The sequence below is a fragment of the Melospiza melodia genome, unplaced genomic scaffold (assembly GCF_035770615.1).
Source record: "Melospiza melodia melodia isolate bMelMel2 unplaced genomic scaffold, bMelMel2.pri scaffold_37, whole genome shotgun sequence".
Classification (NCBI taxonomy): domain Eukaryota; kingdom Metazoa; phylum Chordata; class Aves; order Passeriformes; family Passerellidae; genus Melospiza; species Melospiza melodia.
Window position 1 is genome coordinate 7,007,748 of NW_026948690.1, and position 143,755 is coordinate 7,151,502.

At 50.3% G+C, this 143,755-nt stretch overlaps 1 protein-coding gene and 1 long non-coding RNA gene across 2 annotated transcripts; both read right to left on the minus strand.

The window, feature by feature from the left end:
* Positions 1-46,810: 46,810 nt before the first annotated feature.
* Positions 46,811-52,727, minus strand: LOC134434479 (nucleotide exchange factor SIL1-like). The gene is made up of 3 exons (XM_063183132.1): positions 52,719-52,727; positions 51,453-51,644; positions 46,811-46,936 (listed from the first exon to the last, which is right to left on the minus strand). The coding sequence occupies exons 1-3, from the start codon at positions 52,725-52,727 to the stop codon at positions 46,811-46,813; spliced, it is 327 nt and encodes a 108-aa protein (XP_063039202.1).
* A 1,176-nt stretch (positions 52,728-53,903) lies between these two features.
* Positions 53,904-114,711, minus strand: LOC134434441 (uncharacterized). The gene is made up of 4 exons (XR_010031863.1): positions 114,639-114,711; positions 112,316-112,451; positions 85,751-85,871; positions 53,904-53,960 (listed from the first exon to the last, which is right to left on the minus strand). It is a non-coding gene; the product is annotated as an uncharacterized LOC134434441 (long non-coding RNA).
* Between the last annotated feature and the right edge of the window lie 29,044 nt (positions 114,712-143,755).

The following is a 143,755-nucleotide window of genomic DNA, read 5'->3' on the forward strand; positions in this document are numbered from 1 at the left end:
AGCTGGGCACCAGTAGGATAGGTACATGTGTGTGGCGTGTGGGGAATGGGGGTCTACCTTTGGTTGTCCTGGAAACAGGACAACAGGTCGGTTGTGCAGAGGTCGGTCTACCTTTGGTTGTCCTGGAAACAGGACAACAGGTCGGTGATGCAGAGCACAAAGGATGGGGCGTTTGGTGTGGTGATTTCTTTGAGCACTTTGTCACTACTAAGGTGTTGCATGACCCACCTGAATGGCTGATGGGGGTAGTGATCTGGGCTGGCTTGCCCTCTGGCAACAAGCCCCAACAGCAAAATCACACAGAAACACTGTTGATGCTTGGGTCCCACCCGTGCGGGTCTCTCGGGCGCTGCCTGGCGGCTTGGTGGTCTGTCGTTTTCCTCTGGAATGGGGATGTACGTGTCACGAGGACGTCCCACGAGGATGTCCTGTAAACAGAAACTTGCAACTCTCATCAATCTCATTCTGCTCATTGTGAAGGTCAGGCTTGATTGACTTAAGTGGACACCACCTGATTTTGCCGTCCTTTTTGACAGCTGCGTACCCCCTCCCTGTGAGCATCAGCCTCCAGCCCCATTCCCATTCGCCTAGCTCATTTCTAATTACAACCTGCGGGCTCTCTTCTAGTGCTCGGGTGGCCCAGTGTTTTTGAACGGGACTGTTTGTTTCATCTCCCCTAGGGAATTGATTCAATGCCAGCAGAGCAGTTGCCAGTATACGTGCCTGATCTCCTGGGGGAATGGCATTGGCAAAGCCCTCTGCTTTCACCAACACTTCTATCTTGGTTTTCAGGGTCTGATTTGCTCTCTCGACTATGGCCTGCCCGGTACTGTTATATGGGATACCTTGCACTAATGTGATGCCTCATTTTGAAGCGAACTCTTGCACTGGTTTAGAAGTGAAATTGGAACCGTTGTCAATTTTGATCTGTTTGGGGATACCAAGCCAGGCCATGGCTGTCAGCCAGTGCTGAATTGTGGCCTTGGAGTTTGTTCTGGGGTGCTGTGTGGCTATGATCGTTCCGCTATAAGTGTCTCTTGTCACTGCAAGCCATGCTCGGGGCTTCAGCAGTTGACACCAAGTGAAGTCCGACTGCCAGATTTCTGAGGGCTTGAGACCTCTTGGGTTGACCCCACAGGTCCATAGGGGTGACTTCTGGCAATGAGGGCAGGTGGCTACCACGTTTCGCGTCCGCTGTCAGGATTCCACATCTCTTTGCCAGTGCTTTGGCTCCGATGTGGAGCGACTCGTGCAGTTGATGGGCTTCCTCTGACGTCCATACTGCGTCCATACTTCCTCTGACATCCATACATGCTGCGGCGTCCGCTTTGTCGTTGCCGATCTGGAAGTAACCTTTGACTGGGTTGTGGCTGTTGATGTGAATGACCGACACGGTGCCCCGTCGCGAGGAGAGTGCTTCTTCTAGCATTAGGGCTGCTGCTGATGTTGACACTCCTGGTCCTGCCATGGCTAGGCAAAGCCTTGCCACAAATATAGAGTCCGTTACTATGTTGAGGTGTTCTTCTTGGAAGAGTCCGCATGCCAAGACAACTGCTGTTGCCTCCAGCTGTTGCACTGACAGTGTGGGGTCACATGCTTTGACGCAATACCATTGCTCTCCTGCCTGCCACACTGCTGCTGCGGTTGAAGTCGTGGAGGAAGCGTCTGTGAAGACTGTTGGTTCTGGCTGCGGTCCATCCATGACCTTTGGCAGTGTGTCCATGTCGACTACGGTCAGCAACTGAGTCCAGGGTGGTCTGGAGGAGTAGGAGATTTCTCCTCCGAAGCCGGTGAGAGCAAGGGCCAGGTATTCTGATATTGTGGCTGACTCCGAGGTCAGTTGCTTGCGGAAAGGGAGGTGGATGCTTTTCGGCTCTGTTCCTAGGTGTCTCAAGGCGAGTTTCCTGCCTTTCATGATGAGGTTAGCAATGCATTCGATTCCCGGGGAAAACGCACGAGCAGGTCTTCCGAGCACCACCCATTGAATCGGTCGGGCCTTTTCAGAAGGTCCTTGGGCCAGTGCTCCCACTCCCCCCTTCAGTGTAAAGTGGACATATAGGTCCAGTGGCATGGCTGGGTTCCACCTGGCAAGTATGCCAGGGGACATCTGGCTTTCGATGAAGTCGAGGGAGCTCGTTGCCTGTGGTGTCAGCTCCTTGGGTTCCCAGGGGTGCTTTCCTTTCAGGAGGTCATATAAAGGGTCCATGACCTCGGGAGGAACTAGGATGATGTTGTGAAGCCACTGTAGTGATCCCACCAGGCGTTGCACGTTGTGGAGTGTTTTGATGTCTCGACAGACCTTCGCCTTGGGGGGTGTCACGTAGGACCTTGTGATCTCTACTCCCAGGAAGGTCACGCAGGGTCCTCTCTTGATCTTTGTGCTCGCGATCTCGAAGCCGTTGGCCTTGAGGGTGTCCGTGATTGTGGACACCAGGTGATCTACTTGGCTTGCCGACGGTGCAGCGACTAAGATGTCGTCCATGTATTGAATGATGGTCGCGGGGGGATAGGAGTGTTGGACTGGCATCAGTGCTTTGTCCATGGTGATTTGGCATATGACAGGGCTGTCAACAAGACCTTGTGGAAGTACCCTCCATTGGAAGTGGAGGTTGGGCCGCTCACCGTTTTGAAACGCCATGGAAAAGGCAAACCGTTCTCTGTCCTCAGGGTGCAGGGGTATCGAAAAGAAACAGTCCTTGATGTCCAGCACTGTGCACGGCTGCCCTTTGGGGATGGCTGAGTTTGCGGGAAGCAGTGTCTGGACTGGAGCCATGGGTCGGATCGTCTTGTTCACTTCTCTCAGGTAGTGGATGAGGTGATAGCCTTCTCCAGACCTTTTGGGGATCACAAATACAGGGGTGTTCCACAGGCTGATGGAAGGTTCTATGTGACCCTTTTGCAGTTCACTGTCAACCAGTTCCAGCAAGGCTGCCATTTGAGGCTCTGTCAGGGGCCACTGCTCGACCCATACGGGGTCTGGTGATTTCCAAGTCAATTTGATTGGCAGTGGCAGGTGTACGGCAGTGGCCCTCAGGATAAATTTGTAATCCAGAATCCTAGCAAAGAAAGAACATCCCTTCCCAACAAGGGTGGAGAATTTTGCAAAATGTAGGGGTAGATTGCTACTGTCTGTTCTGGTCCCTTTTTTGTGTGAAGTGTTAAAGCCACCAACTGGGTGCTTTTCCACGCCCGGGACTGCCCTCCCACTCCGTTCACTGGAGGGACTTCTTTGAATTGCCAATGCCCGGGCCAATGCGCTTGGGGAATAATCGTGCAGTCTGATCCCGTGTCCGCCCAGAACTGGAGCCCTATGACGTGGGAATCCTGACTGCCGTAAAGGCGGCATGTCCCCCACACCATCAGGGGCTCCTTCCCTATTCTCATGGCCAGGGCCACCCACGGATCCCGCACTGGGGCGTCCCCTGCTGGTCCTGTGACACCAGCGTGGCTTGTGGTGGTGGGGGGTGCGAAAGCATTACTGGTGGTGTTGTGCAATTCTGCCATTGCGTTGTAGGTGGGGATGTAAAATTGACTGCTCCCTGTGGGGGCATGGGGTATGAGGGTCCCCTGCCCCACTGGGGGTTGCTGTAGCTGGGCCACTGCACATGCCAGGTGGGAGGGGGCTGAACACGGCCCGGCTGCCCCCTCCCTTTTCCGTTTCCCTGAAGCCTGGATCTGCATTCCTTAGCTAAATGTCCCTTCTTCCCACATGCCCAGCACGGTCCCCTAAATCCCCCTTGGCATGGTGGAGCAGCTGCTGATAGGCGCCTTGGCTGGGGGCAGTTTACTGCCAAGTGGCCTGCCTGGCCACACTTAAGGCACACCATCACACTGGTTATTGCAGTGTGGACTGCTGCTTGGATGGGAGCAAGCTGTTCCTCCTTTGCAACATGTCTGATCATGTCAGCTATGCTAGCCCCAGGTGGCAGTGATCTTAGAATGTCCTTGGTGGCTGAGTTGCATTGCTGGCATAGGCAGTCTGCCAGCACGGGATCCTTCGCCTCTGAGGGTAATGAGGAGGAATCTAATGCTGCCGGAAGCCTGTCCACAAACTGAGTGAAGCTCTCACTTTCACTCTGTCTTATGGTGGACCACGGGGCAGGTTTAGCCACTACTTTGGAAGCTGAACGAATGGCTTCTCGGGCAGCCCGGGTGGTTGTCATAACTTCATGGGCCCTTAATCCCTCAGCGTGGGCCTGGGGGGTGATCATAGTGCGGTCTTTACCCATCAATCTCTGTATACTGGAGCCGTGCAGTGGATGGTCAGGTCTCATTATCTGGGCTAGCTCCTTTGTGCATTGATCCTCCCACTCTTGTTTAAAAACAATCCTTCCTGCCCCATCAAAAATCATTCTGCACGTCTGCTTGATATCAAAGGGAAGCATGTCATCCCCCCCAAAAACGCCGTCAGTAAGTGTGGTAACCATTAATTCCCTTGTCTGCAATTGCTTTAATAATTGCCTGTACCTCTTTTGGATTCACTGGAGAATAGGTCCTTCTTTGGTTTTCGCCTGCCCCCCCCCCACGGACTGGGAACACTAGATTGGCTGAAGGGGTGTACTCGGCGCAGGCTATCTTTATTTTTCGCCAGTCTGTAAGTGGGGTTCGGTCTTTCTCTGATGACCCCTTCACCCACGTGGGAGTGCTGTGATTAATAACCTTACGTGCCGTTGCTCTCTCCCTGTTAAAGCTAGAATCCGAATCGGAGCTCCCCGATTCCCTGTCGGACTCAGAGGTTGAATCCGAGTCCGAGCTGGAAGTCGACTGGTCGAGCATTTCCGGGTTGCTCTGCCTTTTTCTCGGGCTCTGACCCCGCCCCCTCCTGCGGGGGGCGGACCGTTCCCTCCCCCTGGGGTCTCCCCGCCCCCTGCTGGGGGAGGTCCTTGCCTTACAGGGGCTTAATTTGAATAGAGCGCTCTGATTGGTCTTACACTCCACCGCGGGGACCGCCCCCCCCCCCCCCCCCGCTCGCCCGCGCATGCGATGTTAAGCAGGCTGACTGTATTTCCGCTCTTTTCCCCCTCTTCTCTTCCGCTCTGACTACGCGGTTCGTCGCCATTTTCGAACCCATAGGGTGGCGGAGAGATTTTATCGATCCGGGCGGTTTCTGACCATCCCGCCGCTTCCCGCGCCTCCTCCGCCAGCCCCCCCCAAAAACACTGCGCCCGTTGCTCTGCCTCCTGCGTCGGGTCGGCAGTCGGCGCGGGGGGGAAGGGTAGAGGAGCCGCAGTTTTGTCAAGAGGCTCCGAAGGGGAGCTGAGATCTGGCGGGCTCCGCAGGGGGTTGGGGGGTCTCCCGGGGGTTCTGGGGGTTTTGGGCTCGGGCTCGGGAGGAGGTGGGACGTGCCTAACCCCCGCATATTCCCGTCTTCAATCTGATCACTTTCTGGGGTGGTCTGTGTCGCTGCTCCCACCCCCAACTGCGGAATGGCTATTAAACAACTTCTCGCAGCTTTCCAGGTTTCTTGCTCTTGTTGACCTTTTTGCAGAGCCCAGATGACTCTGCCCCATGATTTTAGGGCTTTCCCCGAGCCTGAGGACATGGTATCCTCGGCTAGAGTTTTCGTACAATTATCCCACACCCCCGGATGTAGGATATCTACAGGGCTTTCTATAGCCCCAAGCTTAATCAATCTCAGCAATGCAAGGGTTAAATCTCTAACTTTCCATTGTATACCCCAGTGTATATTCATTTCTGTTACAACCTTCACAAGCAATTCCATGATCCAAGCTGGTCCGGAGGCGTCCCTCCTGCTGTGGTCAGACCTGCAGCCACAGCCGCCGACCTCTCTCCAGGCGAATACCCGTTCCCCGGGTGCTGATCGGCTCCCGGAGTTTCAGCACCAGTTGTTGCCTTCTGATGCAAGGCAAGGCGACCTGGTTCTGAGGAAACGGCACGGCGACCCAAACTCTCCAGGGTCGCTCGGGCCAAGAACACACGCAGACACCAACGTGGTGGATGGTCCAAAGGCCTTTATTGCCCCGTCTCGCGGGGTTTTATAATCTGGGAGGTTTTTCTCTATGTCAGGGGGTCTTACCTTACTGTAATTGGTTAATAAGGAGTGGAAAGTTACTAGTGTTAGGGGGGTCTACATTCTTGGGTGATCCCTTATCACTATGCGTTAGGGGGAGAGGAATCCTGCTGCTTTCCGTGACATCGCAAGATTTTCCGAACGCCTCTCCCTATCTACCACATCCACCCAGGGGGAGGATCCAAGCATTCCTACCTGGATATAACCTGATTCTTGCAACACCAGGAGCAGCTTGCCTACTGGATTCCCAGAGGACAAGAGCTCCATAACCACCACTGGACCTTCAGAGGAAGACCAGACCCTTCTACAGCATCACTGCTCTCACAGATTCACGCTTATCTCTCCAACAGGACTGCAACCACCATTTAAAAGGACTGCAGCCAGCACCCTGACCAACATAGTGTCAGGTTATATACTGACTCAGTCAGTTTAAGGCAGTCTTTCTGTATCATTGCCATTATCTTCATTTTCCTCCTAAATTGTTATTCTGGCTTAGACTCTCCGCCACGTTTGCCTTCAAACCAGTACAAAAAAAAATGTGCTCATCTGTTGTTTTCCACCAAAAACAGGATTTCCCATTCCCAAAACTTTGCCAGATGGAAGTGGAGGCTGCAAGGAAAAGGAACATTTGCCGGGACACCCAGGCAGGTAAGGAGGAAGTCAGTGCCCCTTTCCCCCTCTCTCCTGCTCCATCTCCCAGCCCAGCACTGCCCCGGGTTTCAGGACAAACCCAGTGCCAACTCTGTCCTGCTGGGGATGCACTGGGGGGATCTCCTTCCCCTTCCCTATGGCATGGAGGCAAATCCCATCCTCTCCTTGTCCTTCCTCCTGCAGACAAGGAGCTGGAGATGGAGACCAGGGAGGAAAAATCCCCATGGCGGAACCTCATAGAAGAGGCTGTTTTGAGCAGCTCCATGGCACAGGAATCTAACAGGAAGGAAAAGCCCACAGGAGGAGAGGCTGCAAACCCAGCCCAGGGTGCTCTGAGGAGAAAAGACCACCCTGAGTGAGGAAGGTGGACAGAGCTTGAGCCAGAGCTTCGAGCTGGTGGCCCATGAGCAGCTTCATGATGGGGAAAAGCCCCACAAATGCTTGGAGTGTGGGAAGATCTTCAGGCAGGGCAATACCCTGATCAGCCACAAGATGATCCACACTGGGAAAATGGGCTTGTGAGTGTGGAGAGTGTGAGAAGGGCTTCAGCTGCAGCTCTGCCTTTGTCAACCACCAGCGGATTCACACCAAAGAGTAGCCCTTCTGCTGACCTGACTGTGGGAAGGGCTTCAAGTGCAACTCCAAGCTCATTATTCACCAGCCATCCACACTTGGGAGAGACCCTACCAGTGTCCCATGTGTCAGAAGAGGTTTCACACCAGCTCCAATCTCCTCCTGCATGAGCGGATTCACACAGATGAGAGACCCTTCCGCTGCCCTGATTGTGGGAAGGACTTCAACCACAAATCCACCCTTGTCATCCACCGGCGCATCCACACTGGGGAGAGGCCCTACGAGTGTCCCTGGTGTGGGAAGAGCTTCTCAGACCGCTCATTCTTTAACCGACACCAATGGAGGCACTGGTAAGGGAAGCCTTACGAGAGCCCTGACTGCAGGTGGAGCTTCATGAACTGCTCCATCTCCATCCCCATTGGAGGACGCACAATGGTCAGTGCCCTGGTGACCCACATTCCTTGTGATACACAGTGGGAAGTGATTTGTTTTCCTTTTTCTTTGCCTCTTATTTTCTTTTGATTTATCTCCCTCCCTTCAAAACACAAATAATGAGGATAAAAATTGACCCAATTTATCAAAAGCATCTAAAGCCTCACATTTTACTTGTGTTTTGAGGGAAACTTGGATTATTGGAGATATCTGCGAGGATATGGGGGGTTTTGGGGGTATTTGGTTTTGTTTTCTTTATTCTTGGCACTCTGAAAGATGAGAGGGATTGTTCTGTCAGCTCAAAACCACTCAATGCTACTGAAAACTACTCAATCCCACCACGAAATTCCTCGATTCAACAGCCCCTTGGGGTGAAATGGGGTTGGAAGGGGATTGGGTGAAGTGTAATGCAAATCAGGAGGGGTGAGATGGGCATTGGGTGGGGCACGATGGGTGGGATGGGGTTTGGGAGGGGTGATATGGGGAAATACAGCTTGGGAAGCAGTCTTGATGTCCAGGAGTGGTGGGATGTGTTGGGGTTTGGACTGGGGAGGTGGGTTGGGGTCTGCAATGAGGCAGCAAAAGTTTCGGGAAAATGAAGGGAAGGGAAGGGAAGCCCGTTACTGAGTGAGTTTTTGGATATTCCATGTTTATGAAGAGTTGCTGGGGTATCTCATATTTCTGAGGTAGTGTTGGGGCACTCCCCAGCTCTTGGGGGTTTCCTGAGATCAGCTCAATGGAGCCCCATTTCCAGGGGTGGTTGCCATGGGCACGAGCTCAGGGATGTAGCCAGAGTCCGTAGCCTCGGTGCTGAAGAGCAGAGAAATGATGAATGGCCCCAGACATCTCCAGTGTGTGTTTGCAGACCTGTGAGCTTACTGAGGAGAGGTCAACAGCAATCCCCTGGAGAGATGCACCTTAGTCTCCGGGTGTTCCTCAGAGCTCAGGGTGAGGAAAGAAGCTTCACCCATGGTGCCTTGCAGCACTATATTAATTTGTCTCAATTCTTTCCTCCCTATTGAAGCGTTGGCCTTTCCCACCCCTTTTACCCTTATATGTTCATGTTCTGATGAGTTCTCCCTTCCCTGTAATTCCATTGGTTTATGTCTCTGGCTATCCACCCTGGCATTTCCTATTGGTCCCTTCACTGTGTACCACCCATGAGCCCTCAGACCATTGGATCCCTGATGCTCTTCTGCACTCTCTTTTTTCCTCATTTATAACCTAGACCCTCCTTTGGCTTTGTCTTTGGTCCTGGACTTCTTCAGTGTTGCCTGAAATAAAGCACATTGGAACTCCATTCCTGGAACCTCCCGTGTCTTCACTGCCGACCTGCTCCATGTGTGTGTCTGTGCGTGTGTGCGTGCGTGCGTGTGTGTGTGTGCGTACTGGGGCTCTCGTGTCTTCTGCCTGTTGGTGCAAGATGCTCTCAGGGAAGTTGCATATACCACCACCGTAGACCCCAACAGTGGCACCTGAACAGGGACCTTCGTCTGGTACCCCTGGAGAGCATCTCCAGCATGGCTACAATCTAAGTCGCCTTTGGGTCAGCCACTAGCCTAAGACAACCTCTGAATTTTATCTGGGCATGCTGAGGGGAGAGACCTGGAACCCTCCCAAAGTCGTGGGCTGGAGGATTGCTTTCCTTGACACACCCCCACGAGATCCTTTGTTGACGCACTGCTGGGTGAGTATGTTTCAGTCAGAGTCAGCCTTTTTTTTTTGTTTTCTCATTTTAACTTGTGGGTGGAAAGACTGCAGAATAGGCACAAAACTCGTTCCACAACGGGAGATTTATATCCAAGTTACATTAGCCCTAGTTGCTCAGGAAATTAATTTTTCAAATGAGAATTTGAAAGCTTTTGTTCATTTTCTTTTTAAATATTTTATGTTACAAGGGAATCAGTTTAATCACTTGAGATTTGGGGTACGGTTGGGATCAAGTTATTTGTTTTATAACTGGAGGGAAATTTTAAAGTAGAGAAGTTTTATTGTCTTTTTAATTCCGTTTAAGGCAAAAAGTTTTATCTTCTTTTTTGTTCTATTTATGATTCAGTTTACAAATCAGGGGAAAATTTGGGAAAAGTTTTGGGTCCCCACTTCAAAACCCCTTCCCTTCTTCCTCTCCCCAACCCCCTAAACCCTCTTCCCTGCCTGAGAAGCAATCAGCAGGTGGATGTCGCTATTCAGCACAGGCTTGCTGCTGTCTCCCTGAAACCTCCCAATCTCCTCTCTCCCCTTACCATGACAGCACTGGCCATGCTGCTCTGGACCTTCCCCTCAACCTTCTTCCTATGCCCACATACCCTCTTTCATCTCCCCCAGTGGCCATTACCCCACAAAATGGCACTGGCAATGTGGCAGCCCTGCCATTTTGTCCCCTCCTGATCCAAGTTTTCCCACCCTCACACCCCAAAATGGCCACTTTCCTGCCTCTCCTCTGCCCTTTCCTGCTCCTCCATAATTGTGCTCCTCTCCTGTGACACATTCCCCTCCACCCATCACATCAATTGTCGCTCCTGCATCAGGAGCCCCCCTTTCCATCAGTAACACCCTTCCCAACGCGAGCTCTGCCTTTCCCTTCGTGGTCTCCACCTCCTCCACCCCAGGCTCCACCCCTGGCAGCCATGACACTTCTGGCTCCCACATGACCGGATGTGGAAGTGGACATGATAGTGACTGGAAGGCAGCCATCTTGGCTCCCAGCAGCCCACGACCCAGGGCCGCACTGGTTATCCAGGAGCACCACTCCTCTACCAGCAGGCCCTCTTCCTCAGTAGAAGACAGTGATCCCTCAAACTCTAGCACCGAGCCTGAGGATCACTGGGCAGGGGTGTGGGAACAAGCTGCTAGGGAAGGTGATTGGTAGGTGACAGGGAGATTGCAGACCCTTGAGGCCCCTGTCCAATCCAAAAGAGGAAGGAACCCAAAGCAGGAATCCATGCCTGATACAAAGTGTTGCAAGGCATGCAGGGACTGAGAGAGAGGGTCCCTGTCCTAAAAGAATAACGAGTCGTGCCAAAAGCTGTGATGACAAGCACAAATGGCGTGAAAAAAAAGAACAAAAGACACAGTGGATAGACACAAACCAATAACCTGAAAAAGAAAACAGCTCTACACTGCCTGAACAATACAACTTCCTATTGGTCTTGCATTCCACAAAAAAGACGTTGTTTAATTATTCCTACCCATTCAATTATTTCGTTGTATCCTAATCTTATGTACTATTTCCTTTTTGAGTTATTACTCTAGTACTATTATGACTTATAGCTATTGCTATGTTAGTTATGTTCCCTTATTTTGTAAGGTGTTTGCAGAAATCCATAGGGAAAGCCTTTTAACTTAGAAAAAAATGGAGGGTTGTGGAAGCCTGTGAGCCTAATGGGGAGAGGGCAACACCAATGCCCTGGAGAGATGCACCTTAGGCTCTGGGCATTCCCCACAGCTCAGAGTGAGAAAAGAAACTTCCCCCATGGTGCTCTGCAGCACTGTGGTAATTTGTTCCAGTTCTGTCCTCCCCATTGGCCCGTTGGCCTTTCCTGCCTCTATTACCCTCATATGTTCATGTTCTACAGAGTTCTCCCTTCCCTGTCTTCCCTTTAGTTTATGTCCCTGCCCATCCACCCTGGCATTTCCCTCTAAGTCCCTTTCCCTGTATAGCACCCCTAAACCCTTAGATTCCTGATGGTCTCCTCCACCCCCTCTTTTCCTGTATTTATACCCTAAAACCTCTTTTGTCTTTGTCTTTAACCCCAAGACCCCTGAAGTGTTAGACCTTAAAAAACCCTCCTTAGAACTCCATGCCTGCACCTTCCCATGTCTTCACTGGTGAGTTGCTGCGTGTGTGTGTGTCGGGGTGTGTGTGTGTGTGTGTGTGTGTGGGTGTGTATGTGTATGTGTGTGCGGGTGCTCTTGCACCTCTGACCCATTAGCACAAAACACTCTCAGGGAAAGTTACTTCCATCATCACAGACCACAGCTGTGCCCCTTGGGACCGAGAGGCCATTGTGACGCTGTGGAACCAAGGAGAGCATTGCTGCACTGCCAGACCTCATGGAACCAAGGATCCATTGTGACACTGCAGGGCCAAAGGATCCAAGGGACATTGTGAAACCAAGGGGGTCCCATGGAACCAAAGGGACAATGTGAAACTGGGAAGCCTCATGGTTTCACGGAGACCATTGGGACACTCTGGGGCCTCATGGACCTGTGGTGACACCAACATGGCTGGGAGTGTTGATCTGCTGGAGCATAGGAGGGCTCTGCACAGGGCCCTGGACAGGCTGGATCCAGGACCCAAATCCAACAAGGAGAGGTTTAAAAAGTCCAAGAGGGCTCTGCACAGGGCACTGGACAGGCTAGATCCAGGGCCCAAATCCAACAAGGTGAGGTTTAACAAGTCCAAATCTTTGGCCACAACAACCCCTGGAGCCCTACAGGCTGGGGACAGAGTGGCTGGACAGCAGCCAGGCAGAAAGGGACCTGGGGCACTGATGGACAGCAGGCTGGACATGAGGCAGCAGTGTGCCCAGGTGGGCAAGAAGGCAAATGGCTCCAGGCCTGGATCAGGAATGGTGTGGCCAGCAGGAGCAGGGCAGGCATTCTTCCCCTGTGCTCAGCACTGGTTGGGCAGCACCCCAGGTGTTGTGTCCAGTCCTGGGCCCCTAATTTAGGAAAGACGTGGAGGGGCTGGAGCGTGTCCAGAGAAGGGCAACAAGGCCAATGAAGGGGTCTGGAACACAAGTCCTGCAAGGAGTGGCTGCGGTTGTTTATCCTGGAGAAGAGGGGGCTCAGAGGAGACAAGGTGGTATCAGGGCACACCTTGGAATTGATGATCTCCAAGGTCTTTTCCAACCTTGCTGATTCTTGGATTCTTTGGAACCCTTGGAGCAATTGCAGGATGAGCCCTGGGCCTCCTCTTCAGAAGCTCCAGCAGCCCAGGTCCCTCAGCTTCTCCTGCCAGCCCCAAAGCCCATCCTGTCAGTCCTGCAGAGCCTCTGCAGCTCCTCCTCACTGCCCAGAACAGGGAGCCCCAGAGCCAGACACAGCAGCCCTGATGTGCCCCCCTGGCCTGGGGTGCCTCTGGCAAGGGAGCAGCACCAGGCACTGCAGGAGCCTGCAGACAATTCCTGCAGCACTTGCAGGATGATCCTGCTGCCCAAGGGATGTTCCCGTTGTGCCAAGTCAGGAACTGCAATGGGGAGTGGGGCCAGAGAGGAAAGGCCAAACAGGGATGGGCTGTTTGCAGGGGAGGGAACAGGGCTGGGCAGTAGGAAGAAATTTGTAGCAGGAAGAGTAAAGAAAGCAAAGTTGAAGGAAAGGAAATGCTCAGGGCAGTCTGGGGGTGGCTGCCAGGCAGCCCAGGCCCTGAGCAACAGCGTCTGCAATGGGACAGGAATCTCCCAGCTGATGGGAACAAACTTTCTGGCTGACTGAAGAGGCCAGGACAAAGCTGAGTGGTTTCCCTGGTGTTCCCCAGCCCTTGCTGGCCCCAGGGGCTGATGGCATTTGTGCTCCCTCAGGTTCATGTCCCCACAGCAACAGCATGGGGGTGCTCCCCCTGCTCTGTGCAATGCAAACAGGGGCTGCTGAGCCAGTGCTGCCGTGTCTGTGCCTGCAAGGATGGGGCACCTCTGTGAGCTGGGGGAGAGGCCAGGGCTGCAGAAGGGGGATGTTGTTGGCATCTCCATGAGGATGCTCTGGGACGCTGTCCTGGGCTGTCCAGAGCACTGGGGATGGATCAGCCCCTGCTCTGCTGCTCCTTCCCATCTGCCCCAGGGCCCTTGCAGAGCCCCAGCCATGCTGTTTGCCCCCAGCCTGCCCACAGCCAGCCTGGGGCTGCTCACGGGGGTTTTCTGTGCTGAGCATTGGCCTGGGTGTGTTCTTGAGAGAGCCTGGGCAAGGAGCCTGGAGCCCCCAGGCCCTGGGCTGAGCCGTCAGCGCTGCCCAGCAGTGCCCATGGCCTGTCCCTGCTGCAGCCCTGGCACTGCCACCCCCAGGGCTGTGCCTGGCCCCGAGAGCACTCAGGCCCTGCAGCAACACCAGGGCCACCAGGGCAGCGGGGCAAGGCCACGGCAGCAGCACTGGCAACACCAAGTGCTGCTGCTGGTGGGCACAGCTGCTGGGCCAGCACTGATCTGCCCCCAGCTTTGCACATAGACATTGCTGCTGCAGCTCCAGAGAAGAAAAGAAAAGGGGGCTCTCTGCAGAAAACTTTACTGGGACATCCTTTAGTTCCTTTAAAGCCATCAAGATTGCAGCCACTCTTTGACACAATCTGTGGCCAAACAGAAGATGGAGATAAACAAAATAAGAAATGGCACAAACAATGACATTTCTGTGTGGACAACATGAAATAACTAAAGCAAAGAAAAAGAACTTCCAAAATGAAACCAAAGAGAAATGTCAAAGATTACTTTTATTACAAATGATTGATTTTAACTGGCAAACTGTTTAATGTTTCTGATACCATCCAATCATCAGTCTCCTCACTGCAGCCTTGAGCTCCTGGTTCCCCAGGTTGTAGATGAGGGTATTCAGGGCTGGAGGCACCACCGAGTACAGAACTGACAGGGCCAGATCCAGGGATGGGGACAAGATGGAGGGGGGTTTCAGGTAGGCAAGTGAAGTGGTGCTTACAAAGAGGGAGACGACAGCCAGGTGAGGGAGGCAGGTGGAAAAGGCTTTGTGCCGTCCCTGCTCAGAGGGGATCCTCAGCACAGCCCTGAAGATCTGAACATAGGAGAAACCAATGAACACAGAACAACCAAACACCACAAAGCAGTAACACCAAGAAGCCCCAGTTCCCTGAGGTGGGATGTGGAGCAGGAGAGCTTGAAGATCTGTGGGATTTCACAGAAGAACTGGCCCAGGGCATTGCCATGGCACATAGGCAGGGAAAATGTATTGGCTGTTTACAGCACTGAATAGAGAAGATCACTGGCCCAGGCAGCTGCTGCCATGTGGGCACAAGCTCTGCTGCCCAGGAGGGTCCCGTAGTGCAGGGGTTTGCAGATGGACACGTAGCGGACATAGCACATGATGGTCAGGAGGGAAAGTTCTGCTCCCATGAAGAAGATAAGCAGAAATACTTGGGCAGCACATCCTGTGTAGGAGATGGTCCTGGTGTCCAGAGGGAATTGTGCATGGCTTTGGGGACAGTGGTGCAGATGAATCCCAGGTAAAAGAGGGCCAGGTTGAGCAGGAAGAAGAACATGGGCATGTGCAGGTGGTGGCCGCAGGCTACGGCGCTGATGATGAGGCCGTTGCCCAGGAGGGCAGCCAGGGAGATGCCCAGCAAGAGGCAGAAGTGCAGGAGCTGCAGCTGCCGCGTGTCTGCCAATGCCAGCAGGAGGAAGTGCCTGATGGAGCTGTTGTTGGACATTTGTGCTGCCTTGGCATGGGAATCTGTAAAAAAATCAATCATGGAATAGTTGGGTTTGGAGAGGACTTTAAATATCCCAGCACAGCCTGGGGGCACTTTCCCCTCACTGCCTGTCCAGGGCTCTGCTGCCTGGAGCTGTCCCTGCCAGCAGCTCCTTCCCTGTGCCCAGGGCTGGGCCCTGCCAGTGCTGCCAGAGCCCAGCCCAGCCCTGGGGGCTCAGCTCTGCCCTGCAGAACCCTCCCAGCTCTGGCACTGCCCAGGGGCAGCTCTGGCTCTGCAGGCTCTGATGGCAAAGTGAGAGCAACCCGGAGGAGGCTGAAAAAGCGACACTGATGCTGCCTCTAAGGGACCTTGTTCTGATATCTGTCTTTGCTGGCTTTATTCATATCTGAGAGAATTTTTTTTTTTCCACCTGAACTGAGAGATTAATATCTGTGTGCAGTTTCCAATTCAGGCAAGCCAGAGCTGTAGGTGAAAAAAGTAGAAATTTCCCTTGTCTCCAGCCCCTGACTCGCTGTGCTCCCTGTATAATCTACTTGGAAATGTTCTGCAGTTAAATGCCATGCTGGGAGCAGTCCTGAACAATGCAGCATTCTCCCCACACCATGAGAACACTTCCAATCCTTACCAGCTGTCTCCTCCCACCCAAACCTTGTCCCCCAGTGCTGGGAGCAGCTGCCAGGGCTGGCTGAGAGCTGTCCCTGGCAGGCAGCAGAGTCCCTGCCCCAGCACAGCGCCCTGGGCTGCAGGACCCTGCTCTGCAGGGCAGCCCTGGGCACCCCTGGCTCTCGGTTTCCCGGCTGTTTAGGTGACCTGGAAAGGCCCGGGGTGGCCTTGGACAGCCCGCGCTTCAAAGGAGGAGAAGAGGCTTCAGATCTTTTCTCGGTCTCGGTGTTTATTAATTGTTTATCTAAAAGATTTTCTCTCGGCCTGATAGAGGTCTGCACAGCAGCCAGCCATGAGCACACTGAGAGCCCCCAGGGTGGTCACCTATCTTTATACTCGAAATTACGTATACAATATTTATCATTTTTCCCCAATACCTTTTACCCTTATTAACCAGTGCACTTTTAGTAATAACCAATCCCAAAGTGCCAACATCACCACAGAAGATGGAGGCCAAGAAGAAGAAGAAGAAGAAGGACAGGACACGCCCCAATTCCTCCATCTTACTTCTTAAGACCCCCCTGTACAGAAATCTTAAACCCTGTGTTTCACACTCTAATTAACTTATCCCTTCACCATTCACCCCAGTGAAATCCTCCCATCCTCATACAGGTGTCGTCTCCTGTGTAGGATCAAAGTCCTGCCACCAGACACTTCTGGCAACATTCCAGGACTCCTGAGCCCCCCAAGGGTGGTCTCGGTCACTCTGCACATCAGTCCTGAGGTGCTGAGATCCTACACCTGGCTGCTGTGTACAAGAGACAATCAGAGAATGTCCTCAGGGTCTGTAGGCATTGGGATTTTCCAGGTTTAGGAGATCGCTCCGGGAGCTGCAGCTGCATTGTCCTACAGCCAGAGGTTCCTGTACCAAGGGCTGGCAGTGATACTGCCCCAGGCACTTCTCAGCACCTTCCCAGCCCTGACTGATTGAAGCTCTCTGTGCCTCTGTGCTGTGCCCAGGGTGGCTGCAGGCAGTGCCCCAGCCCTGCTGGGCTGGAAGAAGAGCTGCTCATCAAGAGAAATGTGCTTTTGAAGCTCTGCTTGGTTACCAGGAGCTGCCTCTGTGCCAGGAGCCCAGCCCAGCCCAGAAGGACAGACACAGCACAAGGACTTTAATTGAGCCTCTGGGACTTTGTGCTCAGGCCCTGAACATCAGTCCCTGAGAGGGAGCTGAAGAAACCTCTCCAGAACTCCAAGTCAGAATCCAACTCCAAAGTTTCTTGGACTTTTAATGCGTCCCAGATAGGGACACAACTGAGAGAGTGTCCCCAGGCCCCAGGCAGAGCAGAGAACTGGAGGCACTGATGACAGCTGCGGACAAAGAGAAGTCAAGTCTTGGTGCCCTGGGTCACAGCAGGGTCTGTGCCACCAAGGGCTGTGAGGAGACACCTTGTCCTGAGGCCTGGGGCCTCCTGGCACAGCCCCAGCCAGGCCGGGCGCTGTCAGCCCCTTGTCCTGCCCTCAGCATCCCCCCTAGCCCACATCCCAGTGGCTTCAACGATCTGCTGGAAGGAGTCCCTGGGGAGCCTTGCTCAGGCATGGGGCTCCTTAATGCTCCCTGCAGGGACTGCAGGTTTTTCAAAGGACTTTGGGTTTGGCTTTTGCCTTGGAGTCTCTGAGAGGTTTTCTGCAATTATGGCATCCAATTATCTGCTGCAATTAGTCCCTGGAGAGACTTTGTCAGCAACAACCCTCAGTGGGGTCATTAATACTTCAGGGTACTTCAGTTATTTCAGGGTTATTTGTTGTTTCCCTTTTGATACAGACTCTCTGAGAGGTTTATGCAATCATGGTTCCAATTATCTGCTTTAACGAGTCCCTTGAGAGCTTTGTACTGACACTCAGTGGTGCCCATTAATGCCTTGAGATACTCAAGGTTTTTAAGGTACTTTATGGTTTTAAGAATACTTTTAAGGATTTTCCTTCCCATACTGAGTCTCTGAGAGGTTTTTTTGCTATACAGGCCTCCAATTCTCTCGTCCAAGGAGTCTGTGAGGATCCTGTGTTGGGTATGTTCCCCGTTTCTGTTTTAAAACAAAAATGGAACTGAAAGAATTTTGTAAGATTTTCTAGAAGGATCCAAACAAACACGGGACAAGTTACAATACAATAACAACTAAGATGATTAATAGCCCTTTTTTAGCTGGATATCATCCAACCCTTTAGTCCCTTGGATTGGAAGTCTTTGTTTTCCACTTGAAGATTCTTGAACCTTTCATTCACTACCTGAATACTCTTTTGGATTGTCTCGCTGTGGCTGGAGAGGTTCATGCAATACATGACCTCAGAATCTACACAGCCATGCCTATGTGGCCATAGTAAAATCTCTATCGCTGTTCTGCAAGGTGGTCTGTCTGGTGGTCTCTATGTCTGAGAGCAGGCCACTCAATGTGAGGAAAGTAGCATTGGTTTACTTACTTAAGAGACACCCAAGATGGTCTAATTGTCCTAAAGCTTTAGCTGCAGCTACCCAAGGTAGTCCAAATTGGGGGTGCTACCATCTGATACCTGGATTAAAGCTTTCAAAGCCATCTCTTTGATATCATCAAATACTTCTCAGGGATACCTGCTGCTTGATCATCTGGTAGGCTGTGTTGTCCTTCTCCAGCTAGATGGTTGATTGTCAATTTCGCCCTTACCTCATTATTAGCATAGTCTGCTATTAATTGATATTGTAAACACTTCCATCCCCCTTCGCACCTAAAGAGGGTGTATTCTTTAGGTGACAACAATATGGTCATAATATATTTTAAATCATAGGGAGTTAAGATGTACTGTAAACATGGCCCTCATTAGGCCATTAAAACAAGGTAAGTCCTTCCTGTGGTCTTTAGCTGCTCTACATAAATCCTTAATTTCCCTGTGAACCAATGGCTGATACCTGTGATTCTTCCCCCTTCTTTCATAACATACCAGGATAATGAGGGGTTTTGAAAGTATTTGCCAGTCTCCTTCCTTATGTGGAGGCATGGCCCAGAGTGGAGAGGATGATTGACAGTTGGGGCATGACCCACAGTTTTTGGGGTCGAGTCTGGAGGTTTGTTCAGTTCAGGAGAGAAGGTTGTGGTAGCAGGAAGTGGAGGAGCCAAGACCGAAGGAGGATGCTCAGGCTCCTAAGCCACGTTCAGGCCCCTTCTATCTTGACTCTCCAGAGCATGATGCTCTACGACAGCCTGGCCATCGCCATCTTGGACCATCGTGGAAGGTCTGAGAAAGGGAGGTTTGAAGGGGGGTCCCCAGTTAGAAGTGACCAACAGATAGAGTTTTCAACACACTGCTTGCTGGTGAAGGGTCTCAAGAATGGTATGGAAAATGGGAAGCATGCGGGGTGCAGTGGGGTCCCTTTTGATCAAATGGCTGTACAGTTTAACTCCCACTGAGTCTCAAAATTCAGTGGTATGGATTTCGTCAGCAGAGGCATCTGGAAAATTTTTAATGATACACCTCATGATTGATTTTAATTCATTCTTTGAAAATAATATGTCATGATCAGTGAGAATGAAAGCATCCATATACACTCCTTTCTACATTAGACATCTGGCTGCCCATTTTTCTCTGTCTCTGCCTTATGGGGAAGAGCCACTGGAACACCCCAAATTAATAATGGGACTTGGGTCCATAATGTAAAAACATAGTGGCAAAATGGGCAATAAATGTCTTGCATTTCCCCAAACCCACCTGCAATCCTATGCAGGTGAAACCGTCGTTGTTGGTGCAGATCCTGGGCAAGGTCCCTTGAAGCAACGATGAATCCACCGGGCCCGGCACAATCCAAAATCCTAGGGAGCGCTGGCCTATCCATCAGCTAACCCCAGCTGATGTGACTGACACAGGGAGCCCTGAATGTCAGGGTTACTTTTCGGGCGCCAAATGTCACAATGAGGGTGGGTGCCTCTCTGGTTCCCTGACTTCAGGGTGAGAGTGGTAAAAATGAAAAGGAGTGGTTTCGATAGAGTTGCCCAAAAAGAACTTTAATAACAGGGTGAAAAACAATAAACATGGAGAATTCGAGCACAGTACGAGGGGCAGGATCTTAATACCTGAGACAATGGGGAAGCAACAACATAGACATTGGGACTAGAAAACTAGAACAAAAACCATATAGAAGAAACAAGTAACCAATAAACAAATAGGGGAATAGAACTTGGACAACTTAGCATAACAACACTAAAGACTTATGGGGGAACACTCAAGCTCACCCTAAATTAAACTAATGATTCTTAGATAGAACCTCACTCCCAGTTCTTCTGGGGTAAAATATGACTCACTCTGCGTTACAGCCAGGCTAACTCCTACATTGCTGATTTGCACTGGCCCCTTGGGACCATGCGGCTCAGCAGAGACACAATGATGTCCTTGGTTCCATGAAGCTCTACAGTGTCACAATTGTCCCTTGGATCCATGGTGCTCTGCAGTGTCACAATGGCCCCTCCATTTCACAAGGCTCCCAGATGTCACATTGGTCTCCATAGGAAGGGAACCATGGAGCCGCCATGTTTCAGGAGCTGATGAATGGTGGCCACCTATAGGTGGCCATTGAATCTTAGTATGTATTGTATAGGTGGCTTTTGAGCCATAGTAAAATATATGTATTGCATAAGTGGCCTTGCCCCGATCCTAGTTGTTCTAAATGGGCTTCAGCTGTGATGTCCTTAATTGGGTGGCAGCTGTGGCTAATGAAGATAACTGGGATAAAAGGGGGTGGGTTGGACAGTCAGGGAGAGCTTTGGGGGAGCTCTGATGAAGAAGCTGGAACAACACTGCTGTGAAGAGCTTCTTGTGAGAAAACCACCCAGAAGGTGTGGGACTCTAGAAACATGATAATAATGCCACCAGAGGTCAAGGCAAGCCTGACCTGTCTGTCCTGGCAGGTTTGCCAGGAGTAACCCTTGGATATTCAAATTTATGAATGTGGAATCCTAATTTCAGACATAGTGCCTGGAGAAGTGTCGGTTTCTCAGCTGTTTTAATGACCTGGAAAGGCCCGGGGTGGCCTTGGGCAGCCCGCGCTCCAAAGGACGAGAAGAGGCTTCAGGTTTTTTCTCGGTCTTCAGTGTTTATTAGTTATTTATCTAAAAGATTTTCTCTCGGCCCGACAGAGGTCTGCACAGCAAGCCAGCCATGAGCACACTGAGCGCCCCCGGGACGGTCACTTATCTTTATACTCAAAACTACGTATACAATATTTACCTATTTCCCCCAATACCTTTTACCCTTATTGACCAGTACACCTTTAGTAATAACCAATCCCAAAGTGCCAACATCACCACAGAAGATGGAGGCCAAGAAGAAGAAGAAGAAGAAGGACAGGACACGCCCCAATTCCTCCATCTTACTTCTTTAGACCCCCCCTGTACAGAAATCTTAAACCCTGTGTTTCACACTCTAATTAATTTATCCCTTCACCATTTACCCCAGTGAAATCCTCCAGTCCTCATACAGGCGTCGTCTCCCGTGTAGGATCAAAGTCCAGCCACCAGACACTTCTGGCAACATTCCAGGACCTCCGAGCCCCCCAAGGGTGGTCTCAGTCACTCTGCACATCAGTCCTGAGGTGCTGAGATCCCACAGAGAAGGATTGTTTTTTTTCCATACAAAGAAAAGCACACAGCCCTTCCCAGTGTTTGGAAAACAAGTGAGTTCTGGCACTCAAGATTTAAAGACCAGCCAGACCTGTCTGTCCTGGCAGCTTTTGTATGGTAGCAATCCCTGGATACACAGAAATTTGGAGGTGGAATGCAAATTTTGGCCATGGATGCCTGGAAAAAATGGACAGTTATTTTCTATACAAAGGAAAGCCCAGAGTACCAGTGTTTCAGGGACAGATGCGAGTGGCCTTCCACATTCCAAAGTCAGCCAGACCTGTTAGGTGACCCCTGGGAGACCAAGGCAGCGACATCTATTTCATGCTCCCTTGGTTCCACAGGGCTCTGCAGTGTCACAATGGCTCCTTGCTTCCATGAAGCCTTTCAGTGCCACAATGATTCCCTTGCTTCCATGATGCCCTCAGGTGTCATAATGGCCCCATGTTAACACAAGTTCTTAAGGATCTTAATGGTCTCCAGGGTTCCACAAGGCCCCACAATGTCATAATGGTCTGTTGGTTCCATGAAGTCCCGCTGTGTCATCATGGTCCCTTGGTTCCATTGGGGCCAGTAGTGCAACAGTTCCCTTGGTTCGACAAGTTCCCATAGTGTCACAATGGCCCCTTCCTTCCACAAGGCCCTGCAGGGCCACAATGTTCCTTTGGTTCCATGGGGCCCCACAGTGTCACAGTGGTCTCCAGGATTCCATGAGTCCTTACAATGCCACAATGCTCTCCATGGATCCACGGTGCCCTGCAGGATCACAACAGCCCTTTGGCACCATGAGGCCCTGAAATGCAGCAATGGTCTCTTGGTTTCACGAAGTCCTGCTGCTTCACACTGACCTCTTGGGACAGTGCGGCTCAACTGGGCCACATGGTCTTGGTTCCAAGAGAACAGAAAGATGTCCTTGGATCCATGAGGCCCCGAAGTGTCACAGTGGCCCCTTGGATCCATGGTACCCTGCAGGGTCACAATGTTCCCCTTGGTCCACAAGTTCCTACAGTGTATCAGGTTCCACAAGGGCCTGCAGTGCTACCATGGTGATTGGTTCCACAATGCCCCGCAGTGTCACAATGGTCTCCATAGGAAGGAAACAAGTGAAACAAGTGAGCCGCAGTGGTGCAGGGGCAGATGAGAGGCAGTCACCAGAGGCGAAGTCTAGCCAGACTTGACTATATGGGCAGATTTTGTCTGGGAGTAACCCTTGGATATAGAGAATTTTAGATGCAGAATCCCAATTTTGGCCATGGGTGCCTAGCCAAGAAAGACAGTTCTTTCCCATAGGAAGGAAGGAAAGCCCGGAGCGCCAGTGCTTTACAACCAGATGGGAAGTGGCCCTTGACATGTCAGATTCAGTGGGACCTGACAGCCCCCAGGAGTCCAAACTAGGCAGACCTGTTCCATGTTCCATTGATTTCATGGGTCCCCACATTGACACAGTGTTCCCTGATTCCATGAGATCTTGCAATGTCACAATGGCTTCTTGGTTTCATGAGCCCCAACAGAGTCACAAGGGTCCTTTGTCTTCATGCGGCCCCTTGTGTCACAATGGCTCCTTTTTTATATGGGCCCCACTGTTTAATCATTGACCCTTGCTTCTATAGGGCCCCTGAGTTGCACAATGGTCTCCTTGATTCCATATGAGCTTCCATACTCACACCATAGTCTCCTTGGACCTCCATTGTCATGACTGACACTTGATTCCATCAGTTTCTGTAGTGTCACCGTGGTCCCTGTCAGAGGCTGGATGAGATCAATGTCCCGAGACACCTTGGGATGCTCGGAATGCCCTTGTGGGGCCAGGTCCAGGTCAGGCCTTGGTTTGTGGTGGAACAGAGCCCCTGGCCTGGCAGAGCTGCGAATCACACAGCAGGGGGTATCCTGTCCCACCTCTGATTGGCCCAGCTCTCAATCAATCACACACTAGCAGCTGGTGCCTACCCTGGCTCTCATTGGACAAGGAACTGGCAGTTCCACCCCAGGGGTGGGCCCATGAAAGCCCAGGGTGTTAAAAGCCGGAGCACGAGGCCAGCCCAGGGTCTGGGTCCTGCCTTCCCCTGGGGTTCCTTTGTTATTGAGGCTGGAACCTGTGCAGTTGTTACCTATGTGCGTGTCTTTCTATAGATCTTCTGGCTTTCTGTTGTTCTCTATTTCTTCTCCTTCTAATCCTATTTACCTGGAACATTTTTGGGTAACTTAACATCTTAAGGGTAAAGGTTTTTAGATTAATGGTCTAAGTTAATGAAGTTAATGCTTTGATAAGAGTTTTTTGTTGAAGTGGATGTTGTATTAAATGCTTTGCCCAAGTTCCCTGATTGTCTATCTTTTGCAAGTAAAATTTGGTGTAATTTTGACCTCTTAGCTCAGTTGGTCAGAGCATGGTGCTGGTATCACTCAGGCTGTGGGTTCAATCCCTGTGCGGGCCATTCACTTAAGAGCTGGACTTGATGATGCTTGTGGGTCCCTTGCTACCAAGAATATTCTTTAACATCTGTCTGTGTTGAGAATATCTGGTTGATGTTTCTCCAGTGCACCAAACTCAAGGAAAGGAAGCTTTGGTTACCCCCAGCATTTCAGTGTTCTGGGGTGTTCCAGTCCTGCAGGCTCACAATTGCCTCTTGTTTTCATGAGGCCCCACAGTGTCCCACTGGCCCCTTGGTTCCATGAGGATCTGCAGTGTCAAACAGGTTTATGGCATTTGTCCTTGCTGCTTCACATCCCACTGCCCCACAAACAGCCCTGAGCTACCTGTGAGGGACAGGCCCTGCTGGCTCAGGCTGGGCTCAGGGCTTGGCCTTTCTGCTTCCCCCAACCAGCCCAGGCCTTGCTCAGCATTGCAGTTCCCTGCTCTGAGCCTTTGCCTGCCTGCAATCCTGCTCTTAAGGATCTGCTCTCAGCAGTCCCTGGGGAGCCTTTGTCACTCCCTGCCCTCAGTGGGGCCCAGTGATGCTCCAAGGGACTTGGAGATTTGCTTCTGACTCCTTAAGCCACTTCTTCAGCCTTCTCTCAATGCCTGAGGGTGCTGGACTCAGCCCCAAATCCACTGTGGGAATCAATAAAATAGAGAAAGCCCTCGGGGGCTCTTTCCCTTCCTTCAGTGGTTTTCAAGTCTCCAGGGCTTGTGCAGCTGATTGGAGTCAGTTTGTTGTTCTGTTAAGGAGGAAGATTTCAAAATACACCTCATGACATTTTTTTTTTTAAACAAGTGAGTATTTTTTTTATTTTCCAGATCAAAGAAGAGCTCATAAAAGCATTTCCCAGGTGATCTTGATGCTGAATGTCTCCTTAGGAGGTCTGTGCACAGAGAAGAATGAGCCCCTTGAGGGCTAACCCTGTTTGGACAAGCTGCTCCTCACCCCAAACCTCACCATGTCTGACATGGTCCACCTGGCACTCACATCCCTGTGCTCTGCAGCAGAACCTTGTCCCCTGAGCTCTGCAGCTCCATGTCCCAGCCCCTTGTACCATGTCCCACCTGCTCTCCTCAGGGCTCTGCCTGCACACAGGCCCAGGAGAAGTTTTCCTGGAGGAAAGAAGGAAAGAATAGAAAAGCCTGTGCAGGTTTCTTGAATGAACCCAACTCAGAAACCACCTGCTCAGCCCAAGCTGCCCTGAATGGGAAAGCCTTTCTCCAAGGAATAGCAGAAATGATCTCTGGAATCTCTGTGAGCAGAAATGATCTCTGGAAGCAGAATTCTGAGTCTTGCAGCTGTATTCTCTGTCCTTGCCCTTTCCCTGGATCTCTTTTGCAGATGGAAACTGCTGGTGCCATCCTCACCTTTAACCTCTCTCTTGAATGCAAACAGATCTTCCCAGGTGTGTTCAGCAGGATTTACTCAATGTTTGTACAAAACTTTTGTGTTCCTCATGAACAAAGGGGCCATTTTGGCACTAAGGGGGTGATGTGGAAGCAAGGAGCCAATTGTGACCCTGGGGTGACATGGAACCAAGGGGCCATGGTGACACAGCAGGGCCACGTGGATCCAGTGACACTGTGGATCCAAGGAGTCCATGGAGACACCTCCAGAACCTTATGGAACCAAGGAGTCCATGTGACCCAGCAGGGCTGCATGGAGCCAATGGTCCATGGTGATACTGCCCATCCAAGGAGTCCATTGTGACATTGCAGAAGCTCATGGAGCAAGGGAGGCCATTGTGACACTGAAGAACTTCATGGCACCAAATATCCATGGTGACACAGCAAGGCATCATGGGAACCAAGGAACTGCTGTTGGCAGTACAGAAACTCATGGAACCAGGGGCCCTTGTGGCACTGCAGAAGCAACAGAGCTGCTGGGCCTTCTCCCCTGGCCCTGCACAGGTCCTTGGGAGGCACAGCAGGAGCAGCACACTGGAAGCCTCAGGAATGCCCTTCTGGGATCCATGGCACACACTCCCAGCGGCTGGGATTCCAGTTCCCAGACAGGAAAAGATGTTCCTGTCTCTGAAGGCAAAGCTCCTAAGAAGGAGCCAAAAGCCAAGTGGAGCAAGATCTTAGAGTGACATTTCACTGCCAGCCTTCATAACTTCACCCATGGTTGTTGTAGCTCCTGGATTGGGACTTAAATCAGGGCAAGGTCTTTGGTGGGAGCTGCCCTGGGTCAAGGGACACACTGAGAGAGAAGCAGATCAGGCAAAGAAAGGCAGGAGAGAAGAAAGGAGGACACAAACCCAATCAGCTTAGAAGGTGGCACTCTGAAAAACAGAACTGGAACTGATGGAAAATGAATGGGACAGAAACCAATAGTTCTGAAAGTTTTATTTACTATCAAAATACATCCCACACACACAGACCCCACAATCCCAATCCCACACCATCAAATTTGGATCCCACTTCTCCCAGTCTGTATCCAATCCCATCTCACCCTGGAGGCTGTGAAATTGAGTAATTTGAGCATGGAACTGAGTTTTTTTGAGGTCAGAGCAAGGCAATTTGTAATGGGATTGAGCCCCTTGGGGGTAAGATTGAGGTGTTTTCAGTGGGACTGAGTCATTTTGAGGTGACAGATCAATCCATCTGTAGTGATGTAGTGCAAAGATATGGAGAACACTTCCTGAAGTCCCCCAAGACCCCACAAATCTTCCAGAATATGTCTCAAAAACCATAAATTCCTGCTCAAGTAACTGTGAACTGATGGAACTTTCAACATCTTTGATATATCTCTTTGTTTTTAGTCCTTTTTTTAGGTGTTTTTAAGTGATAAGGAAAAATCAAGAGGAAACTGGGGCAAAACCTAAAGGATAACCAGCCTTGTGTCCTCCCAGCAGAGATCACTGAATGTAGGTCACCAGGGCTCTGCCCAACGTGGATCCTCCTATGGAGGATGGAGCTGGAGCAGGGCACAGAGCTCTTCCTGCAATTGGGGCCTTTGCAGGGCTTCCCTTACTGGTGATTCCATTGGTGTCTGGTCAAGTGAGAGCTCATGGACAAACTCTTTCCACACTGGGGACACTCGTAGGGCCTCTCCCAAGTGTGGATGTGCCGGTGGATGGTGAGGTGAGACTTGTGCTAGAAGCCCTTCCCACAGCTGGGGCATTGAAAGGGCCTCTCATCGGTGTGAATCTGCTGGTAGAGGAGGAGATTGGAACTGGTCTGAAACCTCTTCTGACACTTGGGGTGCTCATAGGGCCTCTCCCCAGTGTGGATGTGTTGGTGGGTCACAAGATTGGATCTGCAGCTGAAGCCCTTCCCACATTCCCCACACTTGTAGGGCCATTCACCAGTGTGGATCATCTGGTGGCTGATCAGGTATAAGCTCTTCCTGAAGCTCTTCCCACACTCCAAGCACTTGTAGGGCTTCTCTTCCACAAGGTTCTGCCATGGAGATTTGTCCTCCCTGGTTTCCAACCTCAGGTCCTTGTCTGGGGGAGGAAGGACAAGGAGAGGATGGGATTTCCCTCCATGCCAGAGGGAAGGGGAAGGAGATCCCCACAGTGCATCCCCAGAAGGACGGGGTTGGCAGCAGTGTTGTCCTACAGCCAGGGGCCATGCTGGGCTGGGAGATGGAGAGGAGAGAGGGGGAAAGGGGCACTGACTTCCTCCTCACCTACCTGAGTTTCCCAGGGCATTGTGTCAGTTTGAAAAGACAGGCGTCCACTAAGGAAGGCACGAGCCTCCCTTGAAATGGAAACTGGAAAAACCTTCTCCTCCAAATTATTATAATTTTGAAATTAAGGTGCTCTCAGGAAAAGATATGAGAATTGGAATAACAGTTCTTAACTACGAAAATTAAAAATAAAAAATTAAAAGTGCAATAGTACAAAAAAACCCGCTGGCAGGGTCAAAATATTACCTGACACCCTGTGGGTCAGGGTGTTGGTAGAAGTACCATAAAGTGTGGCTGCAGTACTCCTTGATTGACAGATGTGCTTTTGTTTGAGCAGTGATTTTCTGGAAGGGTGTAGTCTTCCTCTGAAGGTCCAGTGGTGGTGTAGATGGGCCTGATCTTCCTCTGGGAATCCAGCGGAGAAGAAAGCTGCTCCTCTGGGAATCCAGTAGGAAAAGAGTCACTGTGGTGTTCGAAATCTCAGATTATATCCAGGAGGAATGCTTGGCTCCTCACTGTGGGTGGAGCTTCTCGCAGTGGGATAATGTAATTTTATCAGTCATGCAATGAGACTCAATGGCCCATTAACAGAAGATATTGCCCTGGTGGGAGGATTAGTTGTTGAAGAGACAATGTAAACTGCCCAATTAACAGATGACAACTGCTCCACAGATAGGAATAGAATACACACACCCAATTCCAACCTAAGGCAGTGGCTCAAGGGTTGGTGTCATGGACAGAATTTTGCATTCTTTGATCACGGGGCAACTTTTATAGCGCCTGGCCTGCTGGAACCAGATGGGCTCCATCTCTCAGTTAAGGATGGAAGCTTTTTAGCTCATGAACTGGCAGAACTTGAGAGAACTTTAAACTAGGTTTGAAGGGGGAAGGGGATGCAGCTGGGCTGTCTGGAAGCAGGCCCAATAGTGGTAAGCCTGAGTTAGGAGTGAAATCAGCCCAGCTGGGGTGGATGTATACCAGTGTATGCAGCATGGGTAACAAATAAGAAGAGCTGGGAAGCCATGGTCCAACAGCAGAGCTGTGATGTAATTGCCATCAGGGAAATGTGGTGGGATGACTCACATGGCTGGAGCACTGCACTGGATGGCTACAAGCTCTTCAGGAGAGACAGGAAAGGGAGAAGAGGTGGAAGGGTGGCCCTTTATATCAGAGAGGCTTTGGACACCACAGGTATTGAAACTAACGATGATGAAGCTGAATACCTATGGGTGACAATTAGAGGGAAGGCCAACAAGGCTGACATCCTACTGGGAGTCTGTTATTGTCCACCCAATCAGGAAGAAGAGCTGGACAACTCATTCTATAAACAGCTAGAGAATGTTTCTGGATCATCAGCCCTTGTTCTTGTAGGCAATTTCAACCTGCTAGACATCTGCTGGGAGCTCAATACAGCTGAAAAAAGGCAGTCCAGGAAATTTTTAGAGGGTTTGGAGAACAAGGTTTTTGTCACAGCTGATGGGTAAGCCCAGCAGGGGAGGGACTGTGTTAGATCTGTTGTTTGCAAGCAGAGATGGTCTGGAGGGAGATGTGATGGTTGGAGGTCGCTTGGGGAACAGTGATAATGAAATTATAGAGTTCCCAAAATTTGTTAAAATCAGGATGAACATCAATAAGACTTTTACATTGGACTTCCATAGGGCAGACTTTGGTCTATTCAGGACACTTATTCAGAGAGTTCCTTGGGAAGCAGCCCTTAAAAACAAAGGAGTTCAGGAAGGGTGGGCATGCTTCAAAACAGAGAGCTTGAGGGCACAGGAACAGACTCTCCCTGTGTGCCAAAAGACGAGTCGATGAGGTAAATGCCCAGCCTGGATGGGTAAGAAGATTTTGGAGGAACTTAAGAATAAAAAGAGGAGGTATCCTCTTTGGAAGGAGGGTCAGGTCCCACAGGTAGTGTTTAAGGGGGCCACTAGAGCATGTAGAAAAAAAACAAAACTAAAGAGCTCAGTACTTGAAATTGCTACTTTTATAAATGTTTTAAGTTGAAAGATGTAGCTGGTGTAGCATTGTGTGTTTTATATGGGTTTATTGTAAAGTTGGTTATTTTTATAAGTTTAAATTTTGGTTTGACCCTTGGTTCCCCCCACGTTCTCCCTCCTCATAGTTTGTTCCTTCCACCAGTTACCTGTCAATCATTATACCAACCCCCTTTCCTTTCTAGAAATTTCTATGTCAATCTTCCTGTACCTAATGTATGATTTGTCCCCTGAGCCTTTTCCCTCCCTTGGGCCCTTCCTACTGGTTCTGTGTGTCCCTCGTTCCATCCCTGGGCTTTGTTCATTGGTCCCTCGTGTCCCCGTCTGTTACACCTTTGCCCTTTATAAGTACCTCCCTAATGGTTTTTACTTGACACCATCACTGGCCCCACCTGGGTCAAAGAAAGCACCTTGGCTTCCACACACATGTCCACTCCTTCCTTCCTTTGCCTCAGCACTTCGCAAGTCCTGCTCTCGCCTGCATCACCACACAGCAGATGGAGCCACTACTCAGGGATTCTCGCCGAGAACCTGGGAGTGGCAGAATTCGCAGTCTCCACCGGTTACTCCAGGAGTGGCTAGCCGGACCTGTCAGCTCCAGTGGCCGAGGAAGTGAGACTGCAGCTGGGGTTGTATTCTATTCCTATCTCTTAGAGGTGGGGCAGTTATGTTGTCTTAATTGGGCAGTTTTCTTTATCTCTTCTACAAACCAATCCTCCCTCTGGGGAGGTATCTTCTGTTAATGGGCCATGAGTGTCACTGCATGACTGATCAAAATTTACATCATCCCATTGTGAGATGCTCCACCCAGAGGGAGGAGCCAAGCATTCCTACCTGGATATAATCTGAGATTTTGGGACACCAGTACAATCTTTCCAATGGATTCCCAGAGAAGCTGCGTTTTCCGCAGTGGATTCCCAGAGAAGCAGTTTTCTTCTCCACTGGATTCCCAGAGAAAAATCAGGCCCATCTACACCAACACTGGACCTTCAGAGGAAAACTACACCCTTTTACAGGATCCCTGCTCCAACAGAACCACATCTGTCACTGCAGGAGCAGTGCAGCCACCATTCAATGGGACCGCTACCAACACCCTGACCAGCAGGAATTCTGACTCTGTCAGTAGGTTGGGGTTTTTTTGTTTGTTTGTACTATTACATTTGTATTTTTAGTTTTCCTAGTAAAGAACTGTTATTCCTATTACAATTTTTTTTGACTAAGAGCCTCTTAATTTAAAAATTATTGTAAATATGAGGTGGGCGGGTTTACATTTTCCATTTCAAGGGAGGCTCCTGACTTCCGTAGTGAACACCTGTCTTTTCAAACCAAGATATTAACCTTTAGGGTTATGGAAAAAACTGAAAATATATACCCCACACTCAGTTAGAAGTATCCTAAGCCAAAAGGCTGAAAATAGCTCACTGATTCCTGTATGTTAAATTATGAAGTGATCCTAACACATAATGATTTAGAGCTAATAGTGAGTAACAAACTCAACTCTGCCCAGTTTTTGTATGGAGAACCAAGTGAGGAACTAATACATAATTGCCTAGAGGTTATAAACTATCAAACTAGAGTAAGAGAGGACCTAACAGATCAACCACTCCAAGGAGGGAAATGACTGTGCATCAATGGATCTGCACGGGTAATAAAGGGGCACAGGGTATCAGGGTACACTATAGTGCATGAAGGGTTGGTAGCCATTTAAAAGAGAAAGTTACCTTCCATCTGGTGAGCCCAAGCGTGTGAGCTATATGCCCTAAAGGGAACTCTGGAAATATTAGCACAGAAAAGATACAGACTGAAAATACGCTTTTGGCATTGTGCATATCTTTGGAAAATTTTGGGAAGAGAGGGGGCTATTAAATTCAAAGGGAAAGGGACTGATTAAAGTGTTAGAAACCTGACAATTACCAGGGAAGTAGCAGTGGTATATGTTAAAGGACATAAAAAGAGGGCAACTCAGGACGCGTGAGGGAACAATTTAGCTGATTTAGAAGCTTAAAATGCAACTGAATCAGACATAGAAAAACTAATATTAGTATTAACCCCCATGAGAAAAATGCAAAAAATCCCTATATTCAGTGGGACAAAAAAGGAAGAACTCCTTAAAATAGGAGCCAAGAAAGATAACAAAGGGAAGTGGAGATGAGCAGATGGGAGGCAAAAGTTGAATAAACCCCCTTGCCAAGAAAATGCTAGAAGGCATACATGGAACAGCACACTGGGGTACACAAGTGCTAAGTGATCAATTTCTAAGGGATTGGAGTTGCATAGAAATTCTCAGAATAGCTAAGCAGGTAACTGAATGGTGTGTGATATGTACACAAGTGAATAAGAAAATCATGAGGAAAACACCCAGGGGAGGGTGAGAACTAGCCTTAAGGCCCTTCCAAAACATCCAAGTAGACTTTACTGAGCTTCCCCAGGTACAACGGTGGAAGTTTTTTCCAGTGATAGTAGATCACGTGACTCATTGGGTAAAGGTGGTACCCAGTGTGAAAGCCAATGCCAATGTTGTGAGTAAAACACTTCTAGAATCAATTATTGCCCAATATGGGTCGGTAAACAGGATTGATTCAGACCAGGGAACTCAATTCACATCAAAGATATGAAAATCAAGACCCTTAAGTTGTATTTTGATAAGGTCTTAAAAAAACATTTAAATTTTTGAAAGTGAAAATGATTTCTCACATGGGGTTAGGGAATGTGAGGAAAGGTTGTCCACACTGGGTCAGCTCCAGAGTACAACTTCTCTGACCTGGCCAGACCTCCTTAGGAGTGGCCCTACATCAATATCAAGCACAGAATGCTGCAATCACCTCTTATCTAAAGAGAACAGTAATGAAATACACTCTTTGAAATAGGATTATATATTTTTTAGAAGTTCATTGAAATATTTCTCCATAACTGTAAAAGGAAAACTTCCTGATGAAGAGGACAAGACCAGAGGGAAATCAAGGCAGAGCCGTGGTTTGTCAGGACTTGCTTGATCCTAATGAGCCCCATGGTGCATTTGGAGCTGAGCCCTGGAACCTCCAGGCCTGAGAGGAGATTGCACAAATCTTTCCAGGAGTCAAAGTCAGAAGAAAACCTCAAAGTGTCTCAAAGCATGAATGGGTCCCACTGAGGTCCATCCCAGCACAGAATCCTCATGGACTCTGAGGAAGGGAGAATTGGAGGCGAGGATAGCAGAAAAATACTTCTCAGAGATTCAGTGTAGAAAGGAAAATTCAAAGTACCTTAAAAACCTTGAGTATCTCAAAGCATTAATGAGCCCCACTGACTGTCAGTACAAAGCTCTCAAGAGGCTCGTTAAAGCAGATGATTAGGGCCATTATTGCACAAACCTCTCACAAAGTCTGAATCAAAAGAGAAACACCAAGTACCCAAAAATAACTGAAGTACCTTGAAGTATTAATGAGTCCCAATGAATGCTGCAACAGAAGGAGAATCTCCAGAGACTAATTAAAGTAGATAATTGGAAGCCATGATTGTAAAAACCCCTCAGAGGCTCTAAGGCAAAAGCCAAACCCAAAGTCCTTTGAAAAACCTGCAGTCCCTGGGACTATTCAGGAGCCCCAGGGCCATTGCTGAGCAAGGCTCCCCAGGGACTCCTTCCAGCAGATCCTTGAGGCCACTGGGATGTGGGCTAGGGGGGGATGCTGAGGGCAGGACAAGGGGCTGACAGTGCCCAGCCTGGCTGGGGCTGTGCCAGGAGGCCCCAGGGCCTCAGGACAAGGTGTCTCCTGACAGCCCTTGGTGGCACAGACCCTGCTGTGGCCCAGGGCACCAAGACTTGGCTTCTCTTTTGTCCCCACCTGTCATCACTGCCTTCAGTTCTCTGCTCTGCCTGGGGCCTGGGGACACTTTCTAAGTCATGTCCCTCAGTGGGATCCATTAAAAGTTCAAGAAACTTTGGAGTTGGATTCTGACTTGGAGTTCTGGAGAGGTTTTTTCATCTCCCTCTCAGGGACTGATGTTCAGGGCCTGAGCACAAAGCCCCAGAGGCTCAATTAAAGTCCTTGTGCTGTGTCTGTCCTTCTGGGCTGGGCTGGGCTCCTGGCACAGAGGCAGCTCCTGGTAACCAAGAAGAGCTTCAAAAGCACGTTTCTCTTGATGAGCAGCTCTTCTGCCAGCCCAGCAGGGCTGGGGCACTGCCTGCAGCCACCCTGGGCACAGCACAGAGGCACACAAAATGGTGAAACCCCTTGGTTACACAAGGTCCTGCAGTGTCAAATGTCCCCTTGGTTCCATGAGGCCCTGCAGTGTCACAATAGCCCCAGAGTGTCCCAATCATCAGAGAATGACAGAATCAAATAGGTTGGAAAAGACCTTTGGGATCATCAAGCCCAACCAATGCCCTAATACTGCCTTGTCACACAGACCATGCCACTAAGTGCCACTGGAGAGGGACAGTGACTCTGCCACCTCCCCCCTGGCCAGCCCATTCCAGTTCCCACTCACGCTTTCTGTGAAGAACTTCCTCCTATTGTCCAGCCTGAACCTCCCCTGGTGCAGCTTAAGGCTGTGTCTTCTTTACCTGCAGATCAGATCCACACTCACACCCAGCTTGGTGCCATCTGCAATTTGTGAATGCTGGACTTGATCCCCTCAGCCAGATCATCAGAGAAGATATTAAACAGGACTGGGCCCAGCACAGATCCCTGAGGGACAGCACCAGTGCCTGGACACCAGCTGGGTGCAGCACCATCCCCACCACTCTCTGGGCCCAGCCTCCAGCCAGCTCTTAAATCTCCCAGCGAGGAGGGAACCTGCCCAAGCTGTGGGTTGCAGCTTTTCTAGGGAATGCTGTCAGAGACAGAGTCAAAGGCTTTGCTGAATTCCAGGTACACAACGTCCACAGCATTTCCTGCATCCACAGGTAGGTCATCTGGTCATAAAAGGAGACCAGGTTGGTCAGGCAGGACCTGCCACTCCTAAATCCACGCTGGCTGGCTCTGACCCCTCGGCCATCCTGTGGGTGCCCTGTGATGGCACTCAGGGTGATCTGTTCCATAACCTTGCCGGGCACCCAGGTCAGGCTGACAGGCCTGGAGTTCCCCAGTGCCTCCCTCCAGCCCTTCTTGGGGATGGGCTCACACTGGCACCTCCAGTCCTCTGGGAGCTCCCTGCTGAGCCAGCACTGATGGTAAATGATGGAGAGCAGCCTGGGGAACATCCACAGCTCCCTCATCCCCCTAGGATGGATCCCATCTGATCCTATACAACTGTGAGTATCTGAGTGGCTCAGCAGGTCACCAACTGCTTCCCCCTGGATTACAGGGGCTGTTCTGCTCCCTGTGCCCATCTACCAGCTCAGGAGAACACTTGTCCTGAGGTAAACCTATCCTAATATTGAAAATTGAGACAAACAAGGTGTTAAGTAGCTCAGCCTTCTCCCTATCTTCAGTTACTATATTCTCCACTGCATCCAATAAAGAGTAGAGGTTCTTCTTCTCCATTCTTTTGCTATAATTTTTAAATAAAAACTCTTTTTTTTTTTCTTCACAGAAGCCACTAGATTGAATTCTAATGGAGCTTTAACCTCTAATTGAATTCTAATGGAGCTTTAACCTCTCTAATCTTCTTTCTGTATAACCTAACAACATCCTGAAACACTTCTGAGCTGCTGGTCCTTTTTCTCCCTGAGTTCCCACAAAGGCTCCATGCCCTGCCAGGCCAGTAATTTTCCTCACCTGCTCATCTTTTGCCATACTGGGACAGGCTGCTCCTTCCCTCTTAAGGTTACTTTCTTGAAATGTGTCCATCCTTCCTGGATCCCTTTGTTTTTAGGGATGTTTCCCTTAAAAAAATCAGTACCTGATTTAGTACTGCCCAAATCAGCATCCTAAACAGGCCAAAGTCTGCCCTTCCTAATTCCAGTGTAGAAGTTTTGTTGCTACCCCTCCTTCTTTCACAGAACATTGAAAATTAATTATTTCATGGTCACTGTGCCCCAGGCAGCCTCTGAGCCCCACACCTGCCACCAGTCCTTCTCTGTTTGTGAACAGCAGCAGACAGAGCTTTCCTTGGAAGTGGGAGTGTTACCAAAAATTCTGTAAACCAGAAAACTCCTTAACACCAATGCAGCATTTGGATGCAGCATTCTTTCTTCAGCTGGATGCACGGGGTACAGCTCCTTCCAAAGCCATGCATGCTGAGTGCAGGAAAGTTTCTGTTGATATTTTGTATTTTGTACACATATTCATTTATTGTCCTGGACTAAACATGTATATAATGATAATTTCCCCCAAATCATTAACATATTTCCCCTAACCTTTAACATGTGTTCTTCTGTCCTGGGGGTCTCTCTGGTGGTTCCTGGTGCTCGTGGATCCCAATGTTCCAGTGGGCCTGGCTGAACTGGCAGGACACTGAGGCTGCTGAACTTCCAGTTCCCTTCTCACACAATGGGCATTGTGTGGTTTCCACAGGCCTGGGATTGTGGAGAACAAGCTCCAGGTGTGAGCTCAGCTGGTGGAGACAATTTATCATCTGGTAACATGAGATCACAGAGTGGGCTGAGACATCACAGAGTGGGTTAGGTGAGGTCATTGAGAACTATGACATCATATACTTCCTCTGTGACATCACAGAGCCAGCTGTGACATTACAGGGCAGAGGTCTGACATCCCAGAGCAGGCTGTGACATCACAGAGGGCTGTGTGACATCCCAGCAGGGCTGTGTCAGGTCACTGGGTTGGTCACTCTGCCCCAGCTCCCCCTCACAGTTTCTCCCAACAAGTCCAATGCTGTTCATGCCCAGCAGGGTCCCTGTCCCCCTGGATCCCCCCGGCCCACCTGGAGCCACAGCCTCCACCAAAGGATGTTCCACAGGATCCAGCCCAGAGCCTGACAGGGGACAAGGGGCCAGGGCTGTGTGACCAGGGCATCAAGGACAGGGATTATCCAGGTCATTGTGGCCTGGTTTGGGTTCCCCAGGGCAGGAGAGATGTCTGGCAGCTGGAGCAGGGTCTGGGAAGGGCCTCCAAGGTGGGGCTGGAGCCCTTGGGCTGTGAGCAGAGGCTGAGGGAGCTGGGCTGGTCTAGCCTGGAGCAGGGAAGGCTGAGGGGCTCCTCATCCCAGCCTGGCAGTGCCACCAAGGAGGGGATGGAGAACACAGAGCCAGGCTCTTCACCGGGGGGCCTGGTGGGAGACAAAAGCCAATGGGTGGAAGGGGAAAGAGGGGAGATCAGCTGGTGCAGGAGGAGATGAAATGAGTCAGGCTGGTTTCAGCATTTCCTCAACACCAAGAGCAGCCCGACTGTGGAGAGATGTATTAATAATTGGTTAGCTGAGAAAGGCCATACTGACATAATGCCGCTGGTTGAGTTGAAGGAAGAAAGTCAGCAGTCAGCAAGCTGAAAGGAAAGGTCAGCAGTGACCTTGCTGCAACATGAGGATAGGGAGTAGAGATTAGTCCTGAGTATATCCTGAGAATATGTAGAAAGTATCAAAAGTAGAACCATAGGAATGCAGAAGTAGGCGTAGTTGCTGATATGTAACTAACCAATCCTGAGCTCAACTTTTGCAATATGTATGAAGCTCATTATTAACTGTATTTAACCCGCCGTACTGATCAATAAAATTGAGCCTGTGATGATCAAATTGATGTCCTGGTTCCCTTCCATCGACAAATGGTGGAGAATGCGGGCAAAGCCGAATCTCTGCCCTTTTTTCTCAGATTAAAAGAAAAAGGGGATTACGCCATGGTCGAGGAAGTTGGGTTTGGGTCCCTGCAGCCGGGACGTGCCGGAATTTGAAGCACCCTTAAGGTTCACAACGGTGACTTAAGCCAATACGTGTCCGCCGGAGCCTGAAGAGCTGCAACAGCGCGCGCTGATTAATAGGTATGGATAGGCAAGCGGCATATGATTTATTCGCCGCATATTAAAGCGGCGAGGGATAAAAGGCATAGATTTATAAAAGGAGTTACCAGGGTTATTAGCCTATGGCCATGCTAAGGGTATCTTTTCTAACCCTCATACAGTTCATGAGCTAGCAGAGTGGAAGAAGTTTGGGGAAATACTGTGGGATACAGTGTTAGACGATGATAAGTCAGCAAAGAAATTAGGAAAGTTATGGCAGGTGGTGTATAACACGTTACTTCAGCAGGTCTCTGAGAGAAAGGCAGCCGAAAGGGCGACAGAAGCTCATAAGAGGAATATAGGGTATGGTTGTGAGGATGATCCCCTGGCACCTTCTGTAAATAAGGTACTTATGCCTAAGAGTCCCCAGCAAAGTGTTGTGGAGGATTTTTCTATAGGCGCAGTGAAACTGTCTGCACCTTTCCTGTAAGAGGGGGAGGGCGAGTTGGATGGTGGGGGTAAGAACAAACCAGCTTTGCCTCCGCCATCAGCTTCAGGCGGGTTGGATGGTGGGGGTGGGAGCAAGCCAGCTTCGCCTCCGCCAGCCAACTTTGCCTCCGCTGCTTCCCCCGAGTGAGCCGGCTCCGGTTACAACTTCAGCGGGGGGGCCGCTTCCCCGTGCGAGCCGGCTCCAGCGGGGGGGCCAATTCCTCCGCGCGAGCCGGCTCCGCTCGAGCCGGCTCCGGTTTCACTGTCAGCTCCAGCGGGGGGGCCGCTTCCCCCGCGCGAGCCAACCTCTGCTTCACTGCCTTCCCCATGCAAAAACTCGGTGTCTGCACCGAAGCGCCAGCAGCATAGTACCCTTAAAGAGTCAGATCCCATCCCAGGGGCACACTGTGATCCATGGTGGGAGATGGCTAAACAGAGGAGGGAAGCTTGGGCTGCTTTGGCAAAAGAAGTAATGCAAATGGGGGATGGTGAAGCGGTGGAAATAGCTTCTAGTCTTGCATGTCCAGTCACATACACACCACAGTATGATGCACAGGGGAACCTTACGCATAATATAGCAGAATATACTCCCTTAGATTGGAAGCTGTTAACTCAGCTACATTCTGCGGTTAGTCAGTTTGGAGTAAATAGTGAACCTGTTAGGCAAATGCTAGATTATCTTTTTAATACTCACGTTTTATGTCCTAATGATTTAAGAGGAATAGTTCAGTTGATATTCACTCAGCATCAGCAGTTATTGTTTAACGCATATTCGCAAGCGTTGGTGAATGAGTTGGTTGCTGTACAACGAGCCCAGGGAGACCCATTACATGGAGTGACAGTAGAGGAGCTGATGGGCTTAGGGGCATATTTGCGTACAGAGGCACAGATGATATCGGGAGCAGATAAACGTAGAGAGTCTATGAGGTTGGTGCGTGCTGCAATAGACATGGTTAAAGAGCCAGGAGGGTTACCGGCTTATATGGGTATTAAGCAAGGAAGGGAAGAATCATTTGGAAATTTTATTGATAGAGCAGCTACTGCCATAGATCGGGCTGGTGTTGCAGACTACATGAAGGGGGCGCTATTGAAGCAGTGTGCCTTGCAAAATAGCAATCCAGCAACCCAGAGAGTGTTAGCGACTTTAGGGGCAAATTGGACTATTGAGGAAGAATTAGAGCAAATGGCATTAATGTCAACAGCTTCACAGGCATTTATGGCAGAAGCCTTAAAGGAATTAGGATTAGGGTTGCAAAAGCAAGCAGAGTCCACTCAGAATCAGGTGTTAGCTGCTCTTGCTCCTCTCCGAAGTGGCTCACTGGCATTCACGCAAGGAGGTTCGAAACCATTCATCAAGTGTTACCGATGCGGCAACGAAGGACACACACGCCGAACGTGCCGAGCGACTGGCATATGGTGTCAACGCTGCCAATCAAGCTCCCACAACACTACGGCTTGTAGGCACCGGTTGGGAAACCATCTACGGAGCGCGCATCTCGGGGGCCGAGCCCAGACACAAGTTGCCGCCATGAAATCGGAGACACCAGCAGGTGCCATGACATCGCTGCCACCTCCTGTCTGCAACCCGCAACAACTGGGAGCCTCGGTTTGGACTTAGCAGCAGCAGTAGACGTCACACTAATGATGAACCGACCTGAGAGGATACCCACTGGAGTAAAGGGTCCTCTTATATTAAATGGACAAACATGTGGAGCATTATTGCTGGGACGTTCCTTTATAACTATGTTGGGATTATTTGTTTTGCTTGGTGTTATCGATGCGGACTTTACAGGGGAAATACAAATTATGGTTTACACCCTTTATCCTCCGATTACAATTACAAAAGGACAACGCATTGCACAATTGGTACCACTGTCACAAATGACATCAGGAATACAATCATTTACTGGGCAAACACGGGATGAAAAAGGTTTTGGCTCTACTGGTGTTACACTTTTAACTGTGGATTTACAAAATAGACCAAAGCAAAAGGTTGAAATTACTTATGGGCATCAAAGCATAACCCTTTATGGATTATTGGATACAGGAGCAGATACCAGCATCATTTCTCCAGAAGCGTGGCCACAACATTGGCCCCTATTCCCATCATCAAACATGCTGACAGGAGTGGGAGGATTTACATTGGCAAGCAGGTCGCCGTCTTTGTCTGTGTGCATTGAGAATCAACAAATATCCTTTGTCTTTTCAATTGTTCAATTGCCTCCTACAGTTTCCTGCTTAATTGGAAGGGACATTTTAACACAATTGGGAGTGGTGTTAACTAATCAGCATCCTTTGGGGTAATTGCCATTGCTTGGACTTTCCCCATTCCACTCACCTGGAAAACGGATACACCGGTGATGGTTAAGCAATAGCCATTAAAAGGGGAGAGTCTTATGCATGCCCATGAATTGGTACAGGAACAATATACAAAGGGACACCTACGACTGTCCACAAGCCCTTGGAATACACCTATTTTTGTAATCAAAAAGAAATCAGGGAAATATCGTTTGATACATGATTTGAGGGCTGTAAATGACCAAATGGAACCAATGGGGGCCTTACAGCCTGGTCTTCCAAATCCAGCTATGATTCCAGAACACTGGCCACTTTTAATTATTGACCTAAAGGATTGTTTTTTCACTATTGGGCTGCATCCGGATGATATGAAGAGATTTGCTTTTACTTTACCAGCAATAAATCGTGGAGAACCAGATAAAAGATTTGAATGGACATCTCTTCCGCAGGGCATGCGCAATTCCCCCACTTTATGTCAGCTTTATGTTGATGCTGCATTACAGCCACTACGTCGCAAATGGCCAGCAACTATAATATATCATTACATGGACGATATTTTGTTTGCACAGCAACAGCCATTCTCCTCTTTACAGATTAACACCATTAAAAATACTCTTGCTGCATATTCACTTGTTATTGCTACAGAGAAAATCCAGACTACAAGGCCCTTGAAATATTTGGGATGGACTCTGATGGTATAGTAATACCACAAAAATTGGAATTACAATTGGACATTAAAACTCTACATGATGCACAGAAGTTGCTGGGAGACTTACAGTGGCTGAAGCCTATTGTGGGAATACCAAATCATTTATTAGAAGCCCTACGGCCTTTGTTAAAAGGCGTGGACCCTACTACTCCTGTACACCTGACAAAGGAGCATCATCTTGCTTTGCAGCAAATTAGTAACTGTGTACAGCAAGGGTATGTGTCGACGGAAGGGAACCAGGACATCAATTTGATCATCACAGGCTCCATTTTATTGATCAGTACGGCGGGTTAAATACAGTTAATAATGAGCTTCATACATATTGCAAAAGTTGAGCTCAGGATTGGTCAGCTTACATATCAGCAACTACGCCTACTTCTACATTCCTATGGTTCTACTTTTGATACTTTCTACATATTCTTAGGATATATTCAGGACTAATCTCTACTCCCTATCCTCATGTTGCAGCAAGGTCGCTGCTGACTCTTCCTTTCAGCTTGCTGACTGCTGACTTTTCTCCTTCAGCTTAAGCAGTGGCATTATATCAGTGTGGCCTTTCTCAGCTAACCAATTATTAATAATACTCTCCACAGGTATGTGTCTTGTCGAAAACTCGACCACCCCATTGACCTTACTATCTGGAATAGCCCTTGCCACTTGCTTGGTGCTCTCTCTCAGTTGCAAAAGAAAAAGGGGGAGATACGGGTGTTGGAATGGTTATCACCACCACTACAGCACAAGAAAACAATATCTTCAAAAATTGAACAATTGGCTGCATTAATCAAAAAGGGGCGTCTCAGAATTCTTGAAGTGGATGGTAGAGAACCTGCTAATATTAGATTGCCTATGGAAAAAGAAACCGTGGACTGGTACTTGATAAATTCGAAGAATTTACAAGAAGCATTATTGATGTCACCTGCTAAAGTAGAGACTAGTAAATTAGTGCCTAGAGTTTTGCAATGGATGACAGAATGGAACTGGATCACTCGACCTTTGAGAGAAGAACGCCCCATAGAAGGAGCTATTACAGCTTTTACAGATGCAGGAAAGAAATCAAGGCGTGCTGCTGTTACCTGAAGAAAAAGGACAATGGAAGCATCAACTCCTCACAGCAGACCCTGCAGATAGCTTACAAACTTTGGAATTGTTAGCAGTAGTATGGGCGGTGTCCAACTTACAGGAGCCTTTAAATGTGGTCACAGACTCTATGTATGTTGCAGGAGTAGTCAAACGAATAGAGGAAGCAGCAATTAAGGAAGTGAATAATAAACGATTGTATGAGTTACTGATACAGTTGAGGAAGGTTTTACGAGAAAGAAATGCAGCATATCCTGTGATTCATATTAGGAGTCATAAGTGGTCTGAAGGTTTAAGAGAAGGGAATGAACGTGCAGATAAATTGGTTACCCTGCCCATTGATAATTCTTGTCCTATTGACAAGCACACATTGGCCAGAGAAGCACATAGTAGATATCATCAAAATGCAAGAGGTCTAGCAAAACACTTTGAGCTGAGTTTGTCAGAAGCCAAGGCCATTGTCAGAGCATGTCCAACATGTAGTTATCATAATGGTGGGGTAGGTCTAGGCATTGGAGTTAATCCTCGAGGTTTAAAAATAAATGAGATATGGCAAATGGATGTTACACACATAGCCAGGTTTGGTAAAGTCAAGCATGTGCACGTCACCATAGATACATATAGTCATTACATATGGGCTACAGCTCAGGCAGGAGAGAAAGCTATACATGTTATCAGACACCTGTTAAGTTGTTTCGCTGTTATGGGAGTTCCAAAGAGTATCAAAACCGATAATGGTCCAGCTTATGTAAGTGCTAGGGTCCGGAAATTTTTGAATCAGTGGTCTGTTAAGCATGTGACAGGTATTCCACACTCTCCTACTGGACAAGCAATAGTGGAAAGAGCAAACGGTACCCTTAAGCAGTATGTTGAAAAACATCAAGATTTGGCAGATCCACAAGCATGTTTGGCTAAGGTTTTGTATGTGATTAACCATTTATGCATTTTTGGGGAAGATGATACCCCTCCTGCAATGAAACATCATCCAAGGTCAGGACAGGAAAATACTAAGGAAACAGAGGTCTGGGTTAAGTATAAGAACCCAAGTACAGGATTATGGGATAAACCTGCAAAAGTATTATATTGGGATCGGGGGTATCTTTGTGTTTCCTCACCTACAGGGCCTTTGTGGGTGCCTGCTAAGTGGACTAAACCTGTTTTTGATGCAGCCTCTGGTGGATCGCCTTACGGAAGAGGACAGGGAGCGACTGGGGAAGAAACTGCTTCTAGTCCTACAACCACTACTGTTACAATTGAAGGGGTACTCGGAAGTGGTGGACAGAGCACTGACACGTCACTACCGGACAGCCCAGGAGTTGATTCGTTTCATTGACTCATTATCAACTTTTCGCTTAACAAATCCAGCGAAACTACACTGCCTTGATGGTCACAATCCACATTGTGCTGCCTGGATAGCTCTACGTTGTGGGGGTTGTGAAAGAACTTTTTGGATAGAACAATCATTATTGTGGGATTTGTGGTGTCACACTTGTGAACACGAGCACACGTGGGGCAAAAGCTGGCAAGATGAATTAAGGAGACAAACAGGGCAAAATGCATATATAGCTTTAAATCCTTATGAGTCTCCTGAACAGAAAATTCTTGCTTATTATCGATGGGAAGTACAATGTATTGTGAATAGAATTAAGGTTCAAAGTAAATCACGTATAGTTTCTATAAGGTGTAGGAAATTAGTGCCTTTAACACAGCATTCAATTGTAGGACCCTTCCAAGGGGATCCTGATAGAGCATTAGATTGCTGCATTGACAAGTTGCAAAAATTGAGTTTGCAAGTGGCAGGACCAGTAAAATCAGGAGCAGCAAGATTGAAGACAGATAAGAAAAAGAAGGCAAAAAAGGGGACGGTCTCATTTGAATAAGGATATCAGTGATTGCTAATTAATTTTCTATGATTAGAACAATTTTACAGTTGTGGGACCCTCAGGAGGATATAGTTGTTGAAGAAGATAACGAACAAGAACTACGATTACGAAATAAGATACGCCTTGTGTTAAAGAAAGACCTTGAGCTGTTAGCCTCATATAGTAAAAAAGCTGAAGAGGCTTTGCGATCACCACCATTGAATTGGTTGCTTTGGATTGAAGAAACAGACTTTTATACTGGTCCTTACTTATATTCACTTCCTTGTTATGTTTGCAAAAGGGATAATGATAAGTGCTATGCATGGGTAGCTTTGCATTGTGCAGATTGTAATCAGGTTTATTGGTATTCACAGAGGTCAGTAGAATTATTTATGGTGTGCACCTTGTTCTGGAAGGTGGATTCGAAATTTTATCTGGGTTAGAGCTCTTGAACAAAGTACTGGCCTGCCAGGACGGACAGGATTACAGCTTTTTGAGAGTGCAGAACAAGTGGTTATAGCATATCTTAGGTGGAAGTTGCAGGAAAAACTTAAAATATTTGAAATTACTAAAGCCTCACGTATCATAGCAGCTCGCTGTAAAGCTGATTTGCCTTCAAACTTATCTCATGCTATACCTGTGAGCAAGGATGCTGATTTGGAATTAGATCAGTATATTCAAAAATTGACTCAGCCTTACAATAGATAATCTAGCAAACCAGGGAAAAGACAGCGAAGAAAGGAAAAACAAAGCAAGCAGAAGGAAGGAAAGGAGAAGCAAAGCAAGCAGAAAGAAAAATGAGGTTTGTTCTTGTTATACTGCTCAATGCTGTAGCAAGTGAAGCGGTTGGAATAACACACTTTAGTCAACCAAGAGAAAATTTATGGGTGACACTTGCTAATCAAACTAACCAATCATCACTTTGTCTTAGTCTTGGAGGAGTCACGAACCCATTTCGAACATGCCTGGTGGGACTTCCAGTGTGGTCTCCTGGAGAATTTTGCAGTTTGATAAACAATCAAACCTTATGTATGTCTAACATGTCAAACATCACATTGCCGGTGCAACAAGGGTATACTGCAGGTCAGAGTGATGGCTATCGTCAATGCTTACTAATCCAATCACTTAACACATCTTTGCATTCTCCTCCTGAAGAATTGGATCTTTTTGGAAGTACAAATGCCAGTATATCTAACACTACAGCTGGCGGATGGTTTAGCTTCAAACTTTCGGATGCTCAGAATTTAAACCAACCTAAAGAAACATGGGCCACCCTAGATTCATCCCTGAATGGGAGTGAATTCTCTCCGCAGCATTACAGTCAATGTAACGGCACAAATATCACAGCACCAATGAAATTACCCACAGGAATATTTTTGATTTGTGGAGACAGGGCATGGAATGGTATACCAGCTAAACCACAGGGTGGACCCTGTTTTTTGGGAAAATTGTCACTGTTTCATCCTAATGTGTCCTTACTAATGCAGCTGAGTCAAAATTCAAAGGAAAAGACGTAGCATACATGACTTAGACTGCAGCCAGATAGGAGATCCACAGTTTTGGGGCACATTCAAACAGGTAGTGGTTTCAACTATCTTGCCAGGAGGATCTGCCAATAAAGCCATGAATTTAGCAAAAACAATTAGGATGCTGGGCAAAGGATGAACTGAACAAGATATCACAAATTCTAGACATGTTACCTGCAGATGTGCAAAGTGTTAACCATGCTGTTTTGCAAAATAGAGCTGCTGTAGATTTTTTGCTCTTAGCACAAGGGCATGGATGTGAAGAGTTCGAGGGAATGTGTTGCATGAATCTGTCTGATCATTTGGTGTCCATTCACACTAAGATAAAAGAATTACAACAGGGACTTCACAAACTTAAGGAAGAAGAATGTTTAGGAATTGACGAATGGCTTAAAGGCTTAGGACTTGGACCGTGGCTGAGGAACCTTGTGATCTATGCTATAGGACTTCTGGGTGTGATTTTACTGTTTTTGCTTATTTTGCCTTGTATCTTTAACTGTATTCAAAACATGGTCAGCCGTACAATAGCAAAAACATGGCAAACTAATCTCCTTGCTCAAGAAGAAAACGGGGGAAATGTGGAGAGATTTATTAATAATTGGTTAGCTGAGAAAGGCCATACTGACATAATGCCGCTGGTTAAGCTGAAGGAGGAAAGTCAGCAGTCAGCAAGCTGAAAGGAAAGATCAGCAGTGACCTTGCTGCAACATGAGGATAGGGAGTAGAGATTATTCTTGAATATATCCTGAGAATATGTAGAAAGTATCAAAAGTAGAACCATAGGAATGCAGAAGTAGGCGTAGGTGCTGATATGTAACTGACCAATCCTGAGCTCAACTTCTGCAATATGTATGAAGCTCATTATTAACTGTATTTAACCTGCCGTACTGATCAATAAAATCGGGCCTGTGATGATCAAATTGATGTCCTGGTTCCCTTCCATCGACAATCCAATGCATTTCTAAAGCTTCTGCACCTCTGAATGAGCAACACATCCCCTGCAAAGCCCCAAAACCCATAAATCAAAAAAGGGGCACCAGGAAAACCCATGGAGCCCACAGGATACCTCCTGCAGCCAGCACTACACAGGATGCCCCAGCATAAGGAAGAGCAGGCTCCTTCCCCTGAACCTCAAACATTCTGCAGGTCAGTCTCCTCTGGATTCTGGCTGCTGACCCTTATTCCTGACCCCACATCTAATCAACACGCCTTTGATGTCAGAGGCACGTGTTCATGGGGCCCAAATCTCTCTCTAAAGACCACGGGAGCTGCTCAAATCAGCACCTTGCCATCCTGAGGCAGCCCAGGAGCAAGGATGAGGAAGGACAAAGGTGCTCACTGGGTTGCTTGTAACTGTACCCTCTGTTACATCTTCCCCCAGAGAGAGCTGTCAGTGGGACAGAAGGAGAATTATTCCTTCCTTGGACTTTGTAGAAACAGGGAGCCCAGGGAAACCAAGAAACAATCATGATTTGACACCACATTACTTCTGGATGTGTCCAATGAGCAAGATAAGGACACACCGAGGAGAAGGGGAAACAGATGTTGCAAGGGCGAGGAAGGGGACAAGACAGTTTTGTGGTGTGTCACAGCACAGCTTTTGGTCTCTGCTATCAGAAATAAACCAAGGGAAGTGGAGAGAGGCACAGAGCCCAGATGAGGGCAGGTCTCACCTGGACAGGGCAGCTCCCAGGACAAAGGCAGCGTGTTCCTTCAGCGAGGCCTCGCTGCTGTTCAGCCCCTCGATCACCAGCCGGAGCCCACCCATGGACAGGAAATCCTTGGCATTGTCCACCTGGGAGAGAGCAGCTTCCATCAGCACAAAGCCCCAGCCCCTGGAGAACACCTCCCTTCACACCCACAGCATCCCTTCCCTCCTGCTCTGACCAGCAGGGAGTTTTACAAGGAATTAAAAATTCCGAGGGAATGGCTGTGGCTGAGCTTAGCACAGCCCTGCCCACGAGCAGAGATGTCACAGCTGCCCAGGCACAGTGTCCTTGTGGGAGGACATTGTCACACTCAGAAGGCATCACTGGAAACTCAAATACTTTGATTATAGCTATCAAAACTGCTCTTGCCATGTATTTTGGCAATTCAGGTGGTGTCAAAAACTTGATATATCTGCTGATGTCATAAAACTCCAGCTCTTTGCTCTCCCCTGAGCAAGCCTTTACTAGGGGTCCAGGGAATTGCATGTTTTGCAAATGAAGTTAATTAATTGATGCTGTAATTGTAGCACCAGGAGTCAGGGATGTTTAGGAGCCTGTCAGCACCAACAGGGTGCAAAGGGGGCATGGGAGCGAGTAGCATGGGCAGTTCTGGGAGTTCTCCATGAGTTCCATCAACAACTTCCCATGGACAAGGAAGGAAAAAGCCAGTCCCAGCTTGGAGGGGTCATCCAGGAGCTTCCCCAGGGAGCAGCCCCACAATGACTTTTCTAAGCAAACAATAATGGATTAACTGCCAGTAGGGAAAAGTTTGCACATTAGTGGGAATTCATCAGCCTCTGGCTCTAAGTGGATCAGGGGCTAGCCAGGCACAGTCCCAGTGGGCATCTGCTCTTGGAGAGGAGATCAGAAAAGGCTCTGAGTGCTCACAGACAAAATTTAGAGAAACAGCACAAACTACTTCAAGTACAAAATTCAGTCCAAAGTCACATCAATGCATTTTGGTATTCAATGTTTTTTTTTTCAGTTTAAAAGAGGATCTGATAAATGCTCAGAACTGCCTGCACAGAAAAATCAGTTTCTGCCTGCACAGAAAAATCAGGTTTAGAAATTCGACATATCTCTCTGAAAGACAGGGATACAACAGCAATCGTTGGCTGATGGAAACAGAATATAAAAATGAGTTATCAGCAGGGCAAGCCAACCCCCTGATGAGGTGGAACAGGACCACAAGCCATGCAGGGCATGTGGGACCCTCTTCTAGTCAATGACTTCATGCTCAGTGTTATATTTATCTCAACCATGTACCTTCATCAAAATTGGCCCTAAGTCAGATATTTCAGGTACCCAGGAGAAGAAGAGGCTTTGTGTCCTACAGGTCTGTCGTTACCAATCAAAGCAGGACCTGGGGAGCTCCAGCTCATCTCTGCTCCCCAGTGGGACAATACCCACCTGTCCCTCTGCAAAGCTGCTCTCTGCAGGTATGCTGGGGCTGATTCAGGATTTGCAGCAGCTTTTGTATCCTTTCAGATGCTGTTCTTTTAACTGTCCCTATAAACCAGGCCTGCCAGAGCTCTCAGTCTTCTGCAGACCCATCTTTATCTACAAAGAAATCTATGCAGCAACCCAATTTCAGCTGCCAGTGGGTCCTTTTATTACTCAGCCTCTGTAAAAACTGGTTTAGTGCTGGAATCAGACATTGACTTCTGCATGAGAGGGAATATATGGACAGGCAGGAATTTGCATCCAGCAGCTGGAGTGGTAAAACCATCCCCTGCTGTAACCTCAGCAGCACCAGAGTCCTTTGTGCTGCCCCAGCGTCAGTGAGACACCACAACAGCAGAATGTAAATTGTGCTGTTGTGCTGTAAAGCTTATTCTGAAGATGTGTTCATCTTTTTTAACCAGAGTCTGTTGTGAGACCTCCAGTTCTAAAACTAACAAAATCCCCAAACTTAACAACTTGAAGGTATTAACCTCTTTAGGGAGCAGTGTATGCTGCAAGGCAGCAGCTCCTACCTCACTTCAGTCCACTGAAATCAGCACAGAAGAAAAACCAAAGATCAAAAGAGCTCTTGAGTAAAGTACACAGGCAAAGCAGGCGAGGGGAGGGATGGGAGAAGAGCAAATATGACAGCAGTTATTCAGGGAGCAGGTTTGAATTGGAGGAGAAAGAAAATAGGGAGGGAAGGTGAGAGAGAAAATGTTAGAAAACAAGAGCGAGGGAAAGCAGCATGTCAACTGCACACGATGGAGAGGAAATTAGCAGAGAGAGATGGTGTAGCATGTCAGAGCAGAGGAGAGGGGAAGATAAGCAGAGTAAATAATTGAGAGAAAGAGCCTGCAATGCCTGAGAATGGGTCTTGGCTCCATACACTGCTGTGCAAGCACCGTGAATGCTGTTTATGAGTTACACTCTGCCCTCTTCACATTTGCATTTGGGTTTTCTGCATTACAGATAACCCAGCAAGCCAAATCTTCCTACTCCTTCTCCAAGACGGACTCCCGAACATGCCAAGCTGAATCGTGGCTGAGGAGAAGCAAACCAGAGCTGGCAACCAAAAGCTGAGCAAAGGCAGAGCCCTTGGGCTGACTCTTCAAAGGCAGGAGAGAGCATCTCCCCGGGCTGGGCACCAGCCATGGCTCCCACGGCACGCTCCGAGGCACGAGCTGCCCCGCACCCACTGCTCCAGGGTGACCATGGCACAGAGCAGGGAGCAGCCTTTGCTTGCACGCCCTCCAGGGCATGGCATTTTCCACTCCACAGGCCATCCCGTGTCCCGGAGACAGCAGCAGGATGGCCGGGAGCTGAACAGTTCTGAAAAGCCACGGCACGGCATGGTACTGCTCTGATGGAGGCCGGGGAAGGTGGGACTTGCAAAGTGGCCCTACACAAGTCCTTGGCCACCCACACCTGCAAGGATCCCCTGCTCCCACAGCAGGGCTGTGACTTGCTGCAGGGGAGTCCTGGCAGTTCAGCCCTTCCAGGGTTATGCGGCACCAGCATCCTTTGGCTGCTGTTCAGTAATTACATTAAGCCACTGCTGCTCAAGTCAGTCCCAAGCAGAGATAATGCTCTGGACGCATTCAACTGACTGGAAGAAGAAAGAGGAGGAAAAGCCATGCTGGCTTAGAGACAAGTCATATTTCTTATCAGCTTCCTGCCTGATGAGAAGGGGCTGCCCAGCCATCTGCCCCGACAGCGCGGGCACAGAGCAGCGCTGTGATCGGCGCACAAAGGAGCCCCTGTGCTCCTGCCAGCCTCCTGCCATTCCCCCTCTCTGACCCCTTTGATGCTGCATGTGCTTCCCTTTGATGCTCCAGTCCCTGCTCCTCTGCCATTCTGAAATTGTTTGCCCCATCCTGTGCTGCAGGGATTTTCTGCTGGAATAGTCCAGATCGCTATGCTGGAATTCAAGGCATGCCAGGGCATTTGGGGGTTGCTTTTTAGCACAATGGCCTGATGCTCTGGCACCCTTAATCAGGCAAGATTAGCCCTGAGTACAAATATGAAGCTCTTTGGGTGCCCATTGTTCACAGTTATTCTCTGAGTCACACAGATGCCGTCAGTGACACAAAAGCAGGGAGAACAAACAGCAAGGAAGCCTCTGCATGCCCACAATGACAATTCAGAGTGGAAATTCAAGACAAAGAGCCCTGGAAATAACACTTGTATCAGCTGGCACATGGAGTCTCTCTCTCACAGCAGCAACACTTCAGCTACCTGCCTCCAAATACCACATTTGGTTCAACAAGTGCTGTTCCAGTGAAAGGGCTTGCACTGGCACCTCCCAAGAGTTGTCCTATTCACCCTCTGAAATGACAAAGTGCCATTGGAAACTCTCCCAGTGCACTCCAGACTCTCCCCAGTCACTGGGGAGGGAGAAGCCAAGTCCCTTCCCACATGGCAGAGCAGAGGCTGGATGCCCAGACACCCTCCCAGGGGTGGCACCAAGGCAGGCACCAAGCCCAGGGGAGCAGAGCTCTGTGCCTGCAGCTGCATCCAAGGGGAGGTAGGAATGTGTGAGCTGAAAGCAGAGCAAGAGAGATCAGAGAGAGGGGGGAAAAGTGTGAGCACAAACCCGAGGAAGCGAGAGGCCAGGAAATATGTTCACCCTCACACAGAGCTAATTAGCACAGCAAGGCTCTGCTTGCCACTGCTTACTCACACCAAGACAAAATAGGGGGTTTTGGGTGGCTGTCACCTTTCCTGGTACAAAGACGTTCTCTGTGAACTGATATAAAGGCACCTACCATCAACCACGGCAGCTTTCCATGGAAGCAGAGAGAAAATAATTATTTTCTGAGCAACCACCACTCTACTTACCCAAAAATGGCAGTTAAAACCCCATTTCGTAACATTAAGGAGATAAAAAAGGAAAAAGAGAGGATAAGAAAACCAGCCTGAGAACAGACAACAAATCAGGCAACCACCAGGATACTGCTGGCTCCTGGCACAAGCGATGATTAATTCCAACCTGGATATAAAATAAGCCTGCACTAGTCCTCTGCTGTCTGTTATTGTCCCAGGATTATGGTAATTAAGCAATTTGTATTACCTGATACTGATAAGAAAAATAAAGCCCCGTTTATGACACCGTATCCCCTGGATTTTACACGGTAGTTACTGAGGCATTCTTGTTACCTGGTGAACATAATATTCGAGATCATAAAGCGCCGCGACTTTCTCATCCAGCGTGGAGGCAGAGCTGTTGAATTTGCTGATTAATTTAACCATAATTTCATAATCTGTTTCTATCTTCATGTTCAGCTTTTCAAACTCCTCCTTCAGCTGCTCTATGGGCTGGAACTTCTTCCTCACGTCTTCCTCTCGGGCCTTGGAAACAAAAGGAGGAAAAACCAGATGTGAGATAACAAGATAGGAGATGAAGAGAGACAAGACAGACACAGAAAGGAATGCCAGCCCCAAAATTCACAAAGGGAACCTGGCTGTCTGTGCCAATGGATTTATTGCTCTACATCAGAGGTGCAGGGGCAGGGTCTTTCTGAGAAGCCCAGGAACCCAGTTAGCTGTGATATACCCACAATATGAGTGAACAGTAGAGCTCTGTGCACCACTTCTACATCTCTACAGCATTTGTGCACTATTTCTACATCCCATTTCCATCCAATTCAACACCAAGCCCACAGGCAGCAGTATTGCTGTTCTCTGCTTGCCTGCAAGTGGATCTTCTCAAAACCTGGCTGCAAAAACCCTGAGGCACCTCCCTGATCTTACAGCTGAACCTCTCTGGAACTGGACATGAGGCTGGAGAGCTCCAGAGGTCCCATCCAGCCCAAAGTGCCCAGTGACTCCAACGACTTCTCAGACACAGACAAAGATGCTTTTGCCTTTCCAAGCGTTGAGCAAATTCCTGGAAGGGTCTATCTCCTAGGGAGAGGTGTGAGGACAGAAGCTGTCAAAAAGGGAGACAGAAGGAGCAGTGATAAGCTGATGTGCTGTGTCATGGGGCTTGGCCAGCACACAGCCTGTCCTGAGCTCATCTCCGTCACAGTAACAGCACCCCAAGGGCTGCCCTGAGCAGAGAGCTGACACAAAATATGTGGTGAGGAGGAAAGGCTCTGTCAGAGATCTCAAAGAGCCCCAGAGGTGCAGGAACATCAGCACTGGTGGCACTGGGGACAGAGCCTGCTGCTGCAGGGGACAGAAGCAGCAGAGAGGCCATGCTGGAGCTGGGCTGCCCCAAGGACAGGAGAAAGGCAGAAAGCCCCTTTTGGAAGGCATTTGTCACAAATGCCAAGATGTGTTTGTATGCGGAGTGAGCCTCAACTGCAGGGTTTGCACTGTCCTGCTCCCCATGAGGGATCAGAGAGGGCTGGAGGAAAACCAAGTGAGCAATGGAGGTGAAAGCTGTGTCAATGGAATGATAAATTACCAGAGGTACCACACCCAACCCATCCCTCCCCGAGCTGCCTCTGCCGGAGCACAGAGAGGCTCGGTGTAACTCCATTTCCTCTGACACTGAGCCTTCAGGGATGGATTTGCTCTCTGCAGGAGTGACTGCAAATGGAATACTTTAGGTCCATTAGATGTAGCTGCTTTTAGCCCAGTTGCTGGGACAAAAGCTATTCTAACGGGGGGGGGGGGGGGGGGGGTTAAAAATATGGCTTATTTTCACCTAATAGAGTATCACTAATTTTTGCATTTCAATGATCCTCATTTCCAGCAGCCCTTTTCAGCCGCCCTGCAATCAATCAGCAATGCTGCTATGGAAATAATCTCCAGCAAATGAAATCATGCCATGCTGCCACATAAGGGAAGAAAAAGCCTTTCTGTGACACCAGAACTTTAGAGCCTTGACTCCTTTTTCAGTTTTTGTTTGAGTGAGCCAAGACCAAGGCAGCAGGAGGAGCGAGGGTTAAAGAAATACTGCTGAGGGGGAGAGGGGAAAGAGGCTCTGATGTACCTGATGAGTCACACATCTTCCCACCTATTTACTTCAGGCTGTGGGTTGTTTTGTAACTAAATGGACAACTTGGAGCTTGTGTAAGGAAATGTCAGCCCCTGCTTCACCATGGCCACTTGGGTTTTGCTATCCAGAGCACAAGGTTGGAAACCCAAAGCAAGGAGAGTAAAGGGAAATACCCTCTGTAAATACCATCAGCTGCAATCCAGTTCCTTTTGGGGTCTGCAGACATTTTTGTGAATTGAGCTGCAGTGAAACAGATAAATTACATTGTTCAGAGCAGCTGTGGCTGCCCCTGGATCCCTGGAAATGTCGAAGGCCAGCTTGAATGGGGTTTGGAGCAACCTGAGATAGTGGAAGGTGTCCCTGCCCATGGCAGGGGTGGGACTGGATCAGCTTTAAGGTCCTATCCAACCCAAACCACTCACAGAATCTTCGAGTCGCACAGAAAAGTCAGGGAACAATATCACTAACAGGTTAATAAAGGTATTTCAGGTCCATATTCACCACAAAATTAGTTTGCACAGTGTTTTCCAAGCAATCATTCTAACCATTGTGTTTCAGCAGAGTGTAACAGGGTGTTTTCAGATCCCTGCAATGTGCATTGCTTTAGAAATGGGAAACTCACCTTCCTTTCTGCCTTGTCACTTTCCTCAATTTTAGCCAAGGCCTTTTTAAGCTCCTCAGATGTGAATGAATTTGCATCAAGATCAACCTTGCCCAGCCTTGCAGAAGAAACAAAACAAACAAGAACATGTAATGAGTGAAAAACGGCCTCAATTCTATTTTCACTGTGACATTCTAGTAATGGCTAAGGGCAGGAGGAAAGGAATGAAAAAACCTACCATACTCAAGAAAAGATTAGTCTGAGTGCTGGATTCTGTGTCAGGCTCACAGATACCTCCCCCTGACAATATAGGGCTCTGCTGACCAAAATTCTCAGATCCCACCTCAGCTGATGAATTGATACCTCAGAATTTCATGTTGCAATTGAGGAAACACCCCAGCGCCAATATATAACTGCAGAGGGCCTACAAGCTTCAACTTGCAGATTTCAGCTTATGAACATTGTACAGAAAGTCACAGGAGACCTCAGCACCTTTCCAGTGAGGGAAGGGACTACAGAGAAGTGGGAGAGGACTGTTGGTCAGGAACTTTAGTGACGGGACAAGGAGGAATGGGATCAAACTGCAAGAGATGGAAGAGATTTGATGATGGGAAGAAGTTCTTTACTCTCAGGATGCTTGTCCCTGACACAGGGAACAGCACAGAGAGGCTGTGGATGGCCCATCCCCAGCAACGTCCAAGGCCAGGTGGGACAGGGGCCACAGCAACCTGCTCTGCTGGGAGCTTGCTCAGCTTGGAACCAGATCATCTTGAGGGTCCCTTCCAAGCCAAACCATTCAAGGATTTGATCATTCTGCCATCCCCATCTCTCACTGCACAGCGGCCCTGAAACTTCAGTGACATCAAAGCTCACAGAGGGTTCCAGGTGGAACGTCCAGGACCTGGAAACGAGCACAGCAGACACTTCACCGGCTGCCAAGGGTCAGTTGCCACTCGCTCTGCGCTCTGACCCTCAGCGCTGAGCTGTGCTGCTGTTGCCTGGGCTTTTCCTGCCGCCTGATCTGGAGCACCGATCCCAGCAGGATGTGCACTGCTGTGCCCGTGGAGGTACAGTGCCAGGCCAGGCAGGGGGCACCCGGCTTGGGCAGGCTGCAGCCATGTGGGAATGGATGGTGTGGGACAGGAAGCCCACTGGGAGGTTGTGCTGCCCCTTGCAGGCTGCCAGAGACACTGTGGAGGAGATGGAAGTGGACCTGGGCCTGGATGAGGAAGAAATGATGGAGGTGGACTCCTCTACTTCCATGTCCTCCACTGTTGAGGACATGGAAGTAGACGAGGAGACCATCGAGGAGATGGACGTAGATGAGGAGGATGAAACCGAGGACATGGAAGTTGATGACAACAATGAGGAGGAGCCCATGGTCCTTGGATGAAGATGCAGCCCCACAGGTAAGACAGGCAGATGCTTCCCACGCCCTGCCCGCACACACACTGGGTCCCCTGATGCCAGGCTGGGGCTGGGCTGGATGGCCCCGCTCAGGGACACGGTGCCCGCAGCGAGCCTGGATTGTGCTGCCACAAGCACCAGCCCCGGCCTGCCCTGCGCTAGCCTGGGGCCAAATCAGCCCTGCCAGCCCCGACCAAGCCCCTGGGGCCCAGCTGCCAGCCATGCTGGGCCCAGTGCTGCCACCTGAGTCCAGCTCTGCTGCTTCCTTTCTTCCAGGACTCATGCACATGATGGCACAGATATCACACCTTTGTAAATACGTTTGAAGTTTAGAAGTTCCTTGTAAATATTTTTACTATGTGGGAAGTTTTTTGTAAATACGTTTTGAAGATTGTTAGTCCATCGGAACCCATGTAAATATGTTCTGTACATCGTTGTTGTTGTTGATATAACAATTGTTATAATGACACATGTTCTGTAAATCCTAGATTTGCCCATCTTTGGCAAATAAATACTGTTTCTTTTTAAAACCTGACTTCTCTTGGCCATTCCTTTGGGCACCGGCAGCCTTTGCACACTTGTGGGTTCCACTTGTTCTGCGTTCCCGGGGCTGGAGGTCCCTGGGGTTGCTGGCACGGCCACCCCGGGGCTGGGGGTCCCTGTGTACAGGGGCTCCCACTGACACCACACCTGCCACTGGGCACTGCTGCTCTTCCTGGCCTGGGGCACAGCGCTGTCCCCAAGGGCTCAGCTCTCACCAGCTCTCACACAGGGCGCTCTCACAGCACTGGCCCCTGCAGCCATGCCACCAAAGCAGCCAGCAAACCTTCAGCCACCCTTCCTGCTGCACCCACAGGCACTCCTGGGCCCAGAGCCACCAGCAGGCCACAGCCCTGCAAAATCCACCTGCATGCTCTCAAGGTCACCACAGGCTTGGCAACTGGGCCAGCTACACCTGGGCTGCTGCAGGGGCCGATCTTTAAGCCTTGGTGCCTCCAAAGGCCCTGGGCTCTGCTTCCCAGCCTGCTCTGCACTGCCCTGAGCCCGCATTGTTCCAGAGACAAAAGCCAGGCCAGGGCATCCTCACCCTGCCCACATTCCTGCTGCTGCCAGCGGCCACTGGCCCCTGGGCCCCACTCGGGTGACAGCTGCAGGGACAGGGCAGCCTGTGCTGGGCAGGGGCCAGGGGGCTTTGGGCCCTGGGGCTGCTGCTGCTGCTGCTGGGGGCCATGGGCCCAACAGGGCCCCGAGCTCAGCCCCTGCCCGGGCAGCTGCCCCCAAAGCCCCACACTCCCCGAGCATCCCCATCACACCTGCCAGGGGGAAATACCACGGGCTTCAGGAAAGAAATTCCCCATAGTGACTAAACCAAAGGGTCCAAGGGGAAAGTCAGCACCAGCTGATGTTTACAGCACCTTGACAATGGTGGCTGCAGGGCAGGTGAGATCTCCAGGGCCTCTGGCAGTGCCTGCTCTGCACGTGATGCTGTGGGGCTGCTCCCAGTGGGACACAGCACCGGGCTCAGGCCAGCCCTCAGCCCTTCACAGCTGATCCCAAGGAGCAGGCTTACAAAGCAGTTTCACAGCGCTTCCTGCAGATATTTCAAAGGACTACATGTCATTCAAGGAAGCCACCTTGCACATTAAGATTTCGTGTCTTGAGAAGCCATGAAGTTGCCTCTGAATGTGCACTCAGGGCACTTCCACTGCCATCCCAAAGGGAGCACAAAGGACAGGCCTCTGCTTTCAGCACTGCTGAGCTCCTGACCCAGCAAGGAAGTCTGAGGTAAATGCAGGAACTGAGTGCACCAGGGGACCTGGCCTCTAATAAAAGGCATAAATCCCTCAGGCCACTCAAACCAGTGCCTTGCATGTGTGTACATTTTTTGTCCTTCTCTCATCCTTCACGTCACTTTCCCCAAAACCTACCATTGCACAAATGGTCAAGGCATGCACCATTAGGGCATCTTTACACCGTGATGCCCGCCTATATAAGGCTAACAGTCAGGGTGTGGTAGAGGTGCTAGTAGCCTCCCAAGTTTTTCAACAACAAACATGAAAAAGAACCGTGCATTATATGTGGAGAGATGGGGCATTTTCAATAGATTTGTAAAAATATAGGCTATCACCAGGGACCTTCTAACTCTCACAGCCACTGTCCTCACTACCCCCTCATCCACACGCTTTCCAACACCAGCAAAACCGGTGGCCTGAGGGAAACCCCACACAGACACAGAAAGGCCCCGCGGGATGACACCAAACGTGAGGCCGTTCCGCCCCACTCTCCCCAACACCGTGGAGAACCAGCACAGCGACCTTCTCAGATCCAGCGGGACAGCTCAAACACTGCAGAAAACTCGACAGAAGACAGTTCTGCCCTGGAACCCAAAGGAAGCTGGTAAGAACCTTTTCAATTCCAATCCACGATATTTATGTTCACCATATTCCAACAGGCAAATACAGGCCTGAAGAACGGCCCAGAGACATTTTGATTTTAACCAAAACCAGGGAAGGGATGGAGACACTCACTATACTACCTGAGGTATTCGCCTTGACATCTTTGCAGGAGATAACTCTCCAGGCTCTATGCTTATTCCCTCCCCTTTTCATTCCAAAGGAACAGTTATAGCCAGTGCCTACGTCCTACTGGACATGATCCCCACACCAACTGATCCAAGGGTGTTGTGGGCACAGATTACGGGCCCAAATAGACCCATTTTAAAGTGTGCTTTGTTATGTAAGGGGAGAAATAGATGTCTCTTGGGACTATTAGATAAAGGAGCTGGCATCATCATAATTTCCCGCTCTGATTGGCTAAAGAATGGCTCCTGGTTCCAGCTGCTGGGGTAATTTTAGCCATCGGGAGAGCCACTACCAGCTTCTGGAGTCAAGGTACCATCTGCATGGAAGGTCCTGAGGGCACAGTTGCTACAGTAAAATCATTCGTCTCCTGGGCACCAATAACACTTTGGGGAAGGGACCTCTTGTCCCAATGGAGGAGAAGGCTAGAGATCTGTCATAGTTTGATGCTGGCACAATGCCAGTGCCCCCATGAAAATACACTCTCCCTTGTTTCTGCTGTTAGATGTGACCAGTAATAAGTAAAGGAGGGTCCCACTTAGAAATAAAGAAAACTTTATTAACTAAACTACAACTATAAGTAAAAAGAAACACACAGGGAAAATGAAGACCTGCCAAAAACTTTTCCTCCTCCCCCCACCAAATCTCCAGTACATCTATCCCCAAATCACCAACTCGTAGTCCAGCAGCCCCCTTGAGATAATCAATACTCAGTTCATCAAGAGGAGTGGAGTCCTCATTGTGCCATAGGCTTCCCCAGCAAACACCATTGAAACCTCGTGTGTTCCCATGTCACTCGTGGCACCGCCCAGAGAACATCTGCCATCGTGACCTCTTCCTTCCATCTCCAGTGCTCTCACCACTGCACATGGACCAGAGCTGCTTCTAGGGTCATCTTTTAAGGATGCTTTGTCCCGTTCCTAAAAGAGCACAGTCTCAATTTTGGAACACCTTTCTCCCCCAGATTTCACCACCTGGGGCCGAGGGGTACCAACACTGAACCCTCTTGGCTCTTAGACATTGTCTCCCCCTGGATGCAGTCCCTGTGTCACAGGAAACATGGTTCTGTCCATGGCTATAACAAGAAGAGACCAGCTAAGGCCACTACATCATCTCTTCCCACCTAAGATTCTTCTCTCCCAACATCTTTCACTTGCCCAGACCTTCATCACACTTGCCCATTTCCTTCTTAATCTTCCACTCCATCCCTCTTCTAGGGAAGGTTAATGTTCTGTAAAGTTTTTATTGTACAAAAAGGGGTTAAAAACTCAGGCTCTGCCTGCCCGGAGACTCCCACAAGCGGCCGGACACCTTCTCACTGCACCCCCCCTTTGTCCGCAAGCCGGGCTGTTCTGCCAGGACATGATATTAAATTTCAAGGCAGTCCAGGCTCTCTCTCTCTCTGTCTCCTGGGGGGGTCTGCCTGATGCCTCCTGGTGCTTCTCTCTCTTTAACCCCTCCACACTCGGGGCCAGGCCTACCTCTCCCGGCCGCATGGCTTTTACCCTCCCCCTGCCCAGCCAGCAGCTGGGACAGGGGAGAGATCCGAACTCTTTCCCACCAGAAACCCAAAAGAGCTTCCCCTGGGGCGTGCTCTGCTTTTGAACCCCTGTGTTCTCAGAAGCGTGGCAATGTCCCCAGTGGCCAAACCAGGTGCCAATATTAAAATCTGAAAACCTATTGGTGTGACGACAGCATCCCAGAAAACTTACTTCCTCTCAAACCACGGAAAGATCCTATCAACTCCTCAGGATTTCTAGGCGGCGCAACTGAGCAGCACGCCACACTTTGGTCAACCTGGAAGATCAATGACCCCATATGGGTGCATCAGTGGCCCCTCCCAGGCAGAAAGTTAAAGGCCCTGCAGTCCCTCGTGCAGCAGCAGCTGTCTGTGGGCCACATTGTACCATCTACTAGCCCCTGCAATGCACCTTTGCTTGACATACAAAAGCCTGGCAAAGACAAGAGGCGGCTGCTGCAGGACCTCAGGAAAATCAACGAGGTCAGAGGACATGGGTGCCCTCCAGTCCAGCCTGCCCTCAACCTCCATGATACCCTGAGACTGGTAGACACTTGTTATACATCTATATGACTGCTTTTTTGACTTCTCCTTGCACCCCAATGAAAGCCCCTTGTTTGCTTTTTCCGTCCCCAAGTCGACAGCACCTTTACAGAAATACCAGTGGACCATAATGCCTCATAAAATGAAGCAGAGCCCAACTATTTTTCAATGGCTTGGAGCCCAAATTCCTTCAATCTTGTGGAAAAAACATACTAACGTTATTATTTTTATTACATGGGTGATACATTAGTTTGTGCAGAAGCTCAAATCATTTTGGATGTTGCAGTTCAAGATGTCATCACTGTGGTACAGGAGAAAGGTTTTGAGATTGCAGCAGATAAAGTCCAAAAGACAGCCCCATGGAACTTCCTCAGCCTAAAAAGCATAGAGAGAACCATCACACCCCAAACACTGCAAATCAAGGGCAACCCAAAGACTCTGCAAGAACTCCAAACGCTCTGTGGAAGCATCAGTTGGGTACGTTCACTGCTGGGAATCACCACAGAAGATCTCACACCACTGTTCCTGCTGCTCCTTAAAGGCAGTGAAGGACTCGAGTCCTGTGATCACTGACACTGGAGGCTGAAGAAACTGTACAAAAGGTATCCTGGGTGATTCAAACTAAACAGGCACACAGATACCACACTACTTTTCCTTTCTCCCTGGCAATCCTTGGTGTAAGTCCAAAATTCCATGCATTATTTTTTCAGTGGGACTCAACTATCTCAGATGCCCTGATAATAATTGATTGGGTTTTCAGGTGACACCAACCTACTAAAATGATAACAACCCAACAGAAAGTTATTGCACAACTTGTCAGGAAAGCTAGAAAGTGTCTGTGCTCCCTTGCAGGAACAGACCTTGTGAGTATATACTTACTTCTCACTCAAGAGCACCTCAATTGCCTACTTCAAACATCTGAACCACTGCAATATGCCTTAGATAGATTTTGGACAGGCAAGGATCAGCCACCAATTCTACCATCAAAACATTCCTGTGCTGCTCAGGATGTTCAAAATTACCGGAGACCCAGCAAGATCCATTGTAGCCACCTGCCCAAATTGTCAGGAATATGCCCTTGCTTCTGCCAGAGCTGGAGTCAATCCAAGAGGACTAGAGAGTCTCCACATCTGGCAATCAGACACCACATACCAAGCCCCTTCTGGCAGACTAAAGTACATCCACATCTCAATCAAAACTTTTTCCACTGGGATTTTTGCCTCTGCTCATGCTGGTGAAAAATCAAAGACGATATAAACATTAATTTTTAAGTTTTTCCACCTTAGCATATACACAGGAAATTAAAACTGATAAAGCTCTTGCTTATACCTTGCACTGATTCCCACAAGTTTCTGACCGCTGGGGTATAAAACATGTCACAGGCATACCACACTCCAGCACACGACAGTCCATAGCCGAGAGGGCCCACTGATCCATCAAAAGGATCCTTGATCAACTGAGAGGGGTAATCCAGATATTATCTTCCATTGACAAACTGGCCAAGTCCTTTTACGTACTCCACTTCTTGAACAACTCATTTATGGAGACAACTCCCCCAGTCATCAGGCATTTTACTAATTCAACTGCAGCACAATTAATAGAAAAGCCACCTGTGTTGATCAAAGAACCTGAATCTAAACAAATTTATGGGCCCTTTCCCATTAAATACTTGGGGAAGAGAAGATGCCCTTGTCTCTAAAGCAACACTGGTAAGATGGATCCCAGCAAAATACATAAAAACTGTTTCTAGGAACAGTGAGGCAAACACCAGAGCCACCTTCAGAAGAACAGAATGGAAGCCTAAGAGAGCCAGCAGCAGCCTGGAAAAGAACAAGGCGAAGGACAGAAGAAGATCTCCTAAGCAGCGCTGACCACACACACCAAGACCAAGATGGCTCAGACATCATTAACCAGGATATATGACTTAACATTTGTAAAAATTATATTTTAGCATTGATATATGGTTCTTCTAATAAGCTGTGTTCACACCCTTGCCTTACAGTAGAGAAAGTTTAGTGGGACCACAACTTAAGTTCCACCTTCTACTCACTTTATCTGTTTACTTTTAGTACACACAAGCCTCCAGATACTAAATTACCAAAGTCAGAGGATGCTGCCATTGGTTGCTGCTGCAGCAGGAATCTGGATGCTCCTCACTGAGCCACATGCCTTCAGCTGGGTGCCACCACAGACAAGCCACAATTTCTTGTCCATGGCCATGCCTGTCAGGCATTTGAAGGCATGTGTTTTTTCAACCTGCTCTCACATAGGGAGTCAGAGTACCAGGGCATCCAGCTGCTAAAAGATCAAGGAAACAAGATCCAGATAGAAGGCAACAATGACTGGTTCACTGGACTTTCCAAACACAGAGGTTTGCGAGGCTGGCTTTCATCTTTGCTTAAGACTGTTCTGTGGGTGTTGTTTATCGTATTCATTGTGTTGGTTATTTTATCCTTTTTTGCTAAAGGCCTGCAAAACTCTAATGCAGAAGACTTCTTTATAGACAACAAAAAGGGGGAGATGTGAGGGCCCAGGGGCCAACCACTGGAACTGTAATACCTCAGGGCAAAGTGACCAAGGTAAAGGAGAGACACTGCTCTGAATGCAATGGTGTCACCCCTGGGCATTTGCAGGCTCATGGCACTTTATTGGTATCACCCAGTTCAACTGCTGCATTTTCCTTATATGTATTTCCCCTAGAATGTCCTCGCCTCTCCTGTACCCTTTCAGTCCTGGCTTTTTCCATTGCTCCTCTGCTTTTCCCCCCTATTTTCCCTCTGAGTGCCAAGCCCCATTTTGTCTCCCTTCCTGGACCCTCTTCAGGGCAATCCACTGATGTGTTTGCAGTTCCACACAAAGATCCCTCACTCGCCTCGTTCACGAACAGTTTAAGCAAGCGTGCTCCCAGCTCTGCGTGTGCAGGTCACACACAGAGGTTGCTGTGGGCAGGCTGCAATGCAGGGACTGAGTGCAACAGAGAACCTGGCCTCTAATAAAAGGCATGAATCCCGCAACTCACCAAAGAAAAGACATGCATGTCTCTACTTTTTCCTTATCCTCTCAGTCCTCATGCCACTTTCCCCATTTTTTCTGACTGGGAATTTGGCTTCTCTCTCTCCTGTCTGCAGGTCCAGCCACACGTATGACTCTACAGGCAGAGCCTGACCAACAGGGAAGTGGAGGAGCACACTTTGTCAGGAAATTTGGTGACAGGACAAGGAGGAATGGGATCAAACTGCAAGAGGTAGAGGAGATGTGATGATGGGAAGAAGTTCTTTACTCTCAGGATGCTTGTCCCTGACACAGGGACCAGTGCACAGAGGCTGTGGATGCCCCATCTGCAGCAACATCCAAGGCCAGGTGGGACAGGGGCCGCAGCAACCTGCTCTGCTGGGAGCTTGCTCACCTTGGAATGACAGGATCTTTAGGGTCCCTTCCAAGCCAAACCATTCAAGGATTTGATCATTCTGCCATCCCCATCTCTCACTGCACAGCGGCCCTGAAACTTCAGTGACATCAAAGCTCACAGAGGGTTCCAGGTGGAACGTCCAGGACCTGGAAACGAGCACAGCAGACACTTCACCGGCTGCCAAGGGTCAGTTGCCACTCGCTCTGCGCTCTGACCCTCAGCGCTGAGCTGTGCTGCTGTTGCCTGGGCTTTTCCTGCCGCCTGATCTGGAGCACCGATCCCAGCAGGATGTGCACTGCTGTGCCCGTGGAGGTACAGTGCCAGGCCAGGCAGGGGGCACCCGGCTTGGGCAGGCTGCAGCCATGTGGGAATGGATGGTGTGGGACAGGAAGCCCACTGGGAGATTGTGCTGCCCCTTGCAGATTGACAGAGACACTGTGGAGGAGATGGATGTGGAGCAGGGGCTGGATGATGAAGAAATGATGGAGGTGGACTCCTCCTCTACTTCCATGTCCTCCACTGTTGAGGACATGGAAGTAGACGAGGAGGAGACCGTCAAGGAGATGGAGGTGGATGAGGAGGACAACATCGAGGACATGGAAGTCGATGAGGATGATGAGGAGGAGCCCATGGTCCTTGGATGAAGATGGAGCCCCACAGGTAAGACAGGCAGATGCTTCCCACGCCCTGCCCGCACACACACTGGGTCTCCTGACGCCAGGCTGGGGCTGGGCTGGATGGCCCCGCTCAGGGACACGGTGCCCGCAGGGGGCCTGGATTGTGCTGCCACAAGCACCAGCCCCGGCCTGCCCTGCGCTTGCCTGGGGTCACATCAGCCCTGCCAGCCCCGACCAAGCCTCTGGGGCCCAGCTGCCAGCCCTGCTGGGCCCAGTGCTGGCAGCTGAGTCCAGCTCTGCTGCTTCCTGTCTTCCAGGGCTCATGCATATGCTGGGACTGATGCCACGCCTTTGTAAATACGTTTGAAGTTTAGAAGTTCCTTGTAAATACATTCACTAGGTGTGAAGTTTTCTGTAAATACGTTTTGAAGATTTTTAGTCCACCCAATTCCATGTAAATATGTTCTGTACATTGTTGTTGTTGTTGTTGTTATAACGATTGTTAAAATGACACATATTCTCTATATCCCAGATTTGCCCATCTTCGGCAAATAAATACTGTTTCTTTTCAAAACCTGACTTCTCTTGGCCATTCCTTTGGGCAAAGGCAGCCTTTGCACACTTGTGGGTTCCACTTGTTCCGCATTCTCGGGGCTGGAGGTCCCTGGGGGTGCTGTCACAGCCACCCCGGGGCTGGAGGTCCCTGCAGGTGCTGGCACGGCCACCCCGGGGCTGGGGGTCCCTGGGCACAGGGGCTCCCACTGACACCACTCCTGGCCCTGGGCACTGCTGCTCTTCCTGGCCTGGGGCACAGCGCTGTCCCCAAGAGCTCAGCTCTCAACAGCTCTCACACAGGGGGCTCTCACAGCACTGGCCCCTGCAGCCATGCAACCAAAGCAGCCAGCAAACCTTCAGCCACCCTTCCTGCTGCAGCCACAGGCACTCCTGGACCCAGAGCCACAAGCAGGCCACAGCCATGCAAAATCCACCTGCACGCTCTCAAGGGCACCACAGCCTTGCAAACTGGGCCAGCTACATCTGGGCTGCTGCAGGGGCTGATCTTTAAGCCCTGCAGCCTCCAAAGGCCCTGGGCTCTGCTTCCCAGCCTGCTCTGCACTGCCCTGAGCCCGCATTGTTCCAGAGACAAAAGCCAGGCCAGGGCATCCTCACCCTGCCCACATTCCTGCTGCTGCCAGCGGCCACTGGCCCCTGGGCCCCACTCGGGTGACAGCTGCAGGGACAGGGCAGCCTGTGCTGGGCAGGGGGCACGGGGCTTTGGGCCCTGGGGCTGCTGCTGCTGCTGCTGCTGCTGCTGGGGGCCATGGGCCCAACAGGGCCCCGAGCTCAGCCCCTGCCCGGGCAGCTGCCCCCAAAGCCCCACACTCCCCGAGCATCCCCATCACACCTGCCAGGGGGAAATACCACGGGCTTCAGGAAAGAAATTCCCCATAGTGACTAAACCAAAGGGGCCACCGGGAACGTCAGCACCAGCTGATGTTTACAGCACCTTGACAATGGTGGCTGCAGGGCAGGTGAGATCTCCAGCGCCTCTGGCAGGGCCTGCTCTGCACGTGAGCCTGTGGGGTCCTCCCAGTGGGACACAGCACTGGGCTCAGGCCAGCCCTCAGCCCTTCACAGCTGATCCCAAGGAACAGGCTCACAAAGCAGTTTCAGACCACTTCCTGCAGATATTTCAAAGGACTAAATATCATTCAAAAACCCAAACGGCTGATTTATTTTTGGTGTTGTGGCATGAGAAGCCATGGAGGTTCCTCTGAATATGCACTCAGGGCAGTTCCACTGCCATCCCAAAGGGAACACAAAGGACAGGCCTCAGCTTTCAGCACTGCTGAGCTCCTCACCCAGCAATGAAGTCTGAGCCAGAGGCAATGTTTTGCAGGCTGGGGGGCCTACCACTGGAATAGTAATACCTGATGACAATGATATAGAATTAAAGCAAGGTGAATAACCCCTCTGAATACAATGATCTTGCTCATTGTCTTTTGTGGGATCATGCAGATTCAGCACATTTTCTTGGTATCATGAACTTTCTCCTTTCCTTATATATACTCCTCTAGGATGTTCTCCCCTCTCTTAACACCTGTTAGTCCTGAATTACTGCATACAAGGTCCTTTTTTCCCCATGGAAATCCCTGTGTGCCCACCCCCACTTTGTCTCCCTCCCTGGACCCTCTCCAGCGCAATCCACAGTATTTACAGTTCCATACATAGATCCCTCTCTTGCCTCATCCATCATGCATTCCAGCAAGTCTGCTCCTACCTCTGGGAGTGCAGGTCTCTTACAGTGTCTGGCTGTGGGCACGTCACAAGGGCTGCCCAAACAGGGACCTTCTTTGAGAATTCCTGAGAGCCACTCCAGTGAGAATCCGGCTCTTCCACCGTCACGGGACAGAAGACGCCTCGGGTCAGCTAGCACCCTGGATTGGGACCTGAGTTTTATCAGGGCTTGCTGAAGGCAGTGTTGGCACCCTGCAGCAGCAACAGGGCCGGCTCAGCTGGTGAAGCCCAGGGACATTTTGAAACACCTGCATCCAGAGGAACCAGAGCAGTGAGCTGGGGGACAGCGGCCTGCAGTGCAGGATCCTTGGGAGATATTTTAGTCCTGTGGCTGGGCTAACCATTATTTCAGGGGCAGCTCTGGGTAACAAATTATCCCATCCTTAGAGGGATATATAACTTCCAGTTTGGTAGTCTCTCCTTTCAGAGTGGAAGACTTTTACTAAGGGAAGTTGAAAGTCATTTGTTCATTGGCTTTTTAAGGAGCTCCCAGACATGTCTGTTGATTCAGTTTGTCATGTAGCATTTTGAGACTAAGTTAGGGAAAGACTCTATCTTTTGCAAACTCAGAGAGTGATAAGAGTCGCAACATTTTACCCAATTTTTCATATGATTTATGGAGTTTTCTCAAGGCTTCAAAGTTCTTATATTCAACCCAGAGTTGGAGTTCTGCCCCCAGCATTCCTGAACCCACTGACACCATTCGGATGAGAGACAGGAACTGCTGTAAAGCACAGACAAGACACCTGCTGTCTGCCATCTCCCCTCCTTCTCTACCCCCTGCCCACGTCTGTACTGATCACACCGGACTGGATTCTACCCTAACCCATTCTCCAGTACCTCTCCTCACTGGATCGCCCTCAGATAGCTCACAAAATGGAGTCCCTCCTCTGGAGGGGGTCATCAATGTCAAACTCCCTCCCACCCCCAGCTCTCTCATTGGGTCTTCCCCCTGTTTGGGTTCTACCCCTGCATCAGGTACCACACCTGCATTGGGATATCCAGCGCGTCCTTGCCTACTCCCGCTGCCCTACCCCCTCCAACTCAGCCCCTTGCGGATCCCACACTGTCAGAGCCGGAAGTGTGAGGGGCGGTAACCGGAAGGCCGCCATCTTGGCTACCAAAGGCCCACAACACCGGGCCTGGCCAGGCACCCCAAGGCCCCGCTCCTCTGCCAGAGTCCAAGTTCCCTCTTCTGGAGAGGAGAGGGAAGGTTCATCCCACCTTCAGCATGAGTGTGAGGATTCTTGGCAGAGGATGGAAAAGCTGGCGGCTGAAGAGGGGGACTGGGAATTGGTAGCTAAAATACAAGCAGCATCGTTGCAGTACAAGAAGGGAGCAAACCCCAGGTGGGAAGCTGTCCCACACGGGGAGATGAAAGACCTTTGTAAAGCAGCGAAAGACCATGGGAGGGGCTCACCGTACTTTAATAATTTCTTAAATGCCATATTCACTGCACATGTTATGGTGCATCACGATCTGCTCCATTTTATGCACATCCTATTTTCTCCCACTGAAATTATTCTGTGGGAAAGAATGGGGGAAAAACTAATACAACAGCTATTAAAAGACTATGCCAGAAAAGACAGGTGCGCACACCGCACACCTAACACTAGTCCATCTAGGGAGGAAGACTTCAATAAATCTCATTCAATAGACCTTCCCTGAGCTCTGTTAGAAGAGATAAAAGTGCTGCAAAGACAGCTCTCATGCAGACACCCAATGGAGAAACACCTACTCTAGATTTCACAGACATTCTCCAGGGACCTGTGGAATGCTTTCTAAAATTTATTGACCACTTTAAACAAGCAATAGAGAAGCAAGGCGAACATCCAAAAGCCAGGAAGGTACTGCCTACTAAACTTGCTGAAATAAATGCTAGCAACACCTGTAAAGACATTTTTCCTTCTCTACCACTCAACCCAAAGCCTACCATTGCACAAGTGGTCGAGGCATGCACACTTAGGGCATCCCTACACTGTCACGCCAGCCAAGCTAAGGCTACCAGTCAGGGTGTAGTAGAGGTGCTAGTAGCCTCCCAAGTTATTCCCTGACATAGACATGAAAAAGGACCTGGCTTTAAGTGTAGGGAGATGGGGCATTTTCAACACAATTGCAAAAATACAGACTATTACCGGAGACCTTCTAGGTGTCACAGCCACTGTCCTCACTGCCTCCTTCGTCCACACGCTTTCCAACACCAGCAAAACCAGTGGCCTGCGGGAAACCCCACACAGACACAGAAAGGCCCCGCGGGATGACACCAAACGCGAGGCCGTTCCGCCCCACTCTCCCCAATATCGTGGAGAACCAGCACAGTGACCTTCTCAGATCCAGCGGGACAGCTTGATTGCTGCAGAAAACTCGACAGAAGACAGCTCTGCCCTGAAATCTAAAGGCAGCTCGTAAGCGCCTTTTCAATTCCAATCCACGATATTTATGTTCATCATATTCCCACAGCAAATACGGGCCTGAAGAACAGGCCAGAGACATTTTGATTTTAACCAACACCAGGGAAGGGATGGAGACACTCACTCTACTACCTGAGGTACTCGCCTTGACATCTTTGCAGGAGATAACTGTCCAGGCTCTATACTTAGGCTCTCCCCTTTTTATTCCAAAAGGAACAGTTATAGCCAGAGCCAACCTCCTACGGGACATGATCAGCACACCAACTGATCCAATGGTGATGTGGGCACAGATTGCGGGCCCAAATAGACCCATTCTAAAGTGTGCTTTCTCAGGAAAAGGGAGATAGCGATGTATTTCAGGACTATTAGATACAAGAGCTGATGCCACCATAATTTCCTGCTCTGATTGGTTAAAAGAAGCCCCTGGTTCCAGCTGCTGGGGTAATTATTAGCTACCAGGGGAGCCACTACCAGCTTCTGGAGTCAAGATACCATCTGCATGGAAGGTCCTGAGGGCACAGTTGCTACAGTAAGATATTTTGTCACCCAGGCACCAATAACAATTTGAGGAGAAGACCTCTTGTCCCAAAGGGGGACAAGGCTAGAGATCCTATCAACACCTCAGGATTTCTAGACGGGGCCACTGAGCAGCATGCCACACTTCAGTCAACCTGGAAGACCAACAACCCCATATGGGTGGATCAGTGGCCCCTCCCAGGCAGAAAGTTAAAGGCCCTGAAGTCCCTCGTTCAGGAGCAGCTGTCTGTGGGCCACATCTACCATCTACTAGCCCCTGCAATGCACCTGTCATTATCATATGAAAGCCTGGCAAAGACAAGAGGTGGCTCCTGCAGGACCTCAGGAAAATCAGTGAGGTCATTGAGGACATGGGTGCCCTTCTGACCAGCCTGCCCTCAGCCTCCATGATACCTCGAGATTGCCGATGGTGCGGCATGCCGTAGTTGTGGGTAGCATCTTTTGGAGTCCTCCTATTTTTCGGATATCTTGTTCGACATTTAGGCTGTGATTGATGGAGCCTGAGCATAGGAAGAGCATTGCTTTGAAGATTGGGTGGCTTGAGATGTGAAGGAAGGCTAGTTCAGGGAGGTTTAGTCCAATTGTAATTTTATTGCACAGTTATTGGCAGAGGGTTGTTATAGATCTTAATACCTACTTTTTTGATGCCCACATGCATCCAAATGACATGCCCCTGGTTTGCCTTTTCTGCCCCTAAACTGACAAGCACCTTTACAGAGGTACCAGTGGACTGCATTGCCTCAAATAAAGAAGGGTAGCTCAACTATTTGTCAATGGCTTTGAGCCCAAATTCTAACGCCCAGACGGAAAAAACATCCTAATGCTATCATTTTTCATTACATGGACGATACAGTCATTTGTGCAGAAGGTCAAATAATTTTGGACGCTGCAGTACAAGATGTCATAACTGTGGTACAGCAGAAAGGTTTTGAGATTGCAGCAGATAAAGTTCATACGACAGCCCCCTGGAAGTACCTCGGGCTAAAGAGCACAGAGAGAACCATCACACCCCAAACACTGCAAATCAAGGACAACCCAAAGACTCTGCCAGAACTCCACCAGCTCTGTGGAAGCATCAGTTGGGTACGTTCACTGCTGGGAATCACCACAGAAGATCTCACGCCACTGTTCCTGTTCCTTAAAGGCAGAGAAGGACTCTATTCCCCCGATCACTGACACCGGAGGCAGAAGCAGCTGTACAAGAGGTGTCCTGATGATTCAAATTAACAGTCACACAGATCGCACCCTAATTTTCCTTTCTTCCTGGCAATACTTGGTGCAAGTCCAATGTTCCATACATTATCTTTTCGGGGGCACTCAACTATCTCAAGTCCCCTCATAGAAATTGAATGCGTTTTCAGATGACATCAACGTACTAAAATGATAACAACCTCACAGAAAATTATTGCACAACTAATCAGGAAAGCTAGAGTGCATCTGTGTTCCGTTGCAGGAACAGACCTTATGAATATTTACTTACTTCTCACTCAGGAGCATCTCAATTGCCTACTTCAAACATCTGAAACATTGCAATACGCCTTAGACAGTCTTTATACAAGCAAATATCAGCCACCAATTCTACCATCAAAACATTCCTGCGCTGCTCAGGATGTTAAAAATTACTGGAGACCTGGCAAGATCCATTGTAGCCACCTGCCCAAATTGTCAGGAATATGCCCTTGCTTCTGTCAGAGCTGGAGTCAATCCAAGAGGACTAGAGAGTCTCCACATCTGGCAATCAGACATCACACACTAAGCTCCTTTTGACAGACTAAAATACATCCACGTCTCAATCGATGCCTTTACCAGTGTGTTTTTTGGCTCTGTCAATGCTGTTGAAAAATGAAAAGATCCTATAAAACATTACTTTTTCATTTTTTCCACTTTAGGAATTCCACAGGAAATTAAAACTGATAATGCTCTTACTTATACCTTGCACTGATTCCCACAAGTTTCTGACTGCTGGGGTATAAAACATGTCACAGGCATACCACACTCCAGCACACGACAGTCCATAGCCGAGAGGGCCCACTGATCCATCAAAAGGATCCTTGATCAACTGAGAGGGGTAATCCAGATATTATCTTCCATTGACAAACTGGCCAAGTCCTTTTACGTACTCCACTTCTTGAACAACTCATTTATGGAGACAACTCCCCCAGTCATCAGGCATTTTACTAATTCAACTGCAGCACAATTAAAAGAAAAGCCACCTGTGTTGAGCAAAGACCCTGAATCTAAACAATTTATGGGCACCTACCCATTAATTACGAGGGAAAGGGAAGATGCCCTTGTCTCTAAAGCAACACTCCTAAAATGGATTCCAGCAAAATACATAAAACTGTTTCTGGGAACAGTGAGGCAAACACCAGAGCTACCATCAGAAGAACAGAATGGAAGCCTAACAGAGCCAGCAGCAGCCTGGGAAAGAAGAAGAAGGACAGAAGAAGATCTCCTAAGCAGCGTTGACCACACACACCAAGACCAAGATAGCTCAGACACCACTAACCAGGATCTATGACTTAACATTTGTAAAAGCTATATTTTAGCATTGATATATGATTCTTCTAATAAGCTGTGTTCACACCCTTGGCTTACAGAAGAGAAAGTTAAGTGGGACCTGAACTTATGTTTCATCTTCTACTCACTTTATCTGTTTACTTTTAGGACACCCAAGCCTCCAGGTAATAAATTAGCTAAAGTCAGAGGATGCTGCCATTCGTTGCTATTGAGCAGGAATCTGGATGCTTCTCACTGAGCCGCATGCCTTCAGCTGGACACTTCCACAGACACGCCACAATTTCATGGCCATGGCCATGGCCATGGCTGTCAGGCATTTGAAGGCATGTGTTTTTTCAACCTGCTGTCACATAGGGAGTCTGTATATCAGGGCATCCAGCTGCTAAAAGATCAAGGAAACAAGATCCAGATGGAAGGCAACTACGACTGGTTCACTGGACTTTCCAAACACAGGGGTCTCGAGGCTGGCTTTCATGTTTAGTAAAGACTGTTTTGTGGACTTTGTTTATTGTATTCATTGTGTTGGTTATTTTATCCTTTTTTGCTAAATGCCTGCAAAACTCTATGGATGAAGCCTTCTTTATAGACAACAAAAAGGGAAGTTCTGGTGGCCGAGGGGCTGACCATTGGAGCTGTAATACCTCTGGGTAAAGTGACCAAGGTAAAAGAGAGACATCACTCTGAATGCAACGGTCTCGTCCACGGGCATTTGCAGGCTCATGGTGATGCAGCCCATTTTGTTGGTATCACCCAGTTCAACTGCTAAATTTTCTTATATGTACTCACTCGAGAATGTTCTCCCCTGTCTTATACCATTTTGGACCTGGCTAACTGCAATGCTACCTCGATTTCACCCCCCCATTTTCCCGCTGTGTGCGCAGCCCCATTTTGTCTCCCTTCCTGGACCCTCTTCAGTGTAATCCACTGAAGTGTTTGCAGTTCCACACAAAGATCCCTCTCGCACCTCGTTCACTAGCAGCTTAAGCAAGCAAGCTCCCAGCTCTGGGAGTGCAGGTCGCTCAAAGCGGCTGGCTGTGGACAGGCTGAAACACAGGAAATGAGGGCACAAGGGAACCTGGCCTCTAAAAATGGCATTAATCCCACAGCACACTCAATGCAAAGCCTTGGATGTTTCTTCTTTACCGTTCTTCTCTCAGTCCTCATGCAATTTTCCCCACTTTATCTGACTGGGTACTTGGCTTCTCTCTCTCCTCTCTGCAGGTCCAGCCACACGTGTGACGCTGCAGGAAGAGCCTGACCCAGAGAAGTGGGAGAGCACTCTTGGTCAGGAACTGTAGTGACAGTACGCAGAGGAATGTGATCAAACTGTAAGAAGTAGAACAGATTTGATGATGGGAAGAAGTTCTTTACTCTCAGGGTGCTTGTCCCTGACACAGGGACCAGTGCAGAGAGGCTGTGGATGCCCCATCCCCAGCAACATCCAAGGCCAGGTGGGACAGGGGCCGCAGCAACCTGCTCTGCTGGGAGCTTGCTCAGCTTGGAACCAGATCATCTTGAGGGTCCCTTCCAAGCCAAACCATTCAAGGATTTGATCATTCTGCCATCTCCACCTCCCGCTGCACAGCACCCCTGAAACTTCAGTGACATCACAGATCCCAGAGGGTTCTAGGTGGAACGTCCAGGACCTGGAAACGAGCACAGCAGACACCTCACTGGCTGCCAAGGGTCAGTTGCTGCTCACCCTGCACTCTGACCCTCAGCGCTGAGCTGCTGCTGCTGCCTGGGCTTTCCTGCTGCCTGATCTGGAGCACCAATCCCAGCAGGATGTGCACTGCTGTGCCCGTGGAGGTACAGTGCCATGCCAGGGATGGGTCACCCGGCTTGGGCAGGCTGCAGCCATGTGGGAATGGATGGTGTGGGACAGGAAGCCCACTGGGAGATTGTGCTGCCCCTTGCAGACTGCCAGAGACACTGTGGAGGCTATGGATGTGGACCAGGGGCTGGAAGAGGAAGAAATGATGGAGGTGGACTCCTCCTCTACTTCCATGTCCTCCACTGTTGAGGACATGGAAGTAGACGAGGAGGAGACCATTGAGCAGATGGAGGTGGATGCAGAGGATGAAACCGAGGACATGGAAGTTGATGACAACAATGAGGAGGAGCCCATGGTCCTTGGATGAAGATGCAGCCCCATAGGTAAGACAGGCAGATGCTTCCCACGCCCTGCCCGCACACACACTGGGTCTCCTGATGCCAGGCTGGTGCTGGGCTGGATGGCCCCGCTCAGGGATACGGTGCCCGCAGCGAGCCTGGATTGTGCTGCCACAAGCACCAGCCCCGGCCTGCCCTGCACTTGCCTGGGGCCACGTCAGCCCTGCCAGCCCCGACCAAGCCCCTGGGGCCCAGCTGCCAGCCATGCTGGGCTCAGTGCTGCCAGCTGAGTCCAGCTCTGCTGCTTCCTTTCTTCCAGGACTCATGCACATGATGGCACAGATATCACACCTTTGTAAATACGTTTGAAAGTTTTGAAGATTTCTGTAAATACCTTTGAAAGTTTAGAAGATTTCTGTAAATACGTTCACTACGTTTGAAGTTTTCTGTAAATACGTTTTGAAGATTGTTAGTCATTGGATCCCATGTAAATATGTTTTGTACATTGTTGTTGTTGTTGTTATAACAATTGTTATAACGAAACATGTTCGGTAAATCCTAGATTTGCCGATCTTCGGCAAATAAATCCTGTTTCTTTTTAAAGCCTGACTTCTCTTGGCCATTCCTTTGGGCATGGGCAGCCTTTGCACACTTGTGGGTTCCACTTGTTCCGCATTCCCAGGGATGGAGGTCCCTGGGGTTGCTGGCACGGCCACCCCGGGACTGGGGGTCCCTGTGCACAGGGGCTCCCACTGACACCACTCCTGGCCCTGGGCACTGCTGCTCTTCCTGGCCTGGGGCACAGCGCTGTCCCCAAGAGCTCAGCTCTCACCAGCTCTCACACAGGGGGCTCTCACAGCACTGGCCCCTGCAGCCATGCCACCAAAGCAGCCAGCAAACCTTCAGCCACCCTTCCTGCTGCAGCCACAGGCACTCCTGGGCCCAGAGCCGCCAGCAGGCCACAGCCCTGCAAAATCCACCTGCACGCTCTCAAGGCCACCACAGCCTTGAAAACTGGGCCACCTGCATCTGGGCTGCTGCAGGGGCTGATCTTTAAGCCTTGCAGCCTCCAAAGGCCCTGGGCTCTGCTTCCCAGCCTGCTCTGCACTACCCTGAGCTCGCATTGCTCCAGAGACAAAAGCCAGGCCAGGGCATCCTCACCCTGCCCGCATTCCTGCTGCTGCCAGCGGCCACTGGCCCCTGGGCCCCACTCGGGTGACAGCTGCAGGGACAGGGCAGCCTGTGCTGGGCAGGGGCCACGGGGCTTTGGGCCCTGGGGCTGCTGCTGCTGCTGCTGCTGCTGCTGCTGCTGCTGCTGCTGCTGGGGGCCATGGGCCCAACAGGGCCCCGAGCTCAGCCCCTGCCTGGGCAGCTGCCCCCAAAGCCCCACACTCCCCGAGCATCCCCATCACAGCTGCCAGGGGTAAATCCCATGGGCTTCAGGAAAGAAATTCCCCATAGTGACTAAACCAAGGGTTCCAAGGGGAAAGTCAGCACCAGCTGAGGTTTACAGCACCTTGACAGTGGTGGATGCAGGACAGGTGAGATCTCCAGCGCCTCTGGCAGGGCCTGCTCTGCACGTGAGCCTGTGAGCTGCTCCCAGTGGGACACAGCACCAGGATCAGGCCAGCCCTGAGCCCCTTACAGCTGATCCCAAGGAACAGGCTCAGAAAGCAGTTTCAGACCACTGCCTGCAGATATTTCAAAGGACTACATGTCATTCAAGGAAGCCACATTGTACATTTAGTTTTGGTGTTGTGGCATGAGAAGCCATGAAGTTGCCTCTGAATGTGCACTCAGGGCACTTCCACTGCCATCCCAAAGGGAACACAAAGGACAGGCCTCTGCTTTCAGCACTGCTGAGCTCCTCAATACAATGATATCTCAGTAGGACGCAAGGTTGTGGAGGCCCAGTGGCCTATTACAGGAATTATAATACCGCATGACAAAAATGACAAATTACAATAAATTTAGGCAGCCCTTTGAATGCAATGTTTTATCAGTTTTACCAGGGCTTACTGAATGCAGCGCTGGCACCCTGCAGCAGCAACAGGGCCGGCTCAGCTGGTGAAGCCCAGGGGATATTTTGAAACGTCTGCATCCAGCACCACCAGAGCAGTGAATGTGGGGACAGCCACCTGCAGTGCAAGATCCTTGGGTGATTTTTTAGTCCTGTGGGTGGGCCACCCTTTACATCAGGGGCAGCTCTGGGTAACAAATTATCCAAAGCTGAGAGGGACATATATGTTGGAGTTAGGGATGTTCTCCTTTCAGAGTGGAAGACTTTTACTAAGGGCAGTTTGAAGTCATTTGTTCATTGGCTGTTTACGGAGTTCCCAGACATTTCTGTGTATTCTGTTCGTTTTATAGCATTCTGGGACTGAGTTAGGAAAAGTCTCTATTTTTAGAAAACTCAGGGAGTGATAAGAGTCGCAACATTTTACCCAATTTTTCATATGATTTATGGAGTTTTCTCAAGGCTTCAAAGTTCTTATATTCAATCCAGTCTTTGCGTTCCACCAAGCCTCATTCCTGAACCCACTGACACCAATAGGATGAGAGACGGAAACTGCTGTAAAGCACAGACAAGACACGTGCTGTCTGCCATCTCCCCTCCTTCTCTACCCCCTGCCCAGGTCACACCGGCCTGGATTCTACCCTAATTTATTCTCCAGTACCTCTCCTCACTGGATCCCCCTCAGATAGCTCACAAAATGGAGTCCCTCCTCTGGAGGGGGTCATCAATGTCAAACTCCCTCCCACCCCCAGCTCTCTCATTGGGTCCTCCCCCCGTGTTGGGTCCTACCCCTGCATCAGGTACCACCCCTGCATTGGGATCCAGCACTTCCTTGCCTACTCCTGCTGTCCTACCCCCTCCAACTCAGCCCCTTGCGGATCCCACACTGTCAGAGCCGGAAGTGTGAGGGGCGGTAACCGGAAGGCCGCCATCTTGGCTACCAAAGGCCCACAACACCGGGCCTGGCCAGGCACCCCAAGGCCCCGCTCCTCTGCCAGAGTCCAAGTTCCCTCTTCTGGAGAGGAGAGGGAAGGTTCATCCCACCTTCAGCATGAGCCTGAGAATTCTTAGCAGAGGATGGAAAAGCTGGCAGCTGAAGAGGGGGACTGGGAATTGGTAGCTAAAATACAAGCAGCACTGCTGCAGTACCAGAGGGGGGCTAACCCCAGATGGGAAGCTGTAGCACACGGGGAGATGAAAGACCTTTGTAAAGCAGCGAAAGACCATGGGAGGGGCTCACCGTACTTTAATAATTTCTTAAATGCCATATTCACTGCACATGTTATGGTGCCTCACAATCTGCTCCATTTTATGCACATCCTACTTTCTCCCACTGAAATTATTCTGTGGGAAGAAATGGGGAAAAACTAGTAAAACAATTATTAAAAGACTATACTAGGGAAGACAGGTGGGCACACATAACATTAGTCCATCTAGCCAGTAAGGAAGATTTCACTTAGACTCATTCAATAGACCTTCCCTGAGCTCTGTTAGAAGAGATAAAAGTGCTGCAAAGACAGCTCTCATGCAGACACCCAATGGAGAAACACCTACTCTAGATTTCACAGACATTCTCCAGGGACCTGTGGAATGCTTTCTAAAATTTATTGACCACCTTCCACAAGCAATAGAGAAACAAGTTGAAAATCCAAAAGCAAGGAAGGTACTCCTTACTAAACTTGCTGAAACAAATGCTAATAAAACCTGTAAAGACATTTTACGTTCTCTACCACTCAACCCAAAGCCTACCATTGCACAAATGGTCGAGGCATGCACACTTAGGGCATCCCTACACTGTCACGCCAGCCAAGCTAAGGCTACCAGTCAGGGTGTAGTAGAGGTGCTAGTAGCCTCCCAAGTTATTCCCTGACATACACATGAAAAAGGACCTTGCTTTAAGTGTAGGGAGATGGAGCATTTTCAACACAATTGTAAAAATAAAGCCTATTACCGGGGACCTTCTAGCCGTCACAGCCACTGTCCTCACTGCCTCCTTCGTCCACATGCTTTCAAACACCAGCAAAACTGGTGGCCTGCGGGAAACCCCACATAGACACAGAAAGGCCCCGCGGGATGACACCAAATGCGAGGCCGTTCCGCCCCACTCTCCCCAACATCGTGGAGAACCAGCACAGTGACCTTCTCAGATCCATCAGGACAGCTCGATCGCTGCAGAAAACTTGACAGGAGACAGCTCTGCCCTGGAACCCAAAGGCAGCTGGTAAGAGCCTTTTCAATTCCAATCCACGACATTTATGTTCACCATACTCCAACAGGAAAATACAGGCCTGAAGAACAGGCCAGAGACATTTTGATTTTAACCAACACCAGGGAAGGGATGGAGACACTCACTCTACTACCTGAGGTAATCGCCTTGATGTCTTTGCAGGAGATAACTCTCCAGGTTCTATGCTTAGGCTCTCCCCTTTTTATTCCAAAAGGAACAGTTATAGCCAGAGCCAACCTCCTACGGGACATGATCAGCACACCAACTGATCCAATGGTGATGTGGGCACATAAAACATGCAGAAATAGACCCGTTCTAAAGTGTGCTTGGTCATTAAAGCGAGAAAGAGATGTCTTTCAGGATTATTAGATACAGGAGTTGACATCACCATAATTTCCTGCTCTGATTCCCTAAAAGAATGGCCCCTGGTCCTAGCTGCTGGGGTAAATATTAGCTACCAGGGGAGCCACTACCAGCTTCTGGAGTCAAGGTACACTCTGCATGGAAGGTCCTGAGGGCACAGTTGCTACAGTAAGATCATTCGTCACCCAGGCACCAATAACACTTTGGGGAAGAGACCTCTTGTCCCAATGAGGGACAAGGCTAGAGATCCTATCAACTCCTCAGGATTTCTAGACGGGGCCACTGAGCAGCATGCCACACTTCAGTCAACCTGGAAGAACAACGACCCCATATGGGTGCATCACTGGCCCCTCCCAGGCAGAAAGTTAAAGGCCCTGAAGTCCCTCGTTCAGGAGCAGCTGTCTGTGGGCCACATCTACCATCTACTAGCCCCTGCAATCCGCCTGTCCCTGACATACAAAAGCCTGGCAAAGACAAGAGGCAGCTACTGCAGGACCTTAGGAAAATCAGCGAGGTCATTGAGGACATGGGTGCCCTTCTGACCAGCCTGCCCTCAGCCTCCATGATACCTCGAGATTGCCGATGGTGCGGCATGCCGTAGTTGTGGGTAGCAGTTTTTGGAGTCCTCCTATTTTTCGGATATCTTCTTAGCCATTTAGGCTGTGATTGATGGAGCCTGAGCATAGGAAGAGCATTGCTTTGAAGATTGGGTGGCTTGAGATGTGAAGGAAGGCTAGTTCAGGGAGATTTAGTCCAATTGTACCTATGATTACACTGTTTTTGGCAGATGGTTGATATAGATCTTAATGTCTAATTTTTGACACCCCAATGCAGCCCGATGACACCCTCCTGGGCTGGCTTTTCCATCACTAAATCGACAAGCACCTTTACAGAGGTACCAGTGGACTGTATTGCGTCAACGAATGAAGAGTAGCCCAAATATTTTTCAATGACTTGAAGTCCTAATTCTCTCGCCCTAATGCTAAACGTTTTCCGTTATATGGACAATATAATGAACATCCTAAAGCTATAATTTCTCATTACATGGACGATACATTAGTTTGTGCAGAAGCTCAATTCATTCTGGATGTTGCAGTACAAGATGTCATCACTGCGATACAGGAGAAAGGTTTTAAGATTGCAGCAGATTAAGTTCAAAGGACAGTCCCTTGGAAGTGTCTCGGCCTAAAACCTGCAGAGAGAACCATCACACCACAAACACTGCAAATCAAGGACAACCCAAAGACTCTGCCAGAACTCCACCAGCTCTGTGGAAGCATCAGTTGGGTACGTTCACTGCTGGGATACACCCCAAAAGATCTCACGCCACTGTTCCTGCTGATTCTTAAAGGCAGTGAAGGACTCGATTCCTGTGATCACTGACACTGGAGGCAAAAGCAGCTGTACAAAAGGTATCCTGGATGATTCAAACTAAACAGGCACACAGATACCACCCTAATTTTCCTTTCTCCCTGGCAATCCTTGGTGTAAGTCCAAAATTCCATGCATTATTGTTTCAGTGGGATTCAACTTTCTCAGATCCCCACATAGAAATTGAATGCGTTTTCAGAGCACACCAACCTACTAAAACGATAACAACCCAACAGAGAGTTATTGCAGAACTATTGCAGGAAACGTAGAGAACGTCTGTGCTCCCTTGCAGGAATAGACCTTGTGAATATTTACTTACTTCTCACTCAAGAGCACCTCAATTGCCTACTTCAAACATCTGAACCACTGCAATACGCCTTAGATCATTTTTACACATATTACGATCAGCCACCAATTCTACCATCAAAACATTCCTGTGCTGCTCAGGATGTTCAAAATTACTGGAGACCCAGCAAGATCCATTGTAGCCACCTGCCCAAATTGTCAGGAACATGCCCTTGCTTCTCTCAGAGCAGGAGACAGTCCAAGAAGACTAGAGAGTCTCCACATCTGGCAATCAGACACCACACACTAAGCCCCTTCTGGCAGACTAAAATACATCCACGTCTCAATCAACACCTTTTACAGTGCAGTTTTTGCCTCTGCCCATGCTGTTGAAAAATCAGAAGATGCTATAAAACATTACTTTTTAGTTTTTTCCACCTTAGCAGTCCTACAGGAAATTAAAACTGATAATGCTCTTGCTTATACCTCGCACTGATTCCAACAAGCTTCTGACCACTGGGGTATAAAACATGTCACAGGCATTCCACACTCCAGCACACGACAGTCCTTAGCCGAAAGAGCCCACTGAGCCATCAAAAGGATCCTTGATCAACTAAGCTGGGGAGTCCAGATATTATCTTCTATTGAGAGACTGGCAAAGGCCTTTTATGTATTCAACTTTTTGAACAACCCATTTATGGAGACAACTTCCACAGTCATCAGGCAGTTTACTAATTCAACTGCAGCCCAATTAAAACACCAGCAACCTGTGTTGAGCAAAGACCCCGAATCTAAACAAATTATGTGCCCTTTTCCATTAATTACTTGGGGAAGCAAAGATGCCCTTGTCTTTACAGCAATACTCCTAAGATCGATACCAGCAAAATACATGAAAACTCTTTTTGGGAACGGTGAGGCAAACACCAGAGCCACCACCAGAAGAACAGAATGGAAGCCTAAGAGGGACAGCAGCAGCCTGGAAAAGAAGAAGGAGAAGGACAGAAGAAGATCTCCTAAGCAGCGCTGACCACACACACCAAGACCAAGACAGCTCAGACACCACTAACCAGGATCTATGTCTTAACATTTGTAAAAATTATATTTTAGCATTGATACATGATTCTTCTAATAAGCTGTGTTCACACCCTTGGCTTACAGAAGAGAAAGTTTAGTGGGACCACAACTTAAATTTCATCTTCTACTCACTTTATCTGTTTACTTTTAGGACACCCAAGCCTCCAGATACTAAATAAGCTAAAGTCAGAGGATGCTGCCATTGGTTGCTGCTGCAGCAGGAATCTGGGTGCTCCTCACTGAGCCGCATACCTTCAGCTGGGCGCTTCCACAGACAAGCCACAATTTCTTGTCCATGGCCATGCCTGTCAGGCATTTGAAGGCATGTGCTTTTTCTACCTGTTCTCACATAGGGAGTCAGTATACCAGGGCATCCAGCTCCTAAAAGATCAAGGAAACAAGATCCAGATAGAAGGCAACAATGACTGGTTCACTGGACTTTCCAAACACAGGGGTTTTGAGGCTAGCTTTCATCTTTAGTTCAGACTGTTGTGTGTGCTTTGTTTTTTGTATTCATTGTGTTGGTTATATTATCCTTTTTTGCTAAATGCTTGCAAAACTCTATGGCAGAAGTCTTCTTTCTAGATAACAAAAAGGGGGGGATGTGAGGGCCCAGGGGCCTACCATTGGAACTGTAATACCTCAGGGCAAAGTGACCAAGGTAAAAGAGAGACACCGCTCTGAATGCAATGGTGTCGCCCATGGGCATTTGCAGGCTCATGTTGATGCAGCACGTTTTGTCCGTATCACCCAGTTCAACTGCTGCATATTCCTTATATGTACTCCCTCGGAATGTTCCAACTCTCTTGTATCCATTTGGTCCTGGCTTAGTGTAATGATCGTGCACTGTTCACCCCCACATTGTGTGTGCAGCCCCATTTTGGTCTCCCTCCCTGGACCCTCTTAATGGCAATCCACAGTGGTTAGAGTTCCACAAAAAATCCCACACTTACCTCGTTAACAAGCAGTTTAAGCAAGCGTGCTCCCAGCTCTGTTAGTGCAGGTCCCTCACACAGGCTGGCTGTGGACAGGCTGCAGCACAAGAACTGAGTGCACGAGGGAATGTGGCCTCTAATGAAAGGCATGAGTCCCACAGCCCACGCAACCCAAACCAATGCTTGCATGTCTCTACTTTTTCTGTCTTCGCTCAGTTCTCAAGCCACTTCCCCCATTTGCTCTGACTGGGTACATGGCTTTTCTCTCTCCTGCCTGCAAGTTAAGCTACATGCATAACCCCGCAGGAACAGCCTGACCCACAGGAAAGTGGCAGAGGACTCTTTGTCAGGATATGCAGTGAGAGGACACGGAGGAATGGGATCAAACTGAAGGAAGTGGATCGGATTTGATGATGGGAAGAAGTTCTTTACTCTCAGGATGCTTGTCCCTGACACAGGGACCAGTGCAAAGAGGCTGTGGATGCCCCATCCCCAGCAACATCCAAGGCCAGGTGGGACAGGGGCCGCAGCAACCTGAGACATTGCTCATCTTGGAACCAGATCATCTTTAGTGTCCCTTTCAAGCCAAATCATTCAAGGATTTGATCATTCTGCCATCCCCATCTCCCACTGCACAGCGCCCATGAAACTTCAGTGACATCACAGCTCACAGAGGGTTCCAGATGGAACATCCAGGACCTGGAAACGAGCACAGCAGACACTTCACCGGCTGCCAAGGGTCAGTTGCCACTCGCTCTGCGCTCTGACCCTCAGCACTGAGCTGCTGCTGTTGCCTGGGCTTTTCCTGCCGCCAGCTCTGGAACGCCAATCCCAGCAGGATGTGCTCTTCTGTGCCAATGGAGGTACAGTGCCATGCCAGGCAGGGGGCACCCGGCTTGGGCAGGCTGCAGCCATGTGGGAATGGATGGTGTGGGACAGGAAGCCCACTGGGAGATTGTGCTGCCCCTTGCAGATTGACAGAGACACTGTGGAGGAGATGGATGTGGACCAGGGGCTGGATGATGAAGAAATGATGGAGGTGGACTCCTCCTCTACTTCCATGTCCTCCACTGTTGAGGACATGGAAGTAGACGAGGAGGAGACCACCGAGCAGATGGACGTAGATGAGGAGGATGACACCGAGGACATGGAAGTTGATGACAACAATGAGGAGGAGCCCATGGTCCTTGGATGAAGATGCAGCCCCATAGGTAAGACAGGCAGATGCTTCCCACGCCCTGCCCGCACACACACTGGGTCCCCTGATGCCAGGCTGGGGCTGGGCTGGATGGCCCCGCTCAGGGACACGGTGCCCACAGCGGGCCTGGATTCTGCTGCCACAAGCACCAGCCCCGGCCTGCCCTGCGCTTGCCTGGGGCCACGCCAGCCCTGCCAGCCCCAGCCCAGCCCCTGGGGCCCAGCTGCCAGCCCTTCTGGGCCCAGTGCTGGCGGCTGAATCCAGCTCTGCTGCTTCCTTTCTTCCAGGATTCATGCACATCATGGCACAGATGCCACGCCTTTGTATATACTTTTGCAAGTTTTGAAGATTTCTGTAAATATGTTTTCTACGTTGCAAGTTTTCTGTAAATATGTTTCGAAGATTGTTAGCCCCTCGGATCTCATGTAAATATGTTCTCTACATTGCTGTTGTTACAGTTATAACGATTGTCATAACAAAAAATATTCTGTAAATCCTAGATTTGCCCATCTTTGGCAAATAAATACTGTTTCTTTTTAAAACCTGACTTCTCTTGGCCATTCCTTTGGGCACCGGCAGCCTTTGCACACTTGTGGGTTCCACTTGTTCTGCGTTCCCGGGGCTGGAGGTCCCTGGGGTTGCTGGCACGGCCACCCCGGGGCTGGGGATCCCTGGGCACAGGGGCTCCCACTGACACCACTCCTGGCACTGGGCACTGCTGCTCTTCCTGGCCTGGGGCACAGCGCTGTCCCCAAGAGCTCAGCTCTCACCAGCTCTCACACAGGGGGCTCTCACTGCACTGGCCCCTGCAGCCATGCCACCAAAGCAGCCAGCAAACCTTCAGCCACCCTTCCTGCTGCAGCCACAGGCACTCCTGGACCCAGAGCCACAAGCAGGCCACAGCCATGCAAAATCCACCTGCACGCTCCCAAGGCCACCACAGCCTTGGCAACTGGGCCACCTGCATCTGGGCTGCTGCAGGGGCTGATCTTTAAGCCTTGCAGCCTCCAAAGGCCCTGGGCTCTGCTTCCCAGCCTGCTCTTCACTGCCCTGAGCCCGCATTGTTCCAGAGACAAAAGCCAGGCCAGGGCATCCTCACCCTGCCCACATTCCTGCTGCTGCCAGCGGCCACTGGCCCCTGGGCCCCACTCGGGTGACAGCTGCAGGGACAGGGCAGCCTGTGCTGGGCAGGGGGCACGGGGCTTTGGGCCCTGGGGCTGCTGCTGCTGCTGCTGCTGCTGCTGCTGGGGGCCATGGGCCCAACAGGGCCCCGAGCTCAGCCCCTGCCCGGGCAGCTGCCCCCAAAGCCCCACACTCCCCGAGCATCCCCATCACAGCTGCCAGGGGGAAATCCCACGGGCTTCAGGAAAGAAATTCCCCATAGTGACTACACCATGGGGTCCAAGGGGAAAGTCAGCACCAGCTGGTGTTTACAGCACCTTGACAATGGTGGATGCAGGGCAGGTGAGATCTCCAGGGCCTCTGGCAGGGCCTGCTCTGCACGTGAGCCTGTGCGGCTGCTCCCAGTGGGACACAGCACCGGGCTCAGGCCAGCCCTCAGCCCCTCACAGCTGATCCCAAGGAACAGGCTCACAAAGCATTTCCAGACCACTTCCTGTAGATATTTCAAAAGACTGAATGTAATTAAAAGAAGCCACCTTGCATATTTAGTTTGTGTGTCGTGGCATGAGAAGCCATGAAGGTGCCTCTGAATGTGCACTCAGGCCACTTCCACTGCCATCCCAAAGGGAGCACAAAGGACAGGCCTCAGCTTTCAGCACTGCTGAGCTCCTCTCCCAGCAATTAAATCTCAGGAACAGGCAGGAATTATGTGCTCCAGAGATTCTGGACTCCAATAAATGGCATAAATTCCACAGGCTATCTAACCCAATGACCTGCATGTCTCTTTTTCCTCTTTGTCTCATCCCTCATGTCACTTTCCCCAAAACCTTCCATTGCACAAATGGCCAAAGCATCAACCATTAGGATATCCTTACACCATGATGCCAGCCTAGCTAAGGCAACATTAGTTTGAGCAGAAGCTCAAATAATTTTGCATGTTGCAGTACATGATGTCATCACCACAGTACGGGAGAAAGGTTTTTAGATTGCAGCAGATAAATTCCAAAAGACAGTCTGCTGGAAGTAGCTCGGCCTAAAAATCACAGAGAGAACCATCACACTCCAAACACAGCCAATCAAGGACAACCCAAAGACTTTGCCAGAACTCCACAGGCTGTGTGGAAGCTGTTTTGATGTTGTGGCATGAGAAGCCATGAAGTGCTCTGTAAGTGTACTCAGGGCACTTCCACTGCCATCCCAAATGGAACACAAAGGAGAGGCCTCTGCTTTCAGCACTGCTGAGCTCCTCACCCAGCAATGAAGTCTATGGAAGATGCAGGAATTGAGTGTACCAGGGAACCTGGCCTCTAATAAAAGGCATGAATCCCACAGCCCTCCCAACCCAAAGCCTTGTATATCTCTACCTTTTTCTTCTTCTCTCTTCTCTCGTGTCACCTTCCCCATATTCTCTGTCCGGGAGTTTGGCTTCTCTCTCTCCTGTCTGCAGGTTCAGCCGCACGTGTGACCCTGCAGGAACAGCCTGACCTGCAAGCAAAGGTCACGTTATTTCAGAGCACTGCACTGCTCCAGCTTGGGGAGGAACTGGGAACTGAAGACATGTGCTCCTCCTTGGGAGCAGCTCCTCCCCATCCCATACAGTGAGGAGTGGGATATCTACCACTGACCTCCTCCCATGCAGCAGCACCCCTGAAGTGCTGCTTTTCCCTCCCAGAATTGCCACCCTGAGCCACCCAAGGTGTCCCTCTGCTGCCAGGCTGGCTCTGATCCACAGTGGAGGTGGAACCCTGAGCCCAGCAGACACTGATTCCTTCCCTTCTAGCCCAGGTCCTAGCAGAGCACTAATACTCCACATCAGGAGTGGATTTGGAGGCTACATGGAGAAAGGGGAATTGTGTCTGATTGGGGCAGACAGAATAAAATGCAGCTGCCAAAGGGAAATCAAAGCATCCCGCAGAGTACAGCCAGGTACGCTGCACATCAAGGCTGTGCTGGTATAGAAATACTGTATTAAAAGGAATTTATGATCACTACTATCTGCCAACAAAAATACACAGAATACCTTAAGCTTCAGTTTTAAATGCAGAAAAGATACGAAATTCAGAGTGGTTTTCTCCACAAACACATCTCAATGGCCAGCCCAGCACTGGGGTCAAGAGGAGGTAATATTTTGTTGCTACCTCTTGATGGCATTTCTTCTTCTCCTAATGCAGGAATTCTGCCTGCCCAGGACAGCAAGGATGCAGGTGGACAGCCACAGAGCTGCTCACAGATGGACAGACAGACCAAAGCAGCTCATCTTCCCCCTTCTGAGGAGGATTTCTTATTAAACCTTTCCTTTCTCTCTTCCTTTTACCTAAAAAGATACCTGGGATAGAGTAACAGCTTGCAGGAGACAGGGAGCATCTCCTACCAAAGGGAAGTGAAGGCAAGGGTAATTATTTTGTAGAATAAATGCATGTACTCACAGACAAAAAGCTCTGGTCTTGGGAACAACTGGATTGACCCCTCCCTGTTCAAGACCAAAGAGACATTTCCCTGATCAAAGGACCTGGTCCCTCCTGTGTAAGACTGGGATGTTTGTCACAATTCAGTCAGAAACATTTCAAAGCCTGTAGTCATCCAATAGGTATAAATGCTTTTAGAAAATGCAGGAAAATCCATCTTGGAGGATTTCCTATTAAAACAAGGTTTGTATTTCTGGTAGACTCTCTTTCTCTCCATCAGTCCTTTCCACTGGAAGCTGCATTGGTTGCATATGTGAGAGGACAGGTGTGCTTATCTCCCCATTTTAGGGGAGAATAGGCTACATGTGCCTCCTCCACACTTGGAATGTTTTCCATGGACAGATCCCAACCTTCTCCTGCTCCTTAAATTTGTGATACACAGGACCTTTAATCTCTGTCTATCTATGGGAGCATCCTCCCACGCTGAGAGATCGGGCTCTGCAGGAATTTGGTGCCCTCACCAATGTGTGCCCCTTGCTGGCGGTGGAGTGCTGGTCAGAAAGGAGTTTGTAGGATCTCCATGAAAAGGCCAACATCACATCTCCTGTCCCTGGCTCGGGCAACACCAGGACAGGGCTCTGCCAGCAAGGAAAACACAGCCAATGCTGACCTGCTCTAGTGGGAGACGTCCCTGCCCAGGCAGGGAGGTGGAACAAGGTGAGCTGTGAGGTCCCTTCCAGGCCAGGCTCTGAAGGATGAAATGCCATCGCGGGCTGAACGGGAGGCGGGAGGATGATCCTCTCCTCCGCAGACACAGCCAGGGCCCGGCTGGCTGCCTCCCCCCAAAGCCCAAAGCGTTCCTGACCGTGCCACCAGCGCTGGGCAGGCCAGGTCACAGCCCCAGCAGTGGCTGTGGCAGCTCTGGGCTGTCACACAGCCGGGAATGGCCCCTGACAGGGAGCACAGCACAGCTCCAGCTGCATCCAGCCACAGCAGTCTGCCAGGGAGGGGAAGGAGGTGGATGGAATCCCATCGAGGGAATCACCCAAAGGGAAAGCACAGGAGCAGGCTCCAGAAGGGTGGACTGGGGGGCCCAGCCCTCTATTCTCAGTGTGAGAAATGCTACTCACTTCCAAAAAATTTAAAAGGTTTATTAAAACCTTATCAGAAATACAACAGCAGATGGAATAGAGAAAAGATTACAGCGCTGGGAGCAGAGGATTTTCCCCACCATGTGCTCACCCACACCAGGGAGGTTTCACCTTTTAACCCTTTAGCCCCCCCAAAGTTTTGTCCATCGACTCCTCCTTCCCTGCCCAGGGGTGGAAATCCCTTCCTGACACCGTGAGTGGGGCTCAGGTGCTGCCACAGGAATGAGTGACCCTCCCAAATGTCCCAAACCCAGGGCATCCCTGATAACAACACAAGGGGGTAAAACATAACTATAAAACTTCTCTGAACATTTTCTTTTTAATTGTGAGAGTCAACCATGGCATTACTTATCTGTCTAATCAGCAAGCAGAAAACAAAACCAAACCCAGGCCTGGTGCTCACGAGCTGCACCCCTGGCACAGCCAAATCCCCGAGGCTGCATCAGCCAAGGCACAAACCCTTCCTGCTCCTCCTTTGCACACTAAATGGGATTTAACCAGGAGCATCCGAACCCCAGAGCAAAACTCACAGCCCTGATGTGTTTAAGCAGCTCTTGGTGCTCCAGAGATTTCCCCTCCCCACCCAGCACAGCAGCCCAGGTTCATGGCACAGCAGGACAAATGCGCTGCTTTAATAAATAAACCATGAAAAACATCTCTGTTTTCAACAAAAAGATTGACACTGACACATAAAAATGTTACAGCTGCTCAAGGAAGGTCTTCTGTCTTATTTAGTTTGGGGTATTTTGAAGTCAAAAGTGTGTTTGAGGGTGGGTTGGCTTGAATAATGTGATTAAAATTGCTGATTTAGACAAGTAAGCTGGAAATACTGAATTTTAATCATGTTTCAGTATGTAGCTTCTAGACATTTCCCTTAAAAATAGTTGATTCTCTTTGATTCCTATAATTTGATACTATTCAACAACTGGGAGCACACACTGGAGCAATACATGTGTAAGCAATTACACAGCTTCACATGCTGCTAAAACAGAACCATTCTGTTAATACCTTTTTCCCGAGAGAAATTAATTTTTTACTTATTGTTTGCATTAAGTTGCATTTGGGAAATGAAACTCAATTTAAAAAATACAAAACCATGCTTTCATTTAAGCCATTTCGTAACATTTTTTCTCCTTGACACCTCAGACAAATAAAATATGTGTATCCACAGGTAGGCACTGCATAGATGTGTTACTGAATCGTCCCTCTTCCCTGAGAGCTGCAAATACTACAGGTTTGTGGAGGGGATTTCCCAGCTCTAAATCAACTACCCAGTGAGTAGAAATAGCTGTGAAATCCCCTCCATAAAGCTGCCAGAAGGGTTCCAGCTGTGGAGGGGGAAGCAGCAAATTCCTGCTCCCACAATTGGGTTGGAACCCTTACCAATTAAAAAATATCCCACTCTTGGGATTTTTTTAACCACAACTAAAATAAATTAAAATCAATTTAAAAAAAAGATCACAGACTCACAGAATGGCTTGGGTGGAAAGGAACCTTAAAGCTAATCCAGTGCCATCCCCTGCCATGGCAGGGACACCTCCCACTGTCCCAATGTCCAGCCTGGCCTTGGGCACTGCCAGGGATCCAGGGGCAGCCCCAGCTGCTCTGGGCACCCTGCCAGGGCTTGCCCACCCTCACAGGGAAGAATTCCTCCCTAATATCCAGTCTGAACCTGCTCTCAGTTTGAATAGGTGTTATTGCATTGCCTTGGGATGATGGATCAGGAGAAAGCCCCAGGGTGTGAGCAGAGCTCCCAATGCCGCTGCTGGGGACGTGCCACCCACCTGCCCCTCAGTCACTCAGCTGCCTCACAGCCAAAAAGACAGTGTCCAACAGGAAAAGTACTCCCAAAGGATAAAACCCTTGCCACTGCACAAATGACAAGGCCTTTATTGGGAATAAATGTCAAAGCAGAGCAATAGCGTTTATTTTCCAAACAGGAGACACTGATCCTTTGGCGACGCTGCAGGGATGGTGTTATTCCTGCTCCTGATTTAATCCCTTTATCAGCTGCAGAAGCACCAGGACAGGCTTTGGTCTCCCATGCCAGCTCTGACGCACACTGCTGTCCCCACAAGCTGTCCCACCCCTGGGTGCTGCCTCTGCAGCCCAAAGCACCTGGAGGTCCCTCTGAGCACTGGCACTCCTCCATTTGGATGCACTCTGTCCATAAAGATGCTTAAAGAGATGCCGAGGAAGACTTTAATTTATAGCCCCATTCTTTTAATCTTGGTCAGCCAGATTTTTTCAGACATCTCTTTATATCTCCTTATAATATATTGGCTGGAGCAGCAGCACCAGGCAGCAGCTCCCTCACAGGGGCTCTGCTGACATTTATAAACCAAAGCGATTTCTCTTGTGTGCTTTATGTTACCAGCTAAACCTGTCCACTTAAATTACTGCCTTGTAACCAAATCACAACTATCTGTTACTCTGCTCTGTGCACGTTTCCCAGGCTCTATACCAATATCAAGCTTTGCAGAGGCTAAAAACAAGATGATAAATTAATAAACAAATGGAAAACAGGACACGCTTCCACCAGGCTCACAGCTGAGGGAGGATCAGGCACGTTGTGCACCGCATTAGTAAAAGCAGAGGGCTGCTGGTGGAATATGCAGCACACAGTGATAACCAAAGAACCCCATCTCTCTTCTTCTAGAGCAACCAAATGATCAGCTGTGTTTCCTCACTAAAGGAGAAAGGTCTCATCCTGGGCTCCTTTCCAGCACATCATTCCACATTCCACAGGTGGGTTTGTGTTCCAGCATGGGGACAGGGCTGAGCCCCAACTCACTGCACAGCTACAGGCTGGCAAGTTGTACATCACACACTGACCTGCAAACCTCCCACCAAGGTTGTGCAGTAACTGACTGCACTCCTGGCAGTGGCTTCCCCATCCCATCCCATCCCATCCCATCCCATCCCATCCCATCCCATCCCATCCCATCCCATCCCATCCCATCCCATCCCATCCCATCCCATCCCATCCCATCCCATCCCATCCCACCCCACCCCACCCCACCCCATCCCATCCCATCCCATCCCATCCCATCCCATCCCATCCCATCCCATCCCATCCCATCCCATCCCATCCCATCCCATCCCATCCCATCCCATCCCATCCCATCCCATCCCATCCCATCCCCACCCCTTGAACAAAGCTGCCAGCCACTGACTGCCCATCAAGAGGAGCCCAAGAGGGACAGGAGACTCTCCCACTGCAGCACCACCCTGCCCCCTTGGCACAGGAATGTCCCCTGGGAAGGCTGGAGCAAGCAGAACAAAGGTGATCCAGCTCACTGAGGCAGATTCCTGGCTTGTCCCCAAGTGAGCATCCTTGTTTGCCATTGTAAGAGAATTCAAAATCTGTCAAGGGTTTGAAAACAAACCCCAGTTATGAGTCAGTAAGTGGCTCTGCAGCTCTCAAAAATTACCTCAGTGTGTGAGCAAGCCTCAGGTAACATCTGCCTTCCTTTACTCTTTGTTTCTCTCCACGCAGGGAGTGAGGGAAAAGGGACTTTCTTTCTAGTACAGGCAACAAAGGAATCTGGAATCAATATGTGAATGTTCCAGCAAACCACACCAGCAGTGCTGGAGTACTGAAATAATCACACTGCCAGAGCATCCATAATAAGTTATCTGATGGCACCACACCTTCCCCCTTAATAAAATAATGATTAAAAACCACCAGGAGACAAATCCCAGTGAGCAGCAGAGCTCCCCACAGCTGCGTCCCCAGCTCCAAGAGCCACCAGTGCCAGGGCTGGGGACCTGGCTGAGGCTGGGGCATCCCGTGCTGGTGGCACATGGGGACACTGTGCCTGACTCCAGCTGTGCCTGGGTGGATGGGATGTCCCACACCAGCGTGCTCAGAGGAAAACAGAGAAGCCAGACCCAGTCTGGGGGCTCAGCTCACACCCTGACCCCAGACTCTGGTTAGAGCTGCTGAGCAAGGAAGCAGCAAAGCCTGCCTCCGTTTTTCTTTCCCTTCTTTCCAACAAAGGCAAGTCTACCACTCTCCAGATTGTTTGTTACTTCAAAACAGAACATTTTTACACACAAAAGGAAGACATGTAACAGACACAGGTAAGGATGAGATGGATTACTGATGGGAAGAAGAGGCCCAGAGCCTGAATCTCATTTATAATCTCATTTATATACCTTCCTTCCTTTCTTTCTTTCTTTCTTTCTTTCTTTCTTTCTTTCTTTCTTTCTTTCTTTCTTTCTTTCTTTCTTTCTTTCTTTCTTTCTTTCTTTCTTTCTTTCTTTCTTTCTTTCTTTCTTTCTTTCTTTCTTTCTTTCTTTCTTTCTTTCTTTCTTTCTTTCTTTCTTTCTTTCTTTCTTTCTTTCTTTCTTTCTTTCTTTCTTTCTTTCTTTCTTTCTTTCTTTCTTTCTTTCTTTCTTTCTTTCTTTCTTTCTTTCTTTCTTTCTTTCTTTCTTTCTCTCTTTCTTTCTCTCTTTCTTTCTCTTTCTCTCTTTCTTTCTCTCTTTCTTTCTCTCTTTCTCTCTTTCTCTTTCTTTCTCTTTCTTTCTCTCTTTCTCTCTTTCTCTTTCTTTCTCTTTCTTTCTCTTTCTTTCTTTTCTTTCTTTCTCTCTCTCTTTCTCTCTTTCTTTCTCTCCCTCTCTCTTTCTTTCTCTTTCTTCCTTTCTTTTTCTTTCTTTTCTTTCTTTCTCTTTCTTTCTTTTCTTTCTTTCTCTCTCTCTCTCTCTCTCTTTCTCTCTTTCTCTCTTTCTTTCTCTTTCTTCCTTTCTTCCTTTCTTCCCTTTCTTTCCTATCTTTTCTTTCTTTCCTTTCTTTTTCTTTCCCTTCTTCACTCAGCTATAGCCTTTTGCATTAGTTCACTGTCTGATACTCACTGCTCCTCCCAATTAAGTGCCACTGGAAAATGTCATTAATATGCTCTGTGTCACCTCCTCCTGATAGCTGGTGGGGAGGTTTCACAGCACCAGGCCTGGAAGCTCCCCCAGCAGCTGCCCCAGCATCCCCAGCATTCCCCACCTCAGGCAGGAGGAAGCTCAGACACCTGTGTGCACATCCCAAGTACAAACTCCTGTGACAAACTCCTTTCCTGGGGAAGAAATGCTTTACAAATGCACTCCCTGGGCAGCTCCTCCTCCCACGGTACTGCTGGGGAGCCAGAGCTGCCTGCTGAGTGCAGCATCTCCTCAGAGCAGCACCAGCCTGGGCACTGCCTCTCCACTGCTCAGGTAACCAGGGACAGCAGGGGCTCTGCAGGGGATGGGATGCAGGAGGAACCCCTGGGGTGATGCACCATGCCCAGTGCCACGGTGCCACCTCTCCCAGGCGCTGCCCAGCTCGGGCTGGAGGAGCTGGGCTGCTCTGCCTGCGAGTGACCAGCCCTGGTGCTGCCAGCCTGGTTTCATCGCTGTTCTGTCTGATCGTTGCCCAAAGGGCTGACAAGGACAGAAATGTCCTTCTCTTCCTGGGATTGCACAGGAAACCCTAAGAGAGGAGTTCTGTCCTTACAGCATGAGCAAACAATTGGCACTGCTGCTTCCTTCTGCCTCCCAGGGCACCCCGATGGAGCAACACAGGGGTTTGGATGGTGGGTACTGCTGCCTATCTCCCAATAAGCATCTCCTTGGAAAAGCTGCTTGGGTGAACATTGAGGGAGAGCAGCCAAGTCCACACACCACACTCACCATGGCCAGTTCAGCCACGAGAGGCAGAAGGGCCTTTTGTATGACAAATTCCAGCAAAGGTTTATTCCAGCACGCCAAAGGGGAATCAGAGACAAAAGAGCTGGCCATGTGGTGTGCACAGGGTTAATTAGGGGTCAGTGGCCAATGGTCCAAAGGCACTGGGGTGGCACAAAGGGCAGGGCAAAGGGCACTGCCCTACAGGGGAGACACAGAGCCAGGCACCAGGGATACCACAACCAATGAGGGAACAGGGAAAGGAGAAACTACCAGAGTTTGGGACATATGGGGAAAGGAACTGGGGTGGTTCATAGTGTTGTGCAAGGCTCCATGGGGAAGTTTTCTCTTGCAGCCTAGGTGGAGACTCTATAGCATATTCTTCCAGGACACAGGCCAAGGAATTGCCCTGAGGGATTCAAAGGATTCCACACCCAGACACACAGGGAGCAGGCAGGGCCTGATCCCCCAGCCACAGACCTTGCAGGGGCTCTTACAAAAAGTCCTGAATCGGATGAATTGTTGAGAGACTGAATGAAGAGTTCAAAGCACCTCAACAAAACCAAGGAAGTCTCATGTAAGAATTTCAGTTGGCTAGTTTATCTGACAAACCTTTCTGTGACATTCCAAGCTATGTTAATAAACATCCTGGAAATTGACCTGTCAGAATGGTGATGTCTAAGTATGACATCTTCTCCAGCATCTGATTTTGTTCTGTGCTGCACTGGAGCAGGGACAGAAGCCATCTGAAATGCTTTCAAGCTTGCCAAGGGTGAATCTGTCCCCTGTCCAACATCCAGCACAGCTGCTGGAAGCAAAGGCATTCCTGAGAAAGCCCCAAAGCCACCCTGTTCTGGTACATCCCAACAGCAGGTGTGCTCCTGCCCAGGCTCCTCACAGGTCCCAAAGCAGCAGCACTGCTTTCTGCTTGAACCCCACTTGGACAGGGACAGGGAAGAATTGTGGAACAGTTTGGTTGGAAGGGACCTTAAAGATCATCCAGTTCCAGCCCTCCTGCCACAGTGATGCCACCCCAAAAGGGCTGATCCCGTTGCAGTTTCTCATTTAGCAAGAGACAAGTGACCCACTGGTGCTTGCTGTGCTGCTGCTCTCCCGTGGCTGATGCCACAGAGCTCACTGGTGGACTCAGGGTGTTAAGGGCTCCTCACACCACGATTACAGGGAGACAACCCCCCACAGTAACCTTGGGAGAACTTTCCTGCACCCAGGGATTTTTAATGCCAACCTTGCTGCAGTAACCACATCTTTAAGCACCATCCATCAGCCTTCAGCTCAAACACTTGTTTGGCTGAAAAGGGTTTTAGAGCCACTCTTTTGTCACAGTGCTGAGAGGTCTTCTCTGTAATTTGTTCCCCTCGGCAAATAGAATGAAAATGTTTTTAAAATGATGCCAGAATCCAATCCCTCCTCCCGTGATTCAATCCACAGCTAGCAGAGAACAAAGCCTCACAAGGAAGGGGCTCTCCACCAAGTAACCCTTGATAAGAGATGTGAAAGCACCATTCCATTTGGACACTGGGCTGGACGGCGCTCACAACTGGCCCTTTTCCCTGAGCCAGGGCTCTCCTGTGGCACTGGGATTTATGTTCTCCCAGCTGATCAGTGGGTGCTGAGTGCTCTGAACGCTGCTATTCAAACAGAGGCACCCTGTGGGGGAGGCTGGGCTGGGCTCTCCTCACACCACCTGCCAAATCCACCTGGCTTCTCCTGCAGCTCCTGCAGCAAGGGGGAAGGAGGGGCAGGCGAGCCCCTGGGACAGGCAGGGCCGTGGGGACAGGCAGAGCCTGGCAGTGCCAGAGCAGGTCCCTGTGACTGCCACCCACCCTCCATGGCAGCCAAGGTGACGATGATGATGATGGTGGCACACCAGGGGGCCCAGCCTCATGCCCAGAGCTGAGCCTGCTGAACACACACCAAACCTCATCCCTCCCATGCAGGGGAGCCAAAAGGACACGAGGGGTGTCTGTCACACACAGGGCACAGCGTGGCCCTCCCATGAGGTGCCTGGGCCCCCTGGGAAGTCTGGAAGTGATGGAATTGAAGGTGGAAGCCAGCGAGGAGCCTGGGGAGGAGGGATCTCAGGGAAGGAGGGGTGACAGGAGGGCTCCAGGGGGAAATACAGGGCCTCTGATGGGGGCACTGCTGCAGCATCTGCTGATGTACCTGCTGCTGCTGCTGCTGCTGCTGCTGCAGGAGGGAAATGCTTCCTGTGGCAAAGAGCTCCTCCAACAAGTGCTCCACTCTCCACCTCCCTGCTGGGAGGGCTGCTCTGCCTTCAGTGCAACAGCAGCAAACACACCAGGAAAAAATAACCACAGGGCAGGAAGAAGAAGGGGTGTCCTTTTGTAGAGTGGGCACAACCTGTTTTCACTTTGCCAGCAAAGCCTTCTCCCCAGCTTCAAGGCAGGCACTGCAGTGAGTTACCACAGCCCTGGGTGCAGCAGGAGCCATGTGCTCAGGATTTAATACAAGGCACTTAATTTATTTTTTCTTCTGATACTGGGCTTGAAGTCTGTGAACTGCAGCAGTTTAGAGAGTTTAATCCCACAAAGGTCCGAGCAGAAGAAACAGAGAGACCAAACATATCCAGCCACACTGATATCTCATCTCTCAAATGGCACACCAGGCTGCAGAGACACTGCAGCGACCTTTGTCTCACCACGTCCCCAAGTCAACATCCATGAGAAGCTTACTTACAAATGCCAGTTTTAATCCCTTTCCAACTCCCTACAATATTTATCCCCAAGCCAATGCTACAATCCATTCAATAATTGTCATTCCTCAGGTCTATTTGTTACTCCAGAAAGCCCATCTGGGATGCTGAAGGCTTGGCTACGTTCAGAGAAGATCAATGCAGGATGTAGGCAGAGAAGAACAAGGCAGCTGACCAGGAGAATTGAGAACCTGACAAAAGGAACTGAGGATGATATTAATTTTGTGGGATTTTAGGCATTTAATACCTTTTGAGAGAGGCTTCTTTACTATGATGGAGGTTAGCACCTCCAGAACATCATCAACCATCGTGTCTCCCACATGTGTCACTCTCAGCCTCTCCTCCTCTCTCAGCGACTCAGGAGAGGGCCACCAAAGAACCTGGCAATGTGGAGGCACAGAAAGGACACAATAGGGAGGGATAATCCATCAGGACCAACACCAGTGTGAGAATCAGGAGGTTTAAAACAGCCCTGGTTAATCTGTTGTTGGAAACAAGGAGTTAAAGGCTAAAAGGGCTCAACTTGAGGAGGGTAAAGGAGCTAAAAAGGAAACTATTTTCCAGGGGAGGGCTGGGAAGCTCAAGAAGGGGATTCATGACCAGGCCTCAGCACTCCCTGTTCCTGTCCTCAGCTTCTGAGTCTGTAACTCAGCGCTGAAATTGCAAGGATGAGACACGCACAACACAAACTCCCTTCTCCCAGCTCCAGCTCGCAGTGGGAGCGTTTCAGGACACGCTGTGCCGCTGTCAGGGCGTGCAGCTGACTGCCTTGGATCCCCTCCGTGCTCGATGGGTGTCAGCTGCCTCCCCTCACCCAGGCCCCAGCCCCGTCCCAGCAGTGGTGCCCCCCAAGCCGGAGCATCCTGGGGCCGAGGGCTCCGCGGGGCTTGGCCAGCACTGCCCGGGCCAGCCTGGAGGTGCTGCTCCCACCCCCTGGCTGCCAGACCAGCAGGATGGATGGGCAGAGCTGCCTGCCAGCCCTGCTGCCAAGGCAGAGTGAGAACAAATTTGGATAATAAAAGCTGGAATAAGGAGATGCCTTGGAGAGGGCGCTGGAATAGCGCTTTGCGAAGCTTCAATTTAAAGCCTTGTTTCTACAACTAACGCAGCTTTAAGGGACATTAGCCTAATTTCTGTCAAGAGAACTTGCCAACACTGCAGTATTTAAGATAGACACTAAAGATGTGTTTTATCTCACAGATAGATCACTGGGAAAGGAAGGAGCTGTGCCACACTTGGTTCACAGGAAAATAAATTGACGTTCTCCCTGGGCCTAATTGGTGGATGCTGTTTTATAACACCACATGCACGAGCAGCCTCCCATTTTATCAGTGTGCAGCTGAGATTGGTGCCAAATCCACTAGAAAGTGGGGCTAGATACAGGAACCCACGGGGACATGCTTCAAATGGGCACCCAAGGACACAGAGCTGGGCATTTTCCAACCACAGAGTATCTGAAACATTGGGCCATGTCCTGAAGGGTCAGGGCCTTCTACTGATGGTGCTCACCAGCTGAGCCGTAGTTGGTGGGGGGGCTTTCAGGGCCAAGGGGAGAAAACCGGGGATAGAAGAAAAGAACTGTCTTGGCTTCCTCAGGACCAGCAGCAGGAACTCACCTGGCCTGGTTTTTAGAGATGCTCCATTGTGAGTCAATAGAAAGCAAAGAAAAGAGAGGCTGTACACTGAAGCTTCAGGAGAAAAGTGTTGCAAGCTCCTGCTCCCATCATACCCCACTCTGAGGAACTAAAACATTCCCAGGAGTCGGAGTATATTAAGGCTGGCATGGCTCCACATGTCCCACGTGCCAGCCTTGGAGCTGGGTTTGAGACATGCCCAAGATAATGCTGGTGCCACGGCACAAAGGCTTGTCCCAGACTTGCAGCTTCTGCAGTGGAAAGTTGAAAATGCCCTTTTATTTGCAGTTGTTACACAGAAATAACAGCCATGTAACGTTGTCCCAGCCTTGGAACAGAAATCAGCTCGCAGAGGAAGCCTGAGGGAGCGCGACCCTGAGCTGCAGGCTCGAGGGCAGGAGGGTGGCTCTGCTCTGCCACGGATTCTGCCCTTGCAGAAGAACTAAATCACTACAGCAGCCTGAAATGTCCCTCGGGAAGGAAATCCTCTCAAAGACAAATCAATAACTCAGTGTAATTTTAGCATGCAGCCAGGAGAATTTACATTGCCAGGAAGGCTGAGAGCTCTGCCACAGAGACAGAAGCACAGCATCATCAAACAGCCCTGCAACAGACCCTGCACAGAGCACGGGCTCTGGGTGTTCACTGCCAAGCCACGAGTCTGGGCTCTGCATTTTGGGACCCCACAGACCCAAATCACAGGGACAGCAGCACGGATGTGGTCCAGCCAAACTCCCTTGGGACAAACCCACCTTTCCCTTTTCTCCTCTGCGGCAGCAAGGCTGCAATCATGGCAGTGCTGGCAAACACTCCAGATCCTGCAGGGTGAGACACACAAAGCTCAGCTAAACCAGGCTCAGGAGCAGAGGGGGAGTGCTCCAGCCACAGCCCCCATCCCTGGCCAGGGGTTCCCACCAGCCAAGTCACCCACGAAACAGCACAACAAGGATGTGCTGCAGCCCCCAGTGATTAATGAGACTGCAATTTACGTAATTATATTAATGCTAAGTACACTCGGAGCGTAAGTTCAAGGGAACTGATGACACTGTAGAGGACAGTTCAACACTGAGCAGTAACTCCAGCAAAAAGGGGGGAGAAAAAAAAAGCCCCTAATTATTCAGTAGCTCTTCTCCCAGATTCTCAGGGTCAGCTTGGAGGAGAAGGTGGCCTGAATTATATTTTCATTTCCAGAACATCAACAGAATTGCTAAGTGAGTTCCAGCAGCAGTGTCAGAGCCTGCCCATTGTTATGCATGCCAGCCCCGTCCCCTCCCTGGCTCTGCCGCATCTCCTGCCAGCGCTGCCACCACCGAGCCCTGCTATCCTGGGGACACAGGACCAGCTCCTGTGCCAGTGTTTGTCCTGGTCCCCAGCACAGACAGACAAACTGCAACAACCAATTCCTCAGAAGCCAGGTGTAGCCTCCATGTGTGAAGGTGCAGGAGCCTGTCCAGGATAAGCCTGAGGAGCAAACAGCCCAGTCCAGCCAGCAGAGGTTTGTGCACAGCCAGCCCTCTGCAGAGTGCCTGTTGGCACAGCCACAGCCCCTGGCAGATGTGGAGCCTGTGCCAGGGCATGCAGAGCTGGGAAGGACTGTGCCCACACACACACAGAGCTCTTCCCCTGCACGCCCACCTGGAGCCATGGACACATTTTGGAGCACCCGTGCTGGCCACAGTCCTGTCACTCCTCACAGGTTCCTCTGGTGCCAACAAGCTCTCACACAGATTGTGCCATCAGTGCTGATGTGCTCCAAGAGCCTCAGCCTGCAAATCCAGCTTTACAGCAGTTACCAATGCACACTGGGCTTCTGCATTGCTTCATTGAGACTTGAACCTTTACAGGGGCCTGGAGTGCCAGGACACAGGGAATGGCTCCCACTGCCAGAGGGCAGGGATGGATGGGATATTGGGAATCAGGAACTGTTCCCTGGGAGGGTGGGCAGGCCCTGGCACAGGGTGCCCAGAGCAGCTGGGGCTGCCCCTGGATCCCTGGCAGTGCCCAGGGCCAGGCTGGACACTGGGGCTGGAGCAGCCTGGGACAGTGGGAGGTGTCCCTGCCATGGCAGGGGATTGGAATTGGATGAGTTCAAGGCTCCCTTCCAACCCAAACCATTCTGGGACCCAATGACTCTGCACCTCTGAAATGATGAGATCTGCCTGCAGAGCTGCCCCAAGGGCCAAGGTCAGTGCTGGAAGCTAAAGGTGCATTATGACCACCCCACACAAAGCCAGGACAATGACTTGTTTTGCTCCTACAACACACAACACGAAGCTGCCTGAAAAGCCAGGGCAGAAGAACTCTGCAAAGACAACACAAAACAGGAGACCCCACAAGCCTCATGTGACCCCTGTGTCTGATTGAAAACTAAACTGAATTAAATGAGAAGTCACAAGTTTGGTGTCTCAGGATTGCACTCAGAGCTCTCCTGGTGCCTTCCATGCTCAGCAACCGCATCCAGCAACAGGGAACATGCAGAAGGCAACTCAGTGATGATTAGGAAGACACATATGAAGTTATCCACCACAGAACAACCTGTGTGCACCTACATGTCCTGCAGTACAATCAGAAATCAATAACAAGATGTAGAAACCTTCAACCACTCAGTAAAATATGAAGAACAATTGTAATATTGATTTTAAAAGCACCACTGTAAAGACAGTTGAGAAGAAGCCTGAGAAAGCAAAGCAAAATGCCAGAATTGAAACTTTTTTTTTCCCTCAGAAAGACATTAATAATGGATTTTAAATGCAAGAAAAAAAACTGAAACCCACACCAGATTGTCCTGGTAATAACAGCTTTCTGCAAAGCCCAGCTATTAATGTAACAGGGACGTCCATCAATCAAGCACACAGAAAGTACTTTGAGAGCTAAAAAATGAGCATGCAAACATCTGCATTTGGCAACTTAAATTTTGCCTTTAAGCATAAGGAACATAATAAATTATCAGGAGGTTGGGCTTGAACTTGTTTTCCTCCATCCTGGACCTAAATGCTGAGGATAAGGATGAAGGTACACAAACATGCTGCTGCAGGGATATGTCATGACAAAAAGTGGGCGAAAGGAGCACAGTTTCATTTGTGTTTTCATTTGAGAACACTGGTGCAAGAGGACACCAAGCAGGGGTGTAGCATCTCCCTGTGTGCAGTTCAGGGAGCTCCTATGCACCCTTTTCCACCTCCAGCATCCTCAGCACATCCAAGACTGCTGGAGTGGTCCCACAGTGGAGTGACAATGTGCCAGTGTGCTCCAACATGCCCATGGCTCCCCCCTCACCCAGCTCCTTCCCTGCTCCCTGTGGAGCTGTGGTAATTTTGGCAGCTCCTCAGTCCCTCAGTGTTCTCTTCAACCACCACATCACACCTGGGGTCCATCCACGCAGCCAAGCACTGCCTGGGGTGTCCCAGCAACCCCAGAAAAGCTGGATTGGCACCAGGGGAATGGCTGCAGAAAGCAGCTGGGGTGTCCCCACGCCTCCAGTGTCCCCCCCTTGTAAAACACAGCAGGTCAGTGCAAGTGCTGGAGATAATGAACACAATTTATGGATTCCAGCACAGGAGGCTGCAGGCATGGCTGCAACTAAGTCTTAATAAATTCTGAAGAGTGACACCATAAAATGGCATTATGGAAGGCTGTATTTATTGTCTCCCCATGCTTCTCTCTCCAAGGTGCCACACTACACTTAATAACAGTTTTCTCCCCAGCTGCCAGTGCTGCAAACCCTGACAGGCTAATGGTCGGGCCAGCCCTCCCCAAACACACACATCTCACCCAGTACACAGCTTCCATGGCAGGAACAGGCAAAAAGGATTAAACCAGTGCTGCCCAGCTGCTGCCCAGCCTGTCCCCTCCGTGCTGGCTCTGCAGGGCTCCCTGCCACGCAGCAGGACAGGAGTTCTGTCCCTGGAAGTGATGCAGAGGAGGAGCAGCTGCTGCGGGGTGGTACCTGCATGCCCAGTGTCCTGCTGGGACAGGAGCATCCCTGCCCTGCTCTGCTGGGAACACCAAGGCCCTGCCAGCAGAGCAGCCCCACCTGAAACTGCTGCCTGCTGACACAGCAAGCTCCGGGCAAGGCACCAGCACAGCCCTGGGGGGAACCATGGGGAACCAGGGATCCTCATGGAGAACCAGAGATCCTCATGGAAGACCATGGAGAGCCAGAGATCCTCATGGAAGACCATGGAGAACCAGAGATCCTCAAGGAGGACCATGGAGAACCAGAGATCCTCAAGGAGAAGCATGGAGAACCAGAGGACCCCTGGTTCCTGGTGCCAGAAGGGCAGGAAACCTCCCCATTCAGCATTCCCACCTCCCCTACCACTGCAGTGTGCACTTCCATGGTTCCATATTTAGCTTTTGCACCATGGATACAGTTTTTCTGGAGCATAATCTCCACTGAGTTTCTTGTTCTTCCTGCTGGTGTAGTGTTCTAAGCCTGCAAGAAAATCACTTTGAGCTTCAGGCAGTGCCTTGGGTGTGGATGGAGACTTGACAAGTATAAAGATGCTGCTGTTCCATCCCTGCCTGCATCGCCTGCACTGCAGAAGGCACAAAAAAAATCATGTGAACCATCTTTAGTTCTCTTCAGAATACAAAAAGGTAACAAAAACCCCCAAACTCACACCTATCAGTTTATCAAGTACAGCAAGCCGTACAAACAGGAGTGCAGGTGTGTTTGGCACTCACAGTGGATGGAGCTGAGTGTGAACATCTCCTCACCCAGTGTCCCCCCCTCTGGCCTCCGTCTCCCTCCTCTCTTGCCAGCTGACAGCCACCAGCTCTCCTCAGCAGCCTGGCTCTGCTCCTCCTCCAGGACAAGTCCTTTCCCCTTCAGAAAGCAAACCAAAGGTTTAGAGAGCATCTGAAGAGATCAGTGTGTGGAAGGATGATGAAACAGGAGTCAAGTGAAAGCCCCTTGGCTTCTCTTCCAGCAAAGGCTTTGCCCTCATGGACCCCCTTCCCTGCAGCCTGTGGCTCCTGGCTCCAGCCCTCTGGAACCACAGCTCCCCAGCAGCTCAGACATTTCCTGCTGCCTCTTTTCAGAGCAGCCCTTTCTGTGCTTGCCCTGCTCAGACTGCAGCTGATGTTAGTGGGGCAGCAGTCAGCACCACCACCAGGGCTTGCAGCTCTCTGTGAAGCCACTGTGAGATTTTCTGTCTCAAAAAAGGCACTGCCAGACAGTCCCTGATAGCTGAGCCTGGAAACACCTCTGGGATCAACCCCTGCTCCAGCAGTGTCCCCTCCAGCCCTAGGGCTGTGCTCAGGAGGGTCTGGGATGTCCCAGGACTCCATCACCTCTCTTGTGGAGCTGGCCTGCTCCAGTCACCCTGCAGTAACCAGATTTTTCTGTGTTTAAGCAGTGTTTTCTGTATGTTTTGCCATGGAGGTGTCTTGGAATGGCAGCACAGCCAGTGGGGCAGCAGCCACTCCTCCATCATTCCCTCAGACAGCCTATAAATACCTGCACTCCACCTGTAAAACCCATCACCATGTGCACCCCCCTTACAGCTCCAGCTAATCCAGATACAGCCAGGGATAACAATTTTTTGTGTATTATCTGGTGAAGAACAGACAGATAACTGTAATTAGTAGCACCCTGGTTAGGTGAAATGATAGTGTAATTAATGAAGATCAGGTAGGCTTTGTTTCAGATAAGGAAAGCAGCAGATTCTATCAAAATGTAAATGCAGCTCAAAATCCAGCCTCAGTGATCACTTAGAGGTGCTTTTAGAAACACCACCAGCCTGAGATGCAGAGGTTTCGCTTGGGCTGAATGACACATCCTGAAAATAAACCCTGGTTCAGGGCTAACATGTAAATTGTTGATTAGATCTATTTATTCACACCCCACAGTGATGGGGGAGATTTGCAGCTCCCTGCTCCTCCTCTGGCTTTGCAGGATCACTGGCACATTCCTGTTATTGCTGCTTGCAAGGACTCTGCAACCCCTGGAGCTCTCCAGCAGAAGAACAGCAGCAATTCCAAGTGACAAGCTGCACACATTAATTCTGTATTCACATAACATCCTGCTGCAAGTGAATGACCCAAGCAAAACTTCCTGCAGTCTGAAGGATCAGGCAGAAAAATCAGGAGAGAGGAGACTGAGTCCTTTGAATCAGAAATGTTGTCCCTCATTAGAATTTCCAACACCACCACCCTTACTCCTTCCAAAATGTAAACACATAATAAAAAATTAAACGTTACTATGGCGTGGAAGAGTTCTTTCAATAAATGGGAATTAGCTGTACAAAACATCAGGACAGACCCCAGGAGATTACATTTCCTTCCCCAGCTTTTGCTGGTAAAGCAGGGCTGGAAAAACAGAGCCATATTTATTTTTTAACTGGGAAGCTTCCTCAGGATGCCAAAGGAAGCAGCTTCAGTAAAGCAGAGCCATTTGTCTCAGTGTGCTTTCAAGTAAGAACAAATGCAAAACCAGCTTCTAGACCTCAAGGAGCATCAAATAGCTTTTTAATTTATGTCCCAAATTCCCTGCAGATTCTGAAGTGAACAGAGGGCAGGGTTCAGAGAAAATGCCTCGCTCAGTCAAGACAGCTGGATGGATATTCTGAGTTTTCCTCACAGGAGAAGGTGCTTTTGCACCAGAATGGAGCAGGCACAGCACGTGGCTCTGGAAGGATCTGTGGAAAAAGCAGACCTGTTGCTTGTGTGACCCTATAAATAAATGTATGGAAAACTGAATAACTTAGGAAAGAAAAAGGAGAAAAAAAAAGAAACTGGAGCCCCATCTGAGCAAGAGGACAATTTGCAGGCAAGAGCTGTGAAGGAGCAAGTGAAATATTCCTCACAGGAGCCATCTGACTGTGCTGACTGCTGAAAACCCTCTGGCCTTGTCCCTGCCCGCCCAGAATCAGCTCTGTGGAAGTTTCAGTAAGTCAGGCCTTAACCCACGGGGGAAACTGCAGGGAGGGAGGGCCTGAGCAAGACCATGGCAAACACTCCCTAATTATGGAAAAAGATAATGCTGCAAAACTGTGGGTAAGGGATGTATATGATGCAGACTGAACAGCAAGGAAAAACCAGGGATTAGCCCCTAGAGCCAAGTTCTTTTGTAACAACTGCCACACACATCCCAAGGCCCAAATCCAGCATCTCCTGGAGCATATGGCCACAAGTATCCTGGGAAAAGGGCTCAGAAATGGTCATCCTGGCCACAGGCTCAGACACCTGTGCTCCAGCAAACCTTCAGTCAGGGCAGGGTCTGGGTACAGAGACAGCAATGCCAAAGGGACAGATGTGGAAGGAGGTGGAAAGATGGTGCATCCCCTCAGGGCTGGGGCTGCCTCCTTCACCACCAGCAAATGACAGCAAACACAGGAGAGTGGGCTGAACACACAATGTCTGCAAGATATCTATAGAACAGGGCCGAATTTATGACATTACAGAATAAAGTTGACAAATTTAGGACAAAAAAATCTCTGCAGGAATGCCTGAGCCCAGAGCTGCCAGCCTCTCCCAGAGTGTGTGGTCAGTCACATCCTGCAGCAAACACCAAACACTGCAGTGCCTGTCCCACACAAGATCACACATTTGAAGCCTGAGGGAGTCGCTGTGATTATGTTTGATCAAACCTTCAGAACTGTTTCAGTGACCCTGGGACACAAGTCCCATGTTTTGAAAGCATATTCCCCCAGGAATTTCCCATTTCCCAAGGAAAATGTTGGAGCTTTGGGCCTGCTGTGGCTTGCTGGCTTTGGAAAGAGGAGAGATGCCAGCCAGACTGGAAATTCAAGATAACCAAGGCTGGAGGCACTGCCAAAACATTTCAGAGGAGGGAAAACATTTTTTTTCCAAAGCACTGTTACAAGCTTGAAATAAATGTGCAGACTGTTAGATAAAGAGAGAGATAAAAATACGCCTGTTATTAAATACCTCTTCTTTAATGAGGTTCATCCTTCTAAACAGCCACGTGAAGGTTATTGGAGTTATTGCAGCAAATCCAGCCTACTTGCACATAAAAACCAGAGCAAGGTATTCCTCATCACCCAGCACACATTTGAGCACCTCTCAGCAGCTCACAGGCTCACAGCATCCCCAGCTTGGCAGGGAGGAGATAAAAGCAAGGAATGAGAGATGTCTTCCCTGGGAAACAGTCTCTCTTCCTTCAAAGCACTTTTCCCCCACCAAACAATGTACATTTAACCACGGGAATGGTTCCACTGCTGATGTCTGCTGCTATTACACCACCAGCAGCCTGAGCATCATTAAAGTGAAGTTTGAAATTATTCTGAAAGCTGAAGCTTAACCTCCTCCTGTTGCAATAAAACCACTGCTTGACTCTCAGCACCTCATCCCCTGGTTTATGGCCACCTGGAATACCCTGCAGGGCTCAGAACTCCACAAACCACTAGCAGGAGTCATGGCTTGGCTTATGGAAACACAGCCCTGCACCCTTGTTTTGGCAGTGCCCACAGCCTAGCCCATGGCTCTGTGTTACAGAAGCTCAGATTTTATTCTGGCTGCTCAGAAGCACAGTTAGTTTTTGGCAGAAGGAGCATCCCTGCAGAAGTCTTTTGTAACCAGTTTGAAACCAGTAACATCATGGCCAGCAAGGGACAGGACTGACCTGACACACCAAAAACCCACCCCAAGCCCACTCTGCTCCTAAACCTGAGCAAGCATTGCAGGGCTTTTCCTCACCACACCAGTGCTGCCAGGACACTGCCACTTCTGCAAATGACAGAAGAGAAGTTTTACCTGCATTTGGGGGGCAAAAGATGGCTCCCAATTAATGGAATTGGGGGTCCCAATTCTGTACAGAAATGCTGAAACCAAGCTGCAGGGCAGGACATTTGTGCTGTGATTCCCTGACCAGAGCTGTCATCCTTCAAACACATCCTCCTGCTGGAGCAGGGGGCTGGGAACCCCTGTCTGCTCACTGTCCCAGCATCTCCTGAGCCCCAGTCCTGTCCTTTCACCAACAGCTGGAGGGAAACATCACCATCCCTCTTACCCAGACCAGGACCAGGGCATGGAGGGTGTGCTTGGTGAGCCCCACCTGCCTGGCATTGCCCCACACGCCAGGCAGGAGCAGCACCTGGAGCTTCAGCCCTGGCACTTCTGCCAAGGACTTGGAATTAGGCACAAGTGTTAGTGACACTGTGCCGCCTGTGATGTGAGGATGAGGGGCAAAGGAAAGCTCACAAGGGTAGGAAGCTGAGAGAGGAGCCCATGAAGGCAGGTGGCAATAAAAAGGACAGGCAGGAGATAAATTAAGGAGATGGAAAGCCTCCTATGCTAGAAGTCAGATTGAAAACAAGTAGAGGGAGAATTACCAGGGACTGTAACTCAGCTTCCAAGCACTGAACATTTGCTCTCAAGTCAGCCTGGCCTTTCCTACCTGCTGGAATCATCCTCCAGCTCTCCTGTTGCTGGCCAGACAAGATTATAACAACTCCAGAGTCGAGATTCCTCCCATCTGCACATCACTAACAAGTCGTTTTATAAAGAAACGTGGAGAAGAAGCATTTCATCTAGTATAGATGAGGTTTTTAAAATTCCATTTGCCTTCCCTCTGTATGCAAAACCGTGCTGATCTGATGAGGCTCCTATTTCCTGGATTAGACATGTCAAACTTTGCAAAAACGAGCATACCCTGGTGGTTTCACTCTGTATTTCACAGCCCTCTCTTGACTGTGCTGCCATAAATATTTCAGAGACCTGCCCACCACTGTCTCAGTTAGGTCTGGGTCAGTGAGAAGCCAATGGTTTGGACAGTGATGAATTCAGCAGAGCAATTAGCAAGAGTTGTTGCAGCTCAGGACATCCCAGCGAGCAGCAGGAGCAGACAAGGTGTGAGGGGACCCTCAGCAGCAGCCAGGTCACCCCCACGGGCTGTGGCACAGGCCTGGCACAGATCCTGCTGCCTCCTGCCTCCCCTGCCTCAGGAACCCCCTCTCAGCCAAATCAGTGCTGCCTCATTTGGCCACTGGAATCCCCTGGAGGACAGACTGGCAGTGAAACTGGGCCGAGGTACTGCCCATCCTCAGCCCTGTCCTTGCACAACAAGCCCTTCAAAGCAGCCCTGAAAACGCCTCCCTGCCGTGGCTGCCTGCAGAACTGGGCTCCCACAGGTGTAAAACCTTGTTTGAGCAGCAAATGAGACGGGAGAAGACCTGTGACGAGCAGGAGCAGCAAAGGCAGCCTGAGGGTCCTTGGGAGCTGCAGCCATGGATATTTAAATGCCAAGCAATGTATCACTGGCTCCCTGCTGAACATGAGATGGTTTCATCTTTGCAGAAGCAGCACCAACAGCATGCTCACATCAGCTTCACTCTGGCAGCCTGACCACCAGCAGCAGCTGTGGCTCCTTGGTTTTTAACTGGGAAATCATTGGGCACTGCAGAAAATTACTCTGGGCAGCACAAACAGTGGGGAGTCACTGCAGGTTCAGCTCTGCAAGGCAGAGCTTTAACCACAGCTGAAGGTGCAGGCCAGCTGAGCTCCCTGCTCTGCCCTGAGACATCCATCCAAAGCCCAGAGAGATCCACGCTGCACCGTGCCAGTCACAGTGCCAGGCTCTGCTCCATCCCTCCAGTCTGCAGGGAGCTGCTCTGCAGCAAAGGCAGCCTCTGTGCCCCACTGCTGCCTCTCTGCAGAGCAATCTGTAAATATTTTGATATTTGGGCAGTGGAGGTTCTCACTTGTCCATCTGGATTGGAAACTGGACTCATTAACTCCCAACTGTCAGCTGGAAAAGCTGCCAGAGGGTTTCTGCCACATTAGGGAGCAGCAAAGGACTGCTGCCACGGGGATGGGCAGAGCAGAGCCCTGTGCAGCTCCAGCTCTCCACTCATCACTGCTGGGGGGCGATTAATGCCCTTTTCCTTTCCCAATTAAACCCCTGCCTCTAATATCCTTGCTCTGAATCTTCACAGCAAACTCTTCCCAGAGGCACCACTGCTGGGTGGAAAATTTCCCACCACTGCTGGGTGGAAAATCTGCTGCTCAGTGATACAACTAGATGGCCAGAGAAATCCAACTTCCAATCATCGTCAGGAATGCTGAACAAAATATTGGGAAATTTGGTGCCCAAACAACAAAAGTAAAATATGTTCCAGCTCCCAAGGGTACTGTCACATGGAGAAAGTGTATTCTGAAAGAAAAAAGACTGCAGAGGAAGCACAACTTTAACAAACTCTGTTACCCGACCATGAGGAGTCACAGCAGGGGTGCGAACCTTCATTCAGAGGAAACAGCAATCCCACTCACTAAACCCCAAAAAACCTCCAGGTTCCTGTGGACTCCAACCATGGACAGAAGGAAAAGCCCTGTTGCAGTGTGTTGTAATAGCCTGTTTTAACTTCCGGGTCCCTTCCCCAGGTGTGCCACTACCCCTCTTCCCCTTCCCCCCTCGCCCCCTGCTGGGCTGTCAATCAGGCTGAACATTCCAGCAAGGCGTCGTGTGGTTGGTCAAGTTCAAAGGATGCCCCTATGCCCAGAGGTCATTGGCCTGTCTGGGTGTCATCTTCTCCTGAGACCCTGCCCCTCTCACCTGGTTGGTGGCTCACCTGTCCCCTCCCCTCCCCCTGTCCCTGAGCTTAAAAAGGTGATCAGACCATGCGGTCATTGTTCTGTTGGAGCAGTTGCCCATATTCAGACCTCTGTAACCATGGAATAAACCTCTGGATATAACCCTCCAGCACAATCCTCTCCTTTTTCTCTTCACCATCGCCTGAAGCCTTTCTCCTGAGGTAACGGGGTCCCTTACAAGCCTGGACTTGTTCAGTGCCCAGCTGCAACCACCAGCAAGCTAAAGGTGTCTCTGGGGTGATTACAGCACAGTTGCTGCCTTTGGCCCAGCAGCGAGGGTCAGACTGGCCCAGGCACAATCTAACTGGTAATATTGGGATTCATATTCCAATAAAGCCCCACAGATGATGCCCAAAAGTCTAATAGCAGAGGTGCTGGAAGCCTGTCTGGGGCACACATCTCCCTTCAGTCTGAGCCTGCACCTGGTGCATTATTTAGTGCCAAGTGAGAAAGAAGCAATGCCGAACCAAGTGTTAAAGGGCTTTGGGAAGTTTCACCAACCTTTCCAGAGCTGTTAGCTCTGGCTGCCTGGCAGAAGAGACAACTGACCTTGCTTCCAAATTACAGGCAGCACAGCTCTTAGGGCAACTGTCTCTCTGTGTTTGCATCCAGCCACCTCCAGCAGCTTGAAGTGTGCTCATAGTGCAAGGAAGCACTTGATCAAAATCCAGCTCACACTGTAGACAGCGAGGAACAAGCGCCCAAAGCATTACAGACACAACAACAATGGAATTTGGGGAGGGATTTGACAGGTTACAGGTTGATGACACTGCTGTACTCCCGGTGGAAATGTGGATTGATGCAATTAGCAACAGGGAACTGGAAACTCAGCAGAGGAAAACTGGGAACACATCTATAAAAGATGAGCTGCTGCACCATTGTAGAGAAGCACAAAATCCTGCGTGAGCTCAGAACAGGAACAAGTTGAAACAGGAGTGAGATGGGGGAAACGCAGCTCCAAGCTCCCTCCCAGTGCTCAGAACTGTAGATCCAAATTCTAAATTCAAACACCTGAATTTGCTTCCCCCAGAGAGACTGGCCTAGTTTGCCGCAGGGATACAACGGGAGAGGGAGTGGGGGTGTCCTGGAGACATGGGCAGCAGCAGGCAAACCCTGAGCCCAGCCAGGCTCTGCTCAGCTGCCAGTGAGTGCAGCCACATGGAAAACATGGCAAGATGCAGAACCAGTGGGATGGACACGCTGCCAAGGTGCGTGGCTCTGCTGCAGCACCAAAAGGTGAATCCCTGTGCAGCCACAGCAGCAGCTGTGCCAGGTCAGCTCCCTGCCAGCCAGAGCTGAGCTCACACTGGGAAAGTGTGGCCAGAGGCTACAGGGATGGGCTCATGCTGGCAGCAGGGCCCCAGCCTTGGCTAACACGTGCTGAAGGTGTCAGTGCCAGTCCTCACAGGGATTTCACTGCAGAAGAACCCCAGGAGACAGAAACCCAGGCTGGCAGCAGGAGACCAAGGCCAGCTCCTCTTTGTGCCACGTCCCCAGTGCTGGGGTCTGTAGCAGTCAGAACATGAGGCAGGACACCATTTAAGTCTCTACAAGAGTAACCAAAATTACTCTCCTCTGTGAATACTGACAAGCTTCCCACTTCCACAAGCCCTTCACTGCATGTGCCCAACATGGAATAAATACAAAAATGAAGCGGAATAAGGCACCCGAGCAGTGGAGAAGGTGCTTGTGAACAAACCCTGCAATGAGGTTTCTAATGATTGCAAGTATGTACATGTTCTGCTCCAACAAAGCTGGTGGGGATCTGCCAGGCTGAATAATGAGCAGGGACACCACACGCCTTCCATACATAATGGTACAGAAATGGAATATAAGTATATACTGCAGCTCTGTGGAACGCAGGGGCTTTTGTAGCCATTTATGTTATACAAAGATTTACATTTGGAAAAGTCATTCTGCTATATCTGGCAGAAATTTCAAGACAAATGGAACCCATACTTATTCTTTCAATGATAATACTGAGCACAGGATAAAGCTCTTAAATTCAGAGCACTTTATAAAAATTAATTACTACTTAGTTCACCCTTGTGAGGTGGGAAGGTATTACACCTGCATATACATGAGGAGACCAAAGCACAAGTGGATTAAACAGCTTGTTCAGGATCCCCGAGACAGGCTAATTGTTGAAATATGTATGCACATGTGCATCTGTGTGTGTTTGAATGGGTTTGGCCCCTCCAGAGCCTTCTCAGCACACAGAGGCCAAGCTGCTCTGCTGGGCTTCTCTCACCACAGAGTCCCAGGCATGTCTAATGAAAGACACCAACCCAAAGAAAGGGAAGAGATTTTTTGTGGTTTGCACAGATGGAAATAAAAGCTAGCTTTCAAACAGGCGAGGAACAGAAAAACCATTGTTAAAAAGCTGTGCAGTGCTCCAGTGACAACTCCTAATCAGCTTGCCGCTGAGCAGCACCACACCGGAGCACAGCAGACCTGAGAATCCACGTGCCAACAAGCGTTATAAAACCTGGCCCTTGACAAATGAAGAGAGAAAGGGCTGTGGAGCCAGTGACAGAGACAGCCCCCCACCCACAGGGGCTGGCAGCCCACTCCTCCTGCTCCAGTGACCTGAAAGCCCTGGAGCAACCTCTCCCCTCCTTGGACGCTTTGCTCACCACCTCCAGTCCCTGCACTGGGTCACCGAGTCCTCCTCTCTGTGTGAGCACCAGCAAAAGCACACATTGTCATGGGCACAAACAGCTCTTGGAGCGTCTGCAAGGCTCCTGTCAGGCTGGCAGGTGGGTTCCAGAGGCATGCTATAATTAGCAGTTACCTGGACGCAGGGTTTGCCACTGACCCGTGGGGTAAAACACTTCCAGGTCTTCAGGATCAACGTCATCCTCTGTCCCCAGCTCCTTCCCACTGTCATCCTTTATGTCGCTCTCTTCTGTTTTTGTAAGGGCAAACACCTTTTGGAGAGAAGAGATTCAGCTCATTAGCAATTGCATCTGGGTAATTTAGTGCTGGCTGAGAATACAAAATTTTTTTCCTCGCCAGCAGATTTTTTTTTTTGACATCTGAGATTCTTTCCACATGGTTAAATTTAGATTTAAAGTATATTGAAGGTTAAACATGCATAACTAGCATGACATTTGTGCTGAACAAAGCAACGCAGCTTATTTCCTATTCCAGAGCAGGTTGCAGGTTTCAAACCAGCTCTAACAGAGCCTTACCCGTATTTCAGTCAGAGGCAGGAGCCCTGGCTATTATTAGGGTTGTATAACATTGTAAGATTGTAAGACCCCATTTTCCCTTGCCTAAAAATATGTCAAACTTTTAACTTTTTCAGCTGAAATTTTCCACACGAGTGGAATGCCTCAAGGCTTATTGGTTGGTTTGGGGTTTGGTGAGGTTTTTTGGGTTTTGTTGGGTTGTTTTTTGTTTTTGTTTTTTTTTCTTTTTCTTAAATGCACTTATTTCAGGCTAGGAGAAGATTTCAGCTAAAATGGTTCAGCTGTTTCCAAAATAGGACATGGGAAAAAACACACCGAGCTGCCCACATGATACAAATGCGAGGATCAATCCTCTTCTCCACCCTCTTGCAGTGTTCTCCAAGGCTTTTAAAACAATGAGGCAGGGATTTAATCACCACCTCCATGGCAAGTGCAGCACGAGGCTGGCAGAGGTGTGGGAGAGCAGCCAGCACGAGCGGCTCGATGTTACACCAAGGGAAGAACAGCAGGGAAAAAAATCCTTGCTGTGAGGGAAACCTTGGTGTTCAATGGAAAGCCTCCCTAGGGAGCTGGTGGGAGTCACAAAAACCTCTGGAGAGTGCACAGAAATGACCTGTACTCTCACACCAGGCACTGACTCTGGGTCTGGGCTGTTCTGGTTCCAGCAGGAACAGATGAACTGGTCCAGGCTCATCATCCCCACAGCTCAGTGCCTGCTGAAGGGAATATTTTCAGCTTCTGAGATCGCCAATTCAGTCACCACTGAGGAATTTGAGTTAACCACCCTACAGGGAATGATTAGTCCTAATTGTTGGCAATTAAAATGGAGTTACAGCTCACTTCATGAAGTGTTTGGTTCTTAATCCTTAGGATGTTTTCACTGGGAAAAATGTAAGTAAATTCAGAGGTTAACTGGAAAATTCTGGGACACATTCTGCCTTCAGTTCTTCCACTCTTTGGGAAAAAATGCATGCACATTTTCTGTCAGAATTTGGATGCTCTGCATATAAATATCCGTTTCCAGCCTAGAAGAGTCTTTCTGAGCCACAGAAATGTCAACCTGAGCAAAACATGCAGAGTAGCAACAACAGTGTGGATGTGGCACTTGGGGACGTGGGCTGTGGTGGCCTTGGCAGCACTGGGTTAAAGGTTGTACTCAATGATCACAAAGGTCTCTCCCAACCTACACAATTGCACAATTCCATGATTGTGGTAACTAACACACAAGGAAGGCTGACAAACCCACAGAATGTGGAAAGCGGCTGCGATTTCAGAAATGCACGAGGAACCAGATCTTAACTCCTGCTTTTGCTGAGTGCATCAGGGGCTTGGAATTGTTTAAATTATAACAAATGGTTAAAGCTCAGGAACAATCACAGCCATAAAAGCCCAGGTTCTGCAGATGAAAATCAATGTTAACATTTTCTGAGCCAAGACTCAACAGGACTAAAAAAGAGTGAGTGGAGCAGTTATTACTTAGCTGATTTCCACAGCTCTGTGATTATCCAAGAGGGAGTTAGTGATACAGGCTATTGTAAATTTACCACCAGGCCTCCCAGTGCTGGATCTGTTCAAACACATAACGGAGACAGCTGATGTTTACCAGCTCTGCTCAGGAAAAGTGTGGGGTTTAAACGCTCAGTAAGGATAAAAGGATGTGACTTGGTTCATTTAAGTGCTGCTGTCACTGCCTGGCCACGGTTGCTTTGCAATACCCCATTTTCATTAGCATTTCTAGCAAAAACGGGCAGCACCACACAAGCGATTCTTCATTTACACAGAAATCAGCAGAACCCTTTCTGGTTTGTTTTCATAATTCAAGCAGGAGAAAGACATTTCCTAAAGAATAATGGGCATTTCCTTAAAGGCAAAAAGCATCTGTGTTTTATCAGTCTGAAGTCAAGTGGAGCAGCCAAAACTTACAGGCACTCTCTGTCCCAGGCTGGAGCAAGAGAGGAGCACAGAGCCCAGCAGCAGCAGCAGGCTGACCCTGGAGGTGCTGGAGAGGAGCCTGGCCCAAGGAGACATTGCCACCAGCCTGAAATGCAAAGCAAAACAAACCCAACAGTATTTTTCTTTCCATTTTTGCAGGTTTCAGGACTCTTTACACAACACTTTGCCACACAGCGTGGGATCAGGGGTGTGACATGGCAGGAGGCACAACACCTCGAGGTGTGAGCACAGGGACTCGTGGGGCTCACTGCTAATGGGGTTTGTGACAGGAAATGCCAAGAACTCATACTGACCCCACAGGGGATGATATCTCTCCTGGAAAATATGAGGAGACCTGCAAGACTTGTTTAAAATCTCTGTGTCAGTGCCATGGATGACAACTGGAGGGAAAAATAAAAAGCTGTGCAATCCCGCGAAGGCTTTTTATGCCTGTGCCTCATTTTAAGCACTGAAGCAGCTGCGTTAATTCAAATTAAACAAAACGACCAGCTGTCCAAGGAGCAGGGGTTCATCTAATCCATATGTAGGTTTTTCTTGAGGAAAACAACATTTTGCAGAGGTCAGCAAGGTTTACTCAGTGGTTCCTACAGCACAAGGCTTTCCCTGCTGCTCAGAGCAGAGGCTCAGCCCAGCCATGGGGCCAGGAGCTGGCTCTGACCATGCTCAGGTGTTCCAGGGAGCAGAGCCATGGCACAGACCCACTCTGATGGGGCACAGAGCCACCCTGATGGGGCACAGAGCTACCCTCATGGAGGACAGAGCCATCCTGATGGGGTACAGACCCACTCTGATGGAGCACAGAGCTACCCTGATGGAGGACAGAGCCATCCTGATGGGTATAGAGCCACCCTGATGGAGCACAGAGCCACCCTGATGGGTACAGAGCCACCCTGATGGGTATAGAGCCACCCTGATGGGTACAGAGCCACCCTGATGGGGTACAGAGCCACTCTGATGGAGCACAGAGCCACCCTGATGGGTACAGAGCCATCCTGATGGGGCACAGAGCCAACCTGATGGGTACAGAGCCACCCTGATGGGTACAGAGCCACCCTGATGGGTACAGAGCCATGGCACAGAGCCACCCTGATGGGCACAGAGCCACCCTGATGGGTATAGAGCCACCCTGATGGGTACAGAGCCACCCTGATGGGTACAGAGCCACCCTGATGGGGCACAGAGCCACCCTGATGGGTACAGAGCCACCCTGATGGGTAGAGAGCCATGGCACAGAGCCACCCTGATGGATACAGAGTCACCCTGATGGGGTACAGAGCCATCCTGATGGGGCACAGAGCCATCCTGATGGGTAGAGAGCCATCCTGATGGGGCACAGAGCCACCCTGATGGGGTACAGAGCACATCACGGGGAAATGAAGGCTGCTGCTGCTGCTGTGGGTGCCAGTGCCCGGGCACAGAGCAGTTGTGCCCACCCTGCGTGTGAGCACACACACGTGTGCCCCCAGTGCCTCACACGAGGCTCAGGATCCACCTGCAGCCTTCAGCTCTCTGCTGGGCTAGGGAGTGCAGCAGCCTGCCAGCACACAGGCTGCACAAGTATTTCCTGTGATTGGCTCTAAATTTACACGCTGCTAAATTAAACTAAATGAGGTCTTTTGAAAGAACATAGGACTGATTAGTTCCGCTCAAACACTCCTTCATTACTCATCCCTCCATCAAGTCTGCTCCTATTCCTATCCAGGTTTTAAAGAAGTTCCTCCCCTACACACAGTCCGAAATATCTTGCTTTGCTGTCCATCAGGGTGGCACATCAGATAGCAGAGCTCTCCCTCACTGAAGCAACCACTTTGTGTCCCACAAAGCAGAAAACCTGCTCACAGCAGCACCCACCACCAGCTCCCGGCACCAAAGAGCCTCTGCCCCCAGAAGCCTTCAGGGACGTGGAGGGAAGCCTCCTCTCCTTCCACCCTTTCACTGGTACCTTGTCCCTACACTCCACTTTGTTATTTCTTCCTCTCCCTGCTTGGTTTTTGCCAGAAAAGGAAGAGGAAACCAGGAGAGGGACAGAGCAGAGGTAACAGTGCACCTGATGTACTTCTGCAGCCTCCAAAAACTCCTGAGCCAGGGTCTTCCTGAGCAGCAGCCTCTTCCTTTGAGCCACCTCAACCACATCAACTGGATTTTTCTCATTAATTGGTTTTGGAACAGATCTGGATTTCTGACACCCACAGCATGCCTGAGCAATGAGCATCCCCCTGCTTAACTCACACAGTTCAGGAAAGCATCACCTCCCAGTTCCTACTTCAGTGTCTCCTCTTTCCTAAAGGGTCAAAGAACCACCTCAAGGGCCCACAAGCCCTTATTAAACCACAGCTGGAGTAAAAGAAAAGCTCCCTGTTTTCATAAGCCAACCTGTGGCCAGAGCCTCCAGCTCTCTCCTGGGACATGGCCAAGCAAATCCAGGCTACAACCAACACCCAGGCTCCTGAGCTGGCACACCCAGAGCACAATGCACAGCCTCAAACTCCCTCTGCTCCCAGATCGTGATCCTTGTGCCCTTCTGGACAGTCCCACGGTCCTGACCTCAGTCCAGTGTGACCGCAACACACAATTAATTCCCTCTCACCTCAGAACAAACTAAAGCTTTTTACACAGGAACAGGTTTCTTGGTTTGATTGAGGTTTTTTCAGTTATAAAACAAGCAGCAAAACTGGAATAATGAAAAATAGATGTATCCCTCAAACTTTATCTGCAAGCCTGGAAATAAAAAGAGAAAAAAAAAAAAAAAAAGAAAGAGAAATTCAACAAAGCAGTGGCTGAATGCAAACGCACACTCCCAATAAAAACAGAGCTCATCACGTGTACCGAGGAGGCTGCTAGCAAATGACAGCACAGCCTCTTCCAAGCCTCCAGCCTCCTGCCTGCCTGGCAGATGACATCTGCACAACAATTAGCACTTTGCTCAGTCCCAGGTAGGCAGGAGGAGCCGACATGTGCAACAGGGGCTCTGGAGCTCCTGGAGAGGAGCTTCTGCCCAGGCTGACATCTCCTTACAGACAGACACACACAGAGAGCAGGAGAGGCTTCCACACAGAATGTTCTGTGGACACAATGAGAGCAGGAGAGGATTTCCACATAGAATGTTCTGTGGATACAGTGGATTTCCAGAAACAACTCTCACAGCCTGTGAAGCAGAAAGGGTGGTCGTGGTGACCCCACCTGCACACGGAATGTTTGCTTGGATTTGAGGGCATCTTTGGGGATCCAGCACATACAGCAGCTAGGCAGCAGCAAAACTGGACTAGGAAGGTCACAAATTCCCCTTGTGCAGAGTGGAGGGGTTGTTTTTTTCTCAATAATCCTTTTCGTCAAACAAAATCAGGCACTAGGGAAAGAGCAAAGGGTCAGACTCTGAGAAGTCTCCTCTGCTGGCAGTAACCCTCCTGTCAGAGATGGGGATGTTGCTGGCTGGGAGGTTCTGCTCCACAGCTCCAGACATCCTGGTCTGCACCAACAGCAGCAGAAACAGCCCAGAGCTGTGCTCCCCATTAGCAGGGACATTCCAGTGAGGGCAGAGCTGTGCACAGGGGGCTGCACAGCCCCGGGAATGCAGCTCCCACAGCCACAGGTGACAGCCCCAAGGCAGCCAGAGAGAGGAGCACATGTCATTGATGCCTCCTGCTGCTGGCAGCACTGCCCTCACAGCCCAGCACAGAGCCCACACTGCCCGTCCTGTGCCACTCCAACAAATCCTCCAGGAGCCTCATCTGAGCCCTGACATGCTGCTCCAGGAGAGCACACAGACATCCCAGAGCCCCTCAGCCCCAACATCAGCCTCTGGCTTTGCAGCCAGCTGGAAGCAGAATTCCAGAATCACTGAGCTTGGAAGAGACTGCCAGGACCATTGAGTCCAAGTTGTGCCTGATCCCCACCTCGTCCCCTGCCCAGAGCACTCAGTGCCACCTCCAGCCCTTCCTGGGCACCTCCAGGGATGGGAACTCCAAACCCCCCTGGGCAGCCCCTCCCAATCCCTGAGCCCCCTTTCCATGGGGAAATTCCTGCTGTGCCCACCCTGAACCTGTAGGCAATTTCCTCTTGTCTTGTCCCTCATTCCCTGGGAGCAGAGCCTGACTCCAACCTGGCTCCTCCCTCCTGGAGAAGGTTCCCCTGAGCCTCCTTTTCTCCAGGCTGAGCCCCTTTCCCAGCTGCTCCTCACAGTTCCATACACTGCTGGGACTCTCCAGCCCCTTCCCAGCTCTGTTCCCTTCCCTGGACATGCTCCAGCCCCTCCATGTTTGTCTTGCCATGAGAGCTCAGAACTGGACACAAGACTGGAGGTCCCTCAGCAGTGCCAGCACAGGGGACAGGCACTGTCCTGCTCCTGCTGCCACCCCAGTGCTGATACAAAAACACCAATTATCTCCAAGAATAAGCAATACCAATAAGCTAATCCTTGTTTTCACCTAGGGATGACCTGAGGGAGCAGGACTGGTATTACAGCCTTACAAACTGTCTGCAGGTTAACTCAGGGCAGGTTTCTGTCCAGCCAGCCTCACTGAGATGGCAAGGGGAGCACCAGCAGCACACTGTGCCATCCAGCACAAAGCACCAACAGAGCTCCCTCGGTGAGAGCAGGGCAGGGATGGGAACCCCCAGGCACCTCCAGCTGAAGCAGGGCACAAAGCCCTGGCGGCACTCACAGCCTCTGAGGCTGAAGGAGAAGTTCCCTGGGCAACAGCAGCTCAGGGAATGAGCTCCAGCCAGCCGTGCACGGGGGCTGTGGGACTGGAGAGGCTCTCAGGACACAGAGTGCACTCACAGCGAGCTGAGATCCCCTTCACACACCATGTCCCTCCAATGGTGGCATCCAGGGCCGAGCCCCTGTGACAGGCTGAGTGATGTGCAGTGCCACAGACAAAGAGAAGGAAATGCAGCTGACCTGACCTGCAATTTCCCTCCTCTGAGCAAGAGGGTCCCCAGGTCTGTGAGGAGCACTCATGTTTGCTGGTGTGCTACAGACACCTTGGGAGCACTCTGTGGCCAGCTGTCCCTCCTGCTTGCCAACTGCACAGCTACAGCAGCAGGAGAAAGAGGAGGCTTGGAGCTGAAATTCAGCCTATGCCTAGGACAGGAAACAGCTGGACGGCAAAGAGAGGATTATTGGGAGGCCACAGAGGATTACTGGGAGGCCACACTCTAATGCCCTTCCCCAGTCACTAGCTGGGTGTGCACAACCCTGTGCTTTCACACAGGACAACCTGCACACACCATCACCCAAGGTCAATGCCCAGGATGATCCCAGCAGCTCTGCTCCTCCAGGCATCCTGTCCTCAGGAAAGCACCCCTGTGCCTCCAGTGGGTGTCCCAGCCCCACTGCAGTGAGAGCCCCCAGCCCTGCCAGAGGGTCCCACCTGGGCACAAAGCCCCAGCCAGGCAGGGCAGCCCAGGGAGCAGCAGTTGTTTGCCAGCCCCCTCACACCTCCAGGATCCCAGTGGAGAGGGTGTAGCTGCCACACAGACCATTCCATTCATGTCGCTTATGAAATGGCTTTAAAAATACATTTATTCTTCTTGCCTGCTCCTCATCATTTACTCCTACTAGGACTCTGCTCTGGCATGTTAAAAACACTCCTACACAAAGGGAAAAGTTGTGGGAACACCTTCTTGCTGCCTACAGAGAACCCACACAGCAAGGAAGCCACACTTTGAGGCTGGTAGGAATAAACTGGGCTGGCTGGGCCCAGCCTGAGCAGGGGCAGCAGGTCCTGCTCCAAACTTGAACCAGCCCACAGGAGGGAATTGTAACATGGGCACAGGGTGGCAGGGGCAGGATAACCATGGCACAAACACATGTTTACAGAGCTTGGCATCTACTGAGCACTCATGCAACCTTTGTAACCGCTGCTAACAAATAATAACAATAAATATTAATAACCCCTCCAGGCTACCTGTGCAGCCATCAGCTCACATCAGCCCCTCGAGCAGCAGCTTGGCCATGACACCACCCAACACAGCTCCGACAGCCCTGCCAGGTGCCAGGAGCAGGACAGGGATGTGTCCAGCAGCAGGAGACAGCCCAGCAGTGCCTGGGCACGGTGGGGCAGCTCCTGGCACCAGCAGCTTCACCAGCACTGCCACAGCTCCCCCAAGAGCAAGGGAGGGGTTGTTGTGTGTTGGATAAAGCCAGAACCGCCCCTTCTACGCGGCCACAGCAACCGTGACCCTGCTGTTAATACAGCTCGCACAGTTTAACACTAAGCATCGTTTAGTCTATCGTTTAAATTGACTTCATTCATTCATTCAGCAAGCTGCATTCACACAAAACGCTGCTCTCCAGAGGGCAGGAGCACAGCTTTGAGCGGGGGTGGTGTGAAGGCTGAGCAAGGCTGCCCTCACCCTCGTTAGCGGCCGTGGCACAGGGGCCACGCTCATTAGTGCTGCCGGCAGAAGGGCCCACGCTCCACCGGGGCTCAGCACGACCCCAATTCCATGAGCTGCCTCCCCCAGACCCTCCACGCCAGAGACAGACTGCTGAGTCCAGCACGGGGAATCTTCTCTGCCAGCATGGAGTGTGCAGAAGCAAAGCGTGCCTCGGAGATCAGAGGCTGAATTTATCATTTATTGTTTATAAGCAGCGCATCTCTCTGAATTTCTGGCAGCTGCTCTCACAGGGCTCTGCTCTGCCTGCACACCACATGACACTGACTCCTCAGAGCTCTGCGGTTGGCAGGGACCTCTGGGCCCACACCAGAGCACTGGTGCTGATTTGCTCCAATTTAGGACTTCAGGACTTGCCTGGAGATGAGAGTGCACAGGGACCTTCAGGACAAACATCTTTCTGAAAGCTGTCACACTGCCTGACCTCCACCACATGAAACAGCTTTTCCCTTCCTCTTCGCCTCCCCACCACCCCGAATCCCAGCCAAAACACCTCTCATCCTACCCATACCTATTCCCTTCTCCCACTCCTTGCTGCAATTTCCCATGCACAGCACAGACAATAAGTGATGTTTTCTCCCCCCCTCAGATCTATCCTTTCTACCAGTTCCTATTTGCAAGGTGACACGTTGCCTCACACTATCCCAGAAACCTCCTGCTGATGTGGAACACTCTGCCCGAGCTTCCCCACATACACTCTGTACTTGATTACCCCACGCTTGCTGGGAGAAGAGGAACAAAATGCACTCCAGAGCCACTTACTGATTCCTGATTTGAGTACAACCATGGCAGCAACACCATTTTTCCCTCCCTCTCCAAGGCTGGCACATGCCATGTCCAGTTCCCAGAGACAGGAACCTCACACCCAGCCCTTCTGTTCTGTCACCCTCAGGAGGGCCCATCTGGAGGAGCCATCACACACTAGGTACCAACACAGTATTCAAAACTACATGCAGAACTTGCAGAAGCACTTCGATCACCCACGGCTCCTGCTAGAAATTTTCCACAGTGTAAGAGTTTATTTTGTGGGCTAGAAGAGAGCAAGAAAATTAATTACGACAGAGTAAGAAGAAAAAACTCCTCCTGAAGTGAGTTAAATACACTAAAGCAGCAGTTGTGAGCAGGCCAAGTCCATTTTAAGGGCTATACATTTTCACTTCCACAGTCTTGAAAAGGAAAATAAAGAGACTTAGTTCTGTATGCATATTGTCCACCATTTGTTATTGTCTGTCTATTGATGCTCAGTTGAAAAACAAAATTCAATTAAACCCCACAGTACTGCATTGCCTGCCTTTGAAATATGCCTGCATTAGTGGATCATTACAGTAAATGAAATACAGCTTCATATCGGATTTTTCAAATGACGTCCTAAAACTGTTACAAATTAAATAATACTCCTGCAGAGAGAAATTAAGAAACAGTGTTTTTAGCAGGGGCAAAGAGATGTTTACAGATGAAGTCTGGAATAAGACGTGGAGGCAATGAGGCAGAGTTGCCACAGGGCCCTTCCAGACCTTGTTGGGAGGGTTCTGTGTACCAGAAACTAGAAAGGAAAGAGTGTGCCAGGGGCAAGCACACAGAAAGGGCAGTGTCCCAACCCCCCAAGAATGTCTGCATGACCAGAACAGGGTTTTGGGGTGTGCTCAACCCAGAGAGGTGTTTCTGCATGGGGGAGAACTCACTGCAGCCACACACCCTCCACGTCCTCCCCAAACCCGGCCAAAGCAGCAGCAGCCATGGGAGGTGAAGCCTTGTAACCACTCAAAGCACTGAAAGCCTGGACACTCAGTGGGCAAGGAAAGGGATCCAGGAAGGTGCTGTAGTGGCAGGATGACAAATACCTACACAGGGAGGAGAAAAGCAACAGGAGCTTTGTTATCTCAGGGTAAGTAAAAGCACAAGTGGGTCAGTGAGTCAGCATTGGGCACAGCAGCAATGCCTGATGTGGAACACAGCAAAGCAGGTGAATATTGTATGAGCCTTACAGCTCTGGCTTCAAGAGATCTTCTCCTTAATAGCACCTGAGCTGATGCCAAGTGTTCTTTGACAATTTATTTACTCCAAGAAATCATTTTCCCTAAATAAGAGGAGCCCGTTACCGCATCCTTCTTCATGTGAGCCTGGAAAAGGCTGCGCCCTGCAGCTCCTGTGGCCTCATCTCCATGGTGATGCACCAACACACACACACACTGACTCCAGCAAGAAGGCAAACCTCCCCAAAGGAAAGGCTGAACCTCCCAAAAAGAAAGGCTGAACCTGCCCAAGGGAGAGGCTGAACGTGCCCAAGGGAGAGGCTGAACCTGCCCAAGGGAGAGGCTGAACCTGCCCAAGGGAGAGGCTGAACCTGCCCAAGGGAGAGGCTGAACATGCCCAAGGGAGAGGCTGAACCTGCCCAAGGGAGAGGCTGAACCTGCCCAAAGGAAAGGCTGAACGTGCCCAAAGGAAAGGCTGAACCTGCCCAAGGGAAAGGCTGAACCTGCCCAAGGGAGAGGCTGAACGTGCCCAAAGGAAAGGCTGAACGTGCCCAAGGGAAAGGCTGAACCTGCCCAAAGGAAAGGCTGAACGTGCCCAAGGGAGAGGCTGAACAGCCCCCAGGGAAAGGCTGCAGGTGGCAGAGCTCTCAGCAGCACCAGGCCTGGCACAAGGTGTGCTGCAGGTGCTGGCAGGCAGGGCGTCCCTGAGAAGCAGAGCAGGTCAGCCTATCAACAGGCTGGAAATAAAGAAAACCTAGCAAGGGCACCTCTGGATCCATTTTATAGGAAAACAGCACATTTCCAGCTGCTGTCCATGCCAGGGAGCAGCAACTGAGAGACAAGTTCCTGTAGCTCTCATCAGCCTGTGAATCAATTATTTATAGGAAGAAGGTTCAGCATATAATCATTGAAAGCTGTCAACTTCCAGCCCACGCAGAGCTTCCTCTGTGGAAAGGCTGCTGGTCTGTGAGCCAGGGACTCCTCACCCCTCATGTCACAGGATTAAATGAGCAGCTGTGACACGAGGGGATCCATTACACTACAGCCACAATGAGCACTGGCACCCCAAGGCACTAACAGCACTCAGCAACATCGGGCAACAACCACAGGAACACAGCAAATGCAGCCCAGCATCCTTCCTAAAGGAAAAATAGTGGTGAAAGGGCATTGGGAGTGATGTAATAGGGCTGGCACATGGAGCAGCTGGGGAAGGAGACTCTGACAAGGCTCTGTGGGGCCAGCCTGTCGAAGGCAAGGCAAGCACAGCACTCAAGCACCAGCCCAGTGCTCTGCTACCCCCACAGCAAAGCCTCTGTAGGGATCAACAACTCTCAGCCACTCACCTGCACACCCCCAGTGCTCTCCATCAGGAGACTCTGGCTTTGTGCTTCCCAGGCTGTGGCAAAGCCACCCCTAATGGTTAAGAGCAGCACAAGCAGCTTGCAGAGAGGATGGAGATTGCTGAGGCTCTGCAGCTCCCGAGGGTGGGAGCAATCCTCGAGTGCCACAATCATCAGGCTGTGGGAGCACGCCAGGAGCAGGGCAGACAGAGGCTGAACACGAGCAGGCTTCACACTCCCAGGTACTGCAGGAAACCTGCTCATCCTCAGCTCACCAGCACTCTTTGAGCACAGCCAGAATGTGGTCTGAACATTAAAAACACACCAGAGTGCTGCTCCCAGTCTGCTGGAGGAAATAGAGGGAGGGGGATGTCTGATGGGGAGGAGAGGGCGCAGCACAGGCACCTCTGGAAGAGCCCTGCCTCTGCAGTTCAAGGTTAAACACCTCCTTTGCACTCATCTCTGAATCTGCCTCTCTTTAAAGCTGCACCAGGTAATTAGAATCATTATAACTGTTATTAGACCATAATATTATTATAGCATTTTTGCTACACTTGACATCTGTTGGCTGATAGATTTAACTGGTACATAAGAAATAACTGTGCAGAGATTTCTTGAAAATGAGCACCAACACAGAAGACATTAAAGCATTCTGCATTCAAAAAGTTAATTTTATGGAAGGACACTTGAAATAAAAATTCTAAAATTAGGTTAAACCTTTAAAACCTGCTGTTAAAGGAATTATTTGGGCTTTAAGTAGGCAACCATTTAAAAAATCCTGACTTTTATTTAGATGCTGGAAGACATATATGTGGCTTGGTATCTCCTTCAGATCAACATATGCATCTTTTTCCCATCTACTCCAGAGATTTCTAAATCATCCTTCCATCTTCCTTTCCCTCTCTCTGCAGCAGGCACTTGAATTATTTGGGCAGAGTCTGACTGCACAGGGAACCAGTATAATCAGGGCTCTTACAACCTGCTGTCTGCAAATCCTATAGAATTATCAGCAAACACACATCCAGAATAAAATACAGCTTCCTGCAGCCCATGAAGCCCAAAGGGCTTTGCAAACTAGACTTGGGATGCAATTTATCCACCACTGAGATTCAGCTGTAATCCAGAGTGGAACACAACCTTTCCATCCATATTTAACTACAGCACACAGCCCCCTGGAGAAAAGTGAGGAAGAATCCAACAGAAGCCATAGGAAGGTTTTAGGGAGACTGCATTTTCTGCCCTGGAACTGAAATTAGGTCAGGGCATCCACCAAGTTGGACACAATGATGCTTGTAGGTGCCTTCCAACTCAGAATATTCCATGATTCCATGACTCTACCATCAGCCACAGACCAACAGAAAGAGGGCACAGCATCTCCATCCTGTTGATGGTGTCCCTGAAGCACAGCTGGATTGAACAGCTGGGTACCACAAGTTACCAGCCTGGAGAGGAGGAAGACATGAACACCCTGTGTTGTCCCTAAATTCAGTGGGGCCCAAATTTCGCCCCACAGTTACACCCATGTGCAAAGAAAGATGGAACAGCACTTCAGAAAAGGACCAATTCTTGAACCTCAGGCAGCTGAGCCCAGCAGCTCAGTACTCACAGAACTCAGGGAGGGTAGAGCTAGGCAGAGATGTTTGCTCCAGTGAAATCTATTTCAGCTCCTCCTTAAGCAGTTGGCACTGAGGTGACAGCAGAGGCCTGGTGCAGTGAGGTGTCCTGCAACCACACCCACCATGACACACTATTTAGGAATAAAAATGAGCGTCATTAATTTCTCCAGAGCAGGCAGTTTTATCTTTTCCAGAGAAGAGCAACCACAAAAGGAACTTGGAATTGCTTGAGGAGAAAAATGCATTTCTGCTACCTTAGCCACATACAGACAAGCCCAACTCTCACTGAGGAGAGACTTGTAGAGAGAAAAGGGGAGCAGGAGATGCTGGACACAACTTCCCCCATGCACAGCCCACTGCTGAGGCAGCTCTGAATGGGAAGCAGGGCTGAGGATTGTCCCAGAGCTGTGACAGCCCCAGCAAGCATCAGCAAGAAGCCCCAGGTGAACAAAGTTCATGAAAGCTCTTAAAAATCACCTCAGCCTTCAGAAGGAGAGCACAACACAATCCTCCCCTACAGAGACCTGCCCATCACACCTCTGACCAGCACAAAGCAGGTTTTTCACTCTATCCATCTGATGCTTTCAATAGCCAGAGGAGCTGGGTCTGGGCAAGCTCACCTTCACGAGGCCCAATGCTCATTAATAAGAAAAAAAAAGACCAACCAAAGCAACTCAACCCCACACACTTGAGGGGTAGCCATCAGCAATTCCCTGTCACCACAAGAGAAATCCTTGTGTATGAGCCCTGGGAGCTCAGCCCAGGTCTGCTTCTGTTCAACCTTTCCATTAATAGTTTGAACAAAGAAGAGAAAGCACTTTAATAAAACCTGAAAGGATGCCCAGGAGTTAAGAGCTGGAGGCACTCTGGAGGTCATGATCGGAATTGATAAACTGAAGAAAAGTTCCCAAAACACCAACAAATCAATAGAAAGAAAAGCTAAGAAAACAATGCAAAGAAGTGTACTTGGAAACAGCACAAACAGAGATCGAGCACACAAACAGAGTCCAGGGTAAAGTTCTCCAGACAGAGGGAACCTGGGGAAAACTGGGGACCAGACTAAATGTGCCAGCACTGTGACACCACAGCTCCAAAGAGCTGAACTCCCCTCTGTGATCCAGAAACATAAAATACCCAGTTCTGGGCTCTGTGCTGGTATCAGCTCTGAGGTACACACAAACCAGAGGGTCTGGGCAGCCAGCAGAGCAGTCAGCAGTATAAAACATGCTGCCCTACACCAGCTGTGGAGGGGTTTCTCCATCCCTGCTCCCTCCAGGGCCAGTCCCAGCTCTCAGATTTTAGCAGGGTTTACTCACAAACACCAGCCACAGGACTCCCCACTCTATGAAGGCAAGACACAAACTGGCTGTTCAGTTTGCTACAAGGACAAGTTAGATGGGCTGTCAGGCTCTGAGAGTGGGATTCCATCAAGGCCCAGAGGGAACTGGGCCCTGTCCAGATCTGCACTACCATCCACCGCTGCCCAGCCTGGAGCCAAGCATCTCTCACCTGGCTCAGGACAGGGGCACGGACAAGGAGGCTGTTCCAGCCCTGTATTTCCTTTCAGCATCCTCCATCTGGCTACTCCTACAGCAGTGACAAAGCCAAATGAACAGCCTTCTCTTCCCCAAAATACAACAGAGCTCCTCATCCTGCTGAGGGGCACCCACACTACACAGAGCCAGCACTGCTGTGGCCGTTTCCATTCACGCCTTCCTTATCCCTCACTAACAGAGCTCATCAAGCTTCATTTGCCACCTGCTGCTGCAGCAGAGAAGCCAGCAGGGAGTGGGATGCTGCCCTGGGGGAGGGCATGGTTTCCTACCTTCCCTCCTCCCCTTCTACCCCACTGACCTCTGCAATGCCTGAAGCCCACAGGGGCCATCACCCAGCCCTGCCCACCCCAGACACCTTAATTTGAGGGGACAGTTGTTAAAAGCCATTGCCACAGGGTGTTACAAAGCAGGTGACACCAGAACACAGCTGCACCAAACCCAACCAGCAGCCTGGGAGAAACCCAGCGAGGGGGCAAAAGCTACAAATCTCATGCAAAAGCAGGGCTTAGCTCTCAGGAACGTTTCACATTTCCCAAAGACTCAGAGGGATTTGGGGTTTTGCTGAGCTGCCTCGTGAACCACAGCCAGAATGGATCTCACGGTGAGCAGGCGCCGTCTCCCTTGGCAGGGCTGCTTCCCAGAGACCCCCAGCCTTGTGTCACTTCCCACTGCAGGTGCTAAGAATATCTGCGTGCTCATAAAAAATAGCAACCAGCTATGGAGAACTTATCAACAAAGTGCTTGACAAATCTTAATTAAAGCTGATTCACCTCCCTCACGAGCCCGAGTGGAGCATTATTTCTCAGAGGAGAACGCTGGGTGTAAGAGCTGAGGTGGGTTACAAAAGCCACGGAGGGAGTCATAGCACAGAGGATTAGCACATGGAAAGGCTGACTATTATCCCTAAATTTATCCAAATAATCCACTGCCTCACAAATTCTCAAGGTATGGCTGCTGTGCATTCAACCCCATCTGCTCAACCCAAGCAGAAGCAGAGACAGGTGTGGGGGTTCTGGAGTTTGCCAGGTGTTTTATTGCTCAGGCTAAAGGAATTCTCCACTGTAAAAATGAAGAAGGTGGTGGCAGTAGCACCAGCCCTGCTCTTGTGCTGCTTCAGGACACAGGGACAACACTGTGGGTTCAAAGGCTGTTCTGACAGTTCACCAGGAATCGTTTCCAGCCGATTTCTTACCAAGAATCATATTTGTATCCTTTCAAATTTAGTAAATACATGGTCACACAGACAGCAGCCTCCAGGAACTCGCCACACTGCTCTCCCACCTCTGGTAGCTGGACTCCTACACTGAAGTTTCTGGGACAGCATTTTGGATACTTCCACCACAGAAATACCCTAGAGGCTGCTGAAAAACTAAGTGGATCAGGCTGGGTCATTTTAAGGCAGGATTGGAGGAAAGAAAAGACAGAAACTTAGAAGTGCATCCCTTAACAGTGCTACTCCCAGAGAACAAATGAATTCAAATGATCACAGGGAGCAGGAGCACTGCGGCAGCACGTTGGGTAAACGACAGGGCATGTCACCATCTTCTAACATCCTCTGGACACTTATCTGCACCTAAAAGGCTCCTGCCAGGCTGTGCACGGACCAGCCTCTTCCACAGACAGCTCCACCAGAGAAATGCCTCTGCTGATCACCCTCCTTTGGCAGGCACACTGAGCAGCACCAGCGCAGGCAGCTCTGCCTCTGCGCTGCACTCAGACAGGGTTAGTTCTAGCAAAGACACACTGCAGAATAAATAACTTCAGAAATTGTGTCTATAGAGCTTGGTGTAAACCCAGACCCTCCTGAAGGTGGGCAGCATCAGAGCTCTGTCAAAGCTCACTCCTAATGCAAGTGTTAGTCAACCACTGAACTTAAACATTTTAAGGCAACATTCCAAACAGTGTTTATTTACAAAATCCCATTTGCTCAGTGTTCTCCTTCCTGGCCTTGTGGATGCATCGTTTCACCAGTTCTCCTGCCAGAAAACCATATGCGAGCTTGTACCAAAACAATTAAACCGGTTTTAAAATTCAGACCTCGTGTTACAGAGCGCACACCCTGAAGAAACATCCATTTTAATATCCCAGAGCTACTTCAATTTTTCCAGCACGTTTTTATTCCACAGCAGCCTGGGCACACAGTAGGCCAGAGGTCACGCAGCCTCGTGCTCCAGGCAGGATCCAAACTGTGCCCGTTGGGGGAAACTCACGTGTAAGATTTTTGTTTAAAAGCCCTGAGTGTAAGGGACCCCTGCCCTGCTCCGACTGTGTGCCTAAGTGCCCCTCACAGGGCACGCGTTTGCTGCAGCACTCCAGCCGCACAGGCTGCCCGTCCTGCCGGGGCTGCCGAGCCTCCGGGGCCGCACACGCAACGTCCCCAACGGCCCGGCCACAGCCAATGAGGGGAACCGGGCCGGCGGGCAGCCTCCACCCGGCAAGGCCTTACCGCCGGGTCCGCTCGCGCGAGGGCAAAGCAGGGAAGCAGCAGTGGGTAGCCCCGGGCCGGGACCAGGGCTCCGTCCCGGATCGCAGATCCCCGACCCGGAGCTGCGCCCCGGCCCTCACGGGCCGCCAGCACCACCGCCCCCTGCTACCCCCCCACCCCGACTCACCGCTCCGCACTGCGCACGCGCCGCCTGGCCCCAGCCGCCCCGACCCCGCTCTAGCCAATCAGCGCCGTCTTTGCACGAGCTCCTGCCATTGGCCCCGCCCATAGCCCCGCCCAACTCACTCAGCACGGCCCCACTCTTGGCCACACCCCCTGACCCGTGCCTGTCTGTCACCACCGCCCTTGGTCCCGCCCCCTGGTCCTGGCCCCGCCTCCTGATCCTGGCCCCGCCTGTGCCCTGTGAGGCGGCGGTGGCGGCGCTGTCTTGGCCCCGCCGTGTCCCGGACTGGATTCGCCGGCCTGAGCCTGAGCCTGAGCCGTGTCCCGGGCCGATCTGAGCCATGTCCCGGGCTGAGCCTGAGCCTGAGCCTGAGCCTGAGCCGTGTCCCGGGCTGAGCCTGAGCCCTGTCCCGGGCCGATCTGAGCCATGTCCCGGGCTGAGCCTGAGCCTGAGCCGTGTCCCGGGCTGAGCCTGAGCCATGTCCCGGGCCAATCTGAGCCATGTCCCGGGCTGAGCCTGAGCCATGTCCCGGGCCGATCTGAACCACATCCTGGGCTGAGCCTGAGCCTGAGCCGTGTCCCGGGCCGATCTGAACCACGTCCTGAGCTGAGCCTGAGCCGTGTCCCAGGCTGAGCCTGAGCCTGAGCCGTGTCCCAGGCCGATCTGAACCACGTCCTGAGCTGAGCCTGAGCCGTGTCCCGGGCCGATCTGAGCCGTGTCCCGGGCTGGGTTAGCCGGGCTGAGCCGTGTCCGCTGCCCTGGGCTGCGGGAGCCTCCCTGGCTGTGGGAACGGCGTGTCCCGGGCAGCAACCCCATCCTGGAGGATCTGTCCCTCAGGAGTGAATGCCTGCTTTGGTGCGCCTCTGTGCATCGTGTTAGGTTGGACTAATGGAGGAATTTCTCCGTGGAAAGGGTGGTCCGGCCTTGGCAGGGGCTGCCCAGGGAGGTGTTGGAGTCTCCTGCCCTGCACATGTCCAAGGAAGGGCTGGAGGTGGCGCCCAGTGCTCTGGGCTGGTGACAAGGTGGGAATATCTGGGATGGATGCCTGGGATCAGGAGGGAATATTTGCAATGATCTGGAGATATTAGCTTTATATATCACATCATCCCTGCCACAGGCTACTTCAGCACCCCCTTTATTTTTCACAAGTTTTGAGGAAAGTAGTGAGGTTTCAGGTAAACACAAGGATGTAAATTCTCAGTCTTGGCACCCCTGGTTGATGCTGAAATGAGGTGAGAAAGTCAGAGAAGGCACAGGGAGCTCACTGGTCCCCTCACCTCATTCACTCAAAGCACTCTGCTGATTAAAATCATGCCAAAGCATTTCCCACCCCTGTCCCAACTGCAACTGAGTGATGGCATTGCAGAGATGATGGAAAATCAGCCACGAGCTGTGCAGCCCTCCCTGGTGAGGGCTGGGCTGTGGCTGAGGAACAGGCCATGGGATCCACCGCACAGCAGCCAAAACCAACGTGCCAGCCCCAAAATGAAACCTGCAATGCTTAATCATCTAGTGAAAGATGCTCAGTGACATCAGGGGACCTGTCCCTGGGCCACTGTCCCCACGGCTCTGCTCACCCAAGCTGTGTTTCACTGCTGGCACCCACAGAGATCCTGGAGGCCGGAGATTGACTGTAAGCAAATCTCAGCTCTCCTTGCCAGTAATTGAATATTTTCAATCTTTCCAGGTTGGTTGTAAACATCTCAAAAACATAATCTGGAATCAAATCCCTCAAAGCCTGTCAGGAGTACACCAGAGCTTTATAGATGTTTATGATTTTTGTTGAGGTTTATAGTTTCTCAGGCAGCTACGTGATTGCTGCCTGGGTGTAACTCCTGGCTTTTGGATGGGGGAAGTACTGCTGTACTTCATCCTCTTCCTCCTCCTTTTGGGCTCCACACACCAAGCCAAGGCTGGCAGCCAGGCAGGACTGGTCTCTCTGCTTGCAGCCCAGGAGCCAAATGTCAGCTGGGGCACTGAGAAGGAGATTTTCCCCCTGCTTGTCTCAGGCTGCTGCACACCAGGCACTTTGGGAAGCCTCACTGAGATGCTCAGTCCATCCAGAGAGGAGCACTGCTGCATCCCTGGGCAATCCCAACCAAATCCCACATCTGAAACTGCCCCCACATCTAAGAGATAAGAAAATACACTCTGCATGTATTACCTTTTGCATCTGGAGTTCCTCTCTCTGGACTGATGGGATGAAGGGCTTTTTCAAAAGGTATTAGAGAAGATGGGTGTGAGAGAGTAATTTGGGACTGGGAGTAATTTTTCATCAGTATACTTAAAGACAATCACAGCACTAGGGGGGAGGCCTAATTTTGGAGTTGTGTAATTAGTTTTTATGTCACTGCAATTATTCTGTTGGCTACATATAAAGAACATGGGAAAATGCAGCACTTAATTTTAAATCAAGACTTGATTCTCTTTTAGTAGGTAATTGATGTTGATCACATCACTTAGCAGCAACTATAAAATGTGCTATTTAGATTGTAAAAGGATGGAGAAAAGGACTGAGCAGATAGGTAATTGATGAATCATGGCAGCGTTGGTGGGAAGCACCAGGAATCCCTCAGCTGCCTCTGCCTGCAGCTGCTCCTGGGCTTCCTTAGTGCCCAGGGCTTTAACAGGCACTGAGCCCCTGTCCCAATCCCACAGCATTGCTCTGTCCTGGACAGCAGTGGAACAGGGCAGCTGCTTTTCATGGAATTGATCCCTCCTGGGAAAACCCCTTCCTTTAAGGAATCCAGATCTTCTTCCTGGAATTGATCCCTCCTGGTTAAACCTTTTCCTTTAAGCAGTCCAGGTTTTCTTCCTGAAATTGATCCTTCCTGGTTAAACCCCTTCCTTTAAGGAATCCAGATTTTCTTCATGGAGTTGATCCTTCCTGGTTAAACCCCTTCCTTTAAGGAATCCAGATTTTCTTCATGGAGTTGATCCTTCCTGGTTAAACCCCTTCCTTTAAGCAATCCAAGTTTTCTTTGTGGAATTGATCCCTCCTGGTTAAACCCCTTCCTTTAAGGAATCCCAATGTTCCTCTGGCAAAGGTGTGTGAGTTTGCTCCCAGGACTGCCATATGCTCATCTGGAGCCACCAGGCTCCTCTCCTCTCAAGGCTGTTTGGCTTCTCCAGTGACTCAGTTGTGGCAATGTGTCCCAAATTTGGTCACAACAGCTAAACACTCCCAGATACATAACTGGACATTTAAGTCCTCAAGCAAAATTAAGTCCCAAGGTGCCAATGCTGTGAAGCCTCATAGTGCTGCCCTTGACAGGTAACTTAGGTTTTGGTGATGGGTTCATACTAAAAGTACCTGCAAGTAGTTTTGGTTGGGGGAAGACCCAGAGACAAGGCCCACAGCAAGGCACAGACATCCAGAGGGTTCAGTTGCCCTTTTCTCTCTGGAAGGATGCCAGGATGAGCATGAGAGGGTCTCTTCTGGGTACAAAGCAAACTCCACAGGCTACAGGAGACTCTTGAGGTCACATTTCCAGGTGGCAGGTCCAGGCTTTGCACTTGCACCAAAACAGATGGATTTGTGGCCACACAAGCCACTGCATAGAGTCCTACCAGGATTTTTAAGTGAAACACTTTTCCCCTTCAGCCTTTCCTTCCCTTGAACCTTTTTTTGTGTGCTGTAGCAAAATATGAGATGGAATTTGGGCTCCAGTGGGTGTAACTGCTGAACAGCCTGCCCTTGCCAGCCTCACCGCTGCCAGAGCGCTGCCCACTGCCACTTTCCTGCTGACACAATGAAATGCATTTTTACAGCCCAAGACATGAGTCATGACCCAGCCTGAGTTCAGAGCAGAGCATTTTTTAAGTACTTGTGACTCCAAAGAGACCGGAGGGGAACCCTGGGCTTGAGATAGGATAGCATCATAACTGCAGAGTTTCCCAAGTCACTTTTAAAAATGCTTTTTCTCACCCATTTTGTGTGCTGGGACGTGAAGACTATTGTAGGACCTGTTCTGCCATGTCAGCATCAGCCTCTCTGAATTGCTGTGAGGATCAGATGAGTCCATCTTGCAGTCTCTTATCACCAGCAGCACAAATCCTATTTCATTCACTGCCAAAATAAGAGACTCATCCAAAGGCTTTTGCCATCAGTCCCTCGGGGGCTCTGGAGCCATAAGTGGGATGCGGTGAGCCCGAGGCCATCCCTGCTCTAGAAGGGCTCTGCCAGCGGGGATGCAGCTCGGGGTTCGCGGGTGAGCTGCAGCCCTGGCACAGCTCGGGGTCAGGCCTGCCGGGTGACAGCCCCTGACAGTCCCTGTGCCATGTCCCCAGGACAGCTCTGTCCTGGCACTGAGGGCTCAGCACCCACAGGGTGACAGCCCCTGACGGTCCCTGTGCCGCGTCCTCAGGACAGCTTTGTCCTGGCACAGCTCGGGGTCAGGCCCACCGGGTGACAGCCCCCGAGGGTCCCTGTGCCATGTCCCCAGGACAGCTCTGTCCCCGTGGGAGCTGTGCCAGGGTGAGAGGGGCGATGCCGGGGGGCTGCCGCCTTTCACCCCCGTTATTAACGGCACCGCTCGGCACCGACGGGTTCTTCACAGCATGCTGGGCCCCCGGGCTGCCCTCGCTCGCTCCCGCCTGGTTAAATTTGGATTAAATCAGCGAAGCCAACACAGTGATCAATTCCCAATGCTCTCCTCTGGAGCCGGGCACAAATGAGGGGAAAGCAGGGAGGAGAATAAAGCCCGGAGTGAGGGCACAGGGACCTGCAGGTACAGGAGGGATGTGAATGGAAACTCAAGTTTTCAGTGCCACCAGCTCAGCTGTGACTAGGCAGGGACAGTGAGCCTAGGGACGCTTTTCTAGAAGCCATCATGCCAGATGATCTGGGCAGGGGCCTTTATGGGTGCTCAAGCCAGGATTTAGGTGAAAAATTGGCCAGCACAGAGGGCCATGCAGGCAGCAAGGGGACAGTTCAATCCCCTGCCTCCTCCCCATGGAACAGAGCCCGGTCACAGACACACAGTCCTGGTTATCCCCCAGCAAAGTCAGACTCCCTTGGCCTGGAGCAGTCACTCCCTCCCAGGGCTGAGGGTTTCAGATCACTGGTCAGCTGTGGGCAGCACCATCCCTGCCTCTCTGGCTGCCTCCCCCAGGAGCCACATCCTGGCTGCCACCTCCTTGTCACTGCATTTGAAGCACGTCCACATCACAGCACACACGGGCTCAGGAGCAAGGCCAGGGACAATTAATAAAACGCCTCCCCTAAGGTGGAAATGAGACCACCCATCTCAGCAGTGTCACACCACTAAAGGAGAGGGGATGGTTATGAGCCATTATTCCCTGCACAAATGGGCTTTAAATTCATCATCCATCACCAGCATCCAGCACTGGATGTTCCAAAGGTGTCCAGCAAAGCCTTTGTGGCTCCTTTCCACCATGGCATGGGTGACCACAGTGCCCATCACCTGGAGATCCTCACGGAGCCTCCACACCCACACTCTGCTGCTGCTCTGGGAAGAAATCAGCCCTGCCAAACATCAGCAAGACCAAACGTGCTGCTTTGGGGTCTCAGGTCTATCTCCCTGGGGTGGGATCATAGGAGGGCAGGGTTCCTCAGCTGCCCCACTCCTCCTGGCCTGGCAGGGGAATTGGGTTGTTACGGAGCAGCAGTGCAGGAATTGAAAGCCTTTTTCCTTCTGGAAGCCCTTGAGGCTGCCAGTCTCAGCTGAGCCACTGCTTGCCATCAGTTTTTCATTTCTTCTCTGTTTCATCTAAACTTTCCATTGGGTTCCTCATCCATCTGAGCTGCAATGATAAATATGGAAATAAAGAGGCGTTTACAGCCCCTCTCTTGGGCTGATTCTGTGTATAAACAAGCTGTGCTCACAGCATCCTCCTCTCCACAGTGCTGATTCAGGAGCAGCAGGGTCTGCCCAGGACTCAGTGGGCACAAGGATTTGGGGGAAATCCCTGGGTCACTGTGGGGAGAAAACTGCAGCAAAAGGAATGGGGCAAGCAAGGCCCACAGGGACTTCTGTAAAGGACTAGAAGGGAAAGAACAACAGCTGAAGAGCTGGATGTGCAAAGTGTGAAGAAAGGCTTTAATTTGCACAGAATCTCCTAATCCATTAATCACAGGGACATTTGTGTATGAAAACCTCCCTCTCGTTTAATACTGTCTCAGGTTTGTCCAAGAAGGTCATAACTGTTTGGCAGGGGACTGGGAGGGGCGAGGTGGGACAGGCAAAGGCCATGGGCTTGTTTCCAGGGAGAGATCAGCCATTAACAGCGTGGAGCCAGCCCAGGGATGAGCAGGCATGAAAAGCACTGGACATGGCAGTCCAGGAGTCACAGTGGCACTGGGGACACCAGTCCCCTGAAAGAGGATGTCCCAGTGCCTCTTGGCTCTCTGGAGGTTGCCTGCAAAGGCTGGACAAACTTGCCTGGGTGCCTGGAATAGAGGGTTTGGGGGTTTAAGAGCAGACTCTGACATCTTCCCTTCCCCTCCACCACAGTCATTTCCTCTTCATTTGCTGCTCCAGTGTTCCTTTCCTCACCCTGCAGAGCTGGATTGTGAGGATCATCCTGGAGGCAGGGGGAAGCTCTGGCAGCATAGCATGGACTGATCCATCCCCTGATCTTCACCTGATGCTTCTCTCAGGTTTAACCTGTTCTGCTTTAATCCCACATTCTTTCTCAGCAAATCCAGCCTTGCATCAGACCAGCCAAAGTCTCCTTGTGTCCCATGATGGTCCCACAGACTTCAGAATTCCCTGTCAGCCAGTGGGTAAACATAATATCTACAAACCCAGCTGCCTTCCTGGAGCTGTTACCTGTGTTCCTCAAGGGAGGAAAACAGGAAAAATTAGTATGCAGCTTCTTCCTTGAGAAATCAATGCGATCTCAACTCACTGTGAAGTTCCCTGACTGTTAGAGATGCTGCACTGGTAAAATCTAACCCTCAGAGGAGAAAGGGTGGGAAAAAAAGAAAGAAAAATAAATTCCAGTGACTAGACAAGTCTAAAATGTTGCAGAAGGCTAAACTGCCAGGGCTGGGGCTTGTTTGGAAGTCCCAGATTGGAGAGGGCTGTGCAGTCCAGCTGTTTATCACCCCACCAAGAATCAGCTGTAGTTGTTAATTCTAATTAGAACTGTTGGGTAAAAATGTAATCAAGAGTTTCCATTAGGAAAAAAAAAAAAGACATTTCATCTAAATTAAAAATTTTGTTTTTTAAGAAAGGGGGTAAAAGTTGAAAATTTTGTAACAACTCATTTCAGCATTTTCAAGATGAAAAGGGATGTATTTTTGCTGTGAAATGCATCATCAATTTAAATTGTTTTATCTTACAGTCTGAAGAGCAAAAAATAGTTTTCAAATCAAAGCAAAAATGGTATTTTTAGGCATTTTCTTTAAAAAAGCCTATCTGGAGGTTTCTGTCCTAATTAAGAATTATTATTGGTTTTCTTTTTTTCTTAATGGAATAAGCTGTTCCTAGTTAGCTCTGCTCTAAAACATTGGGTTGATGTTGACGTGCCCACCCATCTGCCCCAGCACCTGACCCCAGGGCTGTGCTCATACCACCCCACTCTGCGTGTCAGCACTGCCTGAAATCCCTGGGGTTTGAGTCAGGCTTTATAAAACTCACAGAACTAAAGCAAATTCCTTGCTGCCAGGAGACCTGGTGGGGCACTGGAAGGACACAGGTGTGTTTGGTGGGCCTTGTGCAGGTCTCAGTTCCTGAGGCAGGCTGCTTGTGGTGCCCACACTCGGGCAAGGCAGCTGCAACCCCCCCTTGTACGTTTGACCCTGTGGCTGATGCCATGGAATTGCCACAGATCCCAGCAGGGGTTTGCATCCTGGGGGATCCTCTCCACACGATTAGCAGATCACCCTTATCTGAGACAGTGGCTTGGGATCTTGTAGATGAATAGCAGAGCTTGTGGTTTGTGATCTGTCCTCTGGCTAGGAGCACTGAAGGAGAGAACAGAAAAGATGGGGGTTAAATGGGAGCTGGGAGCAGAAGGGGACACCAGGGAAGGAGACTGGGCCAAGGAGAAGCTCAGAAGGAGGAGAGGAGGGTGGAAGAGGAAGGGAGCAAAGCTCAAGGGCTCTGCCAGAGATGAAATGGAAAAAGGAGTTGCTGTGCAGCAGTTTCAGCCCAGAACAGAGGGAACTGCACGGGCTCCTCGAGCTGCCCGAGGGCATTTTGAACAACAAAACCAGCAAGCTCTGACAGGGCCAGGAGACCCAGGCAAGAGTGAATGGACAGAGGGGCTGCAGGGTCCCACAGGCAGGGTCCCACAGGCAGGCCACGCTCCTGCCTAGCCACATCCAGAGTGGCACCGCCCTTGCTGCTGCTGCACCACCCCTCTGGCAGCCTGATCGGGGTTATGTAACCTTTCCTGACTGCTCTTTCCCCCGATCAAGTGAGGTTGCTGCTCCAGCTCCCTGCAAGGAGCAGCCGGAGCAGCCTTTCCTGAGCTGCCCAGAGGGACACAGCCAGCCCCAGCCTCCGAGGCAGCTGAGCAGCAGATCCTGCCCCACTGCCACCCCCGGGGAGCTGTGCTGGCAGAGCTGGCACCCAGGACATGGCACCAAGCCCCGGTGGGAGGCTGCAGGCCCTTGGCCAGGTAGGGAGATGGTTGGATCATGGGTTCTTCCTGCAGGGAGCAACTGGTGGGTGAAGCCTGGAGCACCCACTCACACGTGGGAGCAGACACAGGGGATAACACACTGCACCAGTGCTTTATGCACCTAACTCAAAATAAGCTTTCTTTTTAAAAAACATATCTAAGAAGAATGATTTTTCTCTCTCTTTTTTTTTTTTGTTATTATTTTGAAGTTATAAATTATTGAAACAAATTATTCTCACTACTCTCCCAAAAAATTCTCAGGCAAAGAAAAGGCAGCTCTACCTTCAACACTGCTTTGTAACAAAATGAGTCAGATTCATTTTGCTCATGATTTGCCCTTGGCTCCCTTTGTCCATGTCTTAAACTACATCCTGGCTCGGTCTGATTAGCAGCGTGTCCTCGGAGGCAGAGGAGGCCCTGCAAGAGCCCGAGGTATTGCAGGTCAAGATTAAAGTGCTCTGCATGACATTCACTGTCAAAGCTGTAACTGGCTTAACTCAGTGCAATTAGATGGCTCAGAGGTTACACAGTAACGGCAGCAGTGTTTCAGTGCAGCTTATTAAAGCACAGCCCTGGCGTTAAAGAATGTGATTAAAAGGCAGTGTCAGGGCTGAGACCTGGCAGAAGAGCTCAGCAGGCAGGGTTAAATCCACAGCTTCTTCTGGGGTTAGACACCCCAGGGCCTGGAAAAGATCTCCAAGTATCAGCTGAGCCAGCTCAGCTTTTAGGTCTGGAATGCCATCTTGTGATGGCAGTGGGGAAGTGGAAATGGCCCCTCTGTGGAGGCAGAGGAGATGATGGAATTACAGAATGGGTTGGGTCAGAAGAAACCATAAAAATAATTTTATTCCTCCCCCTGCCATGGCAGGGACACCTCCCACTGTCCCAGGCTGCTCCCAGCCCCAATGTCCAGCCTGGCCATGGGCACTGCCAGGGATCCAGGGGCAGCCACAGCTGCTCTGGGCACCCTGCCGGGGCCTGCCCACCCTCACAGGGAACAATTCCTGATTCCCAATATCCCATCCATCCCTGCCCTCTGGCAGTGGGAGCCATTCCCTGTGTCCTGTCCCTCCATCCCTTGTCCCCAGTCCCTTTCCAGCTCTCCTGGAGCCCCTTTAGGTCCTGGAAGGGGCTCTGAGCTCTCCCTGGAGCCTTCTTTTGTCCAGGTGAGCACCCCCAGCTCTCCCAGCCTGGCTCCATGGCAGAGGGGCTCCAATCCTGGGAGCATCTCCATGGCCTCTCTGGACTTGCTCCAACAGCTCCAGGTCCTTCTGATGCTGGAGCAGCTCTGCAGGGGTATCTCACAAGGGCAGAATAGAGGGGGACCATCCTCCCCTCACCTGCTGCCCACTCCTCTGTGGGTGCAGCCCAGCACAGGGGAGTTTCTGGGCTGCCACTGTTGGCTCATGTCCAGCTTTTCATCCATTATATCCTCCAAGTCCTTCTTTGCTGGTCAATGAGCTCTTCTCCCAGTCTGTGCTCATGTGTGGGGTATCCCTGACCTGGGTGCAGCACCTCAAAGAGGAAAAGGCACCATCGAGGCCATGGCTGCCCTGCCTTCTGCTGTGTGGGAGCCAAGCAAGGCTGGTGTCACTCACAGGGCGGTGCAAGCACCAACACCCATGAGGTGTCATCATCACTGACCCCAGCCATGACAGACACCAGGAGGATAAAAGTTCTTCTCACCAAAGCCTGAACGTGCTTGGCTGTGGGGCTGGAGGTGACCACCATGGTAAATGATGATGTACATCCACAGATCTTTTCTTCCATAGGTTTACTGAATTTTCTTCCTCTTCCCACGGTACTACTCTGTCTTTTTCTCCAGTGACTGACAGTGTGGCCAAATGGTGTTGAGCCAAAATCTGATTGGTACAGAAGGATCACAGTACCAGCCCTGCAGTGCCAGAGCTGAGCAGTGACGGGGGGCAGGCAGTGAGCCCTGGGCACGGGTGTGTTCAGGGCTGAGGTGACAGTAAAGGATCTCTCCTGCTGCCACAGGAGCTGCAGACATCAGCTACATGGGGGATGTCCCACCCCAGGCTTGGAGCACACGTCTTTTGAAGCACTACAGCTCCATGCCAGTGCAGATCTCTTGAGTGGATGCACTGTGCCAGCAGACACTGCTCATGTCCTGGTTTAACCCATCCTGCTAATTTATGGGAGCAAAATCACTCAGATGTGATTCCTCCTTTATGCTGCAACTGAACATTCACTCGACAGAGGTTACCCAGGCTTCTGGAGCCAGTTGAGTTGCTTTGAACACAAGCTGCAGGGCTGTGCTGGGATGCAGGGAGCTCAGGGGAGGCTGTGTCTGGACTAGAGGAACTCTCCAGGAGGCTTGCTGGGCTTTTGTTTTGTAGTAACTCATATCTCTAATCTGGCTTGGAACAAAGCTTCTCAGTCCTTTCAGGCCTTGCCAGGACACTTGCAGGAGAAAAGGAGGCTCTGTTTAGTGGTCAGCAAGCCAAGATGAACAACAGGGACTGGCTGCAGCTAATGCAGAGAGCTCATTCCTGTGACAGAAAAGGGCTTCACCCCCATGGCAGAGCGGCTCTGCTGTGTTTCATCTGGTTTGATGCTTTTCACCCAAAGTTCACAAATGATGTGCAGGCCTTTGTTTGAGCCCCCCTCCAAGGCCAGCAAGCAGAGAAAAAGCTGTGCACACAGAGGGAATCTGTACTGGGAAGTGAGAGACTGGTCCTGGCACTGAGAGTTGCTGAGTTCTGGTATTTGGCATTCAGGAAGCTTTTGAAGTATCTCCCCAATCCTGCTGAAAATGTCTTATTAAAGACACAAAGCATATTAATTTGGGCCCCATGCTGGGCTAATGAATTAAACAGTTCTAAACTGAAGCTGTGGCTTAGGGTCTTGGCAGAGTCATCATCCATGCCTGTGTGGGCACGTGCCCTTGGCCATGGGCAGCGAGACCCCCAGGAACAAGAGCATGAAGTGTTCTGTGTCTGCTCTTACCTGTCTCTCCCCAGACAGGTTTTGCTGTGTGCACTGGGCATAGCTGGGAAACCTGTTCCTCACCAGGTTCATCAGTGACAGGGGAAGCCCCGAGCTCCTTCTGCTCAGCACCAGCCTCTGTCCCTGCACACAGCAGTGTCCTGGGCACAACAAGCCCAGAGCTTCCCAGGACAAGGCAGGATCAGGCTGAGCTGGAGAGGAGCACCCCACATCCAGGAAGAATAGCTGCCTGCTTGGGCTGAAAATAGACCATGAAACATTTGAAGAAGACAGAGCTGGAGTGGATGATTGCCTGAGGCAAGGCGCAGCTCCAGCTGAGTTCACTGCTGAGCTCTGAGAGCATAAGCACATGAGGAGCATGGGGGAGGGATGCCAGGCTTTCTGGAAAGGCCTTCAAGTGTCTCAATGGAGCACAAAGCCCAGAGAAAAACTTCCTTTGAATGGATCCCCAGCGAGGGAGTTACAGTTACACTGCTGTGCCCAGACATGGATACACAGAGCACTGGGCTGATGTTACAGCATCCAGTGGAGGTCAGGGAAGGTGTGGAATTGTGCTTCTCCCAGCAAGGCACTTGGCAGCACCACAGCTTTTTCTCTGCTTATTTCAGGGCTGGATTTTTGTTGCTGGCAGCTGTTTCTGAGCTGACACTTCTAGCTCCTGTGCCCGAAGTGGGACACATCAGGGGCAAGCAGAGGCAGCTCACCAGCCCTCTGCTTCCCATGAGCCGGTGCTTGAGTTCAGTTCTCCCAGCTCCACAGATCGTGTTCCTGCTCCGGCTCTGTCAGGGATGCTGGAAGTGTCCAAGGCCAGGTCGGACAGGGACTGGAGCAACCTGGGACAGTGGAAGGTGTACCTGCCCATGGCAGGGAGTGGGACGAGACGATCTTAAAGTCCCTCCCGGTGCCTGATTACCGAGGGTTTTTCCCCGCCCCGGGGGGAGCGGCCGAAGCGAGCGGGGCGGTGTCTGTGGAATCACCCCGGCAGCATGGAGATGCCAGCGCCTTTTCTGCCCCTGCCGCCGTGTGGAGATGAAGCGGTTCTGGGGAGCTGGGCTTCTTCAGCTCGCCGCCATGAGGGCCAGGAGCGGCTCTGGCGGGCCGGGCTCCCTCTCCATGAGGGCAGGGAGGGGCTCTGGCGGGCTGGGCTCCTTCAGCTCGCCGCCATGAGGGCCAGGAGCGGCTCTGGCGGGCTGGGCTCCCTCGCCATGAGGGCAAGGAGCAGCTCTGGCGGGCTGGGCTCCTTCAGCTCGCCGCTATGAGGGCAAGGAGCGGCTCTGGCGGGCCGAGCTCCCTCGCCATGAGGGGCCACCGCCGCCATGAGGTGAGGGGGGGGAGGCGGGTACAGGGCACGGGTGGCGGCGGCAGCGGGGCTGGAGACCGGGGCTCCGGGGCAGGAAGGCGTCACCTGAAATACTCACTGTCTCCTATTTATCTGTTCGGCCGGGGGACTGGGGATGTTGCTCGGCTGTGCGGTTCAGCATTAATTCCTCAGCCTTTCGCTCGGTGTGCTGGCTTTTGTCCTCTGCCACAAGCCAGGCCGCTGCTGTTGAGCTTTGTGAATACAGATGGAACTAGTGGCTTATTTGTGATGTTTCTGCTGTCCTCTCTTTAGGCCTTCAGCCGATGACCGATGGCGGTGACCCGCCCGAAGGAGGTGTCCCGGCCCCGTGGCGTGTGGAACCCCGAGCTGAGCTGTGCTGAGCTGTGCTGGGACAGCCGGGGAGGCGCTCCGGGAGGGCACTGGAGCCTGCGAGAGCAGATGTGAAGGGCTAACCTGCCCGTGGGACACAGCAAGAGCTCTGGAGCCACATGGGTGAGGTGTGACCGTGAGCCAGCCTGGGAAAATGGGCAAAAATGTTTTGCTGTGTAAAAGGCCTCTGCTGGCTCCTGTGCTAGCCTCAGGTCCTCAGGGTGGAAATAACGTGGTTTATCCAGAAATAAGTTTAGCTTATCTATTCCTCTTGCTGGATGAAGCCTTGATGAGAGTAGGCATCATCAGAAAAGTGCCTCCACGTTTTTTCTGCGCTGT

Excerpts from the sequence above, each read along its gene's own strand:
- LOC134434479 (XM_063183132.1), bottom strand. Across the intron at positions 46,937-51,452 it reads TCGAATATTATGTTCACCAG|GTGGACAATGCCAAGGATTT; the intron begins GTAACAAGAATG and ends GCTCTCTCCCAG.